The sequence below is a fragment of the Mastigoproctus giganteus genome, chromosome 5 (assembly GCF_048544385.1).
Source record: "Mastigoproctus giganteus isolate SK-2022 chromosome 5, ASM4854438v1, whole genome shotgun sequence".
NCBI lineage: Eukaryota > Metazoa > Arthropoda > Arachnida > Uropygi > Thelyphonidae > Mastigoproctus > Mastigoproctus giganteus.
In genome coordinates this window covers 14,588,464-14,727,213 of record NC_143579.1, presented here as the reverse complement: position 1 = coordinate 14,727,213, position 138,750 = coordinate 14,588,464, and the positions used below count along the sequence as shown (strand labels likewise).

The 138,750-nt window shown below is 37.7% G+C and overlaps 2 protein-coding genes across 2 annotated transcripts in view; one reads left to right on the top strand and one right to left on the bottom strand.

The window, feature by feature from the left end:
• Positions 1-17,104: 17,104 nt before the first annotated feature.
• mh (DNA-dependent metalloprotease SPRTN) lies at positions 17,105-118,856 on the bottom strand. The gene is made up of 8 exons (XM_090373082.1): positions 118,769-118,856; positions 110,772-110,914; positions 84,226-84,395; positions 73,690-73,798; positions 72,157-72,201; positions 57,961-58,035; positions 52,321-52,558; positions 17,105-17,574 (listed from the first exon to the last, which is right to left on the bottom strand). Exons 2-8 carry the CDS (start codon positions 110,901-110,903, stop codon positions 17,138-17,140), a joined length of 1,206 nt encoding a protein of 401 aa, XP_090229208.1. The 5' UTR covers positions 110,904-110,914; positions 118,769-118,856; the 3' UTR covers positions 17,105-17,137.
• Positions 118,857-131,358: 12,502 nt separating this feature from the next.
• LOC150085190 (leucine-rich repeat protein 1-like) overlaps positions 131,359-138,750 on the top strand; it is a 33,784-nt gene continuing 26,392 nt past the window's right edge. The window contains exons 1-2 of the mRNA XM_090373860.1: positions 131,359-131,455; positions 135,058-135,254. Of these exons, the coding sequence (XP_090229986.1) occupies positions 131,359-131,455; positions 135,058-135,254 (294 nt within the window). The remainder of the gene's footprint in view (positions 131,456-135,057; positions 135,255-138,750) is intronic.

Below are 138,750 nucleotides of genomic sequence, written 5' to 3'. Positions count from 1 at the left end.
ATTTACAGTGAACAAGATAATTCCCAGATCAGATGAAAGTTATAGAACAATAAGTGATGGCCATCTGCATTAATGGAAAACCACTTAAAGTCACATTTCTTCAAGTATATGCACCAACAACAGATGCAACTGAATATGAAATTGAATAGTTTTACGCCAAAACTCAGGCTGCACTGAGTCAAACACCACAAAAAAATAAAATAATAATAATAATTAATAAATAAATAAAAACATTGTATATGTTCTTGGAGACCTCAATGCAAAAATATTAGTCAGAGAAGAAGACGAGGTCGCTGGCAGATTGGGAAAGAGGCAGGAATCCGCCTGTAGCAGTTATGTCAAAGAAAATCGGTTAAGGATTACAAATACCTAATGTATTCAACCTAAGCGACGTTTGTATGCAGCGACATCTTCAAATCAACTGAACTGCAATAATTCACTACATCATGTGCATTCCAAGATGGAAAAGCTCATTTTTTCAGTGAAAACATTACTTGCTGCAGACTGTGGCTCGGACCACCAACTGAAAATAAAAATAAAAATTCAACGTTAATAAGACAGTAATTCGATGCCAGTATGGATAAACGTCGTGAGTTAACCGATTTTGAAAGAGGGATGATAGTGGGTGCCTGACGCATGGGTCACTCTATAGCAGATGTGGTACAGAAATTGCACTATACCTGTTCAACAGTATCAAGAGTGTATCGGGAATACGCCATTTACGGAATACCATCTCAGCGCGGACAGCACTGTGGGCGGGGAAAAGTGGTGGATGAACGTGGCTGTTAACATCTGTCTCGCATTGTTTCAGCCAATCAGCAACAATGGCACAAATTATAGGAGTGGCATAGTTTTTTTTTTTTTTTTAAGTTTTTAGTAGTGGCATAGCGTTTCTGCGTGGTATCGTCACCGTTCTCCCCACACCGGATGGAAAAGGCCCGATTCGAATACCGTCGATGACACGAGGACTTTCATGGGATTTTTTCACACCGTGGCTGAGTTAGTCCGTCTCAATGCACGGCAGATGATTTCCGTAGCCGAGTGGGCAGGAGCGGGAGTGCAGTAGCACACGCTCTTTGAGTAGACCGGTGTTCAAGCCCCTGACTGCTGAATACGGTCAATCTGCCAACCCGCACTGGACCAGCGTGGCAGATTATGGTCCATTTCCCTCAGCATGAATTGTTGAGGAGGCTTTCATCCTGCAGTGGGTTGATAATGGCTGCACTTTACTTTTTTTTACCACTGCTGGTTTCCCACATCTGTGCTGTATGTACTCTGTGATGTAATGCAGAACTGCTGCAAAAGTCAGAAAACTGTCTTGTCTGGTTTATGTAGTATTCTGTTTTGTTCTGTTGTTATGTGTCTGGCTGTTTGGCCACAGGACCCTAGCGTTACCAGCCACCACCACTGGGAATTGAGCCAGGCGACCCATCATACTCTGGCTGGTCTCCGCCAGGGTTGCCTGAGCTTACTGACAGAGACAAAAAAATAAAGTAAAATAAAAATAAATAAATAACTAAAAAAAAAATAAAATAAAAAAAATAATAAAAAAATCAACAAAAAAAGAAAATAAAAGTAATAAACATTATTAATAAATAATAAAAAATAAATATACCGGGTGATTATAAAATAAGTTACCCTATTCAGGAGACCCTATGTCAAAACAGAGTTAGCGCTCTGTTTTGACACTAGGGTCAAAGAAGCGATCTGTAGAAGAAAAAAAAATTTGTTCAAATTTCCGTCACCAAGGGAAACACGGTGCTGCATATGTGTAAAAGTTTTCATTGCATATGACATCTAGAGAAGACTGCAGCAATAATTCAGACACAGCATGGGTGTGTTAAGGGAAGGTCTTGTCTGACAAATTTAATAGTATATTATGATGTGGTTACAAAGGAACTGGATGATATCATATCATTAACTTTTGATATCATATATTTGGATTTCAGGAAAGCTTTTGACACTGTTGCGCATGGAGGACTATTGTACAAATTGGAACAGAATGGTATTAAGGGTAAGTTGCTACAATGGATAAAAGGATGCTTAAGTGGGAGAAGACAGAGGGTGGTAATCAATGGGTGCTGCTCTTCTTGGACTAATGTTATTAGTGGAGTCCCACAGGGTTCAGTGTTAGGTCCACTGTTGTTTTGTATATTTATCATCATTGATAAATATACCTTCATCATTGATGAAGGTATATCAGGCTTAATGTCGAAGTTTGCAGATGATACAATGGTTGGTAGGGTGGTTAGCATTAGCATTAGTAGAGGCATTTGATGCAAGAAAGCAAGCTTATGCAGCATCAGCCAAAAAAAAAAAAAAAAAACACTTCCACTTCACTCCTCTGTTCGTTCAAAATACCTGTCCAGCTGAGCCTTAAACTTATTTAGGATATCAACTTCCACGACAAGGGATGGAAGTCTGTTCCACCAACCAACGACCCGCTGGCTAAAGGCAAATTTCCGCACGTCTATCCTACATCTGTCTTTCCTCAATTAGAATTTATGCCCTCAGGTGATTATTCTGAGCTAGAGGAAGAATCCCATCAGCATTGAGCATGCTCAAACCATTCAAGGTTTTATACACCTCTATCAGATCACCTCGCTGGTGCCTAGTCTCCAGACACTGTAATTTGCAAAACTTAAGCCTTTCTTCGTAAGAGCGCCCCTTTGTTCCATTCATTAATCTTGTTGCCCTTCTCTGTACCCGTTCCAGCAGCTCTACATCCTTCTTGAAATGAGGCCTCCAGACCTGTATACAGTACTCTAGGTGTGGCCTGACCATTGCCTTATACAAGGGAACAATCACCTCCTTATCCCTGCTGGAAAAATTCCTATATATCATTGACAATACACCATGAGCTACTCTTGCAGCCCGTCTGCACTACTCAGAGAACTTCTTATCTGCATGCACAACCACCCCCAAGTCCCTTTCATTCTCTACCACTGTCAGTGTAGTACCACAGAGTTGATACGTTGCTCTGGGGTTGCTGTTTCCCATGTGTAGTACTTTACATTTGTCAATGTTAAACTTCATTTGCCACCTCTCAGCCCATCTGCTCAACCTTTCCAGATCCTGTTGCAGCAGCATAGTGTCAGTAGCATCCTTGACAACCCTCCCAACCTTTGTATCATCTGCAAACTTGGACATTAAGCTTGAAATACCATCATCAATATCATTTAAAAATACAGAAAACAATAATGGACCCAACACTGAGCCCTGAGGGACTCCACTAATAACATTAGTCCACGACAAGCAGTGTTCATTGATTACCACTCTGTCTTCTCCCCCTCAACCACCCCTTTATCCATAGCAGCAATTTGCCTCCAATGTCACACTGCTCCAATTTGTGTAGCAGTCTTCCATGTGCAACAGTATCAAAAGCCTTTCTAAGATACAAGTATATAATATCAAAGCTATTCCCTGCATCCAGTTCTTTTGTGACTGCATCATAGTATCCAATCAAATTGGTCAGGCAAGACTTCCCCTTAACAAAATCATGTTGCGTCCAAGCTATAACTGAAGTCTTGTCTAAATGATCCTGCAGTGCTTCTTTAACCAGTGCCTCCATTAATTTTCCTGGAACAGAAGTTAAGCTCACAGGTCTATAATTACTTGTGTCAGCCTTTGATCCTCCTTTGTGAATTGGGGTCACATTTGCATATTTCCAGTCTATGGGTACCTCCCCTGAGTCCAAGGAAGCTCTCATAATTATGGCTAAGGGTTTGCTTACTTCCTTTGCTGCCTCCTTTAATATAACTGGATAGATCCCATCCACCCTGGGTGCCTTTCTTGTGTTTATCTTCAACAATTTCTCCTCCACTTTACTCCCAGTTATTTCAAGATTCTGTAGCTTACTGCTAGAGTTGAATACACCTCTGGCATTCCCCTCGCTGAATAACTCCTCATGTGTGAATGTCGATGCAAAATATTCATTTAGTTTGTTAGCTATCTGAGCAGGATCATCAACAGTTGACCCATCAATATCAAGTGGACCAATCTGATTCATCCCCTTCCTTCTAGAGTTTACATAAGTAAAGAATTCTTTGCTGTTTTTCTTTGCATCCCTTGCCAAGGATTTCTCGTAATCTGCCTTCGCCTGCCTAACCTCCTTTGTAACTTGGTTGCATATCAACTTGTATCTATCATAGGCTTCTGTGTCGTGTGTTAATTTGTAAGTATCCCATGCATTTTTCTTCTCTGCCATATGCCTCATTAGTTCATGACATCCATTTTAGCCTAAACCTTGAACAATATTTCTTAGTTGGTATATAAAGCCTAGTAACTTCCAAGATAAGTTCTTTGAATGCTTCCCATTTTGAATTTGCTGTTGGCAACATCATCAGTTGGTCCCACTGTATAGAATTTAAATACTGTCTCAGTCCATCGTAGTCGCCTTTACGGAAGCAATAACCCTTCCCTTTACCTCTAATGGTAGTTAATGAGTAAATCCCACTTCAGCACACTGTGATCACTGCCACCTAGTGGTTCATTTATCTGCAGATTCTTAATGCATGAAGAATCACTGCTGATAATCAAATCAAGAGTATTACTCCCTCTAGTTGCCTCCTGAACATGCTGATGTAGAAAACAATCATCCAATAAATCCACAAAAGCCCTGCTAGTGTGTGAGTGACCAGCCCCCAAATTCCAGTCAATATCTGGGAAATTAAAATCTCCCATTATAAGACTCTCTGATTTACTGGCCCATTCTATTTCTCCGAACAGTTTCTTATTATGCTCATCAGAGTCATTAGGCCTATAGCACACTCCTACTCTCAATTTTGATCTCCCAATGCTTATGTCAAACCAAACTGACTCGACACTGCACTGTCCTGCGATGTCGACTGGCTTCACTTACTTGGTTTTTATGTGTTTCTTAACTAATAGCATCACCCCTCCCCCCTTCCTATCCTGTCTATTCTTTCTGTAGACGTTGTACTCCCCAAATTTCAGTTCTGCATCCCTTATATCTGTGTGACACCACGTCTCTGATATCCCAACAATATCTGCCTTTGATGTTTTGAGCAATACCTCAAATTCATTAAATTTGTTTACTAAACTCCTAGCATTGGTGTACACGCAAGTATACCTGCACCTGTTTCTATTCTTAGCTACCCTAACACAAGCCATGTGTTTACTTGTACCACAGTGGCTCCCAGCAGTCTCTGAAATATCATGCATCTTGTTTTTTAGGCTTCTGCTCATTCTAATAGAAGCAGTGCAAGAATCTCTTTCACCTCTGCCAGTGGCTACTGTCAATCTATTGGTCTTTGTCTCCCCCCAAGCTAGCAAAGACCAATAGATTGACAGTAGCCACTGGCCTAATCTTTTCTGTATTCTGTTAGAGATCAACTTGTAGCTGTTGTAGGCTTTGCTATACTTTTCATTTCAATAACACATAAGCATTCTGTGTTATTGCTTTAAAGGCATTCCATAATTCTAATATCTTTTCATTTTGCTGTTTTGTAACTTTCCCATGTCCTTGTTTTCTCTTCTATTAGTTTGGCCAACTCTGTACAGTATTCATTCATCTTGGTGTCCTCATGCTATATACATTTACAGCTTTATATACATTTAAAGGTACTTTGTAATTCTAACATATTCACTCTTCTTCTGAAATCTGCCCAATTCAGATGCCATGTAACATCTATATATTATGATATAAAGTTTTTGTGGGCTTACAAGCATAACTTTCACTGAGACAGTAAGCAGTCATAATGAAGGCTGATTTTACATTTTGCAGTACTTTCACCAAGCTGGTTTGTTGCTGCAACACCGATAAGTAGTGCCTCTCATTAGAGATGCCATTAACCATTGCAATAATAATTTGGGTGATGGCACTGCTTCTCTAACGCAAAGCATATTAGCAGTGCAGCATCAAAGCAACTGATATTATCAAAATACGTGAAAAATACTTTAATAGTAGCATTTCAGTGAAATTTCTGCATCATGTTTCTGCCTTCAATATGTAACAACAAAAAAAAAAAAAAAAAACCTAGCACATAGGCACATTCAGAAATGTGATTCAAAGACTTTTGTGGATTACATTCTTTACCTAATAGGATTTTGCCATTTATTAGTAGTATAGTGTTGGAAAAATTTGTGGCATTACATCAAACAGATCAAATAGCCTTTAGCAGGATCTGGCTACAATTCAAAAATTTTTGCATTACAGCCAAAATGGTAATTCCATGTGCAAGGAACACACAGTAGTGCTCAAAAAAAATTGCATTAACTCATTTTTTGGTTGTTTGTCATACATGGCTAATCTTGTGAAACAGCTGAATGAGCATAAGTAATAACAATATACACATGAACCTATTAATATACACATGAACCTTGTGGCATTACATCAAACAGATCAAATAGCCTTTAGCAGGATCTGGCTACAATTCAAAAATTTTTGCATTACAGCCAAACGGCCTCCGTAGCCGAGTGGGCAGGAGCGGGAGTGCAGTAGCACACGCTCTTTGAGTAGACCGGGGTTCAAGCCCCTGACTGCTGAATACGGTCGATCTGCCAACCCGCACTGGACCAGCGTGGCAGATTATGGTCCATTTCCCTCAGCATGAATTGTTGAGGAGGCTTCCATCCTGCAGTGGGTTGATAATGGCTGCACTTTACTTTTTACCTATTAATTGCAGAAAAATTTACTTTTATGCCTTATGGGTAAATAGACAATGAAATAAGTACTTTTCTCTAAAATAACAGCATATAAGTTACTTATGCTTCATATAATAACAAACCCTATTAAAACAGCAATTTTTTTTCGTTGCTTTGCTCATACTATGACAACAGGCAGCTATATAACCAAAAAAAGCAAAATGCACACTAATTCTTTGGCCCACCTGTTGCTTTGATATCTGCCACACATTGCTGTGGTATCGACTGGATAAGGTTTTGAATGTATTTCTGGGAAATCTCAGAGTAATAAACAAGGGTAATGTCTCATCCAGCTCTATAAGTGTTTTCAGTTTATTTTTCATTACTGAAACATCAGTTTTGTTCCAACAATTTTCAATCAGATTGAGGTCTGGACTGTTCCCAGACCATATTATTGTGTGAATTGATTTATCCTTCATTTTGCACCTCTGGACAGAAAAGACAGCAAAATAAATTACATTTATTTAAGCAAGATTGCAATGTTTCATAAATTTAAAATCGCTGCTAATTTTATGAAGTAGTACTTACAATGTTGGATCTGACACGTGGCAGTCGTCCTGAAAAATGTAATTGACATCCCCATTGCAATCCAATTGTGGGAAGTGATTTTTGTCTCAAAAATGTCCCAACAACAAACCACCTCTGCTTTCACCATATTCTTCATAAATTCAAGGTTACCAACTCTTCTATGTGAAATACAGCCCCATACATTAGAGATGCAGTGTTTCACCGTGGAAACAATACAGTCAGGATAAAATTCTCATCCTCTTCTTTGTTTAACAGTATGCTGGCCATCCAAACCATGCAAGTTGAATTTGCATGGTTTGGAAAAGAGCATGCTAGTTGGCCTGATCCTCAGGCCAACTAGCATGCTCTTTTGCCCACTTTAGATACTGGGCTTTCATTTTTTTTTGCATTGAAAGTGGCCTTTTTTCTTGGACGACATGCTACTAATCCCAATGAGAAAAAGCATCTATATACATGTTGCAGTACTTGCCTTTACTCCTGCATCCTCCTCCCATGCTGGTTTGAAATCTGTCGATGAGGAGCTTCTGTTGGACACACAGATAGACCAGAAATCTGTCCTGCACTGCAGAAGAAATTCGTGGATGTTCACTTCCTTTTTCTGTTTAGACTGCCAGTTTCTGATAATTTTTGTAATAATCATGTCACAGTTGACTGATTACAGGAAACCTTTTAGCTCTTTCATGCACAGAATGTTCCTATGCATTTAACTCAGTAGCAGCAACACATTTCTTATGTGTTGTTAACTGTGAAAACTTAGCCATAGCAATAGGAAAGAATACTGGGTTAGTGGCACACTGTATTTACACTGCAGCTGGGGGGATGATGCAATCATGTATGGAACGTGGCATCATCTACAAGAGCTTGCCACAGATGGATGATGCAATAGGGCAATGCTATTACAAAACAAGTTATATTGCCAAATTTCACAGAAATTAATTTTGCAAAGATGCAATGGTTTTGAGCATCACTGTGATATCATGCCAAGCTGTGATGCTCAAAACCATTGCATCTTTGCAAAATTAATTTCTGTACTTTAGCAGATAGGCTTTAATGGCCTCTATTTATTTATTTTTTTTTTTTTGGTAGCTGTTGGTGCATCGCCTTCTGTGGCCATAATGCACCTCCCAAAGTTTTTGCAGTACTTTGATCCAAGCCCGAGGTGGGATTCGAACCCGCGACCTTTGGGTTGCCAGGCAGGCACTTTACCCACCTGGCTAGCCCAGTCAGCTAATGGCCTCTATAAAGGAGGATTTTATGCTCCTTATGCATGAGTTGTCATCCTTACCTTGAATTTTTTGTGCTTATATTTTGTTTACATATCATATTGCAGATATAAATACAAGTTTTATTTTGGGGGATAAAACCTCTCTCCCTCCTCTCTTTCCCGCTCAACACAACTCAAATGAAAATTTTGTAATGTTTTTATCCACCATTTCACAAAAATCCATAACACTGCTCATTTCTCTGACAAATGTTGGATTTTTAATTTTTTTTTTCCTTTTTTGTTCAGCATAAAGACTTAAAACTAGTACCATCTTTAACAAAATATTGGTTGGAAAGGAAAAGCATAGCACATTTACTACTTTCTACAAGTTTGACCACAAAATGACGAAATTACTTCATATTAGCTGAGCATTCATTTATCTGAGGTAACTGAATTTTATTATACCACAGGATAGTTGGTTGTTTGGTTCAATCTGAACAGAATGAACCAACAACCAGGAGAGAAATAGTAAACAGTTTCATATTTTTAATAGATACTGACCAGTTACTCTATCATTCTGTTTACCAGCTAAAATCAAGCTGCATCAACTGCATCCAGGTGGATGCAGTTGGTGGATCCTAATGAGAAAAAGCATCTATGTACTTTAGCAGTACTTACTCTTACTCCTGTGGAATAAATGAGCAATAGATGCATGTTACAGCAGATTCACAGTTAGCTGGAGACTTCTTGGTATATCGATTGCATTGCACAAGTTATGGCAGCAGCAAACAGATTGTGTTCATGGGCCAGTTTGCATTTTGTGTGAGATGAAAAACTTGGAATAGCTTTTCGAGAAAACCCTCCTCCTCATGAGATTGGCTAGCTAAGGCAAAGAAAAGCGGTCTTAGTAATACCCTGAATTGTCTGTTTTGTGGGATTTGAAGGGTCTAAACCAAAACTCATCAAATGAGTGTGGCAAGTATACTATACTGTTGTCACAGACTCTTGGTATTGTAATAGCATTGTCTTCACTCTGATTTCCTTCACTGCATATATTATATAATTGATTGGTAAAAATACAATTATTGATTAATAGATTAAAAAGTTAGAACATTTATTTCTTTGCATGCTTCATACTTAGAGGTCAGTAAGCTCTAAACACATTTTCTTTTTTAATATGCATGTGGTTAGTACCCCACATCTTCCCTCTTCTTCTTGTTTACATGTTTTCAGCCAAAAAGAAAGTTAGAAATCATTGCTTTCACCATCAGCTTTTAGATAAGGAACAAAATGAGTGGGATGTCAAATTACTTTTGGTGCACACAGTGTGTTAGCATCAAAAAAAAGTTTGGATGTACTCAAATAAACTATTTGTAAGTGATATGCATATGTGTATTACATTATTACTAGATCAAAGTCCAATAAAGTTGATGGGTAGTAAATTAGTTGAACCATTTAAATGTTATCACTTGCTTAACTACAGATATTAAGTTAAACTCTCATTACAGTTTATCACATAGCCATATATGAATATTTTCCATTTAAATTTTTCAGACAAATTCTAATGGTTGAAAAACAGTAATGTCACCACATAAATCATTCATATCAATGTAAATGTGGCCATTTTTTATCCATGTTTAAAATAAAAGCATTTAAGTCTAAGTGACTTTAGAACATGGACTTAAGTACTATGTAATTGCAATAAAATTAACAATGGCCATGCTAGTAATCTTGTGCACAACAGAATCAAAAAAAAAAAAAAAAAAAAAAGGAGCAAAACTGTAGTATTAAATATTTAATTCATATCACACGTGGAAGTAAAACCCACATGCTAGCAAACTGGTTTTTATTTACAGAATTATATATAATACAAGGCACAATAAAACAACAGGTCATTATAAAAATTCACGTAAATGTTTTATTTAATAAATTATACACATAAGTACACCTCGGAAGTCATCTTGAAGATGTGTTCAAGGTGACCTCTATCTAAGAGGAGACACTCCTCCAGCCCTAAACCCATATTACATATTACCCATTACACAGCGCAACATTTTGACTGAGATTTCGATTATTTTTTCTTGAATTTTGTATTTAAGCTCAGCAACAATATGTAAACAATCAATATTTGTAAAATAATAAGAGGAATTTACCTCAATATAGTACGTAGAACACTTCTGTATGATACCCTCCAGAAATTAAAACGGAAAAAATCGACAACTTACCGGTACATTAGAGTAAAATATAATTAATTAAATAATCAATTTAACACAATTCAAATCAATTTAAAACAATTAAAAATCAAATTAACGCAATTAAAAGACTAACGAAAATATATAAAACGATTTTCCTTCCTGAAGCTGACAACGCTTTTCGACCGTATGTCGTGATCACAGGAATGAAAATTACCAAATCGGGTTAAACTTGAAACTTAAATGATGATTATTTGTCTTCGCGCATGCACGCGTAAAGGTCCACGCATCGGCGATCAAATATGGCCGCTGAACATAACAGAATTCTCGTGTAATTTAATTTCTACGGTTTCTGCAATTAATAGTCGCGTATAATTACGTTGAACATTAAGTATTTTGGCCTCGTTAAATAAAAAAGTATGTTTTTCGTTAATGGCATGAAAGGCTAATGCTGATGCTGCTGAACAAGAAGCATGAACTGAGGCTTCATGTTGATTTACACGGATATTAAGAGAAAATCATGTCGAACCTTGGTAAGACGAGTTGCAATGACCGCAAGAAATGTTGTATACCAGATCATTAATTTGTGTTGCGAACGCGGAAAGAACCGAGCGATTGTTCAGTATAGTGTGTAACTTCCGTATTGCCCTGGCTACAATTTTAAATTCAGTATCTTTAAAGAATATGTTAAGCTGTTTGTGCCACTGTTCAACATATGGGATAGAAATAAAGTATTTTTTGATATTACTATTGTTGTTTGGTGTAGTATTTTGTATCCTATTTTTAGCCTGTACCCTAATTCGGTTTATTGTGGCAATGGAATAACCCCTGTTTAAGAACCTGCTAGTTAATATTTGTATTTCTGAGACCAAAGCAGATTCCGTCGTTGAATATTTATAGGCATTTAGAAATTGATTAAAGATAAGCGATCTTTTGTAGGTGAACGGGCAATAGCTATTATAATGTAGAAGCATACCGGTGTTTGTAGGTTTTCAATAGATGCTAAATTGTATTTTATTCGAGTCCCGGGTAAGCGCAAAATTTAGAAAGTTTAATGAGTTTGTATCTGTATTCTCCCTTTCCAATGTAAATTTGAGTCTAGAATGAATATTATTAAACGAATGTAAAATGTCTTAGATAGTACTACTATCAGTAATAACTAGAACATCGTCTAAATACCTCCCATAGTATGTGATATGGGGTCGAAAAGGTGTCAAATGTATACGTTCAATCGTTGAGAGATAGATCTCTGACATTAAGCCGCTCAGGCTCAAACCCAAAAATTTTTGGGTTTGAGCCTGAGGTGTACAAACAAAAAAAATTTGTTTGTACACCTTGTCTCGAAAGGTGATGTAGTTGGCCTCAACTAACAGTTTAATTAAGTGAAAATTTTCCTTAATAGGTAGCTTCATATAATTAATCGGTGTTGAGTTTTTATTTAATATATCCCAAATAATATCTAATGTGTATTCAACGTTTACATTCGTATATAACGAGGTAACATCTAGTGAGAATAAATTGTCATTGTTGCCGAGTCTACAGTCTTTAAGATTATTAAATAATGTATCGTAGTTCTTAATCCCAAATTGTATTACCTGTCTAAAGGGTTTTATAATGTTATATACATGTGTGGCTAAGGATGAAAATGCCGAGTTCCTGTAGGAAACAATAGGTCGAATAGGAAATCCAGTCTTGTGTAATTTTACCTGACTGAAAAGTGCAGGAATATTGTATGTTCTGGCCTTCAATTCCTTTAACTGAACCATAGTAATGTAGTTGTTTTTTCGATACGGGGTTAACGTCTTATTGTATCGATTGACCAAATTGGTAAACAGTGTCGGGTCTACTTCAAGATAAGTGGAGGTATCTGAAACAACTGAATCTAACTTATTAATATAATCAGGTTTATCTAGTATTACCACTGTATCTCCTTTATCTGCCCTCTGTATAATAATGTCCTTATTTCTCAGAAGTTCTCGTAAAGCTGAACTGTCATGTGTATTCAATTTAGGAAGTCACGTTTCTTTTATGTTATTCACTACTTGGTTAACTTGTTGAATGAATACATCTTTTTGTTCAACATTACGAAGTCCAAATTCAATATCAATTACGCATTGCTTTTTAGGTAGTTTTCGAGGTGGTAAATTATAATTTAGTCCTTTGGATAAACGTGAAATCTGGTCCTGCGATAGTGTACATGAGGAAAGATTTGCATTTTTTTTTTTTTTTTTTTTGGTAGTTGTTGGCGCATCGGCTTCTGTGGCCATAATACACCTCCCAAGGTTTTTGCAGTACTTTGATCCAAGCCCAAGGCAGGATTCGAACCCGCGACCTTTGGGTTGCTAGGCAGGTACTTTACCCACCTGGCTAGCCCGGTCGGCTAAAGATTTGTAATCTGTTGATATGTTGGTTCATTGAATACTGGGTGAGGGGGTGTTAGTGAACTAGCTGACATATTCTGTGGTAGTATGTTGTGTGTCTGTGTGTGTGTGTGGGGGGGGGGGGTTGTCACCCAACTCGTATGAACTTGGTCGCAAGCCCGCGACAATGTGTTAGAATTCGTATGAAAGTGTCTTGACCTATCCGATAATGTTTGCAACTTATTAACGTGTCTGATTTTTATTTCTGAGGCCTGAGTTTTCCATCGCAAATCTATGGAGGTCTTCAATACAGACCAATCGTTCAGATGTAGATAATTTTTTAATTTATCGCGAAGCTTCCTAACCTGGGAAAGGTATTTTTGTTTATTCGAATATTGAGATTTTAAGACAAGCTTAACAATATTACGCGATATCGCCAGTGTTAGTTGTTTTATGCCTGAAATTTTTTGATTTAAATTAACCCTGGCAAACTTTGGAACGATGTTGTTTTGAAGGCAATATTTTAGAAAAGAAATATGGTAACTTTGGGATGAGTACCTTAGTGTAGATTTAATGTAATTTTGCACCAAGCTATTCAAAAAATCTCCCATAATTGTGTGTATCGATTGTTTACTACTGGAGAGACAGGAAGTGAATGAAATAGTCAATAAGAGTTTAAAAAATTAATTAGATAGTATGAATCAGAGCTGTAATACTCAATATGTTCTATGTTGATAATAATATATGTGCAAAATAATAAGAGGAGTTTACCTCAATATAGTACGTAGAACACTTCCGTATGATACCCTCCAGAAATTAAAACGGGAAAAAATGAAAAAAATCCGACAACTTACCGGTACATTGGAGTAAAATATAAATAATTAAATAATCAATTTAACACAATTCAAATCAATTTAAAACAATTAAAAATCAAATTAATGCAATTAAAAGAATCAATGAAAATTAAAGAATTAATGAAAATATATAAAACTATTTTCCTTCCTGAAGCTGACAACGCTTTCCGACCGTATATCGTGATCACAGAATGAAAATTACCGAATTGGGTTAAACCTGAAACTTAAATAATGATTATTTGTCTTCGCGCATGCACGCGTAAAGGTCCACGCATCGGAGATCAAATATGGCCGCCGAACATTAACTAATAGAATTCTCGTGTAATTTAATTTCTACGGTTTCTGCAATTAATAGTCGCGTATAATTACACTGAACATTAAGTATTTTGGCCTCGTTAAATAAAAAAGTATGTTTTTCGTTAATGGCATGAAAGGCTAATTCTGACGCTGCTGAATGAGAAGCTTCATGCTGAACTGAGGCTTCATGTTGATTTACACGAATATTAAGGGAAAATCGCGTCGAGCCTTGGTAAGACGAGTCGCAATGACCGCAAGAAATGTTGTATACCAGATCATTAATTTGTGTTGCGAACGCGGAAAGAACCGAGCGATTGTTCAGTATAGTGTGTAACTTCCGTATTGGCCTGGCTACAATTTTAAATTCGATATCTTTAAAGAATCTGTTAAGCTGTTTGTGCCACTGTTCAACATATGGGATAGAAATAAAGTATTTTTTGATATTACTGTTGTTGATTGGTGTAGTATTTTGTATCCTATCTTAGCCTGTACCCTAATTCGGTTTATTGTGGCAATGGAATAACCCCTGTTTAAGAACCTGCTAGTTAATATTTGTATTTCTGAGTCCAAAGCAGATGTTTGGACTCAGAAATAAGTAAACAATCAATGTAGACAACCCTTTTCAAATAACCCCTAAAAAAAAAAAAAAAAAAAAAACCAAGTCAAACTTGCTAGATATTCCTGGATGTGAAATAATTCAGAAACAGCTGTCTTATAACATTCATTAATATTGTAGCAATATAAAAAGTCACCTCATCTTGCTGAAACTACATGTCACCAATAGCTCTAGGAAACTAGGTTAATTTTTAAGTAGTAGTAGTAGTGGCATGTGATGAAAGAAAGCAAGTGTATGAGCTTATGCAGCATCAGCCAAAAAAAAAAAATCCACACCATTCTCTCCAAATGCCTGTCTAGTTCCTCCTTAATTTATTTAACCTATCAACTTCCACAACGACAGATGGACGTTTGTTCCAGCAATTAACCACCCGCTGGCTAAAGGCAAATTTCCACACATCTATTCTACCTCTGTCTTTTCTTAATTTGAATTTATGCCCCCTTAGGTTCATAACCTGAACAGGTGGAAGGATCCCATCAGAATTCAGCGTGATCAACCCATTCAAGGCCTTATACACCTCAATCAGATCACTGTGCAGGTGCCTAGTCTCCAGCCACTGCAATTTGTAGAACTTAAGCCTCTCTTGGTAAGAGGATTCCTTCATTCTTGTTGCCCTTCTCTGTACACACTCAAGGAAATCTACATCCTTCCTAAAATGAGGCCTCCAGACCTGTACGCAGTACTCAAGGCGTGGCCTGACCATTGCCTTATACAGAGGAAGAATCACCTCCTTTTCCCTACTAGCAAAATTCCTATATATCATTGACAAAACCCCATGACCTGCCCTGGCAGCCTGTCTGCATTGCTCATAAAACTTCATATCTGACTGCAGAATTACTCCCAGGTCTTTTTCATTTTCTACCACCTTAAGTGTAGTACCACACAGTTGGTACGTATCTCTGGGGTTACTTCTACCCATATGCAGTACTTTGCATTTGTCAAGGTTAAACTTCAGTTGCCACTTCTTAGCCCATCTGCTCAAATTTTCTAGATCCTGTTGCAGTAGCACACTGCCATTACTGTCATTAACAACCGTGCCAACCTTTGTATCATCTGCAAATTTCGACACTAAGCCTCATATACCTTCATCAATATCATTGATAAATATACAAAACAACAGTGGATCCAACACTGTACCCTGTGGCACTCCACTAATAACATTAGTCCACAAAGAGCAGCACCAATTGATTACCACGCTCTGCCTTCTCCCACTCAATCATCCTTTTATCCATTGTAGCAAATTACCCTTAATACCATTCTGCTCCAATTTGTACAATAGTCTTTCAAATCCAAATATATGATATCAAAATTATTTTTTGCATCCAGTTCCTTTGTAACCACATCATAATATCCTATCAAATTTGTCAGACAAGACTTTCCCTTAACAAACCCATGCTGTGTCTGAATTATTGCTCCAGTCTTGTCTGAATGTTTATACCATGCAAACACAATTGGAGAGATGTCTGAATTGTCAGATTTTCACTTTCACTCTTGGAGTATTAAGGCCAATAAAGCTAAATGATAAAAATGCGGACCCTGCTAGAGGTATATGGATGGGTGGAAAAGGGATATCATCTGATCAATACTGAAATTTTGCTGATTATGAAATCCAGAATGATGAAAATGTAGTCAAAAAGATTATGACACAGAATATCATGGACTCAGTTCAAGGGCAGTCCACACAGCAGTGTCTTCTTAATCCTTGTCTTAATGGAGATGGCATTAAATTATAAAGCAGATGGTATTAGATTATTATGTTCCATGTTGAAATGGCAGCTAAATAAGCAATGAGCTGCTGTGACACTATTGTTATTTTTATAATACGCTTTAATGATGAATATAGGTTGTACACTACTTCACGGTTTCCAAATGCAGTGATCCTGACAACATAGCACAGGTAACCAAATTAGTCATAACTGGTGATGGGCAGGAAAAGCAGCTTTTATAGTTGTCTATTTCTCTGCCACGCCCTCTATTAACATAATGCAGAGCATATTAGCTTAAAAATTTCCATGTCCTATTTATTTAATGAAATAAAACAGAAATTTTTCTCATTTATTTCCAGAGATGAATAAGAGTATTTTTTGATGAATAAGATTACATTTTGGAAAAAAAAAAAAAAAACCATGATCTATCAAAATTTGTTGAGTGAATGTAATTCAATTATTAAAAATTATACTATTATACAAGAAGGCAGTTGAAAAAAAGTTTATTGTTGGTTTATCACATTATTGGTATTTCTTTTAACTTGCATAAAGCCATATACTTGTAATATTAATGAGTAAAATACTTTTCAAAGCATAAAATTAAGTAAAAGCATATAAAAATTTAAGGAAAATAATAAAAAAAAGCAAGCTTGCTAAAAAAGATGTTTGGCATCTCTCTTTTGATTCCTTCCTCCCACACCAGGATGTACTAATTCATAGTCCACCTCCCAGTACATATCCTTTGCCAGAAAATGGAACAAACTGGTTTCTTGATGCAGTCTTTTCTTTTTTATTTTCTATAGAGCTTGTAAAAGTGTAAACATTCGATGAAGAGTTTTCTTTAACTACTATATTTTGGGGGACAGATGAAGCTGCTGATGAGGAGTCTTTTCTTTGTGTTACAACAACACTCTTAGTCGATGAAGTACCCACACTTACAAAATTAGATTTAGTCTTACTTCCAGACACAGCTCCACTTTTAGTAAATGAAGTTTTACTACGTATATAATTACTCTTATCTTTACTTCCAGAAGCACTTGTACTTTTAACAAGGGATGGTGAACAAACTTTATTTTTGGATATAGGTTTACCCTTGTTGCCTGTAAAGTAAGTACGAATATCACCTTTTGTTGTTTTCAATTTCTGAATAGCTGGAAAAAAAATAAATGTATATATTAATTAGAAGATAATGTCAATCTTTTGTTTAATGAACAATATTCTTTTGAAATCACAGAATAAACTTCATATTATGTAAGTTGAAATCCTCTTATATATTTAATTTTAAATATAATTATTTAAATTGAGAAGCATTGCTACCTTATCATTATCATATATTTCAGTTACACTAAATCAATAGATAACGGAGCAGCAAAGGCTCAATACGTTCTACATTATAAATAAATTAGTTTAGAAATGGAAGAATTACCGCTATGACGTCTTGTAGAACACTCTTTCATTGACGGCTCCCCAAACTTCTAACTACTCCCCAAAAATTTACATAAATTACTCATGTTACCCTTCGATCCCCCCCCTTTGTGAATTGGGGATACATTTGCTTTCTTGCATCACATGCCACTACTACTACTACTACTACTACTTCAGTGCTGATACTCTCCGTAGTTGGATAACTATACAAATAAATTACATATATTCCACTACCTCGTAGACAAAATCAATGATCCAATGCACCATGGGATCAGAGACCTGCGGACCCCAAGTCCAACCCAAAAATACATCGAATCACCAACCCTAATCTTTGAGCGAGAGAATACAATATGTCCATATTTTAAAAACAATCTAAATGCGTTGAAACCAAATAAATACATAGTGAATGCATACTTTTAATACTTTAAAAACTACAAAAGGTTTTGTTTTTATTAAAACATAAAAAAACATTAAGAATCCTCTAAAACTAAAGAATTCTGTTACTTCCCTGAAGCGGACGGGGCTTTTCGACCAGGGTCATGACCTTGGTCGAAATGTTGTTTATGTTTTAATATTAGTTTTTAAAGTATTAAAAATATGCATTCACTATGTATTTATTTGGTTTCAAAGCATTTAAATTATTTTTAAAATATGGACGTATTGTATTCTCTAGCTCAAAGATTAGGGTTGGTGATTCATTGTATTTTGGGGTTGGGCTTGGGGTACGCGGGTCCCGTGGTGCATTGGATCATTGATTTTGTCTATGAGGGAGTGGAATACACGGAATCTATTTGTATAGTTATCCAACTACAGAGAGTATCAGCTGAAGTGTTCTACAAAGCATCCTAGAGGTAATCCTTCTATTTCTAAACTAATTACTTATTAAAATATCAGATATGCAGTTTGCAGTATATTGAACTGGTCTTTAATTAGTGGTAATAAAGTTAGTGACCTTCGTTGCACTGATTCTATAAAGTCTGCTACAGTATTCTTGGTGATGTTAACCCATTCCTAATACCCCTCTCTTTAGGTTTTCACATTCATTGGCTGCTACTTCACTCGTTGATGTGTCTTTCCAAATTGATTCCACAAGTTTGTGTAAAATTCTTAATGGTGCAGACTAAAATGGGAAATACAGCTTTGAAAAAGTCAACCAATATGGCACATCTCTCTATGTCAAGTTAAAAGTTTGATAAAGATTATGCTTAATTTTAAGAAAATAAAGTCTGTCTATATATAGAATATATAGAATGAAGATGGTTCAGAAGTGAACAACATCAAAATGCTAGCATTTTTAAGACAGATAGAATAAAATAAAATCCATCTAATGAAGTGAAAATGAAGGCTGCTTTGTACATAAAGGAGAAATTTTTGAGAAGTAGAATAATATATTTGGATGCCAATGAGCTGTCTCTTTAGAGGAAAGCTATGTAGCACAATAACAGGCAAAGGAAGAATAGTGTTTTAATAACTCTTCAACCTGACAAGGTCTGAGTTGAGTGGCTATAGTTCCTATGCAATGACAGCCAAAAAACAAACACACCCTTACTATTAGAAGTATCTGAAGCCATGACAAATAAACCAAAAATGTATGGACACAAAGTATAAATATCCACAAACAGCACCTCTAATGAATTATATAATAATTCTATTTTTAATTTCATATGGTAAAGGCTGCCTTGTGATTACTAAAATATCAACTGTTTTAAGTGATATTAAAATTTTACAAATTTTAGTCACTTTATAATTTAAGAATTGCATAGCAACTTTTATTATATGAAGCTGAAAAAGAATTATTATGCACTCTATCCTTATTAGAGGCACTGTTCATGGGGATTTATATTTGTGTTCTTATAAAAATGGTATCATGTTTTTGAATTTTCATGATTTTGGGTAATTTGCTGAACATGAGTGCTTGCTTACTGGCATAATGTACGGGACTATTAACTGATAAACTCAGTTCTTGCTGGGCTGACAGGCTATCAAAATACTATGCTTTTCTCACTAACTGTTATGCCTTGTAGTTTTCTCCAGAAGAGGTGAGGCACAATACTGAATTTCTCATTCTACTTCTTTCCAGGTACAGCAGACTCTCGAGTTACTGGGATTGAATTAACCAGGTCGCTTCAAGACTCCAAAGTTAAAAAAAAAAAAAAAAAAATCAATCGGAAATCATAAAATTCAAGTAAAAAATAGAATAGGCATAAACAGATATTTTGCAAGTTCTAAATAAGTAACAAGAAGCGGTGTTTTAAGTCGTGATTGGGAGATGAACCTATTACCCCGCAATCCCCACTAGACAGCAGTGGATGTGAAGACACATCCACTGCTCAAATAGACAACAGAAACTGAACAAATGTTTAGTTTGTTTTAGTGCATCCTGTGGACTGCTGTGTTCCGTAGCACTGCAAAACAAAAAATTTTGTTTCGTTATTTAAGTCGGGAGTGATTCAGTAGAGTTTTTTTTATATAGTAAATATTTTTTTGTTTAGAAATTGCAAATATGATGGGTAAATGCAAAAGAGTTGTGCTTTCAGTTGAATAAAATGTGAAATTTTTGAATAAATTTGAAAACTGTGCATCCATTAAATCTTTAATGAACCATTATAATGTCGGTGACCAAATCATAAGTGACATCGTAAAAAATAAAGGAAGCTATTAGATTTTGCAGGCACATCTGATAGTGTTCAAGGCATGACTAACAGAAAAATCATGAAAGTCTATATATGAGGATGCTGACAAGGCAATGGTGATGTGGTTTCGCCAACAAAGAGCAGAAGACATTCCACTCTCTGGGACAGTTTGCACAGCCAAGGTAAAACATTTTTTTGACGAATTAAAAATGCAGGGTGATTTTAACACATCTTCTGGGTGGTTGACGCGGTTTAAACAGAGACATGGCATTCATCAGATTTCCATTCAAGGTGAAAAACTAAGTAGTGATGGCCCGGCCCCCCAAGAATTCGCCAGCGAGTTTCAATAATTTATTGAAACCAATGAACTTGTGCTGGAAGAAATTTACAATGCCGATGAAACAGGATTGTACTGGAAATGTCATCTGTCAAAAACTTTGGCATATGAAACCGAGGCAAATGCTCCAGGACATAAAATGCAAAAGCAAAGATTGACAGTCCTTTGTTGTGCAAATGTTGCTGGATCTCATTCTTTGAAACTGTGTAATTGGAACAGCAAAAAAACCACTGGCTTTCTCGAGTATTTCAATATCAAATTTACCTGTCAATTACCACAACAATAAGTCAGCCTGGATGGATACGAATATTTTCCAGTTGGTTTAGAACTAAATTTGTACTTTCAGTGCACCAACATCTGGCATCACTGGGCTTGCCACAGTAAGCTGCCCTGCTATTAGAAAACACATCAAGTCATCCTAATGAAGAAATTCTAAAATCAGACAGAAATATTTTCGTCAAATATTTACCCCCAAAATGTGGCAGCTTTAATACAACCTATGGATCAAGGTGTCATCCAACAAATGAAAGCCATTTATTGCAGAAATTTATCTCTCAAGTTAGCAGAATAAAATTATGATTTATTGACATTTTGGAAAAACCTAACTTTATTGGATGCGATTTACGAAGTTTCAGCAGCATGGAAATCAATAAAAAGCATAACCTTAAAGTGGTTGTGGCGTAAAATTTTACCAGGAAACGACATGAAGGATTCTTAGGATTTGAAGAAAACTGCGAAGATCTGGTGCCAGAAATGTTATAAAATTTGCAACAAATTGAGGAGTGCAGGGATGTCAATGAGCAATAAATTCACGATTGGCTTAATTCTGACAAAGATTTACCTGGCCATTGAGTACTAAATGAAGAAATTTTACATCACGTAACGACTACTACACCGCCATTAAATAATGATGGTGAACCTGAAGAAGAGAAAGAAGAGTTGATATCATCACAAAAAATTAGCCACAGTTTTGCTTTATGCCATGCAGAAGCACTCCTTGACTACCTGGAGCAGCAAGATGATAGTGTTCTATCGAAAAAAATGGTTTTAAGAAATATTTTAAACGGCATTCGTCAAAAAGTTGCAAAAGGAAAAAAAAAAAAACAATCTTCTACAATTTCGCATTTCTCTAATTGAAATGATTTTCGCTTATCTCTCCTATTTTTTGTAAAATTAAAATATAAAATATTATGTTAAAAACAAAACACGAAAAGGCTGTTTAAGCATGGGTAATGCATTCTCCATCATTTCTACTGCCCAGGTAGCATGCATGCATGCATCATTTTATTATATCCCATATTGTGAAAATGATGAATGCATACTATTTGGGTAGTAGAAATGATGGAGATGCATCACCCATTTTTAAACAGCCTTTTCATGCTCTTTGACATTTAGTCATGAAATATATTTAGATTAAAACAAAATATGGTTTAAAGATATCAACAATTTTTAATTTAAATCAAAATAAAACTTGTAAAAAAATATGAAAATTGTGTACCACTGTCGGCAAACGTTCATGCCTGACTCAAGCATATATTATTACATATAGGCATTTTTATACCTATGCAAGCATCGTATTGGACACGTGAGTAGTGCCACTACTCACGTGTCCAATATTTTATCCATCGCCATATTTTTTTTAGGTATGTTGTTGAACAATTTGATATATTTGGATTGACCTTGAAATTTATTATCTGGGATTTCATTTTTATCATCTATCCTGGAAAATCGAGAGTCTACTGTATTTCTGTTTACATATATAGTACACAACATCCTATTTCACTTCATTGGACAGACTTTATTTTATTCTTTTTCTAAACTCATCCTTGCTGTGTTTGTAATAGTAGTAGTAGTGGCATGTGATGTAAGAAAGCAGTGTATGAGCTTATGCAGCATCAGCCAAAAAATTCACACAACCATTCCCTCTAAATGTTTGTCCAGTTCCTCCTTAAATTTATTTAACCTATCAACTTCCACAACGACAGATGGAAGTTTGTTCCAGCAATTTACCACCCGCTGGCTAAAGGCAAATTTCCGCACATCTATTCTACATCTGTCTTTCCTCAATTTGAATTTATACCCCCTTAGGTTCGTAATCTGAACAAGTGGAAGGATCCTATCAGAATTCTTTTTTTTTTATGAAATCCCCAAATACAAAAGGTATCAAAACCTATAGTACTTGGTACCATGCATGGGTTGAAGGAGAAGTATTGGGGGGGGGGGGCAGAAACTTTGCTCTAAGACTAAACATGGATTTCCCCACTTCAAGCCTCAGAATTCAGCGTGCTCAACCCATTCAAGACCTTATACACCTCAATCAGATCACCTCGCAGGTGCCTAGTCTCCAGCCGCTGCAATTTGCAGAACTTAAGCCTCTCTTGGTAAGAGGATCCCTTCATTCCCCTCACCAATCTTGTTGCCCTTCTCTGTACACACTCAAGCAAATCTACATCCTTCCTAAAATGAGGCCTCCAGACCTGTACGCAGTACTCAAGGCGTGGCTTGACTATTGCCTTATACAGAGGGACAATCACCTCCTTTTCTCTGCTAGCAAAATTCCTATATATCATTGACAAAACCCCATGACCTGCCCTGGCATGTCTGCATTGCTCAGAAAACTTCATATCTGACTGCACAATTACTTCCAGGTCTTTTTCATTTTCTACCACCTTAAGTGTAATACCACACAGTTGGTACGTTTCTCTGGGATTACTTCTACCCATATGCTTGTTTGTTTGTTATTTGGTTTTTAGGAGCATTAGCAACTAAGGCCATATTGCTCCGGGAATATGCGGTGGTCATTCCCCGACCTTTCCGCATCTGGTGGTGACGGGCTCGAACCCTGGTCTAATCAAGAAGCGTGTGCTACGCACTGCTGCTCCTTCCCACCTGGCTACGGAAGCACCCTACCCATATGCAGTACTTTGCATTTGTCAAGGTTAAACTTCAGTTGCCACTTCTCAGCCAATCTGTCCAAATTTTCTAGATCCTGTTGCAGTAGCACACTGCCATTACTGTCACTAACAACCCTGCCAACCTTTGTATGATCTGCAAACTTCAACACTAAGCCTGATATACCTTCATCAATATCATTGATAAATATATGACAAAACAACAGTGGACCCAACACTAAACTCTGTTGCACTCCACTAATAGCATTAGTCCACGAAGAGCAGCACCCATTGATTACCACCCTCTGTCTTCTCCCACTCAACCATCCTTTTATCCATTGTAGCAACTTACCCTTAATACCATTCTGCTCCAATTTGTACAATAGTCTTTCATGCGCAACAGTGTCAAAACCTTTCCTGAAATCCAAGTATATGATATCAAAATTATTTTTTACATCCAGTTCCTTTGTAACCACATCATAATAACCAATTAAAATTTGTCAGACAAGATGTTCCCTTAACAAACCCATGCTGTGTCTGAATTATTGCTGCAGTCTTGTCTAGATGATCCTGCAATGCATGTTTAACCAGTGACTCCATTATTTTACCCGGAACAGAAGTTAAACTTACTGGTCTGTAATAACTTTAAGTTGGTGAAGGAGACAATACTGTCTTACTGGACTTTGATTTTTTCACTTCTGAAATTTCTTTCAGTCATTCCATATACTTTATATATAACTTTTATTTTCTTAAAATTACCACTATCATTGTCAAACTTTAAGTTTCCAGAGAGAGAAATACCATCTTGGTTCACTTTTTCAATATTTTCATTTGGCTAGTGTTGGTTAAGCATCCTCATTTTACAAGCATCCTCACAATCTAAATAAAAGACATTTATAGTTTATCCTAGAGGGTCTTGACTGAATTCAGATATGGAAACTGTGGATTCAAGAAAGTTCATTCCATATATTTGAAGTGTTCTTCAAATCATGTATAGTGGAATTGTCATCATGGCACATTCTATTATGATATGAACATACTACACACAATATAGAAAGCACTTAGCCTGGAACAACACTTAAGTACAGCAAGAGATAACTGATACTGCAAAGACAGCCAAGAGACATGTGATCTTGCCAGAATGTAAACAGGACTTTAGTGTCACAACGTAGTTCAGATTGTGTGTGCTTACTCCACATCTTTAATAAGTCTTTGGCAGTAAATAGTGTGAAAAGGAATTCATTCACATTACATCTTTCTAAAACTCCAACACCCAATGTCAGTACTTACCAAACCAGTAACAAGTTGGCTAATGCTAGTAGTATTATGCAAATTTTAATTAATAGTATGCATGCAGTGTGTCAAATTTCAGGCATGTTCAATTTTCTTTACTTAAACTGAATTTTTTTTTCTTTTTCTGTGATCAATAGAAGTTTTTTTAATAGAAGTATAAAGTAAATATAAGTAAGTAAAAGTATTACCTTATCAATTAATTAATACCATAACTTTATAGAACAATTAATAAAACTATAGTTATACATTCTGTAAACTTAGTCATTCAGTTTAATTACAACTGTATAATACTTTAATAATTTTCAAATAGATATTTACAGTATACCCAGTATAAAATAAAATATAAGTACAAATTCAGTAGCTTTCGGAACACGTGTCCCTTTATCAACTGACAAATTTGAATACATTACAAGCAAAGTGTGGCACGTTACTCATGCGTCATTGTTGTAGCACGGATGTGTGCTGCCTTACGCCAGTGATCATCCATCAATAAAACGGTTGTCTCTAGGATGGGATGTATACGCATGCCTTTCTGGCGATTTAATGCCTTAGGGTTGTTTATTATGTTTAGTGACTCTAGCCATAGGCGGTGGCGAAAGTGTCGCGCGTGGTCCACTATCTCAAAGTCGCGCTTGGGGTCAAGATCGTGGTTGGTAGCCCAAAAATGTTCTGCAAGCGCGGACTGGTCAGTTTCGGCAAGCCGGATTGCTCTGTCGTGTTCCGTGAGGCGATCCTGGAGACGTCTCGATGTCTCACCTACGTAGCAACTGTTACAGGCCCTACAGGTGATACGGTACACTACATTGCTGCGTAAGACAGGTGTGACAGGGGTCTTCACACTGGAGACAAGTGAACGTAGGTTCCTACCTGGTAATTGCACACATTTGATGTTGTAACTTCTCAGGATCTTCGAGATACGTCCTGACACTCCTGGATAGTACGGAATGTAGGCGGATGATATGCCGACTTGCTTCGGAGGTCTTGGGTTGGAAGTAAGTTCTTGTGCCTGTAACAAGCATCTGTTTAGTACATGGGATGGATAACCGCATCTGGTTAGGTCCGCCTTCACACGGGAGATCTCGTTACGTCTAATTGTGTCGGTGCTGGAATGGCTCCAGGCCCTGGAGAACAGGGTGTGGGCAGTGCTATTGAGATGGCTTGGAGCGTGGCCGGACCCGTAGTTGGTGAATTGACCGCACCACATGGGTTTGCGGTATACTGAGGTCTCTAAATGTGGGCCTACGCGATGCACTAGCACGTCCAGAAACGGGAGCGAACCGTCCACCTCTGATTCTACGGTAAACTTGATGAAATTGGATAGAGAGTTGAGGTATTCTAGTAGTACCGTTTCAGAACCACGTGGTATTATGGTAAAAATATCGTCGACGTATCTACACCACGTTGTAATAGGTGTAGGTGGGTTCTGGTGTATCTGCTTCTCCAGATCTTCCATGGCGATGTTAGCTACTACGGAACTGACAGGGGCACCCATAGCAGTGCCATGTACTTGTTTGTAGAGTGAGTCTTCAAAGGTGAAGATGCTGCTAGAGAAGCATAGGTTGAGGGCGGTACAGATGTCATCAGTGGATAGTGACGTCCTGGATTGGAGGCTTAAGTCGCTCTCAAGGAGCCTTCTGGCGCAGTGCACGGCCTGTTGGACGGGAATCGAGGTGAATAAAGAAACCACGTCAAATGATGCCATGACAGAGTTATCAGGGATTGAAATGTCCTTAATGATGTTAATGAATTCACTGCTGTTTTTAACGGTGTGAGATGTATTACCTATAAGAGGCGAGAGGAGGCTCGCGATGTGTTTGGACAGTTCATACGTTGGGGCACTGCAGCAAGACACTATAGGTCTGAGAGGAATACCCGGTTTATGGATCTTTGGTAATCTGTAGAATTGCGGTAGTTGGCAGCCAGTAGCACGTAGAAGATGGTGAGTCGCGGTCGGGATCTTCTTATCTTTAAGCCATGCGTGGACAAGTTTATTAACATTTGCTTCCAGACGTTTCAAGACTTTAACGGGAGGATCAGGTAGAGGTTCATATACGTTAGGATCGAGTAATAGGGCCAAGGCTTTCTCTCGGTAGGCTGATCGGTCCAGCACAACAGTCCGGCGCCCTTTATCTGCAGGAAGTACAACAATGGAGTTGTCTTTTCTTATAGATGACAGGGCGGCACGTTGGCGGCGGTTGAGGTTTGAGCACGTTTTTTCGAGTGTTGCGGAGGACTGCGGCAGTCTTGAATCGGATCTCATTGGCAGTTTCTTCGGGAAAGTTGGTAATACTGGCTTCTATACCCATAGCGAGCTGTGTGATGGGAGGTTTCGATGGTATAATGGCGAATTTCATACCGTTTGATAAAACACTCAGCTGCTCGTTGGACAGTTGTTTGTTACTTAGATTCAAAATGAAAGAAGTCGTGCATCGGATCTCGTTGGCAGTTTCTTCGGGAAGGTTGGTAATACTGGCTTCTATACCCATAGCGAGCTGTGTGATGGGAGGTTTCGATGGTATAACGGCGAATTTCATACTGTTTGATAAAACACTCAGCTGCTCGTTGGACAGTTGTTTGTTTCTTAGATTCAAGACAAAAGAAGTCGTGTCGTCTGAACGAGTGGATCGTGCCTGCTTTAACTTCAGCCTACGCACATTAAATTTGTGGATATCCCATCTCCACCGTGAAATCAGGAACGCTGACTACAACAAGTCCAGACTGTTACAACATCTACAAGGTAAGGTCTCGCCTATTGTATTTACAAACCTTATACATACCATCTGCCATCGGGCTAGTCAGACCTCGGATACCTACCGTTTACGCCAACAGCGCAAGTTCATAAACTTGAGCATAGAAACTAACTCCTTAAAGACGAACACTCGTTCAGACGACACGACTTCTTTCGTTTTGAATCTAAGTAACAAACAACTGTCCAACGAGCAGCTGAGTGTTTTATCAAACGGTATGAAATTCGCCATTATACCATCGAAACCTCCCATCACACAGCTCGCTATGGGTATAGAAGCCAGTATTACCAACTTTCCCGAAGAAACTGCCAATGAGATCCGATTCAAGACTGCCGCAGTCCTCCGCAACACTCGAAAAAACGTGCTCAAACCTCAACCGCCGCCAACGTGCCGCCCTGTCATCTATAAGAAAAGACAACTCCATTGTTGTACTTCCTGCAGATAAAGGGCGCCGGACTGTTGTGCTGGACCGATCAGCCTACCGAGAGAAAGCCTTGGCCCTATTACTCGATCCTAACGTATATGAACCTCTACCTGATCCTCCCGTTAAAGTCTTGAAACGTCTGGAAGCAAATGTTAATAAACTTGTCCACGCATGGCTTAAAGATAAGAAGATCCCGACCGCGACTCACCATCTTCTACGTGCTACTGGCTGCCAACTACCGCAATTCTACGGATTACCAAAGATCCATAAACCGGGTATTCCTCTCAGACCTATAGTGTCTTGCTGCAGTGCCCCAACGTATGAACTGTCCAAACACATCGCGAGCCTCCTCTCGCCTCTTATAGGTAATACATCTCACACCGTTAAAAACAGCAGTGAATTCATTAACATCATTAAGGACATTTCAATCCCTGATAACTCTGTCATGGCATCATTTGACGTGGTTTCTTTATTCACCTCGATTCCCGTCCAACAGGCCGTGCACTGCGCCAGAAGGCTCCTTGAGAGCGACTTAAGCCTCCAATCCAGGACGTCACTATCCACTGATGACATCTGTACCGCCCTCAACCTATGCCTCTCTAGCAGCATCTTCACCTTTGAAGACTCACTCTACAAACAAGTACATGGCACTGCTATGGGTGCCCCTGTCAGTTCCGTAGTAGCTAACATCGCCATGGAAGATCTGGAGAAGCAGATACACCAGAACCCACCTACACCTATTACAACGTGGTGTAGATACGTCGACGATATTTTTACCATAATACCACGTGGTTCTGAAACGGTACTACTAGAATACCTCAACTCTCTATCCAATTTCATCAAGTTTACCGTAGAATCAGAGGTGGACGGTTCGCTCCCGTTTCTGGACGTGCTAGTGCATCGCGTAGGCCCACATTTAGAGACCTCAGTATACCGCAAACCCATGTGGTGCGGTCAATTCACCAACTACGGGTCCGGCCACGCTCCAAGCCATCTCAATAGCACTGCCCACACCCTGTTCTCCAGGGCCTGGAGCCATTCCAGCACCGACACAATTAGACGTAACGAGATCTCCCGTGTGAAGGCGGACCTAACCAGATGCGGTTATCCATCCCATGTACTAAACAGATGCTTGTTACAGGCACAAGAACTTACTTCCAACCCAAGACCTCCGAAGCAAGTCAGCATATCATCCGCCTACATTCCGTACTATCCAGGAGTGTCAGGACGTATCTCGAAGATCCTGAGAAGTTACAACATCAAATGTGTGCAATTACCAGGTAGGAACCTACGTTCACTTGTCTCCAGTGTGAAGACCCCTGTCACACCTGTCTTACGCAGCAATGTAGTGTACCGTATCACCTGTAGGGCCTGTAACAGTTGCTACGTAGGTGAGACATCGAGACGTCTCCAGGATCGCCTCACGGAACACGACAGAGCAATCCGGCTTGCTGAAACTGACCAGTCCGCGCTTGCAGAACATTTTTGGGCTACCAACCACGATCTTGACCCCAAGCGCGACTTTGAGATAGTGGACCACGCGCGACACTTTCGCCACCGCCTATGGCTAGAGTCACTAAACATAATAAACAACCCTAAGGCATTAAATCGCCAGAAAGGCATGCGTATACATCCCATCCTAGAGACAACCGTTTTATTGATGGATGATCACTGGCGTAAGGCAGCACACGTCCGTGCTACAACAATGACGCATGAGTAACGTGCCACACTTTGCTTGTAATGTATTCAAATTTGTCAGTTGATAAAGGGACACGTGTTCCGAAAGCTACTGAATTTGTACTTATATTTTATTTTATACTGGGTATACTGTAAATATCTATTTGAAAATTATTAAACTATGGACCCCAGTACTCCAGGCCCATTTGTCACTGTATAATACTTATTACTCTTCTTCCACATATACTTTTTTTAAAGTCTCTCTTCTCTCTCGCTATATATATTTCACTTCACAAGTGACACTATGCACACTGAAAGGACAGAATTCATGGGATACCTGGTTCCTGTGCAATGCAATGCTGATACCCCTCTCTCGCCAGTGGACGAACTACTGCTTGGCAAGTATAAAGGTACACTGCATTCACATAGATGGTAATTCAACCATCTATGTGAATGGTTGAATGTATGGATAAACGTAGTGAGTTAACCGACTTTGAAAGAGGGATGATAGTGGGCATCCGACGGATGGGTCACTCTATCGTGGAGGTAGTACAGAAATGGAACTATCCGCGTTTGACAGAATCAAGATTGTATCGAAAAAATGCCACTTTTGGAATAACGTCTCACAGTGGACAGCGCTGTGGGTGGTGGATGAACGTGGCCATCAACATCTGTCTCTTATTGTTTCAGCTGGAGAGAAACAGTGGCACAGATCACTGCCAGCTTCAACGAGAGAGGTGCCAGAAATGTCTCCACCAAGACCACCAGATGATCATTAGCACAATAGGTTATGGGAGCCACTGACCGACCAGAGTCCCATTGATAATACCACTACACAGGGCAAAAAAACATAGGCACAGGATCTTGGATGACTGGAGATAGGTCTCCTGGTCCGATGAGTCCTGTTTTCAGCTGTTTCGAGTGGACGGGAGGATGAGTAAAGAAGATTATGAAATATCGGCCAGTTGGATGAAGAGATCCACAACATCCGAAGAAAAGATGGCTGAGACTGGAATAGGCCACCTGGCCTAAATCATTGAAAGGATGATGATGATAGGAGGATGAGTATTTGGTGGAAACAGCACAATGCACCTGTCATGTCAACAAGGAACTGTGCAGGCAGGTGGATGATCGGTAATGGTTTGGGGGCATGTTCAATTGGCACACATTGGGACCTCTGGTACGTCTAGACACATTTCTGAATAGTCCAGGTTACGTGTCCATCTTTGCAGACCATTTGCATTCCTTCATGGTTCCACTGCACCTCTCCACAGAGCCGTGGTGACTAGAACATGGTTCGAAGGGCATTCTGCAGATTTTACCACAATGGAATGGCCTCCCTGTTCACCGGATGTGAACTCTGTGGAGCATCTTTGGGATGCTGTGGAAAGGTCTGTTCGAGCTTTGGATCCTCCACCCAGGAATGTGACAGAATTATGGACAGCAGTGCAGCAAGCATGGATGGAAATACCTGTGGAACGCTTTCGTGAACTAGTAGACTCAAAGGTTCGCCGTGTGACTGCCCTTATCTGGGCGAAAGGTGGGCCTACCTGTTACTAGGTTGGTATCCCATGATTTCTGCCCACTCAGTGTAGTCTGACATAACAATAAATGCAAAGCATGCATGCACATCCTAAAAGCTAACAATGATGCTTTCAAATTACATTTAATCTATGAATTTATTTTTAATTTCATATAAATTGTACGGAAAAAGAAATAATAACTGCCAGATTTCTATTTGCCCAATTTTAATGAAATTTGGGATGGATTGCCAAATCTTTCAAAAAGAACTAAATATAAAATTTAATAAAAATCAATTCACTGGGATTCAAATTGTTACACGCAGACAGAGGACACGGTGGAGATAATAGGCACTTATACATGCACATATATATATATATGCAAACATGCCTAAGCATACTTTTATTCTTGCAGACAGATTCAAAGTAAAATAGATTATTGCAATACTGCTTTAGTGGGATCAACTGATGATGATACCAACAACAAATTATAAATGGGAGGCATTCAGCAAAGTAATCACAGAAGCTAATAAGCTTTTCATACCAACAAAGAGATACTGTTCAATGTTCGTACCTAAATGGATGGCAGAGAAGAAAAATGTGTGGAATTATTATATATTAGCAGACAACGTGGAAACCTACAGTAAGTACAAACTACTCTGCAATTGGGTAATTCAGGGGTTAGACAATCTAAGACAGATTATTACAGGTCCTTGACCAAGAGTGCAAAGAAAAGTAGCAGGGAATTTTTCCTTAGGTTAACACTAGAAGGAAAGAATTAACAATGTTGGCCCACTAGATATGAATACCACAAATATTGGTGATCCCAATTAGATTGCTGACAAACTAAATAAATATTTTGCATTTACATCCACCCATGAAGAAGTTTAGGGAAGGGAACACTAGAGGTTTTTATATGGGAGCTAAATGATTTTTTTTTATAGCTGAGAAGAAAGTGGAAGAGAAATTGCTGAAGCTAGTGTATATGGATTGATGAGATCTATGTAGTTATATTAAGAGAAGTAAGCAAATATCAAATAATGTAAACAAACTTTTGGCCATAATTATAAGAGGAACATCCTTGATTTCAGGGGAGGTGTGCAAATGTCTCTCCCATTCAAAAGGGAGATCAAAGGGTGATGTGAGCAATTACAGAGCTGAACGCTTGACCTTGAACTACCTTGGGGGTTGGAAGTTTACCAAGCTTAATCAACCTTTGGAGGGTGTTGGCAGTTTACCAAGCTTAATCAACCTTTGGAGGGTGTTGGCAGTTTACCAAGCTTAATCAACCTTTGGTTCGTTACTACATTAGGCTGATCACAAGGAACATTCCTTGTGATCAGCCTAATGTAGTAACGAACTTCAAACCTGTCCGCATTTAATAACTGCTGCAATCCTATATAATTATGTTTATTCTTAGAGGGCATAAAGCAGTACAGCTTTGTAAACTTACTGTCTCAAGTAGTGCTGGATGCTATGGGTATCTCCAATCAGGAACTGCAAGTGTTGGAATTAGAACGTTGTTTTTTGATTTTTGCTTATATCTGAAGATGTAAGTTGCTGTTCCTAATCATACAGCAGTTTCTTCTAGCATTTCCTATGCTTGTTACTGTAAGTTTTTCTCAGTTGACATCCACTAATTATAGACTGTTAACACAGCCTGCACCAGCATGGATCACCTCTGCTATTGTTCTTCAATGCTGTATGAGCAGTGCCAATTATATGTATCATGAACTTTCTAATGCTGCTAAGTTTTCTCATAATACAGCATCAATGATGAAGCCAAGGCTATGGTTATACAAAAATGAAAAGTTATATATTACAAGAGCAGACTTGCCAGCTACACACACACACACACACACACAGAGAGAGAGGGTAATTCAATTAAAAGACACTAGGGTCTATCATCTTGCTCATTTTTAGGTTCAGGCTATTTGCCATATATGAGCTAAAAATTTTGAATCTGATGTTAAAATTGGACTAAGTGTTACCATTTAGATATTACAATTTATAAATTTAATTTTGCCTAATCAACTGTTTTTGAACTCTAGCCTTTTATTTTATTTTTTTAAATGGATGTAAAAAGCATATTTTATTTGAATAAAAAAAAAAAAAAAAGATCATAACAGGTGTAGTATGAGTAAAGGCAATGCAAAGTTACCTTACAGCAGTAAGGTAACTTTTTACACAGCTAAATACTTACTGATGAGTGAGTACCACATGTAATCACTATGGTTATTTTTTTTATTCAAATAAAACCATTTTTGGGTCAATGAATACATTTTTACATTCATTTCAAGAGTACACTGATGATGTTTTTAGATGAAAGCAAGGGCAAGGAACAGCTTTGCCACTGAGAAAAAAAAGCAGTTGATTAGGCAAAGTTTAAATTCAGAAACCCTAAAATGTAAACAGTAATACTTAAGTCCAATTTTAACATTATATTCAAACACTTCAGCTAAAAAATTACAAAAAAGTTCAGAGGACAAATTGCCTAAACATAAAAATAAACAAGACAGATTTTTGTGACTTTTAATTTAAACATTCTGCATGTGTGTAAAAGTAAATTAATTCTATGTTGATAATTCTAGCAAGAATTAAAAATCTGTTAGTAGTAATTGAGTGGACAATATCTAACCAAAATGAATAGCTCACACATACCCATTTCTGCTCTTTCAATATTAATTTTACTCTTATAAAAGTTTGTTTTGGTTAATGAGGGTAAATATCATTTTTGAGACCTAATTAGCAGCCAAATAGTAATTATATATATATATATATATATATATATATATATTTTTTTTTTTATGAAAACCACAAACATGAGACGTATTTTAGAACCTATGGTACTTGGTGCCGTGCTTGGGTTGGAGGTTGAAAAGACGAAAGAAGATATTTGTTGACATTAGACTTGAACTTCTGTTTGTTTGTTATTTGGTTTTAGGAGCATTAACAACTAAGGCCATATTGCTCCGGGAATATGCGGTGGTCATTCCCTGACCTTTCCGCATCCTCTGTATTTCCCCGGTCTAATCAAGAAGCGTGTGCTACACACTGCTGCTTCTTCCCACTTGGCTACGGAGGTGCTCTTGAACTTCTGTAGACTGTAATTTTCAGGAAATACGTATGAAGGTTGTTTCAGAAAACCACAGTTGAATGAATAAACGAGGAAGATGAAAAGTTGGTTCTGTGAGTTTGAAGTTGGACAGTAAATGGATGTTGGCTGGTGGCGGCACATGTTTGGACTGTTTTGAAAGAGAGAGTGGAAATTATAGAAGCCAATTCAGAAGAACAGTGTCCATGGAAGTATCTGTAGAAAGGGCATGCAGAAGAAACAGTAAGTCAATGAGACAGAGACTCTGTTAGAGATGAGTCATTAATTAACCTAACAAGCCCTCTTCTGAATGGAATCTAGAAGCCTGAGAGAGGTTTGAGGGCACTGCCCCCAGATGTGGGAACAATAGTCTAAGGTAGGGAGGATATGCGATTTGTACAGAGTGAACAGCTGTTTTTAAGAAAAGTAATGCCGAGAGCGAAAGAGAAAACCAAGTTTTTTAGATGCAGAGGAAGCAATATTTGTAATGTGCTTGTGCCAAGAGAGATTAGAAATCAGGGTAATCTCCAAAAGAGATATATCTACTTGCCTAGAAATCAGAGTGTCACCAAAGACAAGCATAGGAGCAGAAGAATACTTTTTGTAAGATATAAGACAAGACCGAGTTTTAGAAGGATTGAAATCAACTAAGTTGTCTTTGCCCCACTGTAGAATTACCAGGAGATCAGTACCTAAGGAATTGGTAGCGGATATTCAAGAAGTTGAAACTGATTAAGCAGGGCAAGGATTCTCAAATGGAAAAGTGGAATGAAATGTGCTATCATCGGCAAAACTATAGATAGGATTTCCAGTAAATGGAAGAAGGTCATTAATATACAAGAGAAAAAGAGTGAGGGAAAGAACTGAACCTTGGGGGACACCAGCATTAGTGGAGAAGTTGGAAGACAAAGAGCCATCTATCATCACCCTTAGTGAGCAATCAGAGAAAAAATTGGATAACCAATTACGAAACATAGTTGGCAAACCATAAGATGGAAGCTTGTTTAGAAGACCTTTATGCCAAACAAGATTGAAAGCCTTTGAGATGTCGAGAGCAACTGCTTGTGTTTCACCTAACCTTTCCACTGAATTTTTCCATAAATGGACAAATTCACTAGTGGATCAACACTGATGGAATCCATACTGGCGATTGCTGATCAGATGGAAGGTTTCTACGTAGTTTAAGAGTTGGCAGTTAATTGATTTCTCCATTACTTTAGAAAGAGTAGAAGTAATAGTAGAATTGCAATGGGATGATAATTGGATGGGGTGATTTGTCACCCTTTTTAGGAACTGGCTGGATATGAGAAAATTTCCAAGCAGAAGGAAAAACACCTTTTGAATAAGTAAGTGAAAAAAGGCAGCAAAGAACAGGAGTAAGTTCAGGAGCACAGGTTTTGGGAACACATAGATGATAATGACATTTGGGATGATAATTGGATGGGGTGATTTGTCACCCTTTTTAGGAACTGGCTGGATATGAGAAAATTTCCAAGCAGAAGGAAAAACACCTTTTGAATAAGTAAGTGAAAAAAGGCAGCAAAGAACAGGAGTAAGTTCAGGAGCACAGGTTTTGGGAACACATAGAGAAATACCATCAGGACCTGGAGCTTTCTTAGCATCACGATTTTTCAAAATCCTTCTGACATCCTTTTGAAGGAACATCACAGGAATAACTACATCTAGTTACACATTAAAAAAAAAAAAATCAGAAGTGGTTTCTGGCAGTGTTCACATTGTTTTCTGCTATCAGCTGTGGCATAAACTCTGCAGAAATGCACCCTTGTGTGGAAAGTTTCCATTAAAACGGAATGACCCAATCCAACACAGATATAAGTTTCTTCAGTGATTTCATAAACTGTAAGTCTTTAGTCATTTTGTACCAACTTTTGCACTTCAGACGTGATTTCAACAGTTCAGGGCAGTCCAGAATGTCAATCTCTTTCTGCAGATTGCTTTATCTTCTTTTAAATAATGGTACCAGGTGAAAACCTGCATATGGGACATTTCAAAGTTCCCATATGCTATTTTAAGATGAAATGTTTTTTGATCTTAAAATCAAATGATCATAAACGATCAAATGCTATTTTAAAATCAACCCAGAGAAATGTACCAACTGGGTGGTGTTACACTCAGGGTAGTGGAGAGTGAAAGAAACCTGGGGGTGATTGTGCAGTCAGATATGAAGTTTTCTGAGCAGTGCAGACAGGCTGCCAGAGTAAGTCATGGGATCTTGTCAATGAATATACAGGAATTTTGCGAGCAGGGATAAGGAGGTGATTATCCCTAGACCTTGAGTATCGTGTACAGGTCTGGAAGCCTCATTTTAGGAAGGATATACACTTGCTAGAATGAGTACAGGGATGAGCGACAAGACTGGTGAGGGGAACAAAGGGGTGCTCTTACAAAGAAAGGCTTGAGTTCTGCAAATTGCAGAGGTTGGAGACTAGGCACCTGCAAGGTGATCTGATTGAGGCATATAAGGCCTTCATGGATTGAGCAGGCTCAATGCTGATGGGATTCTTCTTCTTGCTAAGATTACAAACCTGAGGGGGCATAAACTGAAATTCAGGAAAGACAGCTGTCAAATAGATGTGCAGAAATTTGTCTTTAGCCAGCGGGTAGTTGATTTCTGGAACAAACTTCCATTTGTTGTTGTGGAAGTTGATAACTTAAACAAATTTAAGGCAGAACTAGACAAACATTTGGAATGAATGGATGGGTGAAATGGAAAGTTTTTTTTTTGGCTAATGTTGTATAACTTGCTTTCTTGCATCACATGCCTCTACTAATGCTAATGTTTCATGTGCAGTTTTTCCAATTTTAAAGTAGTTTAACACACGTTGTTCGTGTGCATTCTTTTGTTTTTAAATACAATATGTGAAACATGTCTTTGTTACTAGTTGACTAAAAAAATAAGAGAGCTGCAGTGAAGAAGGCAGCTTCTTGTACAGAGGTACGGATTAGACATGCCTAAACATGTTATACTTTGTTGCAGTGCACTGCTCTCTTTACCTTGAACAACAGGCATAAGCAAGACACTTTTTTTTGAACAGTTTAGCAGAAAATGCCTCATATACCCAATTCCTTCAAGGATGATCATAATAAAACTGATATATTTTTTTTATGAAAACCCCAAACACGAAAGGTATCAAAACCTATAGTACTGTGCATGGGTTGAAGGAGAAGTATGGGGGAAGGGGGATGCTGGAAACTTTGCACTAGAGACTAAACATGTGTTTCACCACTTCAAGCCTCCAATAAAGCAAAGTGGTGGTATTTCACCGGTTGATGAAAGTCATCTACCATGTGGAGAAATATTAGTATGAAAGCAAATTTTTTTTTTTTTATTTACAAATTTCAGAAAATGATTTCAAGGCTAGTGTTGGGTGAATCAACAAATTTAAAAAGCAGTGTGGAATTAGGTATTTGTCCATAAGGCAATGTCAGACTTTATAGTGATACTGATATTGTTGAAAATTTTCAACACAAATTTATTTAAAGCATTAAATGAAATGAGTTTGAGTCCTGAAACACATAACGAATCACTAAATAATTTTATTTATGAGAATGACTTATTTTGGAAACTTTTATCAAAGAAAACTTCAGCTGATAAAAATATAGATTATGCACCAGGTCACAAAATCAGCAAAATTTGTGTGGGTGAATTCCACACAAACCATGTTTCTTGGTGAGAGGAAAATCGCTGAAACAACAGGCTTTCAAAAACTGCTCACACCCTGTTCTCTGCAAAGGCTACAAAAAAGTTTAGTCAACAGTTCGTGAATGGTTTCACTATTTCCACCTGGAAAAATATGCCTGAAAGAAATAAAAACAGCAGAAAAGGTTTTGTTAATTCTTGAAAATGCACCAGATCATCCAGATGTAGGGAGACAAACGTTGCTACACGTCCGTAGGAATAACCTTAAATTGCCCTACACGTGTCTCCTGGGTGGTGCTAAGTGAGCAATTGCGTTGGCTGCTGGACCTCGAGCTCTGCTTTTGGATATCCCAGCAATTAGAGGATACATTATATTAATACTTAGAACATGGAACATTATCCTAATCTAAATGGCTCCTTTCAGAACCAAACAACAACAAAGAACATAGGACACCCTCTGAATATTCTTCAACTTAATATTGAGGGTATAAGCCGATCAAAAAGTGACTACCTCTTAAAAGTGCTTAACGACTACCATGTAGATGTTGTGCTGCTACAAGAAACACACTGTGAAGATCAAAACCAACTTTACTCTAGATGTAAATTACCAGGATACAGCCTTGTCGCGGCTACTTTCCATAAAAGCTATGGTACCACTACGCATATCCGAAATAAAATTGACCAAATAGAAATTTTGGACATAAGCACTAATGACATTTTCACTACCAGGGTTGGGGTGATGGGCCTGGAAATAATAAATATCTATAAACCACCATCTCGACCTTGGTGTAAAGAAGCTATCCAGAATGTGCATCATTCATCAATTATTATGGGAGATTTCAACAGTAGGAGCACTCTTTGGGGCTATGCTGACACTAATGCAGATGGCCTTGGTGTGATGGCCTGGTCTGAAGTCGAGGATGTTTTCTTAATGTATGATGCAAAAGAGAAAGGTTCCTTTCACTCAGGCAGATGGAACAAATATACCAACCCAGACCTCTGTTTTGTCTCAAGAGATGAGTGCGGAAGACCTTTGCAGTGTAGCAGGAAAGTTTTGAATAATTTTCCTCGTAGTCAGCATAGACCAATTCTTGTAAAAATTTGCACCGAAGTTCCAATAGTAAGATCAAAGCCTGTACCTTGCTGGAACTTTGGAAAAGCTCACTGGGAAGCCTTCACTAATGAAGTGGATCACAATATTCAATGGATCCCATCAAAAACCGACAATTATAAGCGATTTGTTGGTTTAATATGCTCCATAGCAAAGAAACATATTCCCAGAGGATATAGGAAAGAATACATTCCTGGCTGGAACAGAAGATGTGATGAGCTATATGAAGAATACCAACTTAGCAATAGAACAGAAATTGCTGATGAACTATTGCAATGCTTAGACTCTGCTAGGAAAGAAAAATGGAACATAATGACAGCAGGTATGAATTTCCAACACTCAAGCAGAAAAGCATGGACACTTCTGAGGAAACTCGGAAGTAGTACTCCCAAATATATTAATAAGAGCTCAGAAGTATCCCCAGGAAAAGTAATTGAATTGTCAACATTTCCAAGAGACCAACCGATACTAACAAAGTTGAAGTCAAAAAACTTAAGAAGGAATTAAGAACTAGACTATCCTTGGCTGAACCAACCTCCCAAATTCTCAGGAGAATTCACAATTGCAGAGATTTCAACAGCTCTGAAGGAAATAAAACCAGGCAAAGCAGCCGGAGTGGACGGAATATATCCAGAGTTCCTGAAACATTGTGGTCCAAGAGCTCTGAATTGGCTAGTTAAATTTTTTAATGACATCTTGCAGAATGGTAGGTTCCCGTCTTTGTTTAAGAGAACTAAAATAGTTGCCATCCTAAAGCCTGGGAAAAGTGGATCTTGCCCTGAAGATTATCGCCCAATTGCACTTTTAAATATATGTTATAAATTAATTGAAAGAATGGTTTACAATAGAATTTCATCCACAACCTTCCAACACATACCAATTGAACAAGCCGGATTCCGACCAGGCCGAAGCTGCTGCGATCAGGTACTGGCACTTACCAGCCATATCGAGAACGGATTCCAAGATAAGAAGAAGACCATTGCAGTCTTTGTGGACTTGACATCAGCTTATGACACAGTATGGCGACAAGGAATGATTCTGAAATTTTTGAAGATTATTCCTTGTAAGCCCCTCGCGATCCTACTTAACAATATGTTATGCAACAGAGTGTTTGAAGTACACTTAAACGGCAGAGTGAGCAAGCCCTATATATTAAATGATGGTTTACCACAAGGATCAGTTCTAGCCCCATTATTATTTAATATCTATACTGCAGATCTTCCAACAACTGCTTCTAGGAAATTCATGTATGCAGATGACATAGCCCTGACTGCCCAGTCTACTGACTTCAATGCAGCCGAAATTGTACTTACAAAGGATCTTCATAACCTGAATAAATATTTTCACACATGGCGACTTAAACCTAATTTAAATAAAACCGAAGTTAGCTGTTTTCATCTGGATAATCATAGGGCTAACTATATGCCACAAGTGGAATATAAAGGTCAACGACTGAAACACAACCCTTTCCCAAAATATCTGGGAATTATAATGGACCGAACACTGACGTATAAACAACACCTTTGTAATATTGCAGCAAAGATAAAAACTAGGAATAACATCTTGCATAAACTCAGTGGAACAGGCTGGGGAGCAAACGCAACGGTGCTACGAACATCAGCCCTTGCCCTAGTCTACTCAGTTGCAGAATATTGTTGCCCCGTATGGCTTAATAGTGCACACTCTGTAAAAGTTGATATCCAACTGAATGACACAATGAGGACAATATCAGGCACCATTAAATCGACACCTTTAAAATGGCTACCAGTGTTATCTAACATCTATCCCCCTCATATAAGAAGAGAAATAGCCTTGCTGAAAGAATGGCAGAAATGTCAAAGAAATCCTCACTTGCCCATACATCAGGATTGCAACCCCCAGAAGCCGGAGAGTTTGAAGTCTAGGAACCCCTCATGGAAGCTAGGCGAGAAACTTATCAAGTCACATTTTAATGCTGACCAGACTTGGCGCGAAGACTGGACTACTTCAAATCCTGACCACCTGGGCTTAGTCAGTGATCCATGCAGAGCTGTTCCAGGTTTCAACTTACCAAGAAAGGAATGGACATCCCTGAACAGAATCCGAACAAATCACGGAAGATGCAAGTTTTGGCTGCATAAGTGGGGAAAAACTGAAAACCCATTCTGCGACTGTGACAACGTGCCCCAGACCATCCAGCATGTCATCTCGGAGTGCCCAAAGAGGAGATTTGAAGGCTCCATACAAGATCTACATAGTGTTACTGATGATGCTATTAAGTGGCTGAATAAACTGGACATTACATTTTAATTCATCAAATGTTACTTATAATTTTTTTCTGTAAATATTGTTTTTAGACTTATTGTAATTTATTTATTTTTTTTTTGACATTGTTACAAATGTATCCTCATTTTTTGCCATAAGAAATAATAATAATAATAATCCAGATGTAGATAAGTTTCTAAGTGATGACAGATGTAACAATGTTTCATTCTACTAACTGCACACTTCTAATGCAACCAATGGACCAAAATGTAATTCAGATCAAATTATGATACTGTACAAATCTTGTTTATGTGGTAATGCAAACAAGCTGAAGTCATAATTATATTAAAAGCTACAACTTTAAAATATGTTTAAAAAGGGTTTTCTCTTGCTAAAGCCTGAGATCCATCCTGCAAACTCATTGAAATCTAATAGAAAAAATTATACTGAAATTGCATGGGGAGGAGAAGGAGGATTTTTTAAAAGATTCTGAAACTAGGTGGCAAAGTTAAGCAGAGTGAAGAACTAATATCATTGTTCCTGAGTAACTGAATGAGCCAAGAAGATGAAATAAGTTAACTGCAAAAAAGGAAAATGATTTCAAATTTCTAATTGATAGCAAAATTATAGTGTCTCAAAAGATTAAGAAAAAAACAAGGAGCCATTCAAAGAAATCTGGGCAAACACAAATACATGCTGTTGACCAGTTTTGATACATGCATTGAATTAGCTACAGAAAATAACATACAGCTCAGCAGATCACACTTTTATGCCAACCTCCCAAACTCTTCAGAAGGCAGATAAACTCTTCATATCTGTCCTCTGAGGGGTCTAGTCACTACTAGTCTAGCAATTGGTCATGAAAACAGAATACTAAAAGATCTGAAACATCAACATTAATGCAATTTTATTTAGTGAATGAATGTGACCTGGTGCAGGAAACATTTATTTCCAATCTTGTCATCAATAAACTAGCTAATGTGCAAAATATACATGGAATCCAGTGTTTTGCTGCACTTAAATTTAATTTAAATTTTATGTGCATAATTATCAGTCTAAACTGATAATTATGCACATAAAATTTGTTATATGTAATTCCCCTAATTCAAACATTTTGGCAATTTTGAGATTCTACTGTAGGCAGTCAAAGAGAGCAGACATTGTTTTAAGTCAGCTCTGGCTAAGCAAACTGAGGGAATTAAAATGAGGTGTCTAGTACAAAAAATTTTTATATAAATTTAATTACTGTAATTTTCAAATCTTATTTCAGTAATTTGTGAAATATATTATAAATTTAATTTTTAACTTCTCTAAAGTATCTCTGCTAAGTTAAATTTTTCCAGTTACTTTATAGCTTAATTTTAACTTCACTAGTGGATACCAGCAGTTCAAATTTTACAAGATCCACTTTCAATACATTGTTCAAGGACACCATGACTCGGATGGAAATGCCCACAGGCATTTCCATTACAAGTCATGAGTTCGTTGCTTGTCTAGCCTGTGGCATGTATTATAAGATTGGTCTAGTAGACAAACCAAGCTCAGGTAGTGATGATTCTTTTCTTTGTACTGATGTAAGGAATGTAACAATCTCCAATTAAAACTTGGTGCATCATGAGAAGAATTTGAGGCACTGAAGGAATGAGTGCTTACCCTAGAACAAATGTAACTGGGAGCTTTTCAGGGAATCAAGTATCTTGTGTACCTGCCAAGTGATACATACCCCTGACTAAGGTCAAATCTACTTATTTACTTTCCCCTCCTCCCAGCAAGTACAGCAAAATCCTGTGGTTTCCTTGCACTATATGGTGAATACTAATTCAAACCCCCTTCCACCTTCATTAATTATCTTGAATCGATGCAAATGCACTGGCAGTCGAACGAGGAATCACCCCAACCGAATGCAACACGATAGGAATGCAGAAGATTCTGAAAATGTATTTATGTGTTTTATATCAGTGAAGGGGAAACACATTTCACCATAATAATGTAAAAACCAACACAATTCTAGCTATCGATATATCGCAAATGCAATTAGATGGAGTTTACTACCAGTTTATAACAGATTCCACTAGCAGAAACGAAACTGGAAATTGTTTTTATTGTTTTATGGTAGTAACCCCCAGAAATGTGCTTTAGTAAAATGTGGGGTGTTAATAGTGTATCTCGGCCTTTACGGCGTTGTTTATTCAGTTGCTATACGCGTGCAGCTTTGTTTATGTGTATCAAGCGTGCTTCCTTGTTTTGTAATTGCGCTTTATTCCTTAAAAATGAGTAAAATACTTAAAAGGTGTGAAAAGGAAGCGTCCTGGTGAAGACACTGCAGATTCAGAGAGAAAAAGAAAAGCAATTATCGATAAACAGAGGCGGACTGAGTCAAAAATTCTTACCCAGGAATATTTATAGTGGCCTCATACTATGGTTTATGGCCAAAATCACTCCGACCCACCGGGGTTTCCCCGGTAAGGCTTATGGCCAGTCCGCCTCTGTCGATAGAGAAAAAAATATGAAATTGTGAAACGCTTTGAGCGAAATGAAAGACCATGTGATATTGCATGTGCTACAGACCTAAATGAGACAATGCTGAGAATTACAAAGAATGCGGAGAAAATAAAAACAACTTTCATAGCAGGAACAACTCAAAGTGTAATTAAAATCCATTAGATTAAGACACAAAGAATTGGAAGAGATGGAACGGCTGTCATCTGTTTGGATAGAAAATCAAACAAAAAACAAGTTTGCTTACGATAGAAGCAAAAGCATTAGCAATATTTTATTACGTAATAGTCGTAATAAAATACGTAAGCATTTTATTATGACTTACGTATTATAATTTATACTTACGTATTATAAAATACGTAAGTATTTTATTACGACTATTTTATTTAATATAATAAATTTTTTACGAATAAAATACATATTTTATTCGTAAAAAATACTTTTTTAGTATTAAAAAATACTAAAAATACTTTATTATAATATATTATATTTTTTATTACGTATTTTAATCGTTATAAAATAAGTAAGTATTTTATAACGATTAAAATTACCCGATTATTTATTGTGTTTGGTAATGTTTTGGTTCCAAATGTGTGTTCAATCTTGGGTGGTCGGCACCTAACCCCACTTTTCCCATAGGGCCTGTTGTTTATATTGCACGATTTTGCATTGCACGAGGGTTTCTAGGAACACAACTATCGTGCTATACGAGGACAGACTGTACCTATTTTCCAGGTAAGTTTAGAAAAATGAGTGATTTCTGCAAACCACCCTAGTATCAGTTCAGTTATGACACTGGCCATTTGACATTACAGATGAAAAATTATTGAGGTTTCATCTCAGGACCATAAAAGTTTTTTATTATGCTCCAACAACATTAAGAAATTTGTTAGGTCACAGTCTATTTATGAACATTAATGATGGATTATTTTGACTTTATACATTCCATGCTTTGTATATGAAAAATTAGGCTGAGGACAATTCACTAAACACATGAATATTCAGTGAATCTAAAATTTCTAAGCATTTTTAGAACCTCTAGACTGTTCTTTGTAAACAATATGAATGCAGAAACTTCCATCTATTTTTATTTGCCCATATGTTGCCTAAAAGAAAAGGCAGTGGCTCAAAGGCCTGCGGTCATCTGAAATGCATACACAAATTATTATCTACTGTAGGAAGAGTTGTGCTGTCAAAGATGCTCAACATCAGGACTTTCTCTTCCTAAATATACCATACACAGTATGGTATATGTTGGAAGGGGAAATTATTTTACTGTTCTGTGCAATATTTACTGCACTTTTCCATATGTTACCTTTCTCTTGAAAAATGCTATGCTTGAACAATACTACATAATAAGTTGCTGTATAGAAATGCAGTATTTTTCACTTTTTTTTATGATTATAATATGATCACCTGACATCTGGAAAATTCCAAGACCTTGAAAGGATTAGGTCCAGAGGTTGCCAAATTTTGGTGGATCAACTGTACTTAGAGTTATCATTGCTTACTGTTATTCAATATGGAATTTAAGTGATTTTACTGTTTATCTAAACTACAGTTTTCACATAGCAATTAAAAGAATTTAAAAAAAATCCACACAGTATTAAAAAGGCACATAACCACTAAGACAGTAACGATATAATGCAAGCACATAACATTTCATTTGCAACAATACTCTGGGGGGGGGGTGAGATGTTGCAGGTGAAATGTTTTTGTGATAGGTTGCACATACAGTAGAACCCCTTTAATCCAGACTCCGATGATCCGGACTGGATTTTCAGTCAGGGGTAAATTTGAACTATCAAAAAAATATATTTCTGTTCACTGACGTTTGGGAGGGGGTTTAAAATTTAAAACAGTAAAAAAGATAAGCAATCAATAACAAAGAACACCGCATGCACAAATTGCAACTAACACGATACACGCAAGTGAGAACGAAGTAACAAGTTATGAAACTTAAAAAATAGGAATGAAGAGAACATTCTGAAAATTTATTTATGTTTTTGATATGATCGAAGATTTCACAGAAGGGGAAATGTATTTCACCATAATAACGTAAAAACCCAAGAATTACAGCTGCCGGTGTTATCGCAAATTCAGTGAGATCGTGTTTACTATCAGTTTATAATAGATTGCACTAACAGAAAAGCCTAATAAACAGGGGGACTGCTAATTCTTTTTATTGTTTTATGGTTGTGACTTCCAGAAATCTGACCAGACCACATGGTATGGTCGGAGACAATCATAGGGTAATCTCGAGTGCTGGACTATTTAGTTGACAGCTACAGCTAGCAATGTCCACACGTACATCTTACCTCAGTTCTTTAGTGTGTTTTTTGTGGTTTTGGGTTAACAGGAGATGGCAACAAAAAGAAAGAGTGTTACTGTGTTGATGGAACAAAAACCGAACATGCTTTTTTTGCATTGATAAGGGGGAAAGTTTAAAAAAGATCGCTCTCAATATAGGGGTGGAAATACAAACCGTTTCCAATTGGAAAATAAACAGGAAAGCAATCGAAAACTTTTGTGCAAAATTGGTGACCACAGACAGCTTAGGAAATAGAGCTACCATTAAGCAGGCAAAAAATGAAAATTTGGATGAGGCCTTATACATTTGGTTTTGTCAAGAACAAGAGCAAGGGGTTCCTTTTTCAGGCCCAATCCTTCAATCAAGGGCTCTTAGCCTTGACGAAAAGTTAGGAGGTGACCCATCTTTTACTGTGAGTTTGGGGTGTTAATCAAGGTGGAAGTAGCATCATGGAATCTGACAGCTCGGAATTACATGTGAAAGTCTTTCTGGTGATTGTGCTGCAAGTGAAGAATTTAAAGTACAGCTTCTCAAGTTTATTAGTGAAGAAAGTATAGTTCCATCCCAAATTTTTAATGCTGATGAGACTGGTTTATTTTTCAAAATGTTACCCAAAAAAAAACAAAAAAAAAAAAACACTTGCCTCAAAACTTGACTCTTCAGCTAAAGGACATAAATCGAGTAAGGAAAGAGTGACATTGCTTTTGTGCAGTAATGCGTCTGGGAATTTGAAGTTACCAATGTTTATAGGAAAATCTGCTAAGCCCCGCACTCTTAAAAACATGAACTTAAATGCTTTCCCAGCTAAGTACACTTCACAAAAATCAGCTTGGATGAGCTCCGATCTTTTTAAAGATTGGTTTTTCATCTGGGTTGTTCCCTTAGTTAAAAAATATTTAAGGGATCAAGGAGTGGAAGAAAAAGCAGTTTTATTCATTGATAAAGTGAAATGTTATCAATGGGCATTTTTAATACACACATTCCAACTCACCTAGCAGAAGAACAACTGAGATCTGGCAACATCTTTGTAAAATTTTTGCAACCCAACATTACTGCACTAACTATTACAGCCTATGGATCAAGGAGTTATAGAAGCTGTGAAGTGATGGTACAGAAAGAAGTTGATAATCTCACTGTTAAACAAGAGGCACTTGAAGAAAAATCAAACTTCATAGACCTTAAAAATGTCAACATAAAGACAGTCATTTATTTTTCTGTTGCAGCTTGGGATGAAACTGACAAGACTACCCTTATCAAATGCTGGAAAAAAAAACGTTGGTCTGATGTTCCAATGGAAAGACCTGAGGAAGAAATGGATGTGTCTTCTGATCCTCAATGATGACAATGATTTCGTTCAGTTATTTCAACATTTAGGGGTTGTTCAGACATAACAAATGAAGACATTGCCCCATGGATAATGTGTGATAATGATCTAGGACATCAGATCCTCACTGAGGAAGACATTGTGCAAGCATACTCATCATCATCATTGCAAGCTAATGAAAACAACTCCAATGATGAAGTGTGTGTGTGAGGAAACAACTGGCGCGAGTCACACTGAAGCAACCAGAATGCTGGAGAAGCTACTGATTTATTTTGAGAGACAGGACGACACATCAGCTGGTGAGCTTCTGACCTTTATGTTGTTTAGTTATTTGAGCATGGCCTGGAGCCTGATCCGTACTGCACATGTGGGGAATATGAAATGTGGATTCATGTACTGCTGAACTGTCCATTATACGCTCAACTTAGAACGGATTTAATGTCTGCGGTTCCAAACTTATTGGAGAACAATGTAAATATCTTAGTTGAAGACCATAATAACTTTACTGCTCTGCAAACCTTCTCAAGATCAGTTTTCATATTGAGGACTCAGCTAAGAACTTCAGCTTCTTCTGGGACCAAAAGACAAAAGGTTTAAGTGTAAACATTCCATTTTTTTCCATTTATTTGTACACACAAAATTATTACACTTATCTATATATATATATATACAATTTTATATACATTAACATTCTCATTAATGTATATTATATTATACTATAGACATTATATTATACCTCCTGGTGCACTTCGTACGTGTATCCCAGAGTCAAGGGTGGCTCCTAGGCAAAAGCCAATCTCCACCTAGTTCATGTTTTGGCAGAGAACCTCAACAAATCTAGCCTAAATACATGTGCGAGGTATTTTACCATCGCCAATATAGGACAGCTGTTGCCCTTCTCTAGGCTTGGGTTTATGTTATGTATTTGTGCAGAATGCACAAGTCCCACACCCACCGGATGTAGTGCAATACTAGTGGGTGTCAACAAATGAATTTCTAGTGGAGAACTTCCACACCCACTAATTATTATATTATTATATAATAATTAGTTATTATATAATAATAACTAATTATAATAATTATACCCACTAATTATTATATTAAACAGATATATACAATACTTTTTTTTTTAAAAATGCTCAGTCTCTGAATTACTGAGAACAAAGAAAACAATATATAACATACATCTTTACAATAACAATTTACATAAATCTTGTCGATAACAATTGGCCAAAATCAATGCAACATTAACATAAATCAACACAATACCAATTAACTTAAATCTTCTGTTTACACTTAAACCTTTTGTCTTTTGGTCATTTGTGAAGTTGAAGTTCACAGAAGCTGAAGTTCTTAGCTGAGTCCTCAATATGAAAACTGATCTTGAGAAGATTTGCAGAGCAGTAAAGTTATTATGGTTTTCAACTAAGATATTTACATTTTTCTCCAATAAGTTTGGAACCGCAGACATTAAATCTGTTCTAAGTTGAGAGTACAACTGACAGTTCAGAAGTACATGAATCCACATTTCATATTCCCCACATGTGCAGTACGGCTCAGGCTCCAGGCCACGCTCCAATAACTTAGCCCGGAGGGACCCATGCCCTGTTAGCAGATAAGAAGTTGTCATAGAAGGTTTAAACCACGAAATAACTCCAGGAGTTGTTGAGAATTCCACTTGCGCAATATACTTTCTTGTTACAAGCCAAAATTTGCTCTCATCCCATCTTTTTTGCCAGACAACAGTAAATTTCTTCCAAAACTTTTTCTTCTCCCTTTTAAAGTCGCTGGCTGGGTCAGTCGTAACTCCAAGCATTGTCTTAGACTGTCCTTTTTTTAGGTAGTAAATCAATCCCCGAAAAGCAATATATAAATATACAGGAATCGTACTGGCAAGTATTTGGAGTGTGTTGTTTGAAACAGTCCTTGGAATATTACTGATCGTCAAAAGAACTGATCTTTGTGTGGAAATAAGTTTCTGTTTCACTTTTACCTTTGATACTTTTTGGTACCAAACACTTGCTGCGTATGATATATATAATAGGCAAAAATATGGTTTTATAGTATTTGTGAAGTCAATTCCCAGAAGAAGCTAAAGTTCTTAGCTGAGTCCTTAATATGAAAACTGATCTTGAGAAGATTTGCAGAGCAGTAAAGTTATTACGGTCTTCAACTAAGATATTTACATTGTTCTCCAATAAGTTTGGAACTGCAAACATTAAATCCATTCTAAGTTGAGAGTACAATGGACAGTTCAGAAATAAATGAATATTTTTTATAAGCTTTGATAATCCCCACTCTTTTCTTGAGACTCTGATAACCGAGGCTGTGAAAAAACGGATTTTGTCCCTGAGTTTTGACACATGGGGCAGAAATCTGAATTTATCATCTAAGGTGATTCCCAAATACTTAGTTTGGGATACATATGGTATTTGGGTATTATTTAGTAGGATTATGGGCAGTCTGTTGTGGCTAAAATGGTTCTTAAAAGTCATAAAACTGGTTTTATGGGGGATATTTTCAGTTTGTTGACTGTAGCCCATGACATCAAGTTATCCAAGATAGGCTGTATTTTCTTTTCAGTTATACTCCTTGTGTTTCCATCAGCAATGATTACCAAATCATCTGCATAGGCTATCTTACTGATACCATTGTGTTCCCACGTTAACCATTGATCCAGCACAGCATTCTAGAGGAGAGATCCCAACACTGATCCTTGGGGGCATCCTCTTGAAATCTGAGCCCAGTACATAAGACGTTTTGCCACCACCTAAATATGTCTGTCGCTAAAGTACAATCACATAACACTGTAGATATATGCATCATGCTCTGTGGATCTCAAGCTCCTGAGGGCACTTTCCCACCATAAAGTGTCAAACATGCCCTGAAAGTCCACAAACACAGTGGGTAAGTATTTAGCAGGTGAGCTGGACACATAGTTGGTCAGATTTATAGCGTCTTCAGTTTTTAAGTGTAAACAGAAGATTTAAGTTAATTGTTATTGTGTTCACTTATATGGATTGCTATTGTGTTGATTTATGTTAATTAATGTTGCATTGATTTTGGCCAATTGTTATCGACAAGATTTATGTCAATTGTTATTGTAAAGATGTATGTTATGTATTGTTTTCTTGGTTCTCAGTAATTCAGAGTCTGAGCATATTTAAAAAAAAAAAGTATTGTATATATATCTGTTTAATATAATAATTAGTGGGTGTAAGTGAAGATAATTTGTGGAAGTTTTCCACTAGTAATTCATTTGTTGACACCCACTGGTATTGCACTACTTCCGGTGGGTGCGGGACTTGTGCATTCGGCACAAATACATAATGTAAACCCGGGCCTAGAGAAGGGCACTGGGCAACAGCTGTCAATGTTTTTAGGCTAGATTTGTTGAGGTTCTACGCCAAAACATGAACTAGGTGGAGATGGGCCTTTGCCTAGGAGCCACCCTTGACTCTGGGATACACGTACGAAGTGCACCAGGAGGTATAATATAATATCTATAGTATAATATAATATACATTAACGAGAATGTTAATGTATATAAAATCGTATATATATCTTTTTGTAAATATTGTGTATATATATGTAATAATTGTGTGTGTGTGTACAAATAAATGGAAAAATGGAATGACCTTTATGTTAACATTTTTATCACACATTTTAAACTGTAGGCCCATCTGCAGAGGTTCTACTTGAATACAGAATATACAGGTGGAGATGGACTTTAGTCTGGTGTCACCTTAGACAAGTACCGTATTTCCCCATGTATAAGACGCACCTTTTTTCGAAAAATTTGGGGTCAAAAAACTGGGTGCGTCTTATACAGTGGTTGTAGATTTTTTTTACTTGCATTTCCTTGCATTGCATTTTTTACTTGCATTGCTTTTTAGCGCTTGTTGTCTTTGCACTCATTGTTTCGCACTTGTTACCTGTATATTAGGTTACGTTTTGCCACGTTCTGCCCAGAAATGGCTCAGAAAAGATTTTCGTACAGTGCTGAATTCAAGTTATGAGGAGTTGTATGAATTTTATGATGAATGCACAAGTCCCGCACCCACCGGAAGTAGTGCAATACTAGTGGGTGTCAACAAATGGATTACTAGTGGAGAACTTCCACAATAACTTTATGTAATACATTTTTTTTCAAATTTCGGGCTCCAAAATTAAGGTGCGTCTTATACATGGGGAAATACAGTACATACATAATGAATAATAATGAAATGAACTTGAAGTGGTTGCAAGATCGTGCGGCCGGTTCGAAAACAAGTTTCAAAATTAAAGCAAAAAAACATTGAGGATTGTTTCAAGTAAACTTCTTGAAAATAGTTACTTGTTTTGTGTTATAATATTTTTGTGTTTCATTTTGTGTAATATAATGTTCTACATTAAAACTTTATTGCTTTGTACAGTATTTTGTTTACTTACCTTACTGTTTTACTTTTTATAATTTTTACTTTAAAATATTGTTTTATTAATTTAACATAAAAACTAATTTAGTTAAAATTTTGTTATTTAGTAACTTTAAATAAAAACTGGTACGTTAAAGATAGCTTCCGGTTAATCCAACTTTCGCTAATCTGGACCAAGTGTGATCCCGTCACGTTCGAATTAACAGGGTTCTACTGTACTTGATATAATAAATACAGAAGTCATACAGCTTTCAAATTTAAAATTATTGAATTTATAATGGTAAACATTACATGAAGGGGTAGGTAATTTTCTTTTTGTAATTTTCTTGGGTTCAGGTTCTTTAATTTTAATAAACTTTCCATCACATGACTGCTGATGATTGCTCCACCAAAAATCTCTTGATGATGGTGGTCTATTTGTTGCTCGTTTTACAAGTCCATAATATGGAGGGCGTGTTTTGCAAATTCCACTACATCGCCACCAATGTGTACGGTACAGATCTACTTCTGCATGAAAATTGTGGTACACCTGTTAATAATAACAAATAAATAAATAAAGTAGCAAAATTAATAGTCAAAATTATAAGTGTAAATATCTTATAAGTGCAACTTCAGAAAGCAGCAGAATAATTAAATAAAAAAAATTATCCTGTTTGCATAGAAGAAAGGATTGTATTTTTTAACATGCAAGATTTAAGATTACTTAAGAAGAAAAAAAGTTTACCAAGGAATATTTTTTAAATAAAAGGGAATGCTTTATCCTAAGTATGATAAAAAATTGCCATTCCTGTTTCATAGGATATAATTATGCCATAAAATATAATATAACTACAATAAACAATCCTTATCTCAGTTACATATTTCATGGAAAATATGATATTTTAAACAGGCAGTGTTAGCATCTGTGATGTTAACCGGACAGGATGCTGAAATAAAAAATAAAAAAAAACTAATTTGTGGTTTCATTATTTAGTAGTAGTAGTGATATTAATGGCAAATGATGCAAGAAAGCATGCTTATATAGCATCAGCCAAAAAAAAAAAAAAAAAAAAAACACCCCAACAGTTTACTCGTCCGTATCCTCCAAGAATTTGTCTAGTTCTCCTTTGAATTTATTCAACACATCTACTTCCACAACAACAGATCTAAGCCTGTTCTAACAATCAACCACCCACTGGCTGAAGGCAAACTTTCACACATATCTAACCTGCAGCCATCCTTCAACTTGAATTTATGCCCCTTCATGTTTGTAGTCTCAGAAAGTGGAAGAATGAAATTAACATTCAGCTTACTCAATCCATTCAAGGCTTTAAACACCTCAATCAGATCTCCCTGCAGGTGCCTAGTCTCGAGATGCTGCAATTGCAGAAATGAAGCCTTTCTAGGTAAGAGAACCCTTTCCTTCCCTTCACCAATCTGGTTACCCCTTCTCTGCATCTGTTCCAGGAAATCTACATCATTCTAAAGCGCGGCCTCCAGATCTGTATATAGTTTACTCAAGATGTGGCCCAACCATGGCCTTATACAAAGGGGCAATCATCCCCTTATCCCTGAGAGCAAAGTTTCTGTATATCACTGAAAACTCCATGAACTGGCATGGCAGCATGTCTGCATTAATCAGAGAATTTCCTATATAACTGCGCAATAACCTCCAGGTCTTTTTCATTCTCCACTAACGAGTATAGTACCACACAGTTGATAAGTTATCTGAGGTTACTGCTAAGCATGTGCAGTATCTTGAATTTGTCAGTGTTAAAACTCAATTGCCATTTCTCACCCCAATTTTACTAGATCTTCTTGCAGTAGCTCACCAAGTTAACCACCCTGCCAACCTTTGTATCATTTGCAACTTAGATATTAAGCCTAATTTCCCTTCATCAATATCACTGACAAATACTGAAAACAATGGACCCAGCACTGAACCCTCAGGAACTCCACTAATAACATTAGTTCACGAAGGGCAGTGCCCGCTGATAACCACTCTGTCTTCTTCCATTTAACCATCCTTTTATCCATGGCAGTAACTTGCCCTTAATGCCACGTTGCTCCAGTTTGTACAGCAGTCTTTTGTGTGCAACAGTATCAAAAGCCTTCCTGAAATCCAAGTATATTATGTAAAAATTATTTTTTTGCATCCAGTTCTTGGTCACTGCATCATAGTAACCTATCTGACTGCTTAGCCTAAACAACCCCTTGACAAATCCATGCTGCGAATGCAGTATTATTGCATGCCTGTCCAAATGGAACTGCATTACTTCTTTAATCAGTGATTCCATTATTTTTCTTGGAACAGATGTTAAGCTAACAAGTCTATAATTACTCTGGGGATATATTCACCCTTCTCCAGTCCATAGGAACTGGAGAAGTGTCCTCTTCTGAAACTAAAGATGCTCTCATAATCCTCCTTTACTTACCTCTTACCTCCTTTACTCTTCCCTTAATATAACTGGAAAACCTCATCTGCCTTGGGTGCCTTTTTTATGTCCATCTACAACAATTTCTTCTCCACTTTCATTTCAGTTATCAGAAAATCATTTAGCTCCTCATTACAGTTTGATAAACTTCTAGCAACCCCTTCCCTAAAGAATTCCTCATGCGTGAATGTAGATGCAAAATACCTGTTGAATTTGTCTGCAATCTGAGCAGAGTCATCATCAATTAATGTGATTCAATCCGTTCCTTCTACTGTTAATATAAGCATAAAATTCTTTGCTGGTTTCCTTTGCATTCTTTGCCAAAGATTTCTCATAATCTGCCTCAGCTTGCCTAACCTACTTTGTGACTTGATTACAAACTAATTTCTATGCTACTTTAGAACTAATTTAGACTGCTTCTACAGGGATGGGATACACTTAAATAGAAAGGGTGCAAGAATATTTGCTGATGCTATCGAGGCAGTGCTAGGTGGGTCGGAAAACTGCTAGATTTAGGGGATTCACAGACTAAAAGATTAATAGTTCTGCAGGCAGAGGTGAAAATGATTCTTGCACTGCTTCTACTGTAATGAGCAGCAGCCAAGAGGGCAAGTTGCTGGGGACTCCAGAGCTGCTGGGAGTCATCATAGAACAAGTAAATAGATGGGCTGTGTTAGAATAAATAAGAGTAAGAACAAGTGCATGTATACTTGCATGTACACTAATGCTAGAAGTATAGTAAATAAAATTGATGAATTTGAAGTGCTGATCAAGACATCTAAGGCAGATAGTGTTGGGATATCAGAGACATGGTGTCACACAGATATAAGCAGTGCAGAATTGGAATTTGGGGAGTACAATGTATACAGAAAGGACAGGCAGGGTAGGAAGGGAGGAGTGCTTATGCTGTTAGTTAAGAAAAACACTTAAAAAATAAGGAAGTGTATCCAGTTGACACGGGTGGATACTGCAATGTTGAATCTGTTTGGTTTGACAAACATTGGGAAAGGGAATATGAGAGTAGGAGTATGATATAAGCCTAATGACTCTGATGAGTACAATGAACAGTTGGGCAAAGAAATAGAATGGGACAGTAAATCAGAATGTCTTGTAATGGTGGATTTTAACTTTCCAGATATTGACTGAAACTTGTGGATTTGTCACTCACACTAGCAAGACTTTTGTGGATTTCTTGGAGGTTTGTTTTCTACAGAACCATGTTCGAGGGGCAACCAGAGGGAATAATACCCTTGATCTGATTATCAGCAGTGATTATTCATGCATTAAGATTTACACATAAAGGAACCACTAGGTGACAGTGATCACAGTGTACTCATGTGTGATTTACTTAAAGATATAACTATCATCAATGGAAAAAGGAAGGGTTTTGGTTATCGTAAAGGTGACTACAGTGGTCTCAGACAGTTTTTAAATTCTATACAGTGGGATCTACTGATGATATTGCCAATGGTGAATTCTAAATGGGAAGCCTTCAGGGACTTAATCTTGGAGGCTACTAGGCTTTTCATACCAACTAAGAAATACTGTTCAAGGTTCAGGCCTAAATGGATGTCGGATGAATTAATGAGGCTTGTGGCAGAAAAGAAAAAGGCATGGGATCCATATAAATTATCAGGCAACACAGAAGCCTATGGCAGATGTAAGCTAGTCTGTAATCAAGCCACAAAGGAAGTTGGGCAGGCGAAGGCAGATTACGAGAAATCTTTGGCAAAGGATGCAAAGAAAAAGAGAAAAGAATTCTTTGCTTATTAAACTCTAGAAGGAAGGGGGATGAATCAGATGGTCCACTTAACATAGATGGTTCGACTATTGATGATTCTGCTCAAGTAGCTGATAAACTGAATGAGTATTTTGCATCTATATTCACACATGAGAAATTATTCAAGGAGGGGAATGCCAGAAGTTTATCAAACTCTAACAGGAAGCTAAGTGATTTTGTGATAACAGGGAGCAAAGTGGAGGAGAAATTGTTGAAGTTAAACATAAAAAAGGCACCTGGGGCAGATAGAATCTGTCCAGTTATAATAAAGTAGGTAGCAAGGGAAGTAAGCAAACCCTTAGACATAATTATGAGGGCATCCTCAGAGTCAGGGGAAGTCCCCATGGACTGGAGATGTACAAATATATCCCCAATACACAAAGGGAGTTCAAAGGGTGATACAAATAATTATAGACCTGTTAGTTTAACTTCTGTTCTGGGGAAATAATAGAGTCACTGGTAAAAGAGGTGATACAGGATCACCAAGACAAGACAGCAGTAATAGTTCAGATACAGCATGGGTTTGTTAAGGGAAAGTCTTGTCTGACCAATTTGATGGGATACTACGAAGTGGTCACAAAGGAACTGGATGCAAAAAATAATTTTGATATCATATACTTGGATTTCAGGAAAGCTTTTAATACTGTTGCACATGGAAGACTGCTGTATAAATTGGAGTGGTATGGCATTAAGGGCAAGTTACTGCAATGGATAAAGGGATGGTTGAGCAGGAGATGGCAGAGAGTGGTAATAAATGGACACCGTTCCATGTGGACTAATGTTATTAGTGAAGTCCCCAGGGTTAGGTGATGGGCCCATTGTTGTTTTGTGTATTTATCAATGAAGGAATATCAGGCTATAAAGATCCCGTAGCCCAGGACTATACTAGTAGTGTGGTCTACGAGATTAAGTTCCCGGATTGTGAGGAATGTTATGTGGGGGAGATGGGGCGACGTTCAAAAGACTGTCTGGGGGAGCACATGACCGCTATTAAGACTGCTAATTATGCGAGGTCTGCTGTGGCAGAGCATTTCTGGGAGAAGCAGCATCGGATCTCCCCTGAAGACGCAGTCATTACGGACCGTGCCCATGGATTTTGGGAACGCAAGTGGCTCGAGAGCTTGAGAATCGGTTCATCCAGTCGTAATACTATTAACAGGGACAGGGGGACACATTTACACCCCCTGTTTGAGACAGTTGTCCTCAGACGGGATGACCGGTTCTGTTTGACATGCTCCCGAGCCACTTCCGTTTCCGATGCACGCGTGGGGAATGCCGACCATGTGTCTGATGGACAACGTGCATGAATGCCATGGGTCTGCTACTTAAGGATGTGTCATTGCAGTAATAGTATACTGTTGAAGAAGGAGACAGCAGTCTCCGAAAGCTTCAGGTTTTATCACTTTTAATCCAGTTTATTTTAGATAATTTTATTGCTTCGGTATATTTTTTAACGTTTTATTGTAGTTTATTTTATCATAATTTATTGTAATATTTTAGTCTTCCGATAGTGTATCACATTATTTTTATAGTAAAAATTTTTTATTCCTTGGCTGGTGTTTGTCTTTAAGTATTGCAGTATGGAATTTCCCAGCCCCATAGGCCTGTTTGAAGATATATTAAACAATGTTAACTTTTATATCTGCTTTTCATATTAGTACAATAAAATGATTTAGTCAACTGCAAATAACTTAAAGAAATATTATGGGAGTTTCAGATGATAACTATCTGACTTACCGTAATATTAGCACCCGAATGACTATTTATCCGTTTCATATGTTTCACAAACTCTGGTCCATGGCCATCATGATCCTAAAAAGTCAAATTTGGAGTTAAAAATTTGCCAATGCCATTTTGAGTAATGCAGTACATACAGTCAGTTCTGCTATAATGTGGTACATGTGTTCCTAAAATTCTCCCATTATGATATTTTGAGCATTAAAAACGACAGGGGTTTATGGGAAAAATAGGGATGGGGCAGAGCACTCAACAGAAAAAAAAAAAAAAAAAAAAAAAAATTGTCTGGTAAGTAACACTAAAAATAGTTAGAAACCCAATAAAATTGCTAACACAGGTTTAAACACTTTAAATTTCCAATAAATAAATAAATATTACAGTAAATATAGAACTGTAATATATATACATACTAGGTATATATATATATATATATATATATATATATATATATATATATATTATATACACACTAATTGATATTTCTGTTCACTGACTTTTTTTTTTTTCCCCGGATTGTAAAATTGAAAACAATAAAAAAGATAAGCAATCAATAATGATGAACACGGCACACACAAATTGCACAAGTGAGATACAGAATAAAAAGTAAGAAGCTTAAAAAATAGGAATGAAGAGAAGATTCTGAAAATTTATGTTTTTTATATAATTGAAGATTTCACGGAAGGGCAAAACACATTTCACTATAATAACATAAAAACCCACAGAATTCCTGCTATCGGTATTATTGCAAATGCAATCAGATCAAGTTTACTACCCATTTATAATTAGATTGCATTAACAGAAAAGTCCAATAAACCAGGAACTGCAAATTGTTTTTATTGTTCTATGGTAGTGACCTCCAAAAAAATGTGCTTCTCTGCTCACACTATCTCGCCTCACGAAATTTCTGTTAGAACAAAAAAATCTGAACTCCTGAAAACACGAGTCAGCCTAAAATATCACCTGTTATCTTGTGAATACAGCAAATGACAACAGTGTTTCTCCGACCAAAACAACTACAGTAAATGGGAAATATAGCTCTCACACATTTGATCTTTTTTTACGCTTCGTAAACTTGTATATTGCTGCGCAGCTCACTATGTTCAGCTTGGTGCCAGGTTTTGCGTTTGTAAGAGTAAAGAGTATGTCAATACCAAGCACAGTTAACCCCCGCTATACGCGGGGGTTACGTTCCCGAGAAATGCCGCGAATACAGAAAACACGAATACTGAGTAATGGCTCTCATAGTAATAAAGGGGTTCCGTTCCAAAGTATGAAATATATAAGAAAAACTAGTCTAAAATTTAGTCTATGTATGTATTATATGTACCTTCATAATATGACTATGAACATAGGCAGCACATAGTGAAATGCAAGCATATGGCGTTTGAAATGAAAATAAGAAACAATTTAATATTAAATGTAATATTTATTAAAAATTTCAAACAAATCTTTCAAACCAGCGCCTTTGCTAGCTAAAACTTATCCCGCCAGTGTTATCACCAGTTTTGCTAAAGTGTTGATAAAGGAGTTTTGCCTTTTCACGAATGTTGAGTGAACTTAACGGAATTTTATTTTGAGTTCGGTCTTCTATCCACAGATTTTAAGCTTTTTCCATTTTTTCTAATTTAACATCATGAGTTACAGAGCAAATTTTTGAAACAATTAGCGCGTTTTCACGGACACTACGGCAGATTTTTCCTTCCGATTTCTTGATTGATCGTACCGTTGACTCATTGATTTTATAATATTTTGCCACTGAGGAGACACTTTCACTATTAGAAATTTTATCTAATAACTCAATTTTATTCGCTAATGTCATCATCTTCTTTGATCTTTTCATATTTCCCTTGTTATTCGTAGCCATATTTTTATAGCTACGAATACGGGTTAGAAAGAACTCGTCCACAATAAAGTCACTTTCTTCCGTTAACACACTCGAAAAAGTGTGTTTTACACTGCAAAACGGTAGATTTATCACTTTTGTAAGCATATCAATTTATAAATGGATAAATTTATTCAATTTATAAGCATATAAATTAAAAGCAAACGACGAAACCTTCCATGACAAGCGCATAACACATACTGAACAAGGATTAGCGAGAAACATCCACGCTCACGATTTTGTCACCCCTCTCCCCTCACCCACTGAAGGCTGTTTTGACCAGGGAAGATAATTTTAGCCACGCCCAAGCTTTTTTATGGCGAAAAATGTTCACGGCGCTTTAAAATTCACATTTTTTTAGGTTTCATTTTAAATCAGCGACCGCGAATACGCGAAACCGCGAATAGCAGGGGTTTACTGTATACAAATAAGCTAAGGTGTAACTGAAAATGAGTATACAGCAGAGAGGTCTGTAAACAGATGCACCAAAGCAAAGAGATTTTAAGATTTCAGTAGATGTTTTTGTTCCTCTTAAATGTTTCTTGCTAATATTAATGCCACATAATAGTAGCTATATTAATCACAGCCCTTCAAAAATTCAAACTTCAGCTTATTTTTAAATAAGAAAAAATTATCTGAGCTGTTTGAGTTCAGAGAGTAGTACTCTGTTCACCTGACATTTTTTGTAATTGAGTAATGCGAGTGGTTGTGTATATTAAATAAATTTTTGTATGTAAATTTAATAATTGTGATTTAGTTATTTGTTTTCTTATTGAAAATTTCTTATCAACATGGTACAACGTTTTTGTATTATTGATGACTATAATGAACCTGATATAATTAATCCATTTTTCTGCCATTGGTAAGCAATGTCATGGGTTGCATTTCTGAGGTTTACCGAAAATTTTGCATTCCCTTAGATGTGATCACAACTTTCTAATTTTATCAGAGGTCAATTTATTTTAGAATTAATTATTTCTGTGTTTCATTTGCCTTTGGTCATAAACCGGTACCTTTATTGTAGGATATTGATATTGGAACACAAAGTTTGGTTATTATAATAGTGAAAATGCCAAGTATGGAATGGGTGAGTGAAGTTGAAGATAATTAGGACCAGAAAACATCACTGATTGTATTACTGATTTTGATCATTTTAAGCCATGTAATCTGACACTAGAATGCATTCAGTTTCAGGAGTGGCAAAAGAAGTTCAACACTTGAAAGAATAATACCAAGAGTAGATTGCCCAGAGAAAATTGTAAATGGTTTATGAATTTATTCATTATGAATCTTATAGGATAATTATAAAATTTTTTATCTCATTAATTCTTGAACAAATAATTTTATATCTTGGCCTTGCAGACTAAATTTGTGTTTCCTACCAGAGTACATGATGAGACATGTACATGATGAGAGCCTTATCAATTAATTTGTTCCCGGAAAGACTAAAACTCGCATGATAGAATTTACCTCAGCATGGTTTACTTGTTAACAGGAGAGACAGTTTTTACAGGGATAGGACACACGTGAGAGTTGAAATGCTTGATAGCATCAACAAAAGAATATTTGTTGATGCTGTCAAGGCAGTGTTCAGTGTGTCAAAAAACTGTGAGCTTGGAGGAGCAGATATACAGACTAATAAATTAAGAGCAGCTGCAAGCAGAGGTGAAAGTGATTCTTCTGTTGCATTTATTGGAACATGCAACAGCCTTTAAAGCAAGGTGTCTGGGATTACAAGGCTGGCTAGGGACCATCATGGGACAAGCAAATAGATGGGCTGTTTTAAGGTTACTAAGAGCAAAAACAGGCACGCATATTCTTGCTTGTGTGCCAATATTACGAGTTATAGTACACAAATTTGATGACGTTGAAGTACTGGTTAGGTTGTCAAATAAGGATATTGTCATCAAACGGTGACACTCAGACATAAGGGATTTTTTTTTTTTTATGAAACCCCACAAACATGAAAGGTATCAAAACCTATAGTACTTAGTACCGTGCATCGGTTGGAGGAGAAGTATGGGGGGGAGGGGGATGCCGGAAACTTTGCTCTAGAGACTAAACATGGGTTTCACCATTTCAAGCCTCCAATAAGCAAAGTGGTGGTATTTCACCGGTTGATGAAAGTCATCTATGCGGAATTTGAAATTGGCGAGTGCAATGTTTACACACAGGACAGGAGCAGTGGTGGAGTTATGGTCTGGGTTAAGCAGTACTTAATGTTGATGTGAATGGGCAGAGTGATGTTGAGTCAACTTGGTGTGACATGTCACTGGGAAGACAAAAATGATAGGAGTGTGACATAGGCCAAACAACTGTGACAAGTATAGCAAAACACTATACAAACAACTTCTAAATCAGAATATCTTATAATGGAGATTTTAACTTTCCAGATATTGACTGGAACTTGTGGTTTGATCACTTACACAGCAGCAAGACTTTTCTGGATTTACCAAAGGCAACAAGAGAAAGCAATCTTCTTGATCTCATTATTAGCAGTGACTCTTCTTGCATTAACAATCTCCACATAAAGGAATCACTAGGTGACAGGAATCATAATACATTGATGTAAGGTCTATTTAAAGATATGCAAAATACCCTCCCTACTGTCAAGAGTAATGGGAGGTTTGTTTGTTTGTTATTTGGTTTTTAGGAGCATTAGGCATGTGGCAGAGAATAAAAATGCATGGGATACATATAAATTAATGGGTGATATGGAAGCCTATGATAGATATAAGCTGGTCTGTAACCAAGTCACAAAGGAGATTAGGCAGATTATCAGAAATCCTTGGCAAAGGATGCAAAGAAAAACACAGAGTTCTTTACCTATGTAAACTCTAGAAGGGATGAATCAGATTGGCCCACTGGATATTGATGGTTCAACTGTTGATGATCCTGCTCAAGTGGCTAACGAACTAAATGAGTATTTTGCATCTACATTCACCCATGAGGAGTTATTCAGGGAGGGGAATGCCAGAGGTCAGTTAAACTCTGGCAGTGAGCTGGATGATTTTGTAATAACTGAGAGGAAAGTGGAGGAGAAATTGTTGAAGATGAACATAAAAAAGGCACCCGGGGTGGACGGAATCTATCCAGTTATATTAAAGGAGGCAGCAAAGGAAGTAAGCAAACCCTTAGCCATAATTATGAGAGCTTCTTTGGACTAACGGGAGGTACCCATGGACTGGAGATGTGCAAACGTGACCCCGATTCACAAAGGAGGATCAAAGGGCAACACAAGTAATTATAGACCTGTTAGTTTAACTTCTGTTCCAGGAAAATTAATGGAGGCACTGGCTAAAGAAGTACTGCAGGATCATCTAGACAAGACTTCAGTTATAGCTCAAACACAGCATGGTTCTGTTAAGGGAAAGTCTTGCCTGACCAATCTGATTGGATACTATGATGTGGTCACAAAGGAACTGGATGCAGGGAATAACTTTGATATCATATATTTGGATCTTAGAAAGGCTTTTGATACTGTTGCACATGGAAGACTACTGCACAAATTGGAGCAGTGTGGCATTGGAGGCAAATTGCTGCTATGGATAAAGGGATGGTTGAGTGGGAGAAGACAGAGAGTGGTAATCAATGGACACTGCTCATCATGGACTAATGCTATTAGTGGAGTCCCTCAGGGTTCAGTATTGGGTCCATTGTTGTTTTCTGTATTTATAAATGATATTGATGATGGTATATCAAGCTTAATGTCCAAGTTTGCAGACGATACGAAGGTTGGCAGGGTTGTTAAGGACACTAATGACAGTACGCTGCTGCAACAAGATCTAGAAAAGTTGAGCAGATGGGCTGAGAGGTGGCAAATGAAGTTTAACATTGACAAATGTAAAGTACTACATATGGTAAGCAGCAACCCCAGAGTGATGTATCAACTCTGTGGTACTACACTGACAGTGGTAGAGAACGAAAAGGACCTGGGGGTAATTTTGCAGGCAGATATGAAGTTTTCTGAGCAGTGCATGCAGTCTGCAAGAGTAGCTCATAGTGTCTTGTCAATGATATACAGGAATTTTTTTAGTAGGGATAAGGAGGTTATTATCCCCTTATATAAGGCAATGGTCAGGCCACACCTTGAGTACTGTATACAGGTCTGGAGGCCTCATTTTAAGAAGGATGTAGAGCTGTTGGAACGAGTACAGAGAAGGGCAACAGGATTAGTGAATGGAACAAAGCGTTGCTCTTATGAAAAAAGGTTTAAATTTTGCAAATTACAGTGTCTGGAGACTAGGCACTTGCGAGGTGATCTGACTGACGTGTATAAAGCCTTGAATGGTTTGAGCATGCTCAATGCTGATGGAATTCTTCCTCTTGCTCAGAATAATCATTTGATAGGGCATAAATTCAAATTGAGGAAGGACAGATGTAGGATAGATGTGCGGAAGTTTGCCCTTAGCCAGCAGGTGGTTGGTTGGTGGAACAGACGTCCATCCTTTGTTGTGGAAGTTGATAGCCTAAATAAATTTAAGGCTGAGCCAGACAGGTACTTGGAACGAATGGAGGGGTGAAATGGGAGCGTGTTTTTTTTTTGGCTGATGCTGCATAAGCTTGCTTTCTTGCATCATATGCCTCTACTAATGCTAATGAGTAACTAAGGCCATATTGTTCCGGGGATATGCGGTGGTCATTCCCTGACCTTTCTGCATCCTCTGTATTTGGTGGTCACGGGCTCGAACCCCTGGTCTAATCAAGAAGTGTGTGCTAAGTAATGAGAGGGGATTCTGCTTTTGATGACTGCAGTGGTTGTACACAATTTTTAAATTCCCTTCAGTGCAACTGCAAATTCTAAATGCAAATTCAGGGAAGTAATCATAGAATCTACTAAGTTTTTTATACTAATTAAGAAATATTTTTCCAAGTTAAGACCTAAATGGATGTCAAGTGAATTGGTGAGATTAGTGGCAGAGAAGAAAAAAATGTGTGGAATGATTATAAATTAGCAGGGGACACAGAATCCTATAGTAAGTACAAACTAGCTTGTAATGAGATAATTAAGGGGGGGGCTAAGAAGTCTAAGGCATCTTGTGAGAAGCCCTTGGCTAAGGATGCAAAGAAAAGTAGCAAAGAATTCTATGTTTACATTAAGAAATAGAAGGAAAGAGATGAACATCATTGGTCCACTAAATGTGAATATCATACCTATTGATAATCCTGTTCAAATTATCGACAAGCTAAATAAATATTTTTCATCTATATTTATGAGAAGAAGTTTTTAGGGATGTGAACACTAGAAATAAGCAGAGTAATAACTGGGAGATAAGTGATTTTGTGATGATGGAAGGAATGTGGAAGAGAGACTGTTGAAGCAAAAAGTATATAAGGCACTGGCCGACGGAATCTATCCATTATATTAAAGGAAGAACCAAAAGAGGTAGGAAAACCTTTGTCATAATTATGAGAGCATCTTTACATTTAGGGGAGGTCCCAGTGGATTCAAGATGTGTTAATGTATCTCCAATTCACAAAGGGGGTTGGATCAAAAGGGAAAAGTAACTACAAACCTGTTAGATTAACTTCTGTTATAGGAAAAATAATGGAATCACTGGTTAAAGAAGTAACGGAGGACAATCCAGACAGGGGTGCAGTTATACTGCAGTCACAGAATGGATTTGTTAATGGGCAATCTTGTCTGACCAATTTAACAGGACACTAAGATGAAGTAAAAAAGGAAATGGGATGAAAAAAATAATTTTCACATCATATACTTAGATTTCAGTAAAACTTTTGACACTGTTCCACACAAAAGACTGTTGTATAACTCACGGCATACGCACTGGTGGCAGGTTACTGCTATAGATAAAGGAATGATCGAATGGCAGAAGACAGAGTGATTATAAATGGGTACTGCTCTTCTTGGACTATGTCTATTAGTAAGAGTACCTTAAGATTTGGTGCTATCCCCTTACTGTTTTCAATATTTATTAATGATGTTCATGAAGCCACATAACCTTGGTGTTTAACTTAACCGATGATAGAGGTTGGCAGTTAGTTAATGAAAGGAATCAGGGTATATGATGGCAGCTTCAGAGAAATTAGGCAGATGAGCTCAAGAATGACAACTGGGATTTCACGTTAATATATGCAAGGTACTGCATTTGGGTAGCAGAAATCCCAATATAACATACCAATTATGTGCTACCACACTCATGATGGTGGTGAATAATAAAAAAGACCTAAGAGTAACTGTACATCTGATATTAAGTTCTCTCAGCAGTGCAAACATGTTGCTGCACTCAAGGATACAATATATAGTGTTGATTATCAAGTGGCATTGGGGGGCCCTCCCTAAGTCCGTGTTGTTGTTTGGTTTTTAGGAGCATTAGCAACTCAGGCCATATTGCTCCGGGGATATGCAGTAGTCATTCCCTGACCTTTCCGCATCCTCCATATTTGGTAGTCACGGGTTAGAACCCTGGTCTAATCAAGAAGCGTGTGCTGCACACTGCTGCTTCTGCCCACCTGGCTATGGAGATGCCTCCCAAGTCCGTGTTTGTATTAACTCTGTAAAGGCCAGAGATAGTGTAGGTTTTAGTGTTGGTCTGTTGCTCCTCTGGCCATTTAGCCACAGTGCCCCTAGTGACATTGATATATGTAAGAAATATCCAATGCCCCAGGGAGACAGGCTGTATATAGTAAGGAATAGAAAATGTATATACTTTGTGTATTTTTTTAATTTTTTTTTTTTTTTTTTTTGTTAGTTGTTGGGACATCGGCTTCTGTGGCTATAATGCCCCTCCCAAAGTTTTTGCATTTTACTCTGATCCAAGCCCGAGGCGGGATTTGAACCCGCGACCTACCTGGCTAGCCCGGTCGGTGCTTTGTGTATATAGAAAATGTATATACTTTGTGTATAATGTATATATATATATATATATATATTGCACTTTGACTTACATTCAAGGACAGTTCAAGGGGTTCTATTAAAAATATGCAGAACTTCACCAGAAAGGACAAGAAGGTGATTATCCTGCTGTATAAGGCAATGGTTAGGCCACATCTTGAATGGATGCCTGATTTTAGTAAGGATGCATATCTATTGGAATGGGTAGAGAAGAGAAACACGATTAGTTGGGGGGGGGGGCACAAAAAAATATTTTTACCAAGAAAGACCTTAGTTTCTGTAAGAAACTAGAAAACTGCAAGGAGATTTGATTGAAGTGTTATAATGCTTTAAATGAATTGAGTAAATGAGATACTGATGGAATCCTACTCTTTCCCAATCAATTTACATAAAGGGGCAAATTAAATTGGAAGAAACAAAAAAACAAAAAAGGGGGGGGGGAGTTGTAGAATAGATGCAAAAATTTGCTTCCAGCAAGAGAGGAACTGAATCTCAGAACAAAATTCCTTCTGCTGTTTTAAAAGTAGTAGTTTGAATGAATTTTAGGAACAATTAGACAAATTATTAGAGAGGTGGGTGGACAAATGATATGGGTATTTTTTTTTTTTTTTTCCCCTTTACTGATGTTCTATATCAGGGGTAGCAAACCCATGGCACGCATGCCCAAAGTGACACATGTACAAATTTTTTGGGCACATGGAATTCAAAGCATCCCAAAAAATTTCAAACTTCATGCAGTGATTTGTTTGAAGTTGGAGTGGTGAGACGTACTGACGAAATTTTGAAATGAAATTAAGAAAAAAATTCGTATATTTCACAAATTTATTCGGAACATAAGCTATTGGTAAAGTTATGTGAGATATATTATCCACATTCAGTATTTAATGTAGCCTCCTACATTGTCAATTATGGGTGTGGAGATTGGAGATTATTCTTCATTAATTCCCATAAAATCTCTTAAATATTTTAATTGCTATTTGTCCTTTACAGATTGTTTAGAATGTCAGCTCAACCAGCAAAGAAACAAAAATGTTCAAATGAAGAGTGGAGTAGCAGAGAATTTCAAAAATCTTGGAGTAAAAGGTTTGGTATGATTAAGAAGGATAATAAAGCATTATGCATTGTATGTTCTGAAACAGTTGCATATAGGTCCTACACACAACTGTTTTAGAACACAAAATGCATAATTTTGTGTTCTGAAACGCGAGGTAGTTTCTTCAAATATTTAGCCAATTTTGGTACACCAATTAGCCACTTTTAAAAGATTTAGCTAATTTTGGCATGCACCCTTAAAAAGGTTAGCCACCCCTGCTCTATATGCTTGCTTCCTTACACATCATATGCCACTAACATGGTCTATATAATGCATTATGGCAAATCAACCTCTATAGCCAGCTGATTCTCCATAATACCTCTTGTTCAGGATAACTTATGGGGGAATTGCTCCTTCTGTCTGAGATCAGCTGCTCCTGCCTTGGTTGTAGAGGCCTTTAAGAACTTCTTTGATGCAATTTTAAGAGGGAATGGAGCAACTATACTGTCAAACATGGGTTTGTTATAAGTACAGTTGGTTTTAAGAGCTGTTTATTTCAAAGTAACTCAGTTTGTTACAACTTGTCAATAATCAAAGTTTTGCTCAAGAGAAGCAAAACATTTATTTTTTTTTTTTTTTAACATGTGAAATCCAAAGGAACAGCACAGTTTCCCTACCATTAATTAAATCAAAGTTATCTTTTTTTTTTTTTTTTTTTTTATGTGAACCCCAAACACGAGAGGTATTAGAACCTATAGTACTTAGCACCGTGCTTGGGTTGGAAGTTGAGAAGACGAAAGAAGATATTTGTTGACATTAGACTTGAACTTCTGTAGATTGTAATTTTCAGGAAATACGTATGAAGGAAGGTTGTTCCAGAAAACGGCAGTTGAATGAATAAATGAGGAAGATGAAAAGTTGGTTCTGTGTGTTTGAAGTTGGACAGTAAATGGATGTTGGCTGGTGGCGGCACGTGTTCGGACAGTTTGAAAGAGAGAGCAGGAATTATAGAAGCCAATTCAGAAGAACAGTGCCCATGGAAGTATCTGTAGAAGAGGCATGCAGCAGAAACAGTGCTTCTATGAGACAGCGAGTGGAGAGACTCTGTTAGAGATGAATCATTAATTAACCTAACTGCCCACTTCTCAATGGAATCAAGAAGCCTGAGAGAGGTTTTGGGGGCACCACCCCAGATGTGGGAACAATATTCCATGGCAGGGCGGATTTGCAATTTATACAGAGTGAGCAGCTGTTTGGAAGAAAAGTAACGCCGAGAGCGAAAGAGAAAACCAAGTTTTTTAGATGCAGAGGAAGCAATATTTGTAATGTGCTTGTGCCAAGAGAGATTAGAAGTCAGGGTAATCCCCAAAAGAGATATATCCTTTTGCCTAGAAATCAGAGTGTCACCAAAGACAAGCATAGGAGCAGAAGAATACTTTTTGCGAGATATAAGACAAGACTGAGTTTTAGAAGGGTTGAAATCAACTAAGTAGTAGTAGTAGTAGTAGTGGCACTTGATGCAAGAAAGCAAGTGTAGGAGCTTATGCAGCATCAGCCAAAAAAAAAAAAAAAAAATAAATAAATAAAAAAAATTAAATCACACCATACCCTCCAAATGCCTGTCCAGTTCCTCCTTAAATTTATTTAACCTATCAACTTCCACAACGACAGATGGAAGTTTGTTCCAGCAATTAACCACCCGCTGGCTAAAGGCAAATTTCCGCACATCTATTCTACATCTATCCTTTCTTAATTTGAACTTATGTCCCCGTAGGTTCGTATTCTGAACAAGTGGGAGGATCCCATCAGAATTCAGCGTGCTCAACCCATTCAAGGCCTTATAGACCTCAATCAGATCACTGCGCAGGTGCCTAGTCTCCAGCCACTGCAATTTGCAGAACTTAAGCCTCTCTTGGTAAGAGGATCCCTTCATTCCCCTCACCAATCGTGTTGCTCTTCTCTGTACACGCTCAAGCAAATCTACATCCTTCCTAAAATGAGGCCTCCAGACCTGTACGCAGTACTCAAGGCGTGGCCTGACCATTGCCTTATACAGAGGGACAATCACCTCCTTTTCCCTGCTAGCAAAATTCCTATATATCATTGACAAAACCCCATGACCTGCCCTAGCAGCCTGTCTACATTGTTCAGAAAACTTCATATCTGACTGCACAATTACTCCCAGGTCTTTTTCATTTTCTACCACCTTAAGTGTAGTACCACACAGTTGGTACGTTTCTCTGGGGTTACTTCTACCCATATGCAGTACTTTGCATTTGTCATGGTTAAACTTCAGTTGCCACTTCTTAGCCCATTTGCCCAAATTATCTAGATCCTGTTGCAGTAGCACACTGCCATTACTGTCATTAACAACCCTGCCAACCTTCGTGTCATCTGCAAACTTCGACATTAAGCCTGATATACCTTCATCAATATCATTTATAAATATACAAAACAACAGTGGACCCAACACCGAACCCTGTGGGACTCCACTAATAACATTAGTCCACGAAGAGCAGCACCCATTGATTACCACCCTCTGTCTTCTCCCACTTAACCATCCTTTTATCCATTGTAGCAACTTACCCTTAATACCATTCTGCTCCAATTTGTACAGTAGTCTTCTGTAAGTTGTCTTTGCCCCACTGGAGAATTATCTGAAGATCGGCATTTAAGGAATTGGTAGCAGATTTTCGAGAAGTTGAAGCTGATTGAGCAGGACAAGGTTTCTCTAAATGGAAAGTTGAATGCAATGTGCTATCATCGGCAAAACTATGGATAGGATTTCCAGTCAATGGAAGAAGGTCATTGATAATACAAGAGGAAAAGTGTGGGGGAAAGAACTGAACCTTGGGGGACACCGGCATTAGTGGAGAAGTTAGAAGACAGAGAGCCATCTACCATCACCCTCAGTGAGCGATCAGAGAGAAAACTGGATAACCAATTACTAAAAACAGTTGGCAAACCATAAGATGGAAGCTTGTTTAGAAGACCTTTATGCCAAACATGATCAAAAGCCTTTGAGATGTCAAGAGCAACTACTTGTGTTTCACCGAACCTTTCCATTGAATTAGTCCATAAATGGGTAACATAAGCCAGAATATCACCAGTGGATCAACACTGATGGAATTCATACTGGTGATCGTTGATCAGACGGAAGGTTTCTAGGTAGTTTAAGAGTTGGCGGTTAATTGATTTCTCCATTACTTTAGAAAGAGTAGAAGTAATTGCAATGGGACGATAATTGGATGGGAGGGATTTGTCACCCTTTTTAGGAACTGGCTGGATATGAGCAAATTTCCAAGCAGAAGGAAAAACACCTTTGGAATAAGAAAGTGAAAAAAGGCAGCAAAGAATAGGTGTAAGTTCAGGAGCACAGGTTTTGAGAACAAGCGGAGAAATACCATCAGGACCTGGTGCTTTCTTAGCATCAAGTTTCATCAAAATCCTTCTGATATCCTTTTGACGGAAGACCACAGGAGGCATTGATTGGAGCGTGTTGGGATAGGTGGGAGGTGTTTTACCAAGATCATTAATACATGAGCTGGAAGAAAAATGGGATGCTAGCAGGTCAGCTTTATCCTTGGCTGAAGTGACAACAGAACCATCTGGTTTGGACAGAAGTGGGAACAGAGATGGGCAAAAGTTGCAGCCAATAGCTTTGGCAAGAGACGAGAATGCTCGGCTACCATTAGGACAAGAAGCAAGTTTTCTACTCTTAGCCTGTTCAAATTCTAGTTTGGACTGATTTATAACTGCTTTACAATTGTTGCGAGCTTTGGTGTAGGCAGAAAATGAAACTGAAGAATTAGAAACAAGCCAATTACGATATGCAACATTCTTCTCTTGGACAGCCTTAGCATATTTATTGGAAAACCAAGGTTTAGATAAAGGACGAGATCTTAAAACTGGGACCAGCGACTTAAAGCACTATTACGAAAGTGCAATATCTGAGCCAGAATTATTTCACATGTATATATTGGCACAATTATTTCACATCATTATCCCAAAAAAGGTACAGCAATGAAATTTTTCAGAAATACGAAGATATTCCTTGCTCACATTTATATTTAATTTTAAGTGAAGTCCCCTTAATGCATTTCGAATTCTTACACTCATCCTGTCCAAATCTGATTATGCAAAATAATACAAGTAGTCCCATGCACATAACCTCACCGAAATTTCATAAATTGTCTCTGGTACCAGAGACCTCACAGGTGGAGGCAACAGACCAGTTTTCATAACCCTGAAGGTTGCAAATATGTGTCTTGCACTTTTAACTGAATCTAAATCATGTAAGTCATGACTAAAGAGAGCTATAAAAATAAACTTATAATAAATCAACATAACTAATGTGAGAAAGATATTTTTAAATTCAAAGGAAATGCTAAGAAATACTTCTATAAAGTTATGTAAACTCCTTACCTTATTGTTGTGCGTCACAAAAAGGTATGCATGTATCATTTCATGCTGAAATAGTAAACCAGAATAAATCTGACATGTCAAATTAATAAATGATATACAACATAATACACCACATGTACATATAATATATATTTTAATTTTATATAGCATATGTACAGGGTGGCTATAATTTAAGTTCATCTACAAAATGCACATTATATGTCAAAAAGTTTTTATTTGATATGCAAATCATGCCAAGAATTAGTAAAAAGAAATTTAGTCCAGAAGAACCATAATGTGCTCCAGTCACGAACAGGAGCACACGTGTGGTTAATCCTATACTAGCAAGAATTATACATAAGCTTGCCATACAATGTACATAAAAAAGAAAGCTATAGATTCATCTGTAAAAAGAAGAAAAAAAAAAAAAAAAAAATTAGAATTAGTAATATAATTTAGAACAACTCGAATCCATACATTGAATTTTTATGTTATTGCAAAAATGTTAAATATTAAAACAAAGATTTTGTATGCTACTGACTGTAATTTTAATAAATAAAATGTTTTAATAAGTACAAAATATAATATTACAGCCCTGCAAAATTATGAATTAGATTAACAAAACATTTTACCTATACATCATAATAATTAAGATGTATATGTAAATAACCTTTTATTAATCGCTGCTAAAAAGTGGGTCACAAGAATTTTTAAAAAGGTATTGATTTTACTCTTAATCTATCTATCTATCTATAAGAATTTGCTTCTTACTCTATATATTTTAATGTCAATTTTGTATATATTTTAATTCTAGTTTGTATTGATTATTACTGTTTTGTATTTTCTATAACTCCTAGCATTCTCACCTTTATTTAGGGTCCGTGTGCCCTGTGTGTGAGAAACTTGTATATATAAATAAATAAATAAAAAGGGTTGAAAAATATTAAGTTAGGACATTCTAATGGAAACTAGCTCTAAAATTAGTTTCATTATTACTAGATCCCTGGAAGACAACAAATCAACTGTGCATTTGTATTTTCTAATAGTGTTAAGTGACAACTATACAAACCAAGATGCTTCAACCACTGATTCAGATAAGTTCAGTAATAACTAAAAATTCAACTTAAGACCATTAATATCTAAAACATTTCATTTTTCTCAGCGTGGTTTTCATGATTAAAATGTAATGAAGATTACAATTTAATCTTGAAAAATGTATGACAAATTTTCCACAAGAGTCTATTTACTACAATTTCACTATAACTTTACAAGTCATAGTACTTGTGGCAAAGTTATATTACTACTACTACTACTAGTAGCATGACTTATGGTATAAACAAAGCTTATTTTATTAAAAATAATCTTAACTGATGATAACTGGAAATATTGACATAACACAGAAGACATATAAGTTAGAAATTGTGCCACTATTCATATACAAACTATGCTGTGTAATATTAACATTAACAACTAGTAATTTTAAAAACTTTTAATCCATATAAATTGTTTTTAATTTCCTTATTTTTGATAAACATTTTCAGATCATTTACTCACCAAGAGAGTTTCAATTAAGTCCCGACGAGGACGAAATTGTAGAAGTGGTTGACTTAAGCTGATTGAGCACAATCCTCCATGCCTTTCATAACGACATGTGCCAGCACATCTAAAAGAAAAAATAAGATAAGCAACAGTACTTTAAAAATCACCCTGGAATTCATACCCCCATTAAGTTTTGTTTTAGAATGAATTTATCAAAAATATCTACATGCTTTCTCTAATACTAACATCAAATAAATGAGTTATTTTCTCTTTCCACATAAAGCACACAAATACTATCTTGCAAAGAATACATTTACTTGAAAACAACCCTTCCGGCAGATTTCCGCCTAAATACATTTAGAACTGTTAATGCTATTTTGATGTACAGTACCACCAAAAAAAGCTAACATCATATTATGTAATGTCACAATGATATAAATTAATAACAATTTATGTGTGATAAACAAATAATCATAAATAGTGTGTAAAACAGATGTGCATAGGAAAGAAAACTAAGTAAAAATAAAAGTAAAATGTCTTATTATATTAAGGGGGCTTTCAAGGATGGTGTAAAGCCAAGTTAATATGCTGAGATGCTTGTGAAAAGCTTACATATGCTTAACAGTCCTCCGGAGTGCAAAAAATTTGTAAAACATTTGCTGCTGGTAAGGCTTAAGTTCTAAGTAAACTAACAGAACAAAAAGAAATTTGTGACATTGAATTCTTGTATACTATGCTTTTAAGGCAAAGTCTTGATACTGACACTGAAACAACTATACAAAATGCATAGTATGCCATCTCTTTCATCATCCAACACTATCCACTGCCAGGTTAGACTGAGGAAAGCATTAGTAAATGATTAAGAATTATGTACAAATTATTTGAAACAAGACAGATAAACACTTTCCTCCACATAAGAAGATAGAGTAGAAAAACTATTAAATCTGGCATCCTCAGGAATATAACACATTGAAAATTTCAGTATTCTGAAGGTTATGCATAGTCTAAGTATTTGAGGGTAATTTTTAATTTTAATTAGATAACACATTGGCTTTGATCACTATAATCTCCACAGAATGACTGTCCTGGCTTTAATCGAAAATGTTAACTCATATTGCCAGATTGGTCTGGTCAGTAATGCACTTGCCTAAGTATCAAAGGTTGCAGATTCAAATGCTGCCCTTCACCAACAATAATAGTGATGAATCTGCCAGTAAAGAAATCCTTATTGCTGGTGACCATGACAGTGATAAGGGTCGGTTAGGAGGGGAAGGAAGGAGGACACTGTAAAGTTGCAGCTTGTGCAAAATTATTGGCCTGATCCCTGGCAATCCTGAGACAGATCTAGATAAATGTACATCAGAAAGAAGATGACCTAATGAAGCATGACAAAACTAACTAGTTAGTTAATGTGGAACTTTTAGGCCCGAAATGCACAGTGATTGCAGTTTATAAAGAGCAGAAAGAATTGAGTAGAGGAAGAGGAAGAATTGAATTTATTGTAGAGGAAGATTTCAAATATTTCAGCAAGTATATTGATATAATAATAATTCTATAATTGGTCACACTGGATTTCTTCCCAGAATTATATATTGGAGCAATGGGGAAAACTTGCTTAAGAGAAGAAGGTGGATATTGTTCCTGTTTAAGACAAGCTGAAAAACTTAGTGATATCTGGCACTAAGGGACTAACACATTTTTTGAATAAAACGACAGGTAAAGAGTCAGATCAAGGAGCAATGTAATAATTTAATTAACCAATTGCTATAGTGACCTCTTCAATGGCAAGGGTGATAGTACTGAAGTAGTCATGGAAGCTTAATACTGTCAAGTCAAAAAGGATTAGGAGGAGGTTGGAACACCCTGTCAAAATGTAGTGCATTAGCTTGACCTGGTCAGTAGAACTGCTGGAGGTTATGAAGAATGAAATAATTTGGGAAAAAAGTTGGCAATTTAAGATCTGTCTAAAGATATGACTGAATACCCAAAAGGAGAGTTCTTGGAACTAGCCTGAAGATAAGAGTTTGTGATAAAGGCAAGGCAGCTTTAAGCTTGATATATCAAAGTCTGTGCTAATGAAATAATTGTTGTCTTTGAAGGACGATTACTTAGATTTATTTGTAATTTATCAAGGAGCATGGTAACTAGTGATGAGAGGAGGAGCAGCCATGATTCATAATATGGAGTTATATTGTACAGTCATATCAACAACTGTTAGAGATCTATAGTTCTATATAGTTCTTCAACAACATTTATTGTTGAAATTTAATGAAGTTGTGATGTGTATTTTGTAAATAGCATCAAAGTGCATACTACTGTCAGTCAGAGGAGGAGGATGAATGCTGGTTGCAACTTACACCAGCTGCAGCCGGTGTGAAGGAGTAATACTGATTCTATGGATAAAGGCATTGGCAGGCTTTTCATTAGATGGAATACAATTTTTGAATGTGTCCTCAGAGCATGGCAAGGATGCATTGCTAGAAGTTATTTAGGGGAATGATGGGAGGATAGATACCCTACACATTAGAGAAGTGAACTGGAGTGTTTTTGGCATATATATTAAATTCATCCGGAGAATATGATAGGTTGTAATTCTATTTGACTTCAGTGGAACCAGCTGATTCATTATATCTAAAATTTTGTGGTGATGGCTATCTGTCAAGAAAGAACACCTAAAAGAAATAAATTATGCTGTTGAAGTAATCTTACTTCAGAGGATTTACTGAAAAATTTGTCACTAAGTTCCTGAATCTGAACAGAGTTCAGGAACTGAACTCTGGTCAGATTCAGGAATTAAGCATAGTACCAACCTTTGAATATACCAAAGTTATTAGTGAGGAGTTTTACTGATGAAAATAATTCATTAGCAGTACAGCTGAAAGCAGATTTATTCACAGCAATGGGGAGAGTCTCACATGATGATAATGGTGTAGCACGATGATTGACTGAATAGAGGAGACTGCAGGCTTTTTTTTTTTTATGTAGGGCATTTCTAACAATTTCTTGCTTTTCTAGAAAAGATCTATAATTGCATACGAGGTCACAAGAATTGCAAAAATTGATTTCTACAAATGCTACATGTTAGATACTCATTACATCACACTTGGAGAACAGATTTTAGCAGACCTAAGATTCTGACTCATAACTATCAGAAACATAATAACAACGATCACGTATCTATATGGAGGACAGATCATTATGCATCAGTGTTGTTGACTAAGTTAGGCTTAGCCTATAAGGAAAGTGAAAACTGTCACATATTAATACAGTAGACTTTCCGAATACCAGTACCTCCGGGGATTCAAGGTGCTGTTATTTTTATTTTTCCGTTGTCTAGAATGTTTTATTTTTAATATATTTAATGCAGAAATAATGAGGCTAAATAAGAAACAGAGATTAAAAATGCAATTTTATTAACTGCACATAAAAAACATGTTGATGATTCAATGTTATATTCTGCCATTAATACACTCCAACTTACACCCCATTCTATTTTCTTTATTATATCAGATTATATCAAGTTTAGTCTGCATAGGTAGCACAGTGGTATCATCACCATCCTCCCCACACCATATAGAAAAGGCCTGGATTTGAATCCCGTTGATGATGCGAGGAACTTTTATGGGCTTTTTTCACTCCGTGGCTGAGTTAGTCAATACCTTGATATCTCAGGTGTAGATATCAAGGTTTCCCCCCTGAAACTGGAGATTTTCATCCAGAAAAACAGCAAATTGACCAGAGAACACATGCAATTTGCAGACATAATACACATGGGTATACGAATTAATTTTTTGGGTGACCCTAACGTAATAGTTTGGATTGTACCAAGTTTGTCATTAAGCTTTAATGTTGTTCTTCTTTTCTTTTCTGTATGAGGTTTATTAACTGTAGGAGCCACAGTGAGGAGTTTTTGATTTAAAATAAAGGTAAAACAGTGGTATAATCCGTGATATCAGTACAGAATTCACTTTCAAAATAGCAAACATAAACAAATACAGTAATCACATGACTTGCCATTTTCTTTTTTCCAGCACTGTAAGACATCTGCACTGTAAGTAAAAATCTGATCTCAATGTGCCGCTGGTTCCGTTGTTTGGGATGCCATTATTTCGACAGTCTACTGTAAATATAATCGACAAAATTTACTGCAATAGGGCTCCATCAAAAGAATAATTCTACTGCAGCAGACATTTATATAATTATTGAGGATTAATTATGCATAACACAGACCAATTCCCAATTCCACTATGTAGTCCCCTTCAACCCCAGCATAGGCAAAACGGTTAGCCCACTAACTAAATACAATGTAAAGATATAGTTCTCCAACAACAAAAATCTGAAACAGTTACTCCACCCCCATCCTCCTCGCTTAATGAGAAATGTGGTCTACAAATTGGACTGCTGATGTAAATACTCTGTAGGGAAAATTTTCTGTAAACTTCAGTCTACAGTACAGTGGCACATCTATAACCTCAGGAGAGGTTGAAGGTAGTCTCTCAAAGTGATGTTGCTCATCCTACTATAGTAAACCCTCTTTTTTCAAAATGTAAGAGCAATGAAGCTCAATTTTTCCTACTTTAAGTACTCTTGTTTAAATATAAGATCGATATCATACCTTTATTGTAGGAAAATTTGACCCGACGCTCACATCAAACTAATCCGATTAATGTAATATAAAATCTTTAAGTATTAAAATCTTTAAAACCGCAAACATATCCCTATTAAAGGATTGTTAAATTATGATATTATATAAAACTAAACTTGTCTTCAATTCACATAGTCGGCTAACTGATATCAAGGAAGAGCCAAGCACAGCTGATGCATATCAACCTACCCCAAACTAAACCCATCAGATCAGAAAGAAAAGACAATTGTCAAACTGTATTAAAACTATATTAAATTAAAACCGTATTAAAATATTCTTAGGCTGAACTTCTTCAGCCTAAGAATATTTTAATATGGTTTTAATTTAATATAGTTTTAATACAGTTTGACAATTGTCTTCTCTTTCTGGTCTATCAATGCTGATGGGTTTAGTTTGGGGTAGGTTGATGTGCATCGGCTGCACTTGGCTCTTCCTTGATAGCAGTTAGCAGACTATGTGAATTGAAGACAAGTTTAGTTTTATATAATATCATATAATTTAACAATCCTTTAATAAGACCCACCCTTGGATTGGTAGCTCAACCACCAAGGCAGAAGGGACTGTCCATCGAGGAGTATGACCTGGAAAAGGACACAACATCAGCCACCATTATAGAAGAGATTTACAGACGAAACCTGCAACAAGACCTACCAGAGGTTGACCCAGCAACAGCAGTACGGCCAAAATATCAGACAAAAAGCAGGAATGGTAGCACCATAAATTGGGTGATTGAACTAACCCCGGACGCCTGGAGAATCATAACGAGGCACCCCTGAATATACATAAACTGGGGAGCACATTGATACAGGGAGCATGTAGCAGTCCCAAAGTGCTTCCACTGCTGCCAACTTGGGCATACAACACATACGTGTTCCCAAACTGTGACCTGCGGCCACTGCGGGGAGAAGGGACACAGTTTCAACTCCTGCCCAAACAAGAGTAAAGACCCAGTTTGTGTGAACTGCAGGGACCTGAAGATGACGCATATACACTCCCTTCGCAATACAAACTTTCCCACCTACCTGAAAGTCAAGTGCATCCACCAGAAAAGAATCAATTATGGGAACTCAGAATAAAGGATATAACAAAAAGTCTAAAATGTATGAAAATAAATGCCCAAAGAGCATATGCAGTCACAGGCCAAATCACAAAAAAAGGCAGAAGAAGAAAACTGCGATGTTCTACTAATTCAGGAACCCTACACAGTTGTAAATAAAGTCCGGAGATTTCCCTTAAGGAAAAAAATTGCACAGGCAGATGATGTAACCCCCTGGGCAGCCATCATTGTGCGGAACCCGGACCTAACAATCACCAAAGTCACTCACCTTTGTTCACCTTGGGCTGTTCCATATTGTGTCGCCTCTGGGAGAGATGTTCCTCATCTCTCTCTATTTGTCAGCCAGGAGAGGACATAATACCAGCAACCCAGTACCTCAACCAAGCGCTAACCGAGCTCCCACAAGACAAAGTACTCATCTGATCTGATGTAAACTGTCATTCCCCTTTGGTTTAGCTGCACCCAGGAGCGCAAGGGGTCCAGGAATGGAGTGCGCTTGGAAGAGTACATCACTGCCAGTGGACTAATAGTCCTGAATTGCCCCAACAACTTACCAACTTTCGCCTCCACCCTCTGGGAAGCAACACTGAATGTGATATTAACTACCAGGTCACTTGCCAAGTACATCACGGACTGGGTGGTTCACGAGGAATGGACCACATCAGACCATCATCGTGCAATTACCTTCACCATTCGGTGAGCCCTGCAGCAGCCACTGATAGCCAACTTCAAGCAGCACAGGTTTGCAGTGGATTGTGCCAGATGGAATCAGTTCAAAGAGCAAATCATACTAAATATGCAGAACCTACACCAGGATGGTACTCGGACAAGAAATCCTGACACTCATCAGCGTGCAGCGACCAAAGAGATTATAAATGCGGCCAACCAAGCCACAAAAAAAAAAAAAAAAAAAACCGAAACCAGGAGTGGTGCCATGGTGGTCGAGAGAGTTAGACGCTCTACGCAACCAAGTGCAAAGGAGAAGACGAGCCTTCCAGCGGGTAAGATGTACAGGGTCCCCTCAGGATGTTGAAACATTTAAGCAGCAATACCGGGAGACAAGAAACGCCTACACTGCAATGATCCAGCAGCGGAAGCTGTCCCGGGAGCATCTTGTCTTCTCTGTGGGAAACCAGGATCCATGGGGCACTGAGTACTGGATTACAATGAATAAGATGCCACGGGGGTGAGGTTGTTACCTGGGAAAGGACACCCCAAGGACATATGATTACCAACTGGAGAGACACAGTTGGCACCATTTTGGATGCCATATTCACTCCCCCAAATGACCAAAATACCCCTGAACAGGAAAAACTCTGCACCAACAATGATGAATACAGCACTACTGGCCATGAGGGGCCCTTCACAATGCTGGACTTGCACCTAGCCATCAGGAAACTGAGAAATAGGAAAATTCCTGGAGAAGACATGATTGAACCTGAGATTGCAAAAAAGGTAGTCGAGCTTGCTCTAGACCTCTTCTCTATAATCGCATTTTGGCAACGGGACAATTCCCAACAGATTGGAAGAAAGCTGTTATTAAGCTTCTAATCAAAAACCCCAGCAAACCACCGCACCAACTGGAGTCATATCGACCCGTTGCCTTGCTCTCAGTGTTGAGCAAGGTCTTTGAGCAACTCCTCCAAGAAAGAATAGAAAAGTATTACAACTTGGCACAACTTCCAGCACCAAACCAATATGGTTTCAGGGCACAAAGAAGCACAACCGACGCACTAGAAAACATTGCTCTGGCACTTCAAAACTGTCAGAGCAAATATTTGCTGCTTATCTCAGTTGATTTCGCTGGGGCATTCGACACCCTTTGGTGGCCGAGCATTCTCGCACGGCTGAGGAGGGCAGTTCTGAATGACAAATGATAGGGGTTGCCCGCAGGGCTCTGTGCTTGGACCTCTCCTCTGGAACTATGTGCTGGATGAATTTCTGGCCATGGATCTGGGGGATGTTTGAGCACAGGCCTTTGCAGACGATCTCACCTTGTTCATAGCCGGAAACTCTAGAGCGCAAATTGAAACTGCTGCCAACAACGCCCTGACTGTTCTGCAACACTGGACCAAGCTACACCGGCTACAAATATCAAAGATCAAAACTCAATCCATCTTACTAAAAGGGCGCCTTGCCCAAACGAGACTGCCGCTAATCAAAATACAGGACAAAACCATTAAACTAACAACTGAGCTAAAATACCTGGGCATCACCCTAGACAGAAGCCTCACATTCCTACCACATCTAAAAAATCTACAGAAGAAAATGAAAACATATGCAGCGATGATAAATAGAGTGGCAAGAAAAGACTGGGGCTGAAGAGGCGCACCCTTGCCCTCTTATACAAAGCTGTTCATGACTTATGCCTCTGGAGTCTGGTACAACAAAGCCACGGCTGTGGTAAATTCTAGAAAGCTTCTCACCATCCAAAGACCAGCGCTACTCACCATGATAAGAGCTTGCCACATGTCTCCACCCCCATGCTACAAGTGATGACAGGAAGCCTGCCCCTTGACCTGGAGGTGGTTCGAGCTGGAATGAAAATCCAGCTTGGTCAGGACAAAAGCAGCACATACAAAGAGTTCACCACAGATCCTGCAAGCAACAGAGCAAATGAAAAGAAGCAGCTTCTAACTTACCTCCACTGGATATGGCAACAATGCTGGTCCCAAACAACAAAGGGACAAATAACAAAAAAATTCATCCCTGAGATAAATACAGTCTACCCAACGTTACCGACCTGGTTTTCCCCAGGTCTTCATGGTTACATATATGATGAGAGGACATGGTGCCATCAGAAGTAAACTGGCCACTTTCCGACTAGTGGACAACCCCGTGTGCCTGCGGATCCCCCGAGACCTAGGACCACATGGTGCACAAATGCCAACACTACGAGGACCTCAGATTAGTATTAATCACCAAGATTCAATTCATCCTGAGAAATAATGAACACCACCTTCTGGAGAGTGCCGAGACTTTCAGAGCCTTCTCAGACTTTGCCCAGGCTGTATATGCCAAGCGACAAACTTTACCACAACCACCAAACCCCAACTAGGAAAGGGGAGAGATAAATGACAACAAAAGGAAATACGAACATAGGAGAATAGTGCAAACAACAAAACACATAGAAAAACAGCAACCACAAACAGCTTCCTCCCAACCCAACAGTTGACTCAACAACCACAACTGATCACAAGAATTAGTGACAACTGGCACTGCACACCTGACTTAAACCAGAGATAAGACAAAAGGAAATTAATCCCAAGGAAAGGACAATCATACTTGACCATACATATGGATGTGACAAACTGACCAGCACACAAGGAAAGGGCAACCAAGATATTGGAACGAAGACCAGGACAGCAGCTGATTGCTGCCTAAGCCATATGGCGACCCAGGCTGGACGCCTAGCCCAGCCTTCTTCCAACCCCTATCCCTGGCAGAGGGAGGTAACTTTTTGGCACCTCCCCCACCTGCCATCCAAACTTCCCTCTGGTGTGGCATGGGCATGCCACACTGCCTAGCAGGGGTCATCTCTTCTATCGACCCTTTACTTCTAACCCCAGTGTTCAGCCTCCCCTCCCTCCGCTATTATCTTTCATCTAGTGTATAGCCCACATGTCTAAATTTAAAAACATCAAAATTTTGCCCAACCTATTAGGCCTTTTAACACATTTCTCTAGTGTTAAACCCCAACCAGCAATTTCCTAACAGCAATCTCATTAAGCATTTACACTGAAATCCCAGGAAACTAGGTGGCAGGACCTGCCAGAGCAACTTGTGATACTGGACACATCCGGCTAGCCTCCACGTGGCGAGGTATGGGCAATGTTGGGCTCTATTAGGGGCCTGGCAGTCAATAAGCTGGCCAAACAATGGGCACAACACATCACACTGCACAGACATGGCCCACACACTTTCAAGTCTCTGGCTTGACAGTGTACTGTCCTTCATACAGTGAACACACGCGGAGATGGGAGAAATCCCAGGTGCCATCTGACACGAACATGCCTTATAATCCTTTAATAGGGATATGTTCACGGTTTTAAAGATTTTCATACTTAAAGATTTTATATTACATTAACCGGATTAGTTTGATGTGAGTGTCGGGTCAAGATTTCCTACAATAAAGGTATGATATCGATCTTATATTTAAACAAGTAAACTCTCTGTATGTGATAGGCCTCTAGGAAATCCCTTCAACTAACCCTCTACAATAACACTATGGGCACCTACAGGAACCCATAGTGCTCTGACTACTCTAATTATTACAGAAACATTCAGTTCTGAGATCACAGCCACCCTTCTGTCTCTCAGACAGTTGACACACTTGGCCACTAAGAGAATACAGCTCCCAAATGACTCTAACTGGTGATTTTAATACTTAAAGATTGATATACTGATTGATTGATAAATACTGAAAGATTGACCTTTGTCTTCTGACTCCATTGTTTTTGCACTTACAGTGACCAGAATTTCCCACAACTCAAAGAAACATGCATTTAAAAATTTATGAACAGATTTTCTCGGTTTAATATTGATGTTTCAGGTGCTTTAAGGTAATTAAGATGTGTTTATCACAGAAGAAGGGGAGATGTAGAACCCCAAAAAAGTCTGGCCTTGTGTAATTATACAAATTTGTATTTAATTTTATAATTATATTACAATACAGCATAATGCTTTTTCATTAGATTAATGGTTCTGGCTTCCAGCATATCCTTAAACTCCCTTATATGAATACAGCACTTTACCTACAATTAATAACAAGGCCAACTGCTCATTTGTTGGACTTTGAAATGCATCTAAAATTTTCAAGTTTTAGAAAGGGAACAAACCAGCTACTTACAATGTCATACGGGTACTCCAGCGTACTTCGACGCCATCCAGCTGGTTCCAAAAATATACCTTACTAAACTGAAGAAATAAGGCATGGATATCAGGATTAGGATCAATAACCTCAAAACTTTCATCAACAACTGAGGCAGATGCAAGAGCCTGAGATGTTACTTCGTCAATCTACAGAAAGGAGGGGGAAAAACTTCAAATTTAAAACTTCAAGCATTATACCTAATTTGTATGATATATTAGTAAAGTATAAGTGCAAGTTAATGTATAAAATGTTCCTTATAGGAACCCTATAGCTAACTAATCTAATAAGCATTTCAAAAATAAACCAGGTTTTTGGTTTATATTTTATATTTTATTAGATATAATTATTCAGATATAATGTCTATGAAGGGGGGGGCTGATTTTCCAGTTTTGGGAAATGCTTTAGGCCAGCATTTCCCATGAATAGTTTTTATAAAAATATGGAAATAATTCAATAAGGCAACACTAGTATTATGTTAGAATTTAGAAAGTTTTAGTATTTCTGTTTGTTTGGTTCCAGTTTGCAATAAAAATCAATGTCACCATAGGGATAATAGTGTTCCCAGACAGTAAAATCATAAAAGCATAATGCACAGTAGCACTGTTTTCTCAAAGTGTACAACTTTTAACCTGAATGAATAAGATGGGGGGAAATACATTTAATTCATTTATAAACTAATATATTAAATTTACTGTAAATAAATTTATACACTAATATAATAAATTTATACTGATATATAAACTGGTAAGTTATATTAGTAACTAACTTACTATCCCCCTTGCACTATATATTTTTAATGGTATTTTTAATGGTATTCGTGGTCATACGTATTCATGGCTTATGTTTTGTGGCTTTAAAGTTATTCCATATTTCATCTCTACCTACCTACACTTCTTCGTGGACAAAGGCCATGTAGCATTTAAATTAAAATCTTCTACCATTCCTTTAGCAACTAAAAACCTTGTTTGTCATTAACCACTCCTTGATTCTCCCCCCGCCCCCCTTGCTGTGGGTTCATGACTCTATAATACTAATCAGAATCACTGGTGATGATCAGTTTCAGGGATATCCCTAGCATTTCTCCTGAAATGTTGATATACATAACAATCATGTAGTTCATTTAAAAATTTTGACCTCCTGTGATGAGTTCCCTCCCAATTGCTCCAATTAATAAGGGACACTGAGGGAAGTCTCACTGCAATTTTCCATACAAAAGCATTTGCATTTACTTGCCATTTCCATCTGCATTTTTCCTTAACACATCACATACACAAAGCTGGCATGTATTATTTCAAAATCTGGACTGCTCATGAAGAATAGGCCACTTCTGTTGAGTAATGTAGCCTCCCCACTTCTCACCTGTCTATTCTCTTAAAACTTCCTGTTTGAAATGAAAGACCATGTGACATTTTCTTTTCTTATTTTAATAGTGTGACCAGGTTATCTATAAGTGATAAAGTAGTCCTAACTGTAGTTAGTTAGTTATTTGGTTTTTAGGAGCATTAGCAACTAAGGCCATATTGCTCCGGGATATGCGGTGGTTATTCCCTGACCTTTCCACATCCTCCGTATTTAGTGGTGACCTAACTGAAGGGGCAAATTTTTACCAAACACTAATGTAAAGAAAAATGACAAATATAAAGGGTTCAATATGGAAAAGACCAAGATAAAGACATTATATATTTTAAAGAAAAGAACTCATTTCTGAAAAATTCTATTAAAATCACACTGTAGCATGCAATAAAACTAGGACAAGTAATTTGTGTGACTGGTAACTCACGCCTACACTACTTAAATCTATCAATATTTTCCCCTAAGAAAATATAATAATAATACAGTAAACTTTCAGAATAATGGCAATTTCGGGGATTAGCATTAGCATTAGTAGAGGCATATGATGCAAGAAAGCAAGCTTATTCAGCATCAGCCAAAAAAAAAAAAAAAAAACCCACTCCCATTTCACCCCTCCGTTCGTTCGAAATACCTGTCCAGTTGAGCTTTAAATTTGTTTAGGCTATCAACTTCAACAACAAGCGATGGAAGTCGGTTCCACCAACCAACCACCCACCCGCTGGCCAAAGGCAAATTTCCGCACATCTATCCGACATCCGTCCTTCCTCAATTTGAATTTATGCCCTCTGAGGTGATTATTCTGAGCAAGATGAAGAATCCCATTGGCATTGAGCATGCTCAAACCATTCAAAGCCTTATACACCTCTATCAGATCACCTCGCCGGTGCCTAGTCTCCAGACTCTGTAATTTGCAAAACTTAAGCCTTTCTTCGTAAGAGCAACCCTTTGTTCCATTTACTAATCTTGTTGCCCTTCTCTGTACCCGTTCCAGCAGCTCTACATCCTTCTTGAAATGAGGCCTCCAGACCTGTATACAGTACTCAAGATGTGGCCTAACCATTGCCTTATACAAGGGAATAATCACCTCCTTATCCCTGCTAGAAAAATTCCTGTATATCATTGACAAGACACCATGAGCTACTCTTGCAGCTCGTCTGCACTGCTCAGAGAACTTCATATCTGCCTGCACAATTACCCCCAGGTCCTTTTCATTCTCCACCACTGTCAGTGTAGTACCGCAGAGTTGATACGTTGCTCTGGGGTTACTGTATCCCATATGTAGTACTTTACATTTGTCAATGTTAAACTTTATTTGCCACCTCTCAGCCCATCTGTTCAACCTTTCCAGATCCTGCATCATAGTATCCAATCAAATTGGTCAGGCAAGACCTGCCCTTAACAAAACCATGCTGCGTCTGAGCTATAACGGAATTCTTGTCTAGATGATCCTGCAGTGCTTCTTTAACCAGTGCCTCCATTAATTTACCTGGAACAGAAGTTAAACTAACAGGTCTATAATTACTTGTGTCAGCCTTTGATCCTCCTTTGTGAATTGGGGTTACATTTGCACATCTCCAGTCTATGGGTACCTCCCCTGAGTCCAAAGAAGCTCTCATAATTATGGCTAGGGGTTTGCATACTTCCTTTGCTGCCTCCTTTAATATAACTGTATAGATTCCATCCACCCCAGGTGCCTTTTTTATGTTTATCCTCAACAATCTCTCCTCCACTTTCCTCTCAGTTATTACAAAATCATCCAGCTCACTGCCAATGTTTACTTTACCTACATCATTCTCCTTCCTGAATAACTCCTCATGCGTGAATGTAGATGCAAAATACTCGTTTAGATTGTTAGCCACTTGAGCAGGATCCTCAACTGTTGAACCATCAATATCCAGTGGACCAATCTGATTCATCCCTTTCCTTCTCAAGTTCAAGTATGTAAAGAACTCCTTTCTGTTTTTCTTTGCATCCTTTGCCAATGATTTTTCGTAGTCTGCCTTTGCCTGCCTAATCTCCTTTGTGACTTGGTTACAGACCAACTTATATCTATCATAGGCTTCCATGTCACCCATTAATTTGTATGTATCCCATGCATTTTTCTTCTCTGCCACATGTCTCATTAGTTCATCTGACAACCATTTAGGCCTAAACCTTGAACAATATTTCTTAGTTGGTATGTAAAGCCTGGTAGCCTCCAAGATTAGTTCCTTGAATGCTTCCCATTTTGAGTTTGCTGTTGGTAACATCATCAGTTGGTCCCACTGCACAGAATTTAAATACTGTCTCAGACCATCATAGTCTCCTTTACGAAAACAAAAACCCTTCCCTTTACCTCTGATGGTAGTTACCTCCTTGAGTAAATCCCACTTCAACACACTGTGATCACTGCCACCTAGTGGTTCATTTATCTGCAGGTTCTTAATGCATGAAGAATCACTACTGATAATCAGATCAAGAGTATTGCTCCCTCTTGTTGCCTCACGAACATGCTGATGTAGAAAACAATCATCCAATAAATCCACAAAAGCCTTGCTAGTGTGCGAGTGACCAACCCACAAATTCCAGTCAATATCTGGGAAATTAAAATCCCCCATTATAAGACTCTCTGATTTACTGGCCCACTCTATTTCCCTGTACAATATCTTATTATACTCATCAGAGTCATTAGGCCTATAACACACTCCTACTCTCAATTTTGATTTCCCTATGCTTATGTCACACCAAACTGACTCGACACTGCCCTGTCCATCGATGTCGACTGGCTTCACTTCCTTGGACTTTATGTGTTTCTTAATTAATAGCATAACCCCTCCTCCCCTCCTGTCCTGTCTATCCTTTCTATACACATTGTATTCCCCAAATTCCAGTTCCGCATTACTTATATCTGTGTGACACCACGTCTCTGATATCCCAACAATATCTGCCTTTGATGTTTTGAGCAATACCTCAAATTCATCAAATTTATTTACCAAACTCCTAGCATTGGTGTACACGCAGGTATACATGCACCTGTTTCTATTCTTAGCTACCCTAACACAACCCATGTGTTTACTTGTACCGCAATGACTACCAGCAGTCTCTGAAATATCCTGCATCTTGTTTTTCAGACTTCTGCTCATTTCAATAGAAGCAGTGCAAGAATCACTTCCACCTCTGCCAGTGGCTACTGTTAATCTATTAGTCCTTGTATCCCCCCCAACTAGCAGTTTTCCGACCCACCTAACACTGCCTCGACAGCATCAGCAAAAATTCTTGCACCCTTTCTATTTAAGTGTATCCCATCCCTGTAGAAGCAATCTCTCCTGTTAACAAGTACAGTCCAGGCTGAAAAAAATTCTACCCCTTGAGCCTTGCACAATCCCTCCAGGGCCGAATTGATCGACAAGGCTCTCATCATATACTCCCTCCTATCGTGTCTGGGCAGAATTGCAGACACTTTCAAGTTCAACCCTAATTCACGGCTTTTTTTCAACAGTGATCTGTACTTGCTAAGTAATTCCGCCGGTCTCCTACTCTTAATATCATTGGTGCCAACGTGTACAACTATATCACCTTTTGTGCCCTTAAAAGATGATATCCGCTCTACAACGTCATCAACCTTTGCCCCTGGCAGACATACCCTGGTCCTATTCCACCTATCCTTTTTACAAAGCATGTTCCCCGTTTCCCTGACAATAGAGTCACCAACAACTACTAGTTCCTGTGGGACCAGCGCATTCTGCCTAGGGGGCTGCTTCTGTGTTGCCTGATGACCAAGTGCAAGCTCTGGCGTTGATGTGGGCAGCTGAGAGCTTGATGGGCCCCTCAATTTATTTCCTTCGAGGGCATCCACCCTGTCCTTCAAGCTCTCATAAAGGCCCATAACAACGCTGAGTTGTCGCCTGATTTCCTTGCACTCCTTACATCGTGCACACACAAAGACATCCACCTTGGCAGTATCATGTCCCGTACCCGACTGCTCCGCAAACATCAAGCAAACAGTGCATTTTAATAGACTGTGATTCAGAGGGCAACTGCCCCCCTCAGTTCTCCCCTGAACCACAGCACTCCCATTAGATTGAGCCTTTTGCTTTGCTGCTCTGGTCAGAGTCATGATTCCGATTTAATTCAATAAAATTCAAAACAAAAATTAAATCCTTAAGTTATATCCCAAAACAGTTATGTTATATATATTTTTTTTTCGGTATCTAGTGTTTTCTACGAGTTCCCTTTATACAACTTCCGTATCACGTGTACCACTATAGTTATGTATTAATTATTTGTTACGATTAAGTCGTTATATATATTTATAGAGTTAAAAATACAATTTAACTGACAATAAAGTTTATCAAGATTAATAGATTTACTGATTAATTGACAATATTATATTATGCACTATACTACACTAAGCTTATGCTATCGTGTAAAAATGGCGGGAATTCACGAACGGTATTTCTACGGACTCGTAAGTATTGATTAGCTTCCAAATCTCGCTATCTCAATTTAGAATAAACTAAGGATCCTGACTAGGTCTATAATCTACTTATAGAAGATAATTTGATATAACAATTGGTTAATAAATCGACTAAATTTGGTTAAAAAAAAAAAAAGACTTCTCGTTCAATTTGTGACACTTGGATTTGATACCGTTACCGATACTAAGTAATATCTACAAAATCTCTGTCTAAGTTAAACTTTAAACTAAGTATCGTAACTAGGAATATAAAGCTACTCCGATTCAAGCGATTCAAGGTGCTGTTGTTTTAATTTTTCCGTTATCTAGAAAGTTTTATTTCTAATATATTTATTGCAGAAATAATGAGGCTAAATAAGAAATAGAGAGATTAAGAATGCAATGGGGTCAAGATTTTTGCAGCTACGGCGAACGCTAAGTTTTCATTTATATTTAGTCATTTTATTGACTTAATTGTTATACTAAATTATTTTCTATAAGTAGCTTTATAGTTCTAGCCAAACTCCATGGTTTATTTTGAATTTAGATAGCGATTTTGGAAGTTAATACTTAGTGTCTGTAGATTTTACGTTTGTAACTTGCCGCCATTGTTATATGATACAGAATACTGTAAGGTTTAATGTAAAACTAGATAGCGAAATACGTAGCACTGTATTAGAAATCTGTTAGATTAGTATAGTATTAGCAATAAAATTTATTAATCTTATTAAATTTCATTGTTAATTAAATTATACTTAAACGGAATCCAGTGTTCACAGAATATCCAGTGCTGTGGCTTGCGGGAGAACCGAAGGGGGGGGGGCAATTTTCCAATGCATCACAGTCGAAAACAATGTGCGAAATGTGAAATTTTTACAGACCTGTCTAGAACAGGACATGATCTAGCCAAGGATCATGCACCCGGCACACACAAAGATGTCTTTGTGCGTGCTAGGTGCAGAGACTATGAAGAAATTAGGTGCCAACTCAGCATTCTGATAGGTGTCTATGAGAGTATGAGGTGTAGCGTAAATTTCCTCGAAAAAATTAATATGAGGGGTCCATCAAGCTCTCAGCTGCCCAACTCAACACCAGAGCTCATTCCTGTGCATCAGGCAACACAGTGGCAATCTCCAAGGTAGAATGCGCTGGTCTGACAGGGACTAGTTATTGTCGGTGACTCTACTGTTAGGGAGACAGAGAATACATTATGCAAAAAAGGATAGATGGAACAGGACCAGGGTATGTCTGCCAGGGGCAAAATTTGATGACATTGTAGAGAAGATATCATCTTTTAAGGGCACAAAGGGTGATACTGTTGTACAGGTTGACACTAATGACCTTAGGAGTAAGAGATCTACATATTTACTTAACAAGTACAGGTCAATGCTGAAAAAAAGTTGCAAGTTAGGGTTAAATTTGAAAGTGTTTGCAATTCTGCCAAGACACGATAGGAAGGAGTATATGATGAGAGCCTTGTCAATAAAATTGCCCCTGGAGAGATTGTGCAAGGCTCACAGGGTACAATTTAATTCAGTGTGGTCTGTGCTTGCTTTTCTTTTTCTTTGGTCCTTAGCTGGCAGCTGGGGGAGGCGGTTGGCCACGCAACCAGTATGCTGCTGTAGGTGCCGCAGGGTTTCGGACTTGCTCTGTGATGTTCTTCCATACCTTACGATCCATGGCTTCAGTCCTGGCCTGGTTAAGGTCGAGACGTCGGCTCTTCAAGTCATCTTCCACTTGCTTGACTCACGTTTTCCTAGGCGCGGTCCGTTGGATGCTCCATTGGGTGGGTCGTTGTCTCCAAAGGAGTGTGGATGGTATTCTGTTCGTGCCCATTCTACATACGTGGCCAAACCATCTGAGCCTTCGCTTCTGGATTTGGTCGGCAATGGTTGGTTGCTGTTGGCATCTGGCGCGGATGGTATCATTAGTGATGCGGTCGCGAAGAGAGATGCCCTTGCTAACAGGAGAGACTGCTTCTACAGGGATTGAATACACTTAAAGAGAAAGGGTGCAAGAATATTTGCTGATGCTATCGAGGCAGTGTTAGGTGGGTCGGAAAACTGCTAGTTTGGGGGGGGGATTCACAGACTAAAAGATTAACGGTAGCCGTAGGCAGAAGCAAAAGTGATTCTTACACTGCTTCTATTGTAATGAGCAGCAGCTTAGAGAGCAAGTTGCTGGGGCCTTCAAGAGCTGCTGGGAGTCATCATGGAATAAGTAAATACATTCAGGGCCGTGCCATATATATTGGCCGCCCGTGTTCAAAGGAAAAATATGCCAACCCGGAATATTGTAATCCCCCAAAAAATAAATAACATTTTTTGTAATAATATTTTATCAGTATTAGAATTTATAAATAATATTTACATTTTTTATTTTATTTCCATATCACGCTTTATTCATACTACATATATTTGAACATGAAAAGTAACATAAAATTAAGACAGCTTTGTGGAATAAATTTTATCGAAATTTGATGTGTATGTTTTAAATAATATCACTTAGTTTTGAAAAACAAATCATGAAAACAGATAATAATAATTGTTATAAAAATATATAAATATATAATAATAACAACCTTTATTTATAACTAAACACAGTGCTTTTTTTGGGACAGTACACAACGATACGGAGTACCGGCACCTTTATTAACAGTGACGTGTGACATTTGGATGCAGTGCACTTCGAAATTTGTAATATTCCGTAAATTTTTTTCAAATTTACCTACTATTCAAATAAGCTTAACATTATTTAACTAAATTTGCATTTTTTATTGTCTATTTTTAAGATATTTTCTATATAAAACTGTATAACCATTTTTATAATTCTAAATTACTCAGTCGGACCCCCGTTTAACGAAGTCCTTTTATAGCGAATCATTTTGAATTCCCATTGGAAGTTACATTTAAAATAGTTTCTGTTGAGGAAAGAAAAAGGTGTATAAGGCTTTGAATGGCTTGAGCATGCTCAATGCCGATGGGATTCTTCCTCTTGCTCAGAATAATCACCTCAGAGGGCATAAATTCAAATTGAGGAAGGACGGATGTCGGATAGATGTGCGGAAATTTGCCTTTAGCCAGCGGGCAGTTGGTTTGTGGAATAGACTCCCATCGCTTGTTGTTGAAGTTGATAGCCTAAATAAATTTAAGGCTCAGCTGGACAGGTATTTCGAACGAACGGAGGGGTGAAATGGGAGTAGTGGTTGTTTTCTTTTTTTTTTTGGCTGATGCTGAATAAGCTTGCTTTCTTGCATCATATGCCTCTGCTAATGCCAATGCTAATGCTAAAATTTTCATATAGCGAACGGATTAGGAGAGAATTAACTCGGTACGCACTGTTCACATTTCTGGCCTTCAGGCAATTTGTGCTGCTGCGTGAATTAAGAGAGCTAAAGCATTCTACAACTTAGTGGTACCTGGTAAAACCTATCCGACCACCTGTCCCACGTACGGCGAAGTCATGCTGGTCAGCAGTGGCCAGATTAAGGGGTATTCCCAATGGGCTCTGGTCTGCCTTCTACTGCAGTGGTGTCCAAACTTTTCCCGTACAGGAGCCATATTCAAAAAAAATTTGAAGATAGATTTCTTTAGTGTATTCCTTTTTCCATATCTTGTTGCATGTAAAAGTAAAATTGAAAATATTCGAAAATTTTATTAAGTACAATACACAATTACATTTACTGAACAAAACATTTAATGAGAAAATTTTTTTGATAATTAACAAAATTTAAAATGCTGTTTTAGTTCATGTTCCGGGTGGGCCGTAGGTTGGATACTGCTATGAATCAACTTAAGCGCCCCGTTCGAGAATTAGGAGAGAGTGATTTTCTTTTACCCCGACAAATAACCACCTGTTGTTTCGCGGCAGTGCATTATCCAAATTTTTCCGTAAATTTTTCCTATATTTGTTTACATGGTCACAGTACCTGAATATCCAAACGACACTGATGTTTCAAAAAAAAAAAAAAAAGAAAAGAAAAATTCAAATTTAAGAACTAGTTATTATTATTATTATTATTTGGTTTTTAGGAGCATTAGCAACTAAGGCCATATTGCTCGGGAATATGTGGAAAGGAGGATGCAGAAAGGTCAGGGAATATATCATTCCCTGACCTTTCTGCATCCTCCGTATTTGGTGGTGACGGACTCGAACCCCGGTCTAATCAAGAAGTGTGTGGTACGCACTGCTGCTGCTCCTTCCCACCTGGCTACGGAAGCGCCCTTAAGAACTAGTGACAATACCAATGACAAGAGAAGGAAAACGAAGGTATCCTAAACATGAATTGTTGGCATTTGGTGAATGTGAACGAGGATTTTCACAAATGAATCTGATCACCGGCCCAACCAGCGTTTCATTAATGACAGAAACAGTTTCTTCACTACTGTTTCTTAAAATTGTAGGCTCACTGCTGATCCGCTTCAATCCAGCAAAATATGTCGATTCATGGCTGCTTCGGAAATGTCATTCAGCATCGAACACACAAAGAGGAAGAAAAGAAGTCGGCATAGGACAGGGGTCGGCAACCTGCGGCTCGCAAGCTGCATGCAGCTCTTTTAACATGTAACTGCGGCTCTTTAACTTTACAAAATTAGCTCACATGAAGCACAATTTGAAATGGAGTTAGAGGACTTAAAAATCAAGGACATGTGGAGTGCAAGACTAAAATGCCTTAAAACTGAAATTGAGGATTTGGAAAAGCGAAAGGCTGCCCTTGCATTTCTACAAAAATGGACGACGATAGATGGCTTTAAAATGCAGACCAAATTGTGTTCGATGCGTGGAGTAGTTAACTGGAACCATATATAAATTTGAAAATATTTGCATTTGGACTTCTCTTAGTTTTTGGTTCAACGTATTTCTGCAAACAAATATTTTTGAACACGAACTGTATTAAAAATAAATCAAGAAACTGTTGTCTGAACAATGCAAGCATGTTTAATTATGACATACTCGCATGATGTTGAGAGACTCGCTCAAGAAGGTCATCAGCAAAAGTCACATTAATTTGTTCCTAATTGGATGTTTGTTACGTTTTTTCAGTATTAATAAATATTTCAAAAAATAAATATATTTTAATAAACACCTTCCCACTCTATTCCATTTCTTAAAAAAAACTCTCGCATCCCCCCTCCCAGTTTGAGCTGAGGTGCGGCTCTTCGGATTCTCTCTCTTTTTTTTTAATTAGATCAAAAATGGCTCTTCACTCAAAAAAGGTTTTTATGATAACTTAATGAAAATTTGGAATATTTTACAAAAACTTTATTATGAAATTATTTTTACTCATGTTATTATTTTTTTACTTATTTTACTCACATTTTACTTATTTTTTTATATACTTGAATAATAAATTTATGCTTAATAAACTGTGTGTTAATACACTTAATTTGTTGTTCTTATTCTAAAAACATTACTACTCAAGTAACAATATCAGGAAAAAAAAATATTCAGAGTACTTTTCCTAATAGCAAAGAATAAGTACCAGCATCTATTTTTTTACAAAAAAAAAAGCAGTGACTAAACATAATTACATGTATAAAGTTTAATTTGTGTGTTATTACAATTTACCTTATAAAATAAATTGAAATAAAATCACTAGATATTAAATAAATTGAAATTTTCAGGCTTTCAGTTCTGAAAATTTTTTTATTACGTTGTGCATATCTAAATTTTCAGATAAATCAAGTTCTATCGAGACTAGTGCTAAAATTATCCAAACTGTCTTGGGACATCGTACTACGAAGATAATTTTTAATTATTTTTAATTTGGAAAATGATCTTCCACTGGTAGCTACACTCACTGGCAATGTAAGAAGTATTCTTAGAGCAACCACTACGTTTGGAAAAGTGGTGCATAAATTATTTTCAAAAATATACTCTAGTACTTCTGTTACTCTCAAATCTGGTTTTAAAATATTTTTAAGTACATTTAATTTGTCGGTCATGTCAATGGCATTGATATCCTTTTCGTTCTTGATATCATCTCTTAATTTATTTTGCAAATCTTTACAACAGTTGTACAGAGAAATAGAATGGGCCAGTAAATCAGAATGTATTGTAATGAGGGATTTTAATTTTCCAGATATTAACTGGAACTTGTGAGTTGGTCACTCGCATGCTAGCAAGATTTTTGTGGATTTATTGGAGGATTGTTTTCTACAGCAACATGTTCGAGGGGCAACAAGAGGGAGTAATACCCTTGATCTGATTATCAGCAGTGATTATTCATGCATTAGGAAATTCAAGATAAAGGAACCACTAGGTGACACTATTCACAGTGTACTGATGTGGGATTTACTTAAAGATGTAACTACCATCAGGAGTAAAGGGAAGGGTTTTTGTTTTTGTAACGGTGACTACAGAGGTCTCACGCAGTTTTTAAATTCTATAGAGTGGGATCAACTGATGATGTTACCAACAGTGAATTCTAAATGGGAAATCTTCAGGGACTTAACCTTGGAGGCTACTAGGCTTTTCATACCAAATAAGATATACTGTTCAAGGTTCAGGCTTAAATAGAGGTCAGATCAAAAAATGAGGGTCGTGGCAGAGAAAAATGCATGGGATCCATAAATATTATCAGGTGACACAGAAGCCTATGACAGATATAAGCTAATCTGTAATCAAGTCACAGAGGTTAGGCAGGCGAACGCAGATTATGAGAAATCTTTGGCAAAGGACACAAGAAAAACAGCAAACAGTTCTTTACTTATATAACCTCTAGAAAGAAGGGGATGAATGAGATTGGTCCACTTAACATAGATGATTCGACTATTGATGATCCTGCTCAAGTAGGATAAAAAATAAACAAGGATGCTGCTCAAGTAGGATAATCCTGATAAACTGAATGAGTATTTTGCATCTACGTTCACACATGAGGAGTTATTCAAGGAGGGGAATGCCAGACGTTTATCAAATCTAACAGGGAGCTAAGTGATTTTCTGATAACTGAGAATAAAGTGTAGGAGAAATTGTTGAAATTAAACATAAAAAAGGCACCTGGGGCAGATGGAATCTATCCAGTTATAATGAACGAGGCAGCAAGGGAAGTAAGCAAACCCTTAGACATAATTACGAGAGCATCCTTAGAGTCAGGGGAGGTCCCCATGGACTGGAGATGTGCAAATGTATCCCCAATTCACAAAGGGGGTTTAAAGGGTGACAAATAATTATAGACCTGATAGTTTAACTTCTGTTCTGGGCAAAATAATCGAGTCAATGGTTAAAGAGGTGATACAAGATCACAAAAACAAGATAGCAGCAATAGTTCAAGACACAGCATGGGTTTGTTAAAGGAAAGTTTGTCTGATTAATTTGATTGGATACTACGATGTGGTCACAAAGGAACTGGATGCAAAAAATAATTCTGATATCATATACTTGGATTTCAGGAAAGCTTTTGATACTGTTGCACATGTAAGACTGCTGTACAAATTGGAGCGGTATGACATTAGGGGCAAGTTACTGCAATGAATAAGGGGATAGTTGAGTGGGAGATGGCAGAGAGTGGTAATAAATGGACACTGCTCTATGTGGACTAATGTTATTAGTGGAGTCCCCCAGGGTTCGGTGCTGGGCCCATTGTTGTTTTGTGTATTTATCAATGATATCGATGAAGGTATATCGGGCTTAATGTCCAAGTTTGCAGATGATACCAAGGTTGGTAGGGTTGTTAATGACACTAAAGACAGTATGCTACTGCAACAGGATCTAGAAAAGTTAGGGAGATTGGCTGAGAAGTGGCAACTGAAGTTTAATATTGACAAATGCAAAGTAATGCATATGGGTAGCAGTAACCCAAGAGAAACGTACCAACTCTTTTATGGAGGTGGAGAATGCGGATGTGCCTTTCTGCTGCTCTTGGAACAGAGAAGTTTTTTCTGATTTATTTTCTGCTTTATTAGTTTAAATTGACATATTAACTTATTTTCTAGAGTAGCTTTATATTCCTATTAAGGTACTTAAGTTTAAAGTAACCTAGATAGAGATTTTGTAGGTATTACTTAGTATCGGAAAGGGTATCAAATACACGTGTTTACCATTCGTAAATATCCGCCATTGTTATGGGAAAATTAATCAGTAAAATCTATTAATCTTGTCGAACTTAATTGGCACAATTAAATTGTACTTTTAACTATACATATAACCACTTAGGTTACGTAACATAAATAATTAGTAAAAATAAATAATTAATACATAACTTGATACGGAAGTTATATAAAGGGATTTCGTAGATAACACTCGTTACTGAAACATAAATATTTCGTAGATAACACTCGTTACTGAAACGTAAATATTCCGTAGATAACATTCGTTACTGAAACATAAATATTCCGTAGATAACATTCGTTACTGAAACATAAACATTCCGTAGATAACATTCGTTATTGAAACATAAATATAGCGTTATAACTGTGTTTGGATACAAGTTTAGGATTTAATTTTGTACAGAAATTGAAATTTTATTGAAAGTAAATCTAAATCATGACTCAAACCAGAGCAGCAAAGCAAAAGGCTCAAGCTAATGGGAATGCTGTGGCCCAGGGGAGAACTGAGGGGGGCAGTTGTCCTCTGAATCACAGCCTTTTAAGATGCACTATTTGATTGATGTTTGCGGAGCAGTCAAGTATGGGACATGATACTGCCATGGGGGATGTCTTTGTATGTGTGCGATGCAAGTAGTGTAAGGAGATCAGGCGACAACTCAGCGTTGTTATGGGCCTTTATGAGAGCTTGAAGGACAGGGTGGATGCCCTCGAGGGATTACAAGTGAGGGGGCCTATCAAGCTCTCAGCTGCACACACCAATGCCAGAGCTTGCACTTGGTCATCGCGCAACACAGCGGCAACCTACAAGGCAGAATGCACTGGTCCCAAAGGAACTAGTGGTTGTTGGTGACTCTATTGTCAGGGAAACGGGAAACATGCTTTGTAAAAAGGATAGGTGGAACAGGACCAGGTATGTCTGCCAGGGGCAAAAGTTGATGACGTTGTAGAGCGGATATCATCTTTTAAGGACACAAAAGGTGATATAGTTGTACACGTTGGCACTAATGATATTAAGAGTAGGAGACCGGCGGAATTACTTGACAAGTACAGGTCACTGATGAAAAAAAAACCGTGAATTAGGGTTGAAATTGAAAGTGTCTGCAATTCTGCCCAGACACGATAGGAGGGAGTATATGAAGAGAGCCCTGTCAATCAATTCGGCCCTGGAAAGATTGTGCAGGGATCAAGGGGTAAATTTTTTTCAGCCTGGTCTGTACTTGTTAACAGGAGAGACTGCTTCTATAGGTATGGATACACTTAAATAGAAAGGGTGCAAGAATGTTTGCTGATGCTATCGAGGCAGTGTTAGGTGGTCGGAAAACTGCTAGATTGGGGGGATACAAGGACTAATAGATTAACAGTAGCCACTGGCAGAGGTGAAAGTAATTCTTGCACTGCTTCAATTGGAATGAGCCGCAGCCTGGAAAATAAGATGCAGGATATTTCAGAGACTGGTGGGAATCATTGGGGTACAAGTAAACACATGGGTTGTGTTAGGGTAGCTAAGAAAAAGAACAGGTGCATGTATACTTGCGTGTACACCAATGCTAGGAGTTTAGTAAATAAATTTGATGAATTTGAGGTATTGCTCAAAACATCAAAGGCAGATATTGTGGGGATTTCAGAGACGTGGTGTCACACAGATATAAGGAATGCAGAACTGGAATTTGGGGAGTACAATGTCTACAGAAAGGATAGACAGGATAGGAAGGGAGGAGGGGTTATGCCATTAGTTAAGAAACACATAAAATCCAAGGAAGTGAAGCCAGTCGACATCGCTGGACAGTGCAGTGTCGAGTCAGTTTGGTGTGACATAAGCATTGGGAGATCAAAATTGAGAGTAGGAGTGTGCTATAGGCCTAATGACTCTGATGAGTATAATAAGAAACTGTTCGGAGAAATAGAATGGGCCAGTAAATCAGAGAGTCTTATAATGGGGGATTTTAATTTCCCAGATATTGACTGGAATTTGGGGGCTGGTCACTCACACAGTAGCAAGGCTTTTGTGGATTTATTGGATGATTGTTTTCTACATCAGCATGTTCGGGAGGCAACTAGAGGGAGTAATACTCTTGATTTGATTATCAGTAGTGATTCTTCATGCATTAAGAATCTGCAGATAAATGAACCACTAGGTGGCAGTGATGACAGTGTTCTGAAGTGGGAGTAACTCAAAGAGGTAACTACCATTAGGGGTAAAGGGAAGGGGTATTGCTTTCGTAAAGGCGACTACAATGGACTGAGACAGTATTTAAATTCTATACAGTGGGATCAACTGACAGTGGGATCAACTGATGATATTGCCAACAGCAAATTCAAAATGGGAAGCATTCAAAGAACTTATCTTGGAAGCTACTAGGCTTTACATACCAACTAAGAAATATTGTTCAAGGTTTAGGCCTAAATGGATGTCAGATGAACTAATGAGGCATATGGCAGAGAAGAAAAATGCATGGGATACATACAAATTAACACGTGACACAGACGCCTATGATAGATACAAGTTGATCTGTAACCAAGTTACAAAGGAGGTTAGGCAGGCGAAGGCAGATTACGAGAGATCCTTGGCAAGGGATACAAAGAAAAACAGCAAAGAGTTCTTTACTTATGTAAACTCTAGAAGGAAGGGGATGAATCAGATTGGTCCACTTGATATCGATGGGTCAACTGTTGATGACCCTGTTCAGGTAGCTAACAAACTAAATGAATATTTTGCATCGACATTCACACATGAGGAGTTATTCAGCGAGGGAAATGCCAGAGGTGTATTCAACTCTAGCAGTAAGCTAGAGAATCTTGTAATAACTGAGAGCAAAGTGGAGGAGAAATTGTTGAAGATAAACACAAGAAAGGCACCTGGGGTGGATGGGATCTATCCAGTTATATTAAAGGAGGCAGCACAGGAAGTAAGCAAACCCTTAGCCATAATTATGAGAGCTTATTTGGACTCAGGGGAGGTACCCATGGACTGAAGATGTGCAAATGTGACCCCAATTCACAAAGGAGGATCAAAGGCTGACACAAGTAATTATAGACCTGTGAGTTTAACTTCTGTTCCCGGAAAATTAATGGAGGCACTGGTTAAAGAAGCACTGCAGGATCATCTAGACAAGACTTCAGTTATAGCTAGGACATAGCATGGTTTTGTTAAGGGGAAGTCTTGCCTGACCAATTTGATTGGATACTATGATGCAGTCAGAAAAGAACTGGATGCAGGGAATAACTTTGATATTATATACTTGGATCTTAGAAAGGCTTTTGATACTGTTGCACATGGAAGACTGCTGCACAAATTGGAGCAGTGTGGCATTGGAGGCAAATTGCTGCTATGGATAAAGGGGTGGTTGAGGGGGAGAAGACAGAGAGTGGTAATCAATGGACACTGCTCATCGTGGACTAATGTTATTAGTGGAGTCCCTCAGGGTTCAGTATTGGGTCCTTTATTGTTTTCTGTATTTATAAATGATATTGATGATGGTATATCAGGCTTAATGTCCAAGTTTGCAGACGATACGAAGGTTGGCAGGGTTGTCAAGGACACTACTGACACTATGCTGCTGCAACAGGATTTGGAAAGGTTGAGCAGATGGGCTTCGAGGTGGCAAATGAAGTTTAACATTGACAAATGTAAAGTACTACATATGGGAAACAGCAACCCCAGAGCAACGTATCAACTCTGTGGTACTACACTGATATTGTGGTAGAGAATGAGAGGGACCTGGGGGTGGTTGTGCAGGCAGATATGAAGTTCTCTGAGCAGTGCAGACGGGCTGTAAGAGTAGCTCATGGTGTATTGTCAATGATATATAGGAATTTTTCTAACAGGGATAAGGAGGTGATTATTCCCTTGTATAAGGCAATGGTCAGGCCACACCTAGAGTACTGTATACAGGCCTGGAGGCCTCATTTCAAGAAGGATGTAGAGCTGCTGGAACGAGTACAGAGAAGGGCAACAAGATTGGAGAATGGGACAAAGGGGTGCTCTTACGAAGAAAGGCTTAAGTTTTGCAAATTACAGTGTCTGGAGACTAGGCACCAGCGAGGTGATCTGATAGAGGTGTACAAAGCCTTGAATGGTTTGAGCATGCTCAATGCTGATGGGATTCTTCCTCTTTCTCAGAATAATCACCTGAGAGGGCATAAATTCAAATTGAGGAAAGACAGATGTAGGATAGATGTGCAGAAATTTGCCTTTAGCTAGCGGGTGGTTGGTAGGTGGAACAGACTTCCATCCCTTGTCGTGGAAGTTGATAGCCTAAATAAGTTTAAGGCTCAGCTGGACAGGTATTTCGAACGAACAGAGGGGTGAAGTGGAAGTGGTTATTTTTTATTTATTTATGTTACTTTTTTTCTTTTTTTTTTGGCTGATGCTGCATAAGCTTGCTTTCTTGCATCAAATGCCTCTACTAATGCTAATGCTAATAATTGTGCAGTCATACAGGCTGCCAGAGCAGTCATGAAGTTTTGTCAATGATATATAAGAATTTTTTTTTTTTTTTTAATGAAAACCCCAAACACAAAAGGTATCAAAACCTATAGTACTTAGTACCGTGCATGGGTTGAAGGAGAAGTATGGGGGAGGGGGGTGCCGGAAACTTTGCTCTAGAGACTAAACATGGGTTTCACCACTTCAAGCCTCCAATAAGCAAAGTGGTTTGCTAGCAGAGACAAGGAGGTGATTATCCCTTTGTACAAGGCAATGGTCAGGCCACATCTGCTGTATACAGGTCTGGAGGCATCATTTTAGGAAAGATGTAGAGTTGCTAGAACGAGTACAGAGAAGGGCAACAAGATTGGTGAGAGGAACAAAAGGGTGCACTTATGAAGAAAGGCTTAAGTTCTTCAAGTTGCAGCATTTGTAGATTAGGCACCTGCGAGGTGATCTGATTGAGGTGTATAAGGCCTTGAATGGTTTGAGCAGGCTCAATGCTGACAGATATTTCCGCTTGCTCAGACTAAGAACCCGAGGAGGCATAGATTCAAATTGAGGAAAGGCAGTTGTAGAATAGATGTGCGGAAGTTTGCCTTTAACCAATGGGTAGTTGATTACTGGATCAGACTTCCATCTGTTGTTGTGGAAGTTTATAACTTATATAAATGCAAGGCTGAACTAGACAAACATTTGGAGTGACCGGATGGGAAGGGTTTTTTTTTTTTTTTTTGGCTGATGCTGTATAAACTTGCTTTCTTGCATCATATGCCACAACTAATGCTAATGCTAACATAAAAAACATCAGCATACTGACGTTCTAATGTTATATTCTGCCATTAATACACTCCTGATTACACCCCATTCTATTTTCTTTATTATGTCAAGTTTAGTCTGCATGGGTAGCACAGTGGCATCATCACTGTCGTCTCCACGCCGAGTGGGAAAGGCCTGGGTTCAAATCCTGTCGATGACATGAGGAACTTTTATGGGCTTTTTTTTCACTCCGTGACTCAGTTAATCGATCTTAAACTTAGATAGCAAGGTTTTTCCCCCATTTTTATTTTTACTTTTTTCTGTCCAGCAAAAAAAAGGCAAATTGACCAGATTTACCTTATGGGAACACACGCAATTTACAGACACAATACACATGGCTATATGAATTAACTTTCTGAGTGACCCTAATACAGGGTCATTATAGAGTCCTTGTGCCATTTTAAATTTTCATAACTTCTGTTCTATACATGATAAAATCAATCTGTAAAAAGGGTAAGGGAAAGAATTTTTACAGTTTTACATTTATTCTTGGGACTGCTAATTTTCCACATGTCTGCTGTCATTACATATACAAACTGAGATACGATTCTGAAGTTCTACAAATACATTTTGCAGTTGATTTTCAGTAAAACTCTGAATTGCATTAGTTATCCTAGTCCGAAGATCATCTAAAGAGCGAGGTTTTGTTGAATAAACAATAGTTCTTAACATGTTCCCATAGAAAAAAATCCAATGGGCTCAAATCTGATGAAAGTGGTGGCCAAGAGATTGGTCCACAAATCTATCTGTTAGGATAATTTTAATTCAGAAACTGCCTAACACAGAGCAAAGTGACAAAGTGCACCATCTTTCTGAAACACTGTATCATCTATAAGTCCATGTTAGGACTGAAGGAATGAAGTAATTCTGCAGCATTTCCAAATAATTCTCGCTATTAACAACCCGTCCTTGGCCTTCCAGATCATGGTTTATCATTGAAGGAACCTGTTTCTTTAAACTTTTTCATCCAGTTAGTTATGGAATTCCTGTATGGCACATCTTTGTTGTAATGGGTTCTACATCGTTTTTGTACTGCAATTACAGACTTTATCTCAGCCAACCACAGCACATAATGAAACCATTTAGTCAAGCCTAATTCTGCAAAAGTAAATAATAATAATAAAATTTTTGCTAAACTACAATAAAATAAATGAATCATTCTTAGTACATACTAAACTTCACTAAATTACATTTCTAGCATTTTTTAAAGATTTATTTTATCATGTATAGAAGGTAAGTTATGAAATTTTAAAACTGCACAAGGACTTTATAACAAGTTTCTTATTAAGCTTTAATGTTGTTCTTTTCTTCTCTGTATTAGCATTAGTAGAGGCATACAGTTTTTTTTTTAGGAGCATTAGCAACTAAGGCCATATTGCTCCGGGGATATGCGGTGGACATTCCCTGACCTTTCCGCATCCTCCGTATTTGGTGGTCACGGGCTTGGATCCCAGTCTAATCACGAAGCGTGTGCTACGCACTGCTGCTCCTGTCCACCTGGCTATGGAGGCACCTAGAGGCATACGATGCAAGAAATCAAGCTTATGCAGAATCAGCCAAAAAAAACCCCTTCCCATTTCACCCCTCCATTCATTCCAAATGCTTGTCCAGCTCAGCCTTAAATTTATTTAGGCTATTAGCTTCCACAACAAAAGATGGAAGACTGTTCCACCAATCAAGTACTCACTGTCTAATGGCAAATTTCCGCACATCTATCTACAACTATCTTTCCTCAATTTGAAACTGTGCCCCCTCAGGTTCTTAGTCTGAGCAAGAGGAAGAATCCCATCAGCATTCAGCTTACTCAACCCATTCAAAGCCTTATACACCTCAATAAGATCACCTCACAGTTGCCTACTCTCCAGGCGCTGCAATTTGCAGAACTTAAGCCTTTCTTGGTAAGAGCACCCCTTTTTGTTCCCCTTCTTTGTACTCATTCTAGCAGCTCCACATCCTTCTTAAAACGAGGTTTCCAGACCTGTCACAGTACTCAAGGTGTGGCCTGACCATTGCCTTGTACAATGGGATAATCACCTCCCTGTCCCTGCTAGCAAAATTCCTATATATCATTGACAAGACTCCATGACCAACCCTGGCCATCCATCTGCGCTGCTCAGCAAACTTCATATTTGGCTCCTTAAATAGGCCTCTGAGGTTGGGTATGTTCATATTACGTTCTTAGCGTTTTTTCACCAACCTTTCATGGAGTAAAATAAAATTAAAATTAAAATAAAATAAAATAAAACAAAACAAATCTTGATAACTATATTTACAATAACCTGTATTTACAAAACAAATATACGGATTACAATATTAAAAATATATTAAAACACAAGATTAAAATGCATTAAAATATACTAAGTTAAAAGCAATAAAATCCAGGTTATTGTAAATATAGTTATCAAGATTTGTTTTGTTTTATTTTATTTTATTTTAATTTTAATTTTATTTTACTCCATGAAAGGTTGGTGAAAAAACGCTAAGAACGTAATATATATATTCATATTTGGCTGCACAATTATTCCCAGGTATTTTTCACTTTCCACTTCCCTGAGCATAGTACCACAGAGTTGATACATTACTCTGGGGCTACTGCTTCCCATATGTAGTACTTTGGTGGATTTGTCAATGTTAAACTTCAGTTGCCACTTCTCAACCCATTTTCCCAACTTATCTAGATGCAGTTGGAGTAGCATACTGTCTTTCTTGTCGTTAATAATCCTGCCAACCTTAGTATCATCTGAAAACTTGGACATTAAACCCGATATACCATCAATATCATTGATAAACATACAAAACAACAATAGGCCCAAAACTGAACCCTGGGGAACTCCACTAATAACATCTGTCCACGAAGAGCAGTGTCCACTGATTACCACTCTCTGTCGTCTCCCACTCAACCATCCCTTTATCCATTGTAGCAACTTACTGTTAATGCCATACCTCTCCAATTTGTACAGCTGTCTTTCATGTGCAACAGTATCAAACATTTTCCTGAAATCCAAGTATATGATATCAAAATTATTTTTGGCATTCAGTTCCTTTGTGAACTCATCATAGTATCCAATCAAATTGGTCAGACAAGACCTCCCTTTAACAAACCCATGCTGTGTCTTAACTATTACTGTAGTCTTGTCTAGATGATCTTGCAATGCTTCTTTAACCAGTGATTCCATTATTTTCCACGGAACACAAGATAAACTAACAGGTCTATAGTTACTTGTTTCACCTTTTGAACCCCCTTTGTGAATTGGTGATACATTTGCACACCTCCAGTCCATGGAGACCTCACCTGAGTCCAAGAAAGCTCTCATAATTATGGCCTATGGCTTTGCTTACTTCTTTTGCTGCCTCCTTTAATATAACTGGATAGATCCAGTCAACCCCAGGTGCCTTCCTTATGTTTAACTTCAACAATTTCCCCTCCACTTTGCTCTCAGTTATTACAAAATCACTTAGCTCCCTGTTAGCATTTGATAAACTTCTGGCACTCCCCTCATTGAATAACTCATGTGTAAATGTAGATGAAAAATACTCATTCAGTTTATCAGCTACCTGAGTATGATCATCAATAGTCAACCCATCTATGTTATTTTCCTTTCCTTCTAGAGTTTACATAAGTAAACTCTTTGTTTTTCTTTGCATCCTTTGCCAAAGATTTCTTGTAATCTGCCTTTACCTGCCTAACCTCCTTTGTGACTTGATTACAGACTATTTTATACCTGCCATAGGCTTCTGTGTCACCTGATACTTTATATGCATCCCATACATTTTTCTTCTCTGCCACGAGCCTCATTAATTCATCTGACATCCATTTAGGCCTAAACCTTAAACAGTATTTCTTAGTTGGAATGAAAAGCCTAGTAGCCTCCAAAATTAAGTCCCTGAAGCATTCCCATTTAGAAATCAACGTTGGTAACATCATCAGTTTATACCACTGTACAGAATTTAAAAACTGTCTGAGACCTCTGTACTCACCTTTATGAAAGCATAAGTCCTTCCCTGTAGCCTTGATGGTAGTTACATCTTTAAGTAATTCCCACATCAGTACATTGTGATCACTGTCACCCAGTGGTTCTTTTATCTACAAATTCTTAATGCATGCATAATCACTGCTGATAATCAGATCAAGAGTATTACTCCCTCTGGTTGCCTCTTGAACATGTTGCTGTAGAAAACAGTCATCCAATAAATCCACAAAAGTCTTGCTAGTATGAGATGTGGTTTATTAACTTTAGGAGCCATAGTGAGGGGTTTTTAATTTCAAATAAATGTAAAACAGTGGTATAATCCATGATATCAGTACAGAACTCACTTTCAAAATGGCAAACATAAACAAATAGAGTAGTCACGTGACTTGCCGCTATCATTTTTCACCACTGGAAGACATCAGCGCTGTATGTAAACATCTGATCTCAATGTGCCATTAGCTTGAATGTTCTGTTATTTGGGGTGCCATTATTTCAACAGTCTACTGTAATAATAATAATAACAGCAATAATACCACTGCCCGAAGTTGGCCATCGAGAGGCTGACCATAGCCCATAAAGGAGGGAGACAATTGACTAACCTCATCGAACAAGAAAAGGCAATTAAGAACCTGGGGGATTATTCCCAGGAAAACAGAGCACCAATCTACCAAGTCATAAGAAAAATAGACAAATGGCACACAACTCTCAACCTCAACAACAAGAAGACCACACTCACACAGACAGAAGTAAGAAAGAATGATGGATGAAAAATACATTCCATGGAAGACACAACAATGACCTAAATGAAGACTACATAGATAAGATGGCTTCCAATGCTTAGCTCATGAGAGGAAAGCACATCCCCAAGACCATAGGATTCATGCTCGCCATCCAAGATCAGGTAATTAACACCAGGAACTACATCGCCAACAACCCTGAAGTAACAGATGACACATGTCGTCAATGCCACCTGGCCTTAAGAACAATTTAGTACATCACCACAGGATGTAGGGTGATCACCCATATAGAGTACACTCACAGACATACCAGGTGGCTAGGATAATACATCAGAAGCTGCTGACCGGGCTAGCCAGGTGGGTAAAGTGCCTGCCTGGAAACCCAAAGGGTCGCGGGTTCGAATCCTGCCTCGGGCTTGGATCAGAGTAAAATGCAAAAAACTTTGGGAGGTGCATTATGGCCACAGAAGCTGATGCGCCAACTAACAAAAAAAAAAAAAGAAAAAAAACCATCAGAAGCTAGTGCAAAAATAAAAGCTGATAAAAGGAAATTTACTGTATTACAAGTACGAGCCTCAGGCCATACTAGAAACCTCTACTCATAGACTATACTGGGACTGTGCCATAATAACAGACAAGATGATCCTGCACAACAGACTAGATATAACTCCCATCAACAAGAATGAAATGGCTACCTACCTAATCGACATAGCAGTACCAGTAACCTCCAGAAAACATACAAGGAAAAGATCAGGAAGTACTCAGACCTAAGACAGGAAGTCAAAGATATGTGGCATATGAAAAAGTAATGATCATCCCAATCATCGTGTCAACCACTAGTATGGAGCCAAAGAGTCTCCATAGGAACCTAGCAGCAATAGGCCTCCCAGAGAAACTTACATGGAATTTCAGAAAGCTGCAATCCTGAACACCTGAGGATAGTAAGAGAGTTCCTCGGCAAACAGTAATAATAACAATAATAATATTAACCAGACATAACCAACTACTCCATGCACTTGGTATCAATACCAGTCACTAGGTGGGGAAAAAACCTCATAAAGGAGACATAATACCTCATAAAAGAAGTATTATTATTTTTTTAATAATAATAATAATAATAATAATAATAATAATCATTGAGGGCATCAAATGTGGCACAGGATAAAGCCACTCACGTTCAGGCCTTAAGCAGAGGGGCCACTTGCTCCACAGTCTCCCAAGGATGACAGTGGAGCAAGTGGCATCCCCTGTACGGCTACCACAAGTGAAAGGCAAAGCCAATCAGTCCAATCAACTGGAAGTGCTTCCTGCACAACTCCATTAGTGACCACACAGGAAGAGAAAAAGAGCCAACACACGAAGTGGAGCACTGAAATGAATACATTCATCGTGCAAACATACAACGAAGTAACCAAGATAGAGACCAATATGACAATGTACAGGATGAAATTACACACCAAGTGGTTGGTACGGTTCCTGACTGTTCAGGTCACTGAACAGCAAATAGTGGACCAGACATGGACCACCATCATGAAGAACCTAACAGCTCCTGCAATCTTGGAAAAAATCAAGCAAGATGTGAGATGACCAACTACAAAGATCAGGGAATATGGACACAAAAAAAAAAAGGGGGGGGGGAAGAGCAAATAGAAGAAGTACAACCCAGTACAGTCAAAGTGGAAAGAAACACGGTTGAAATATTCAGAATAGAAGAAAAGTGGAAGAAGGCACTAGCAGAATTCAGGGGAATGGACACAACAAAGACCCATGTCATGCCAAAGCAGACACCCAACAGAATCCTATAGTAAGTCATAGGCCACCTCAATTGGTAAATAATACCAGATTACCTCAACAACAATGAAGCAATGCTAGATACCATCTGTGCAGCAGCAAATTACTGTGCTGCTGTAGCAGCCACTAGGATGAACAGAAGAGAAACTAGAGACCAACTGAAAACAAAATGCAAAGACAAAGAATGACCAGCCTGGGAAAGGAGGCTATAGCATAAGACAGAAGAGCTAAGAGTGAAGATAGGCTAACCAACCCAAATACCAACAGAGTAATAACAAAAGAAAGAAGTTGATCAGAAAACCGAAAATCATCGTCAAAAGAGATAACGTCCACAGCAAACACGAGATCCATAATCAGATAATTACAGAATACATGGTCACCCTTAAGCAGAACCTCCTTGCACACAGTAATAGTACTTCGCTGATATAGAGAGAGAGAGTGCCCAGAGGAAATCAGACAACCAGATATTTGAAGAAAACTAGAGCCTTCTACAGGAACATTGGACAACAGACCCCATGATCAAGAGGCACACGAGAAGTTCTGGGGTAACCTGTGGAGCAGCAAAGTTAGCCATAATGGCTGTGCCCTCTGGACAGACCTAGAGCAGAAGTAAACTAAGATGTACAAGAAATGACAAAATGGGAGATTTGGGAGGAAGAAGTATAACAGTTGATCAAGAAGTCCCATAACTGGTGAACCTCAGGAATAGATAACATCTACAACTGCTGGAACAAGAAGTTCAACTGCATACATGCAGGCACATAGCAGTCTGTTCACCCAGATGACAAAGAACCCTAATACAATCCCATAATAGAGATTTAATCACTATTATGGGATTTAATCACTAACTAACTAGAAACATGAATATTCTTAAACTACGTCACTATTTTAAAAAAATTCTGCCAATAAATCATTTCACCTTTTAATAACTAAAGTCCATACCCTATTTTCTGGATTTAAGTTACTGGTTTCCAAAATTTCCTCGGATATACTGTCTGCTGGCTGTTCCTTTTCATCGTCATACTGTTCTTGTAAGTATAATGCAAGAGCAAAATCAGCATCGTCTTGAGACATTAATAAACATCCTAAATCAAAATAAAAAAAATTATAAGTTTATTAATAAAAATTTGTGTGTATACATATATATATTCGTTGAATGACCAGTTTATAAGTTACGCCAACTTAACAGCAAGTGGCACCTCTTTTGGCCTTCAGAATGGCCTCCAGTTCACGGCAAGGACTCAGAGGTGCAGAAAGTGTTAAGGAAAATGCCTGCACATGAATTTCCTCAGACTGGATGGTGGTAGAACCCTGTTGCACACAACTCATTCCATCTCATCCTCCAGATGTTCAACTGAGAGTTGAGATCTGGCGGTGACAGAGGGTCGATGCCTTATACAGAATGGCAAGATTACCCACATACTCCTAGACAACTCATTACTGAGGATTTGTGCTTTGTAACAGGCATATTATCTCACTAGAAGTAACCAATGAATGTCACAGCCTAGTTGAACAGCAACACTGTTCAACTAGGCTGTAATATTCAGATGTTGATACATTGGTATAGAGGAGTCCCATTCTGCTCCACAAAAATACTCCTACTGACAGCCTACAATGGGTTCACTGATTTCTGTTACTGTTACCATAATTCCTGATCTTGTGATCAGCATGCAGCAACTGTCAGACAGGCACCATTATCAACTCTTCAAATGATAAATGCCACGTTTTTGTGCCATTGTACTCACAACAGCCTGTTTTGGTATTTTAGTATTAGTCATATGGTGCAAAGAAGACTAAAGCTTTTGCTCGCTAGCAGGGGGGGGGGAAACACTACCCATATGTTCATAACACATAGGTAATTATCCAGCTGATCTTTGAATATCCACAGTCAGCCTCAACTATATATACAGGCTTCCTTTTTTTTTTTTTTTTTTTTTTTTTTATGAAACCCCCAAACATGAGAGCTATTAGAACCCATAGTACTTAGTACTGAGCTTGAGAAGACGAAAGAAGATATTTATTGACATTAGACTCGAACTTCTGTAGACTGTAATTTTCAAGAAATACATAAGAAGTCCTTCTTATCTGACAAGAAATACATAAAAAGATCAAGCGTGTTCGCTGTATGGTTAGGATTGTCCAGTATTCTTGTAGGTAAATGAAATGTACAATCTGTGCAAGGTCATTAGTAATTGCATTCCCATTTTGAATTCTTGTAATGCCAAACAACACGAGGTTGGGAACAGCCATGAGATAAAAGCTCCATTGGAGAAGAGACAAGCACCAAGTTGTGATCTGAGGTGCCTAAAGGACCACTCACTTCAACTGTGTACTTAGAAGGATTGCTTGGGAGAAAAAGATCAAGCATGTTGGCTGTATGGTTAGGATTGTCAAGTATTCTTGTAGGTAAATGTACAATCTGTGCAAGGTCATTAGTAACAAAGGCCTCAGCATCTTGACCAGCTGGGTCGGTGTGACTAGAATGTTCACAACTACAGCTGGAGTTGTGAACATTAAAATCACCAAGGAAAATTACCTCACTGTTAGAAAAGTTGGACTGGAGAAAGTCAAGTTGTAAAGAGAGAAAGTCAAAGAGCTCCAAGTGATTAGTGGAATTGGGAGAACAGTAGAGACAACAGATGAATTTCACAGAATGAGGTAAACAGAGAAGATCGAAAAGAGGAGATTCCTAATTACCAAGTCTCTGACAGGGAATATCAGAACAGACATATGCACAAGTGACACCTTTGAGGCGAAAGGAATCATACAGCAAATAATTTGGGCAACTGAGATAAACAGTAGTTGAATCAACCGATAACCAAGATTCTGTCAGAAAAAGTACATGGGGTTTGGCAGACTGTAAGTGGAAATGGACATCACTGACGTTAGAATTGAGACCACGTATATTTGTGAAATGAACTAGGAAGTGTTTGGCAGATTTAGATATTTTCGCAGATAAGTTTACTCTATTAGTTTGGCAATTCATGGTGTATTCAATAGTAAGAAAAAGTAGGGGGTGTCCCCCCACCTTTTCTTACTATTGAATGAAGTAATGAAATTTTTGGATATGGCATACACATGGTAAGAATATACCTAGATCCTTGATATAATGTGGCCTCAACAATGCCCCCCCCACATACACGCTACTTGGACTCCCTCCAGTTATTATCTGGCAAGATTATACACTAGCTGATCCAGAAACCTCCTAAAGAGTTACCAATAGGTTCGGTCCGGTGTACTAACTAGTGGCTGGCCTGTGAACACCATTTTAGAGCTGTACCCTCAAAAATGTAAGTAAGATCGGATCTGGCCATGATGTTCATCATAACCTCAAAAGTCATCAGTCATACTGCATGATGGAAGAGATGGGGAAGGGTTGACCGGAACTTAGCTCTGGAGACTAAACATGGGTTCTACTACTTCAAGCCTCCAATAAGCAAAGTAGTGGTACTGTGCTGGTTAATGAGAGTCATCTAACACCTAGTATTGCCTGGTAATACTGAGGGGCAGCATTCCTCCATGTGGTGTGGGCACCACACCTTGACCCCTGCTTGCATTGGTTCACACCTGGGTGGTCACCCAGCGTGCTTGTGCCTGGGGGTTATACCCACGATTACTAACAGTCCCACCATCATGAAGGTGAAAGTAGAAAATTTGGCTGTCACAGACCATCTGGACTTTGCCGAAATTGGGTCCACTTGACTTGAGTGCCACCCGAATAGCAGTTCCATCAGCATTTTAGACTCCCAGGTAGCAAGTACAGCTTGTCTGCCCTATCTGAGAGAATGGCTCTGATAGCCTCAATGACAATTTTAGCTGACAAAAAGTGAAACCTGGTATGGTAGTCTGCTACTATACCCCAACTGTGTAGGGCCTCATACATTGTGTGTTCTGCTATACAATACTTTTGCATGCGCACGCACGCACGCACACACACACACACCACTGTTGCATTACATTATCATTTGACTGATCATGGCCTGTCTGCTAATTTGCATGATTCTTTCCACCCTACTCTGGCTTCTCACATCAACAAGCTGTATTTGGTCATAGAGCTGCCACAGGCTGGATGTTTTTTTTATGGGCCATTCTCAATACACTCTAGATGTGGTTGTGCATAAATGCCTTCTGCAGGGTGGCAATGCCTGCCCATGATACCTGTACTAGCACATCTGGTGGCAACTATTGTACCATAATCAAAGACACTCAGGCTGTACTATTTGTCCATTCTGTCAATGAACTGAACTGCCCTTGCATACTACCTCAGCATCCAATTATGTGCCTTATACAGCCAGGTACTAATGTGTTATACTGTCACTGATGGAGTCATAGATTCCTTGAATAATGGGGTGTGCCTTATGATTGGGCCACTAAAGCATTTATATGTATTTATAAATATATATATGTATTTATAATATATATATATATATATATATATTGTGTATGGGTTTGGGTATATGCACTCAGTGTTCACTTTATTAAGTATATCACAAGATTGAATGAAGCTGGATACGTTAAGAGATTGAGATAACTCTGGCTGTATATTCCAGGTGAAAGGGAGTATCCCTGGCAATTGTGGTGAAGACACTGTAGATAACATAGTGGGTGTAAGCATGAACTCACTATCTCTGAATACAGAATACTTGCAGGTAGAAGCATAACTAGGGTATGGCTAAAGTGACCAGATGTTGCAGATTACGCAGGACAGTCCCAGATTTCAGTCATTTGCCCCGCATTGTAAACTGTCCCAGAAAATGTCCCAGATTGGACATGTAGCCTCCATACTTAATAACAAACATAATACAAATCATTTGCATTATGTTTGCCAGGAACCAATGGTACAACGGAAAGAGTTTTTTCAATAGTAAATAAGCTGTGGAAGTCAACAAAAACACAGCTGACCATAGAAACGCTGAAAGCAATACTACAAGTTAAGTGCAATTTTGGCTAATTCTTGTGAAGAATTTTATGAAGAAATAGCAAATAAGGAATAATTATTAAGAAAAATTCACTCAGCAGAAAAATATATTTAATTATATTATTTAATTTCTCTTCTTTTTATTGTTAAAAGAAGTATGTATTTTTATTATTATTATTTCTCGGAAAAAAAACAATATTTTTTCACTAAACAAAAATCGATTAAAAACATAACCCCTCTAATAAGTGTTTTTTCCCTTCTAATTACAATTATTTTTCTCAGTTCACATCCTTCATGAAACCTTCTGTTCATTATGTAGCGCAACATGAGGGGTACTATATACTGAATTTCAGCCTTTTTGTAAAAAAAAAAAAAATATATATATACACACACACACACACACACACAGGCAATCCCCATATAACATGGTACTTCTACAACACTGTTTCGCTCTAACACGATTGATAAATTGCGGTAATGCTTACACAGCACGGTACTTATATAACGCAGATTTGCTCTAACACGGTTAGAGAATTTCGGTAAACCTCGCATAAGGTATTTTTGAGCTTTTTTGTGGGGAAAGCTCTGTATTATGTTGGATGTAATTTTTCAACATTTCCACTCTTTTTGAATCCCCGCTGTTGACTCACTAGTCAAAAAAAAAAAAAAAAAAAATTATTGAGAAATCCCTGTATTTTATTTTATTGGGAAATTCCTGTGTTACTTTCTGTGCTATTCTACTTGTGGAAAAATCTAGATTTCAAAGTTTTATTACTATTGGATAGCACGCTAGGCCATCCATAACGTGATATTATGATCAATATTTAATATACTGATAAATAATAAACAATTGACTAGAAATATCACATGTCAAATGGTAGAATTCAAATTATACAGTTTTCGTTAGGTTATGCGATGCAATTATAAATGTCAAATATTTCTTTCAAGCTGTTTTAATTATGGGCGTAGAAAATATATTATATGCAACTCAAGTAAAAAGTATTTTATTAACTGATACAAATTTGTGAAATAATACACCACTTTTTACTCTTGTTGCATAAATAACTACAGAGTTATCAAAAATTACAGCAATCTATAATGGTTACAGGAATCTATAATGATAAAGGAGCTAGAAAGACTATGAACCCTCAAGACCATCTCAAACTTTCATGATACTAAGGGAACTTATGGGTGTTACTTTTGTTTTAACCCAGAAATGAGTGTGTGGGGCCTTCGAGAGCCCACATTTTTTCAGCTATGTCATGCTTTTTGTAAACTGTCCACACAGATGAAATTCCTAATACTTTCAACAAGTATTTTCATTCATTTCTCCACAGAAAATTCCAGAAATCTCCATTAGTTATTTCGTAAGTAGGAAAAATGAAGATTCTCAAATTAAGCCTGTTCTCAATAATTTTAAACATGTGCTGAAAAACATGCATTTACAAATAGTGGCATACCTCTCATTCAGTTATTGAAAGGCATACTTAACATTTTATGGCAACAGATCCAAATTGTCACATTTTCTGATTAGTGTCAAGGAAGAGCCTGGCTATGTCTTGAAATGTGTGGAGTTTTCAATTGACATTTTGCTTGCCACAAGTCAGATAACCCCAGGAGCTCACATCTGGTGAGTATGGGTTTGGCACACCCAGGGTCCTGAGCTAGATATCATCATTCTTCCCTTTCTTGGTGATTCCCTTTTACTTTTCTCTCTCTTTCTCTCTCTCTTAGGGTAACTGGGGAATTTTTTTTTTTTTTTTTTTTGGGTGGTGCAGCGTAAGCCTCGGGCTTCCTTGCGCCATATAGCTAATAATAATAATAATAATAATAATACATATCTGATTATAATTGAGCACTGCTCCATTACACTAATATCTTGTGTACTATCTATTTGTACACTAAAAAAATACCAGCCTTTTTAACTTATTTTATTATTATTGGTTATATTGGTTATTGGTTATATGGAAGCCTGAGGCTTTTGCTGCGCCGGCCGGAAAAAGAAGGAGAAATCCTGAGTTACCCAGAGAGAGAAGTGGAAGGGAATCGCTGAGAACGGGGGTGGAATGGTGGTGTCCAGCTCGGGGCCCTGGGTGTGCCAGGCCTATGCTTACCGGATATGAGTCCCTGGGTCTGCTTCTGCAATATGTAACCCCAGCAGCTGACATCTGGTGAGTGTGGGCTTGGCGCACCCGGCATCCTGAGTTGGATGTCACCGTTCTTCTTTTCCTTGGTGATTCCCTTCTACTTCTCTCTCTCTCACTCTCTCTCTCTCTTTCTTTCTTTTAGGGTAACTTATATTTTTTTTTTTTTTTTGGCTGGTGCAGCAAAAGCCTCAGGCTTCCTTGCACCATACGGCTAATAATAATAGTAATAATAACATTCAAAACTCCCAAATAAAGGAGGTGATAGGCATGTCTAAATATATTATTTTAGAAAAAATTATTAAAAATATGTTTTTAATATAAAAAAATAGATTTTTCACATTTGTGTTTATAATAGATTTAAAATGACAGTGGCATCTAAAAGTTAGCAATTTTTATTTTTTTATTTTTGATTTTTAAGGTTACGAATGGAATAAAAAGTTATCCCATTTATCTGAGTAAAAACAGCCAGTTACAGGATGAATGCATTAATTCTTTCTACAAGTAATTAAAATTTCTATACTATCTTTCAAAAGGACATCCAGATCAATTGACAGACATTAGCATTAGTAGTGGCAAATGATGCAAAAAAGCAAGCCTATACAGCATCAGCCAAAAAAAACCAAAAAAAAAAAAAAAAAAATGACAACCTCCATTTCACCTATTTATTCCCCCAATATCTTTTCTAGTTCTTCCATAAATTTTATTTAAGCTATCAACTTTCTTCCACAACAACAGATGAAAGTCTCTCCCAGAGATCAACTACCTTCTGGCTAAGGGCAAACTTCAGCACATCTATTCTACAACTGTCCTTTCTCAAAATGAATTTGTGTCCCCCTCATGTGTATGGTCTGAGCAAAGCTCCCCCAGGGCTCACATCTGGTGAGTATGGGCTTGGCACACCCAGGGTCCTGAGCTGGATATCATCATTCTTCCCATTCTTGGTGATTCCTTTCTACCTCTCTCTCTCTCTCTCAGGAATTTTTTTTTTTTTTGGCTGGTGCTGCATATGCCTCAGTCTTCCTTGCACCATATGGCTAATAATAATAAGAGGAAGAATCCAATCAGCATTGAGCTTGCTCAATCCATTCAAAGCTTTAATATCAATGGTAGGTAGAACGTATTGAGTATTACAGCTCTGATTCATACTATTTAATTAATCAATATAAATGTCAAGAAAGAAAAAAAGAAGTTTTCACATTTCATAGATTATAAAAACCTTTAAATTGTTATAAAATAATGCTTTCTCTGGTTGTCGGAATTCAAATATTCATTCCTATTCAGGATTTTTTTTTTGTTTACATAATTAGTGTACATCAAAGTTTACTGACATAAACCAACAACTGTGACCAATTGCTTCCATCGGAATACATAGCTCTATATAACCACCCAAGGGAATGTGAAAACGGGCGTTATATCGATTGTTCATAAAATAGAATTAGGTTAATGAGAAATTGGCCGGGACCAACCACATAAGACGTTATATAGCGTGTGGGACGTTAAAGGGTGGGTCGCTATAAAGAGCTTCAACTGTAATTCATTTAAATTTTATTACTCCTCGTTTTCAGTTGACTTGGAATAATTTCATGAAATAACTGTTCCCAAAAATCTGAAACATTTCAGATTATACAGTTATTCACGTATTACTTTTTGCTCTACTACTAATATAAGAAATAGTCTTGAAACGAAGAGTACTTCATCGCAGTCCTTTAAATAAGCTTTTGCGTTTACTCCAATACTGTACAGCTGTTTATTAAAACTTAAAATTACAATACCGAAACAATGTATATATTACCCATTGCGCTTTATATATATTACTATTATTATATATACATGCATATATATATTATTTATTACATAGAGCTCAATGATCTTACCACGAATTCCGTTTTTAAAGAAAAACAGACCACATTCGCCTGCTCACAGTTGACTGTCAATTCGAAACCTCTTTACTGTTATTTCCTGTTTTTATCTCATATTAAACCTAAGGAAAAAAATCAATTAAAATCAACCAAAACTGACAAAGCCTGTTTGTTCAGAAACCATAAAAAAAAAACACTTTTTTTATGTTTTTATTATTATTATTTTTCATTGTTGTTTTTCTCCAGTTACCATTTACACAGAAATTCTCAGTAATCAGGGAATACGATTAAATAAGATCTAGATTAGGCAGATGGGTTCAGAAGTGGCAATTGAAGTTTCATTGACAAATACAAAGTACTGTAGTTCATTCGGGTAGCAATAATACTAGATTAATGTAACATCTACGGGGTACCACGCTCAGGGCAGTGGAAATTTAAAAATATCTCGGGGAGGGGAGGGGAGTTAATTGTGAAGTTCTCGGAAGTGCACTGAGTAGTGCAAACTGACAGCCAGGACAGCCCATGGGGGTTTTGTCAATGATATACAGTATAGGAATTTTGCCAGTAGAAACAGAGAAGTGATTCTTCCCTGTGCGAGAAACCGTCACCGTCCTCCTCACACCGAGTGCAAAAGGTTCGGATTCGAATCCTGTCGATGACACGAGACACTTTTATGGGAATTTTTCACTCCGTGCTGAGTTAGTCTTAGGAGCAGACAGAACGGATTTTTTCTCGGGACCCGGGGCTTTTCGCTCAGCAAAGCAGGCAAATCGACCAGAGAATACAAGGAATTTATAGACAAAATTTAAATGGTCAGGTCACATCCTGTCTACTGCATACAGGTTTAAAGCTTCATTTGCGGAAAGATGTGGATCTGTTGAAGTGGGAACAGAGAAGAGAAACAAGATTAGTAAGAAGAACAAACGGGTTCTCTCCCCAGGAAAGTAATATCGTGTTGCTCTTCTCTCCCCAGAGAAGAGCAACACGATTGGTGAGGGGAATGAAGGGATCCTCTTACCAAGAGAGGCTTAAGTTCTGCAAATTGCAGTGGCTGGAGACTAGGCACCTGCGCGGTGATCTGATTGAGGTCTATAAGGCCTTGAATGGGTTGAGCACGCTGAATTCTGATGGGATCCTCCCACTTGTTCAGAATACGAACCTACGGGGACATAAGTTCAAATTAAGAAAGGATAGATGTAGAATAGATGTGCGGAAATTTGCCTTTAGCCAGCGGGTGGTTAATTGCTGGAACAAACTTCCATCTGTCGTTGTGGAAGTTGATAGGTTAAATAAATTTAAGGAGGAACTGGACAGGCAATTGGAGGGTATGGTGTGATTTTTTTTTTTTTTTTTTTTTGGCTGATGCTGCATAAGCTCCTACACTTGCTTTCTTGCATCAAGTGCCACTACTACTACTACTACTACTACTACTACTACTAATAGTCGTATGGGCATGCAAGAAAGCAAGCTTATGTAACATTACCCAAAAAAAAAAAAAAAAAAACAGTTCACACATTCATTCCCTTTAAACGTTAGTTTAGTTTCTCCTTAAATTTATTTAAGCTATCAACTTCCACAACGACAGATGGAAGTTTGTTCCAGCAATCAACTACCTGCTGGTTAAAGGCAAATTTCTGCACATCTATTCTATAACTGTCTTTCCTCAATTTCAATTTATGTCCCCTCAGGTTCGTAATCTGTGCAAGAGGAAGAATCCCATTAGAATTGAGCCTGCTCAACCCATTCAAGGCATTATACGCCTCAATAAAATCATCTCGCAGGTGCTCAGTCTCCAGACACTGCAATTCCATGCAGAACTTAAGACTTTCTTGGTAAGACCACAGCTTCGTTCCCCTCGTCAATATTGCAATTTTCAGTGTCTGGAGACTAGACACATGCGAAGAGTTCTGGTTGAGATACTTAAAGTTTTGAATGGAGTGAGTAGTCTCAATCCGACGAAATCCTTTATTTTTCAAAGACTACATGCATGAGAGTGAAATCTTCATCAGCCCGAGGGTGGTTGATTGTTGAAACAAACTGCCATCCGTTGTTGTGGAAGTGGTCGTATGAATCAATTGAAAGAACTAGACAAATCGTTAGAGAGGACGGATAGACCATATGGAAAGTATTTCTGGCTCTTTTTTTTTTCTTTTTCTTTTTTGGTTGATAGTATTATAAACTTGCTTTCTTACATGATTTTCTAATACTGATAATACATTTCAAAATTCACAGTGGTAGCATAACATCATAAACGCCACTTCTACTATTACTAATAAAAATTATCCTTAAAAACATTGCAAAACCCTTAAGCCTTGAGTTAATCTACAAGACTTTCAATAAATGGTTACCTTTATTCAATAAAATTAAATTTCTGTTTATACTCTGGGACAACCACGCAATTAAAGGAGTTCACAAAACAGAGAGAGGGGGAGAGTACAAGGTATTTCCGGTTTAGTTTTTTTATGGTTGGTTAGGATATACGCTTTTAAGCCTACAACAAATAAGCAGTCAGTATATTTTGGCTGTAATTGCGCATTTTCTACGTCGGTTTGATGTGTCATCGGATGGAAAAACTCCAGTTTTCCTTTTGATAAACCATACAACCTGCACTTGATTAGCCCTGCCATGTAGTGGAAAAAATGTAAAAGCAAATGAATATTCACAATGTCATTAATTGGATTCGAACTCATGCCTTTTCCACCCGTTGTGGCAGGAAGGTATTAGAATTGCAATCAGAGAAGAGTAATATACAATGAGTGATCACTAAATTATAACCACCCCTATGAAAACTGAATGCGACCCGTTAACCACGTGATGTACGAGAGTGCAGAGTTAATTGACCTACGTTGCATATATAGGGTGTCAGTGGTTCAGAAAGTTAGTAAAATTCCGAGTATGATGGGTAAAAGGAAGGATTTATCGAGCTTTGATAAAGAACAGATTGTGGTTACTGGACGAGCTGGTGCATCGATTTGCCACACGGCTGAACTAATTATTATTTATTATTATTATTATTATTATTATTATTAACTATATGGTGCAAGGACGCCTGAGGCTTATGCTGCATCAGCCAAAAAAAAATTCATTCCCCAGTAACACTGAGAGAGAGAAAGAGAGAAAAGTAGAAGGAAATCACCAAGAAAGAGAAGAATGATGATATCCAGCTCAGGACCCTGGGTGTGCCAAGCCCATACTCATCAGATGTGAGCCCCTGATGGGGTGTTCGAGAGCCGCTGTAGTTAAAGTGTACCATTACTGGCGTCAAAATGGTCAAACAACGACCGGACGGCAAAATTGCAAAGATCAGCGAAAGGTTGATGTTAGAGGTGAGTGCCGGGTCCGACAACTCGCACAGGCCAACAGATGCAGCACTGTTGAAGAGTTGACTACCCAATACAACTTGTGCCAACCGGAACAATTTCTGGAATGATCATGCGTCGCACGCTCGCATGTATCAGTTTTTCCATAAGATGACCCCTACAGAATACTCTCCTAAAAAGGTTCGTTGTCGTAAAAGACTCGCCTGGTGCAAGGAGCATTCAAGTTGAACGTTAGAAGACTAGAAGCAAGTGGACTGGTCGGAAGAGTAATGTTATTTACTAAACACCGTGGATGGTCGTGTACAGATTTGGCGTCAACAACATGAGGCTCTTGATCTATCATGCATGGTATCAAAAGTGCAGGCCAGTGGAGGTGGTTGTATGGTGTCGGATATGTTTCACTGGCAGGTACTTGGACCCCTGGTGCAAGTGGTAAAACGTATTAGTGTTCTCTGCTATCGTCAACTGCTTGCTGACTGGGTACACCCCGCTATGTTACACTTTTTCCCGAATGGCGATGGTGTCTTCCAAGATGACAATGCGCCGAGCCAACAGGCACTTGTTGTGCAGGAACGGTTTGAGAAACACAGTTCTGACTTCCAGCATATTATTATTATTATTATTATTATTATTATTATTATTATTATTATTATTATTATTATAAGCCATACGATGCAAGGAAGCCTCGTATTGGTTTCCGAACTCCACCGATATCAATCCCATAGAGCACTTGTGAAACAATATGTATAGGCATATCAGGCATCTGGATACACCAATCACCTCCATATCTTCATTTCTGACCGCATTACACACAGCTTGGTTGGCCATATCTCCCGAACTCTTCCGACATCTTGTTGAATCAATGCCACGCCGGTTAGCTGTTGTACTGCAACAAGATTGGTGAGAGGAATTAAGGGATCCTCTTACCAAGAGAGGCTTAAGTTCTGCAAATTGCAGTGGCTGGAGACTAGGCACCTACGAGGTGATCTGATTGAGGTGTATAAGGCCTTGAATGGGTTGAGCACGATGAATTCTGATTGGATTCTTCCACTTGTTCAGATTACGAACCTAAGGGTTCATAAATTCAAATTAAGAAAAGACAGATGTAGAATAGATGTGCGGAAATTTGCCTTTAGCCAGAGGGAGGTTAATTGCCGGAACAAACTTCCATCTATCATTGTGGAAGTTGATAGGTTAAATAAATTTAAAGAGGAACTGGACAGGCATTTCGAGGGAATGGTGTGATTTTTTTTTTTTTTTTTTTTGGCTGATGCTGTATAAGTTCATACACTTGCTTTCTTGCATCATTTGCCACTACTACTACTACTACTGGAAATTGTGGGTTGCTCACTCGCATACTAGTAAGAGTTTTGTGGATTTATTGGATAATTGTTTTCTTAATTAATTGGGATCAACTGATGATGTTACCAACAGCAAATTCTAAGTGGAAAGCATTCAAGGAATTAATCATGGGAGCTACTAAAGGTTTCATACCTATTAAGAAATATTGTTCAATGTTTAAACGTAAATGGTTATCAAATGAACTAATGAGACTCGTGACAGAGAAGAAAAATGCATGGGATGCATATAAATTATCAGGTGACACAGAAGCTTATGGCAGATATAAGCGAGTCTGTAATCAAGTCGCAAAGGAGGTTAGGAAGGCGAAGGCAGGTTACGAGAAATGTTTGGCAAAGGATGTTAAGAAAAACAGCAAGGATTTTTTTACTTATATAAACGCCAAAAGGAAGAGGCTGAATCTGATTGGTCCATTTGATATCGATAGTTCCACTGTTGAAGATCCTGCTCAGATAGCAAACAAACTGAATGAGTATTTTGCATATACATTCACACATGAGGCGTTATTAAGGGTTGAAAATTCCAGAGCGTTATCAAATTGTAGCAGGGTGCTTAATGGTTTTGTAATAACTGAAAACAAAGTGGAGGAGAATTTGTTGAAGTTAAACATAAGAAAGGCCCCTGGGGTGGATGGGATCTATCCAGTTATATTAAAGGAAGCGGCAAAGGAAGTAAGAAAAACTTCAGCCATAATTATGGAGCATCCTTGGACTCAAGGGAGGTCGCCACGGACTAGAGATGTGCAAATGCATCCCCAATTCACAAAGGGAGATCGAAGGGTGACACGAGTAATTACAGAACAGTTAGTTTAACTTCTGTTCCGGGTAAAATAATGGAGTCACTGGTTAAAGGTGCATTCAGGATCATCTAGAGAAGACTGCAGCAATAATTCAGACACAGCATGGGTTGGTTATGGAAAAGTCTTGTCTGACAAATTTGATTGGTTATTATTATGTGGTTACAAAGGAACTGGATGCAAAAAAATAAATTTGATATGATATAACTTGGATTTCAGGAAAGCTTTTGACACTGTTGAGCTTGAAATACTACTGTACAAATTGGAGCAGAATGGTGTAAAGGATAAATTGCTACAATGGATAAAAGGATGGTTGAGTGGAAGAAGACAGAGGCTCGTAATCAATGGACGCTGCTGTTCGTGGACTAATGTTATTAGTGGAGTCCCACAGGGTTCAGTGTTAGGTACACTGTTGTTTTGTATATTTATCAATGATATTGATGAAGGTATGTCAGGCTTAGTGGTGAAGTTTGCAGATGATACAAAGTTGGCAGAGTTGTTAATGACAGTAATGGCAGTGTGCTACTGCAACAGGATCTAGAAAATTTGGGAAGATGGGCTGAGAACTGGCAACTGAAGTTTAACCTTGACAAATGCAGAGTACTGCATATGGGTATAAGTAACCCCAGAGGAACGTACCAACTGTGCGGTTTAAATTAAGGAAAGACAGACGTAGAATAGATATGCGGTACTACACCTAAGGTGGTAGAAAATGAAAAAGAACTGTAATTGTGCAGTCAAATATGAAGTTTTCTGAGCCATGCAAACAGGCTGTCAGGGCAGGTCATGGAGTTTTGTCAATATTATACAGGAATTTTGCTAGCAGGGAAAAGGAGGTTATTGTCCCTCTGTATAAGGCAATGGTCAGGCCACGCCTTGAGTACTGCGTACAAGTCTGGAAGCCTCATTTTAGGAAAGATGTAGATTTGCTTGAGCGTGTACAGAGAAAAGCAAGAAGATTGGTGAGGGGAATGAATGGATCCTCTTACCAAGAGAGAGGCTTATGTTCTGCAAATTGCAGTGGCTGGAGACTAGGCACCTGCGAGGTGATCTGATTGAGCTGTATAAGGCCTTGAATGGGTTGAGCACTCTGGATTTTGATTAGAGTTTTCCACTTGTTCAGATTACGAACCTAAGGGGGCATAAATTCAAATTAAAGAAAGACAAATGTAGAATACATGTGCGGAAATTTTCTTTAGCCAGCGGGTGGTTAATTGCTGGAAGAAACTTCCGTCTGTCGTTGTGGAATTTGATAGGTTAAATAAATTTAAGGTGGATCTGAACAAACATTTAGAGAGAATTGTTTTGTAATTTTTTTTTTTTTTTTTTTGGCTGATGCTGCATAAGCTCATACACTTGCTTTCTTGCATCGCCTGCCAATACTACTACTGCTACTGAGGGCAAAAGGAAGACCTACGAATTATTAGGTAAGTGGCCATAATTCAGTGATCACTGAGTGTGTGTTACAATTGTGTTATTCCACTCAACAAATGGATGTGACAGGATAATTCAAATGGCTCCCAGTTGAAGATATTTAGCCCGGGCCATGTTAGAAACAAGCTAAACAAGCTACAGCTCAGGGCTTATATTAGAAGAGACTGACGCTAGGAATTTTACTAGGCTTTTTTCACTCTGTGGCTGAGTTTGTCGGTCTCGGGAGTAGACAGGAAGATTTTCCCTTCCAGAAACTGGGGTTTTTCGTCTAGCAAAGCAGACAGATCGACCATAAAACACACGCAATTAACAGACATTGGACACACAGCACGGCAGATGAATTTAATTATTCGGATGGCCTAATAATAGTTTGGTTTGTACTCCAACAGAGGAAATAATATCAATGACAATCATTTATAAAAAAAAGTAACTAAATTAGACTCTTGTGTGCAACTGACTGGACAAACAACACAACTTGACGAACTTATATAGGGCTTTGTCCTTGTCTTTGTCTTTGGCCTCGTGGCGAAAAACGCTCTGTTATTTTTTCTTTTCTTTTCTCTTTTTTTTTTTTTTTTTTTTTTTAACTTGGCCTCTGTCCAGTAAGCTTAGGCTATTCTGGCAGTGATCAACCAGAGAAGCAATTTGTACTGTACAGCCTAGCTCTCCTTCTAGTAGTGTGTACGGGCAATGTGTGGTTCCAACACGGATCCCTCGGCCAACAAGCCAGAAGACAACAGAACCCGACATATATCTACATAAACCCACATTCTGCGTACTTCTGGCATTTACAGAATACTGTTATCCTTAGAAGAATACTAAAGGCGCAGTTGTGGGAAACCATTGGTGGCGCCTCACCAACAAACAGTATGTTCACTATGCACTCTACTTTTTTTTTTTTAAAGTCTTAAAACGTTTTGATCCGACCTCCTATTATTATTTCGGGTTCTACTAAAAATACACTCAAATATAGGCATCCCTCAATACACGTACTATCGAACTTGTTGCTTCGGTTACCGATTTTGTAGTGGTCAACGTTTCATAAAGTTGAATCTACAATCTCCTTGGTTTTGCAGAGGTGTTCCAATCTGTCAGCAAGCTATGGTGCAGTAGCAGGATTTTTAGGATCATCGGCGACTACGGCAATATTGTTCCGTATTTATTGTCTATAAATTACACGTGTTCTGAAGTCCATTTTCTGTTTGCTGGATAAAAAACCCGAGTTTCCGGAAAGGAAAAACCATGCTTCCCCCAAGACTGACTAACTCAGCCAAGTTGTGAAAAAAGGCCCATAAAAATTCTTCATGTCATCGACTGGATTTGAACGTCTTTTTCACCCCATGTGGGAAGGACGGCGATTCTAATAACTGTGCTATCTACGAGGGCTACCAAGGCCGGAAATTTATGATTGAAAATTTCTGAATGTAAACATTTTTGATAGGATTAAAAAAATAAATATGTTGGTTAATTTGTATGAAAAATATATGTATTTTATTTATTCATGTTTGTTTCCAGTATGGATGGTGAACTTTTATTTCAATGCATCAATAGATATTTATTTCTGAAATGAATTGTTTTCGTACGTTCGTGATTTTAAAAGAGAAAATAAGCTTGGGGATCCTAAAAATATTTAAATGACAAGAGAACTTTTGGCCACCCAAGTTTGCATCTCTGCTATACATTATGCTGTGTTGGTGAACTTTATTTAAATTTTTAAATATGCATAGACACAATTAAATTTTAATTTAATTTTTCAATATTTAATTATGTTAGTGTTACGTCACTTGCCCTTGTGGTTGTAAAGTAGTCGCATTTGTGTTGAGCCATCGAAGCGCGCTGATCTTTGAATTAGAAGTGGAACGCGTTGTGAGTCTTATTTTTTTGCATTTTAAAACTTGGTTTGTTATTTTATTTGTATTTGCTTTGGAAAGAATTTAGTGATTGCTGGAGTAGAAGGAATGTAGTAGGGATAATGTCATAGTTAAATTTTTTTTTTCTAGATATTTATCATGTTAGCTCCAACAAAAGATTAACTTAAATTCATTTTAATAAAGTTAAAATATTCCATTATTTCCTTTCATTATTATTATTTATACATGACCACGAAAGTGTTTTGATTATAAGGCAAAGTGAAATACAAATCTTGGCTGATCTTTACGTATATTCAGAAACTCAAACTAGAAGATTGGTGAAACTTGTAACCACTGCGAAAATGCTTGCAATCTAGCTGTCATGTTATACAGTGGTTTTGTTTCCAGTTGTTTCTCCTTTTACTAATATTGCCAACTTTAAATTAAAAAAAAAACAAAAAAAAAAACGGAAGTTTTATTTATTATTATTATTATTATTTTTTTTTTTTATCCCTACACCTTTTTTTTTGTTGCTTATTTCCATCGAAAATTATGTGGGATAACAGTATAAATCAAACCAAATTTTGTGATTTAAAATCTCCCCATCCCAGTTGTCTGGATAAAAGTTAAGGAGAACTCCTGTAATACTTATCTAACTGGTGGCAGACCCAGATGGTTAAAGGGGTTATAGCCCTCCTTATGATATCAAAATAATATGGATTTTTTTTTTTTTTTTTAACTGCTACCTGATGATTCCCTGAACAGTGCTTTAGCCCCTTAGAAAAATGCTGGAATCGCCACTGCATGTAGCATTCGTGTGAATTGAATACCAGTTAATACCAAAATTATTAATAAACAATTAAGTTCTGACCAGGCTAGCCAGGTAGGTAAAGTGCCTGCCTGGCAACCCAAAGGTCGCGGGTTCGAATCCTGCCTTGGGCTTGGATCAGAGTAAAATGCAAAAACTTTGGGAGGTGCATTATGGCTACAGAAGTCGATGCGCCAACAGCTAACAAAAAAAAACCAACAATTAAGTTTTTGTCTACTACCTTTGGCAGCGAACTTTCTTAAAAACCATAGTCTCATTCTGTCTTCTGAGTATCTCACTGAACTAGGTAAACCAAATACTATTTCCTGCTACCCGTTTGTGGCAAAAATATGCATCAAGTTTATTTCCAACTTGAAGGTTGGAATACCCAATGAAGGATAAAGTTTTAGGTTAAAACCAATTAAAATTTAGTTTTAAGTTTCACCAGTTTAAAGCTGATCATCAGGCTTTAACCTGATAGAGGTTAGTTTTATTTTGTTAATAATCCTCAACAAAATCTTCAACAAAATAAACACAACAAACAAGGACAACATAAAAGGAAATATAATCAAATTTCTGTCTGAGACCAGAAGGGTTTACATATTAATTGTGACTGTATCATATGGAATTAAGTGCTGCCAGGATTTTCTGGTGCTACAGTTCACAGTGGCCTGTGAAACTTTTGTGATAATGTATGAATTCAAACCCATAACCTCCTTATTTATGACTATCCTTGATAACCACCATAAACAGAACATCTGAAGCCAGGTGCACAGAATAAAATGGTACAATCCATTTTGAGAGAATGAAATTCAGGCAAAAAATCTAATAGGATAACAGTCAGTAATGAGAATGTTATTTACAGAAATCATAAAAATTGAAATTCAAAACTTTTACAAAACTGTCAGTAAGAACTGATTTGTCATATGTGATTTTGACCATCTTCAGTTCCAACACTTTTCAATGAGTAAATTGAGCATTTGTTTGAGTTATGTTAAACCTTTCATTTTAACCATTTTTGTGTAAGATGTCTTTTATAGTTTGTTTTCAGGAATGACATCTTGACCAATGTAAATACCTGGTTAAAATAATGTAATCACTGACATTGGTATAAGCAATTTTGGTGAGTTGTTGGAAGCATTAGTCAAAAAAAAAAAAAAAGTTCTAATAATCAACCAACCAATGGCTGAAGGCAAATGTATGCACATCTATCCCTCTTCCTGGCTAATTTTATTATTGTAGCCCCGCCAATGTTTGTTGCTGAGCCCATTGTTGTTTTCTATATTTATCAGTGATATTGATGGTTATATTAGGCTTAATGTTCAAGTTTGCAGATGATACAAAGGTTGGCAGGATTGTTAATGACAGTATGCTACTGCAACAGGATCTAGGCGTCTCCCTAGCCAGGTGGGAAGGAGCAGTAGTGCGTAGCACACGCTTCTTGATTAGACCGGCGTTCGAGTCCGTCACCACCAAATATGGAGGATGCGGAAAGGTCAGGGAATGACCACCGCATATCCCCGGAGCAATATGGCCTTAGTTGCTAATGCTCCTAAAAACCAAATAACAAACAAACAAACAAACAAGCAACAGGATCCAGAAAAGTTGGACAGATGGGCAGAGAGAGAGATGGCAACTGAAGTTTAACATTGACAAATGCAAAGTACTACATATGGGTAGCAGTAACCCAAGAGTAATGTACCAACTGTGCAGTACTCCACTCAGGGTAGTGGAGAATGAAAAAAAAAACTGTAGGTAATTGTGCAGTCTGAGTTTTCTGAGCAGTGCGGACAGGTGGTCAGAGCAGCTCATGGGGATCTTGTCAGTGTGCAGTACTCAAAGTGTAGCCTGGCAATGGCCAGGCTACACTTTGAGTACTGCACACAGGTCTGGAGGCCTCATTTTAGGAAGGATGTGGAGCTGCTGGAATGAGTACTGAGAAGGGCAATGAGATTGGTAATGGGAACAAAGGGTTGCTCTTACCAAGAAAGGCTTAAGTTCAGTTTGCTGGGAATGCCAGAAGTTTAAAAGTGTGTGGGTATTGTATATGTGTATTGTCGTGTACTGTTGTTCATCTGGTCATTTAGCTGCTGGAGCCCAAGTTGCAGTATATGCAATGTTCTTATTTTGAACAGCCTTAGTGCTTTGATTGAAAAACCAAGCTTTAGAGGTGCATTATAGCCTTAGGTGCTAAAAATAAAACCCAATCCAACCAACCAAGCTTTAGATAAAGGACAAGATTTCATCCCTACAATAATTGCCCCAGGGGCTCACATCTGGTGAGTATGGGCTTGTCACACCCAGGGTCCTGAGCCGGATATTCTCATTCTTAGTGATTCCCTCCTACTTCTCTCTCTCTCTCTCTCTCTCTCTCTCTCTCTCTCTCTCTCTCTCTCTCTCTCAGGGTAACTCAATTTTTTTTTTTTTTTGGCTGGTGTAGCATAAGCCTCAGACTTCCTTGCACCATATGGCTAATAATAATAATAATTTCACTGACACAACCTGAGCAATCATTGACATCTGACGATTTAAAACAATAATCCAACCAAAGGAAAAGAATAGAAATCCAGCATATCATCCCATTTTGACATTTTTGTAATGTCAAAAAACACGAGGTTGAGAATGGCCATGACAGAAAGGCTCCATTGGAGAAGAGGCCATCCCCAATTTGTGATCTGAGGTGCCTAGAGGACAACTTACCTTGACTATGTACTACTTTGAAGGGTTATTTGTGAGAAAAAGGTTTAAGAGTGTTGGGTGTGTGGTTAGGATTGTCTGGTAGCCAAATGAACAATCTGTGCGAGGTCATTGGTTATTGCAAAAGCCGTAGCATGTCGCCCAGCTTTTTTTTGTATAACTAGAAAACTGAAGCCAGCTGGAGTTGTGAACTCGAAAATCATCAAGGAAATAACCTCACTGTTAGAAAATCTGGGCTGGAGAAAGTCAAATTTCAAGGAAACAAAAAAAAAAAAAATCAGAGTTTGCACGTGATTAGTGGAGTTGGGAGACCGATAGAGGCAACAGATGAATTTGCCAGAATGGGTCAGAGGGATTCTAAGCCAGAGAAGATCGAAAAGAGGAGATTCCAAATTATCAAGTGTGTGATAGAGAATATCAGAGTGGACATAAGCACAGGTACTACCTTTGAAGCAAAAGACATCATACAGTGAATAATTAGGACAACAGAAATGAGCAGTTGTTGAATCGCCCAATAATTGGGATTTTGGCAGACTAAGTTGAAATGGGTCATTGAGATTTGGAACTGAGACCATGTGTATTTGTGAAACAGAGCCGGAACTAAGCAATTCCACACCTATGGCAAAAGTGTAGTAAGTACGCTCCCATTATATTCATGTAGTCAATATTTCAGTAGCGTAGCTAGGGTTGTCGATGCCCAGGGACAACATGTCTTCTTGGCACCCCTGAAGCTCAGCACCCAGGGGAAATTCCCTCTCTTCACCCCCCCCCCCTTGCTATGCCTCTGCAATCTTTACGAATTTATAAAAATTACCATTCCAACAGTCTATTTGCATATATTTATTAATAAAATAATTTAAATAATACAATGATGAATATAACGAAACAAAAATATCAAAGAAAAATAAACTTACAAATATTCGTTTATATCTACAGAGAATTTAATTCTATATACTACAAGGAAATTTGAAAACTAGATAGTTTATATTTATATTAATATATATATATATATATATATATATATATTAAATCATACAAACAAAATATTGCAAAATATAGTACTTTTAACATTATAACACAAACTAAAAATATGCAGTGGTGTATTATTTTAATTGAATTTTTCTCACTTTGAAGAACCTTTCACAAGAAGCTACTGTTACAGGCAGGGTAAGAAAAATTCATAACACTATTTAGATAAGATTCCATTAGACAATACTCATGAACGAATTGGAGAAGTTGTAAAGGAGTTACAGATTTTATATCCTGCAGAATTGATAAAACATAATTTTTCAAATATCTGTTGATATTTCAACGATTGAAAAATTTTGTTTGTCCTCCAGTGGTTAGCACTGGAGGACAGACCAAAAAGCTCACAGGTGTGACATCACAAAATGGGCTTATAAACACTATAGAAGTTTATAATTGGAATTTCTCTGTTATTTTTGAAATTTGTAAAACACTGTTCCTCCCTGATTTTTTTTTCCATAAATGCTGAATTTATAATTTTTTTCACTTTCACAAAAATCGCAAAAATTTCTGGAATCATAAGTAGCACATACAAAGATAATGCAGTTTTCTTTTAATAAAATTTTTATTTTAAGCAAAGAACACAAGTTGACCAGAAGCTATTATCCGTGTCGGGAATATGCCTTAATCTTTTGACTGGCTATAGAAAGTAGTTGACTAGCATGACTTCTCGGTATGTGGTATAGGTGGTTGCATACGTTTTACGTTCCACTTACATTGTGGAACGGTAATCCCTTTAACCCTTAACTTGCACTTTCTAATTGCTTAAATTGCATAAAGGCCAGAGGTGGAAACAAAGCATACAAAGTTGTCGCTCGTAATCCATTTGTTATATGGAAATTTCTTCATTCTACAGAAATTTTAAATGTAATTACCAAAAGGAATTCAAAAAATTCACTATAAAGAAGTTCATTAAACACAGGTCCAACTGTAATTAAATCAAAAATGAAGCAATTTTAAAATATAACTGGTCAAATGCACCCTTAAAATGGGGCTGCTGCCCCACTCACCCCACTCACCTCACCCTAGTTCCGGCTCTGTTGTGAAATGAAGGTTGTTTGGAAGGTTTTGACCTTATTGCAGATATGTTGTTTGTTCTATTAGTTTGACTATTCATGTTTAGTAGTAAGAAAATGTGTGGAGGACATGTATGAAGTAATGAAATTTTTGGATATGGTGGACACAGCAAGAATACCCAGCTCCTTGACATAACATGGCCTTGACAATGCACACTATTTGCACTCCCTCCAGTCACCATCTGGCAGAGTAGAGGCAGCGAGATTAAACACTAGGTGATCTGGAAGCCTTCTAGAGTTACCAAGAGGTTCAGTGTGGTGGACTATCTAATGGCCAGTCTATGAACATCATTGTAGGACTGTTAGTAATCCTGGGCTATACCCAGGATTATTAACAGTCCTACAGTTGTAAATGTGCAAACAGAAGATTTGGTTGTCACAGAATGACCAGACTTCACTGAAATGTGGTCCACTTGACTTGTGTCATCTGAATATCAGTTCCATCAGTGTTTTAGACTCCTAGGTAGCAAGCACAGCTTGTCATGCCTGAGAGAATGTCTGTGACAGCCTCAAGGACCAAGTTACAAACCCATTTCTTTGTTGGTGTGTATTTACTGGTGACTATAACATCATCTCTGGAACAAATGTTTTTCAGGTGCCCAAAAGATGTGTTCCTTAACTGTTGGCAAGCATTGTTAATATATTAGACTTCTACTATATAGGTCTGCTGTATTTTCTAGGCAGTTGAGTAGCAGTGTAGTCGGAAAGGGAGTGGATATGTTGGACAAGTAGCATGGCTGCCTAAGTAATGTGATCAGACCTGTTGTCAGAGGAATTTTTGTTCCCGAGCCATATAAAAATATAAGATTTAACCACAGAATCTGTAGAACTAGCAAAATGTGTTATCAGACTTCCAGCCCCATAGAGGAAAATGTCTGTGGATGTGTGAAACTAAGCTGAAGAAGACTTTAATCATATCTTTAAATAGGCATGTGTAACATTGTGATTTGCTATCAGATGATTGTTTCTTAATAAATTAATCATGCCTATATTCTGATTGACTTTTTAAACTATTTTTTTTGCTTGTTTAAGGCATTGCCTAATTTAATCATGTTTTTAGAGACTTCCCTTACATCAGCAGTTTGAGAAAGGACAAATTTATATGCCTTGTTCTTGCTAATTTGCATGTGAACAAGAACCTGATATAGGGTTTGTAAGTGTTGCTTATTTATTAAAACGGCTATTGTGCTATATAAGTGTTGTAATAGTTCATTTCTTGCTGAAGGGGACTTTTTACGGTGTAAATTGTGTAGCATAGTGATTTCCTATCAGACAATTGTTTCTTAATAAATTAATCATGCTTATATTCTGATTGACTTTTTCAACTATTTTTCAGTTACAAGCATAAAGATGGTCCTTAAAATACTTAAAAAGATTATTTCCAGAACTAATGTCATTGTGGTTTTCAAACTTTTCATTTTCCATATTTGTTAAAACTGTCCACAAATATTATTCCTCCTTATCATTTCCATCCTCCATTATGCTCTTATTATTGTATTTGATCCTTATTCTATATGAAAATTTACTTTGTTTGTATAATTAGGCAACATCAAGGTGATTTTAATGCCAATCTATCTCTTTTCCTATAGTCTGATAGAAGGCTGCATTATAAAATGTAACTAAACCAGTCTCTATGAGACATTAGGTTTTAAGTTTGTATAAGAGCAGTGACCTTTTGTGTGCATTTAAAGTTCATTTCACTTTTGGCAATCCACAAGTAAACTGCTGGAGAGTAGTAGGAGCATCTACTGTGTTCAGTATGTAGGAAATCCAAATTATCTTATCATCCAGACTTTTGTGGAGAAAAAAGGTTAAATGATTTTAGATTTGGAAATAGTAAATGAAATATCCTGCTTATATTGTTAATTATTAAACAAATTAAATATATTTGATGTATAGTTCCAATGAATTTACTGTATCTAATATTTTTAATTTTAGGTTTTTCCTGCTTATCAATGAGACTAAGCTGTGAGGTTGAGATTGCTAATCGACTTTTACCTTCATTAAATATACGATGCAGGAGAGCCTCTCATAGTATTATAACCTTATGTAGAGGCAAATCTTCAACTGTAAAAGACAATGACATATGTATTATTGTTTGCACAGCTCACAATACAGGTGGATCCAAGTATAAGGTATATAAAATTATAGATTGGGCTTTCAATTAAATATCAATATTTTAATGCTAAGAATTTTTGTTTTAAGATTAAACCCAAAGCAACTTCAAGCTTACAAAAGGTTTTATTTGTTTCCTTCATAGGTGACATGACATCTTAGTTGTGAGAAAAGATCACATGCCTTAGAACAGCTAACTCAGCCTTGCTTTGATAATGCTTAGAAGATATTTTTTACATTAACCGATGGAATTTAGACATGTCCTTTCTAAACAAATGGCAAATGAGCAGACAACAGAAATGTGGCATTTGTCTCTTTATTAAGCTGTAAGGAAAACTAGGAAAATGTCAATGCTGTTACACATTTGTGCAATGGTAGTGACCTCTGATATGCAGCTATAATACCAACAAGTAGATATTGTAAGCAGTGCATATTTCAGGTGTGTTAGCAAATGTCATACAAGGTGTGGCTATTAAATAATGAGACTGTTGCAATAAAATAAATATAATGAAATATTTTATACCTTGCTCCTTTTCCCCTTCAAGACAACTTCCTTGGGCTTGCATGCACAATTCCATATTTATGCGCTTCCAAGCACATAAGCATTTCTAGACGTCATCTTCTGTAAGCCCTTTTAGCACTTATATATGTTGTGTAGATTAGTCTTAATTCATCCAGTGCTTCATTTGCTTTACAAAACTTATCTCTTATTCACTTGGTTTAATGCAGTATGAGAAATTGAGAACCAAACCTTGCTCCCTCCATGAAGGTTCACCTTTACATGGTAGATTACTATTCCACTAAAAACCAGTTGAAATACTAAAAAAAATTGAAGAGCTTTTCTCATGCTGACGGTAGTTAAAGAAATGAAAGATTAATTTAAATGACATAAAGGATGTCAGGAAATCACTACCAGACTGACTGAAAGGGATGCATTTTAAATTCCATAATTTTCAAATTTCGTCAGCAATATGTGGGTTATGTTAATAAGTTAATATGTGGGTTATGTTGCGACAGTAAGTCCAGAGCCTCCCATTAGTAATGGACACTTTAATATTTTTATGGCAATAAGCTTACATGCTGAGGTGGTTTCAGCTCCAAATTTAAGTAACTTAATTCCAATATGAAACTGTGATGCTGTTTATTGGAAGTATATCATTCAGAGTCAGAACTGTTATAAAAATGTGTCAAAATTACAATTTTGTTAAATGTTTGTATAAGCCAGTAGTAAGTCGTTGTGCTGGCATATCAAAAGCAGCTTATACAAAATATATGGAATTTACAAGGTGTGGCTATTAAATAATGAGACCATTACAATAAAATAAATGTAATGAAATATTTCTTATCTTAACCTTCAAGTTATCCCCTTCAAAATAATTGCCTTGGGTTTGCATGCACTGTTCCATACATTTCCTGTATCTCATTGTATTTCCAAAATTCCTGTATATGATTGACAAAACCCCATGAGCTGTCCTGATAACATGTCTGTTCTGCTTAGAGAATTTTGTGTCTGACTGCACAATTATCCCCAGGTCTTTCATTATCCACTACCCTGAGCATAGTACCACACATTGATAAGTTACTCTGGGGTTACTTCTGCCCATGTGTAGTACCTTGTATTTGTCAATGTTAAACTTCAACTGCCATTTCTCAGCCCTTCGACTCAAATTTCCTAGATCTTTTTGCAGTACCCCACCCCGATAACTGTCATTAACTACCCTGCAAACCTCTGTATCATGTGCAAACTTAGACATTAAGCCTGTTATACCTTCATCAATATCATTAATAAATATTGAAAACAAGAATGGACTCAGCACTGAACCCTGGGGAAACTCCACTAATAACATTAGTCCACGAAGAGCAGTGCCCATTGATAACCACTCTCAGGGCCACGTTAACGCTATGGCCAAATCGGCCATGGCTGGGCCCTCACCCAAAGCAGGGCCTCATTTTCAGTGTAAATATTTTCTAAAGTAGTGCTAAAAATTTCTAACAGTAATAATAGTTTATATATACAGCAGACTCTCGATTAACCGGGAAGCGGATTAACTGTGACACTTCAAGACTTCAAATTAAAAAAAAAATTGACCACAAATCAAAAAATTCAAGTAATAACTAGAATAGATATAAACAGATATTTTGCAAGTCATAAATAAGCAACAAGCGGCATTATAAGTCGTCATTGGGAAGTGTACCTATTATCTTGCAATCCCCCGCTGTCTTCACACGTACCGCTCAAAAAAAAGAAAAAAAAAGAGAGAGAGACCAAATTTTAGTTTGTTTTAGTGCCTCACGTTGATTGTCGTGTTTTGTTATTTATGTCAGGGATGTCGGAATTTTTTTTATAGTAATTTTTTTTTTTTTTTTTGTTTAGAAATTGCGAAAATGATGGGTAAACACAAAAGAGTTGCGTTTTCAGTTAAACAAAAACTTGTAATTATTCAAAAGTTTGAAAACGGTGCATCTGTTAAATCTCTAAAGAGATGTATCAAAATGGCCAAACATTAACAAGTATTGCACGGAATTCAGATTTGTCGATAATAATATAGTAGCAATATGTTATTAGCCATTCCCGAGTTAGGTAAAACTCAACGAAGTAAGAAGTCCTGGGATATTTCTTACGTATGTCGGGGACTTCTGTATTTTTGGATTAACCGGGAAATCGATTATCTGGGATTTGTTTTTTACCATCTATCCCAGAAAATCGAGAGTCTACTGTATATATATATATATATTAAAGGGTCTCAAAGTTAAATATGGCTGGGGGCCTATTTCATCCTTAATTCTGCTCTGACCACCGTCTTCTTCCACTCAACCATTCCTTGATCCATAGCAGTAACTTGCCCTTAATGCCACATTGCTCAAGTTTGTACAGTAGTCTTGTATGTGCAACTTGGGTAAGATCACCCTTTCATCTTCTTCACCAATCTCGTTACCCTTCTCTATGTCCATTCCATTGGATCTGCATCCTTCCTAAAATGAGGCCTCCAGACCTGTATGCAGTACTCATGATGCTGACTATTGCCTTATACATGGAATAAATCACTTTCTTGTCCCTGTTAGCAAAGTTCCTGTATATCATAGGCAAAATGCCATGAGCTGTACTGGTAGCCGGGTCTGCATTGCTCAGGGAACTATCTGACTGCACAATCACCCCCAGGTTGTGTGTGTTGTTTGTTATTTGGTTTTTAGGAGCATTAGCAACTAAGGCCATATTGCTTGCTCCGGGGATATGCGGTGGTCATTCCCTGACCTTTCTGCATTCTCCGTATTTGGTGGTCACGGGCTCGAACCCCGGTCTAATCAAGAAGCGTGTGCTATGCACTGCTGCTCCTGCCCACCTGGCTACGGAGGCACCCACCCCCAGGTTTTTCTCATTTTCTAATGTCCCGAGTGTAGCACCACTCAGTTAGTACCTTAATCTTGGATTACTGCTACCCATATGCAGTACCTTGCATTTATCAGTGTTCAACTTCAGCTGCCATTTCTCATCCCCCGTGGCCTAATTTGTTTTTC

Coding starts and splice junctions, on each gene's coding strand:
- mh (XM_090373082.1), bottom strand. CDS start 110,903: ATGTCTCAAGACGATGCTGATTTTGCTCTTGCATTATACTTACAAGAA. Junction 84,396..110,771: donor ACTTAAATCCAGAAAATAGG/GTATGGACTTTA, acceptor TCCTTTCTGTAG/ATTGACGAAGTAACATCTCA. Junction 52,559..57,960: donor ATTCGGGTGCTAATATTACG/GTAAGTCAGATA, acceptor TATTATTAACAG/GTGTACCACAATTTTCATGC.